Source organism: Schistocerca cancellata, chromosome 5, assembly GCF_023864275.1.
Source record: "Schistocerca cancellata isolate TAMUIC-IGC-003103 chromosome 5, iqSchCanc2.1, whole genome shotgun sequence".
Taxonomy (NCBI): Eukaryota; Metazoa; Arthropoda; class Insecta; order Orthoptera; family Acrididae; genus Schistocerca; species Schistocerca cancellata.
In genome coordinates this window covers 25554473-25698651 of record NC_064630.1, presented here as the reverse complement: position 1 = coordinate 25698651, position 144179 = coordinate 25554473, and the positions used below count along the sequence as shown (strand labels likewise).

Genomic DNA, 144179 nt, shown 5'->3' with positions numbered 1-144179 from the left:
CGCCAGTGGTCGGCGGAAGGTGCACGTGCCCGTCGACCTGGGACCGGACCGCAGCGACGCACGGATGCACGCCAAGACCGTAGGATCCTACGCAGTGCCGTAGGGGACCGCACCGCCACTTCCCAGCAAATTAGGGACACTGTTGCTCCTGGGGTATCGGCGAGGACCATTCGCAACCGTCTCCATGAAGCTGGGCTACGGTCCCGCACACCGTTAGGCCGTCTTCCGCTCACGCCCCAACATCGTGCAGCCCGCCTCCAGTGGTGTCGCGACAGGCGCGAATGGAGGGACGAATGGAGACGTGTCGTCTTCAGCGATGAGAGTCGCTTCTCCCTTGGTGCCAATGATGGTCGTATGCGTGTTTGGCGCCGTGCAGGTGAGCGCCACAATCAGGACTGCATACGACCGAGGCACACAGGGCCAACACCCGGCATCATGGTGTGGGGAGCGATCTCCTACACTGGCCATACACCACTGGTGATCGTCGAGGGGACACTGAATAGTGCACGGTACATCCAAACCGTCATCGAACCCATCGTTCTACCATTCCTAGACCGGCAAGGGAACTTGCTGTTCCAACAGGACAATGCACGTCCGCATGTATCCCGTGCCACCCAACGTGCTCTAGAAGGTGTAAGTCAACTACCCTGGCCAGCAAGATCTCCGGATCTGTCCCCCATTCAGCATGTTTGGGACTGGATGAAGCGTCGTCTCACGCGGTCTGCACGTCCAGCACGAACGCTGGTCCACCTGAGGCGCCAGGTGGAAATGGCATGGCAAGCCGTTCCACAGCACTACATCCAGCATCTCTACGATCGTCTCCATGGGAGAATAGCAGCCTGCATTGCTGCGAAAGGTGGATATGCACTGTACTAGTGCCGACATTGTGCATGCTCTGTTGCCTGTGTCTATGTGCCTGTGGTTCTGTCAGTGTGATCATGTGATGTATCTGACCCCAAGAATGTTTCAATAAAGTTTCCCCTTCCTGGGACAATGAATTCACGGTGTTCTTATTTCAATTTCCAGGAGTGTATATTGGTAACGCCACGTAGCGCTCTGTATGAAAATCACTGACTGTGCTGTGTAAAGTCTGTGGCTGGTTTGCATTGTTGTTGGCTATTGTTGTGTTGGGCAGTTGGCTGTTAACAGTGCGTAGCGTTGCGCAGTTGGAGGTGAGCCGCCAGCAGTGGTGGATGTGGGGAGTGAGATGGCGGAGTTCTGAGAGCGGATGATCTGGACAGAGACAGTAAATTTGTAAGACTGGATATCATGAACTGATATATATATATATATATATATATATATATATATATATATATATATATATATATATAATGACTTTTGAACACTATTACGGTAAAGACATTGTTTGTTCTCTACCAAAATCTTTCATTTGCTAACTACGCCTATCTGTAGTTAGTGCCTTCAGTAGTTAGAATCTTTTATTTAGCTGGCAGTATTGGCGCTCGCTGTATTGCAGTAGTGCGAGTAACGAAAATTTTTGGGGGTAAGTGATTGATGAAAGGTATACATTATTGTTAGTCAGGGCCATTCTTTTGTAGGGATTTTTGAAAGTGAGATTGCGTTGCTCTAAAAATATTGTGTGTCAGTTTAAGCACAGTCATGTATAATTTTTCTAAGGGGACGTTACAACAGGAACCATCAGTATAACAGTTGGGAACTGTCATAGCTGTGTTGGGAAAATACCATAGCTCCAAGTGCTAATAGAAAGCACTGATGCTCAAATCGTTAGAGACACAGAAAGCTGGCTAAAGCCTGAGATTAGCTCAGCCGAAATTTTTGCAAAAAATCAAACAGTATTCCGAAAAGACAGGCTAAACACGCTTGGGGGTGGCGTGTTTGTTGCTGTCAGAAGTAGTTTATCTTGTCGCGAAATTGAAGTGATAGTTCCTGTGAGTTAATATGGGCAGAGCTCATTCTTGGCAACCGGAATAAAATAATAATTGGAGCTTTTTACCGATCTCCCAATTCAGATAATACAATTGCTGAAAGATTCAAAGAAAACTTGAGTTTAATTTCAAACACGTATCCGACTCATACAGTTATAGTTGATGGTGACCTTAATTTACCCTCGATATGTTGGCGAAGATACATGGTCAAATCCGGAGGTACGCATAAAACATCATCTGAAATTCTGCTAAATGCGTTCTCTGAAAATTATTTCGAGCAGTTAGTTCATGAGCCCACGCAAATAGTAGACGGTTGTAAGAACAGCAACAAATAATCATGAGCTAATAACAAGCATCAAAACGGATACAGGGATAAATGAACACAGGCTTGTCGTAGAGGGATTGAATTGTGTAACTCCAAATCCACAGTAATAAACGAGAAATATACCTATTCAAAAAAGCAGATAAAAAATCACTTGACGCCTTCCTCAGAGACAATCTCCACTCATTCGAAATTAATAATATAAGTGTAGACGAGATGTGGCTTAAATTCAAAGAAATATTATCGGCAGCAATTGAGAGATTTATACCAAATAAATTAACAAACGACGGAGCTGATCCTGCTTGGTACACAAAACGGGCCAGAAAACTGTTGCAGAGACAACGAAAAAATCGTACAAATTTAAACGGAATCTAAATCTCCAAGATTAGTGATCTTTTACAGTTGCTCAGATTTAGTGCAGACTTCAATGCGAGGTGGTTATAATAGTTTTCACAACGAAATTTGTCTCAAAACCTGGCAGAAAATCCAAAGATATTCTTATCGTATGTGAACTATGCTAGCGGCAAGATACAATCAATACCTTCTCTGCGCGATAGCAATGGAGATGCTATCGAAAACAGTGCTGCCAAAGCAGAGTCACTAAACACAGCCTTCCTAAATTCCTTCACCAAAGAAGACGAAGTAAACATTCAAGAATTCGAATGAAGAACAGCTACCACCCTGAGTAAGTTAGATGTAGATATCCTCGGAAAAGTGAAGCAACTTAAATCACATAATAAATGCAGGTCTTCCAGTCCAGACTGTATACCAGTTAGGTTCCTGTCGGAGTATGCTGATGCAACAGCTCCATTCTCAACAGCCGTATACAACTGTTCGCTCGACGAAAGATCAGTACCGAAAGCAGAATTTTGCAATGTATATTGTATTCGATCATTATGAATTATCTCGAAGACGGCGGTCTATTGACACACAGTCAACACGGATTTAGGAAGCATCGTTTTTGTGAAAAACAACTAGCTCTTTACTCAGGAGTGTTGAGAGCTATTGACAAGGGATTTCAAATTGATTCCGTATTTCTAGATTTGCAGAAGGCTTTTCACGCTGTATCACACAAGCGACTTGAAGTGAAATTGCGTGCTTATGGAATATCGTCTCAGTTATGTGACTGGACTCGTGATTTCTTGTCAGACAGATCACCATTCGTAGTAACTGACGGAAAGTCATCGAGTAAAGCAGATGTGATTTCTGGCATTCCCCAAGGTAGTGTTATAGACCCTTTACTGTTCCTTATCTATATAAACGATTTGGGTGACAATCTGAGCAGCCGTCTTTGTTTGTCTGCAGGTGATGCTGTCGTTTATCGACTAATCAAGTCATTAGAAGATCAAAACTAACTGCAAAACGATTTAGAAAAGGTATCTAAATGATGCGAAAAGTGGGAGTTGACCCTAAATAACGAAAACTGTGAGGTCATCCACATGTGTGCTAAAATGAACTCGTTAAACTTCGGTTACACGATGAATCACTCTAATCAAAAAGCCGTAAATTCAACTAAATACCTAGATATTACAATTACGAACAACGTAAAGTGGAAGGAACACATAGAAAATGTTGTGGGGAAGGCTAACCAAAGACTGCGTTTTATTGGCAGGACTCTTAGAAAATGTAACAGATCTACTGAAGAGACTTGTCCGTTCTCTTTTAGAATACTGCTGTGCGGTGTGGATCCTTACCAGATGGGACTGACGGAGTACATCGAGAAAGTTCAAAGAAGGGCTGCACGTTTTGTATTATCGCGAAATAGGGGAGAGAGTGTCACTGATATGATACACGATTTAGAGTAGACATCATTACAGCAAAGACGTTTATCGGTGCTCCAGAATATTGTCACGAAATTTCAGACAGTAATTTTACGCTCCGAATGCGAAAATATTTTGTTAACGCCGATCTGCATAGGGAGAAACGTTCATCATAACAAAACTGGGGAAGTCAGAGCTCGCACGGAAAGATATAGGTATTCGTTTTTCCCGCGCGCTTTACGATACTGGAATAATAGAGAATTATTGTGAAGGTGATTAGATGAACCTTCTACCAGGTACTCGAATGTGATTTGCAGAGTATCCACGTAGATGTAGACATTAGACAATAAATTACAGGCTACTGGTGTACTTTTTGATCTGCCAATGACATGTCACTATGTAACTCGCAATATCGTTTTAAGTAATTTAGAAGATCGTTGTGTAGCACGAAATTCTGCAGAATGATTCATATCCTATACCTCTGACAGAAAACCAAGGGCGTCAGTAGAAAAGAGATGTGTAATTAATATCAGGCATCATGCAGCTGGGAACCTGTAACACGTGATGTCCCCCAAGGTTCCGTCTTAGGGCCCTTACTTTTTCTTCTGTACATGGATGACCTTTCATCAGCAACATTACCAGATGCCAAGTTTGTTTTGTTAGCGGATTATACAGATATTGCGATAAATAGTAAATGAAGTATAACTTGAGAAACGTCGGCTAATGAAATTTTCAAGGACGTTAAGAAATGGTTCCTAGCCAATTCTCTGTAACTAAACCTCGAAATCACATACTACATGCAGTTTGAGAACTTGCAAAAGGCTTCCTGTCAGTATATACCTAAAATATGGCGATAATTCAACACACGAAGTTGGCAGTTTTAAATTACAGCTTGATGGTAAATTTAACTGGGAGAAGCATACCACAGAACTGAAGCACCTAAACAAATCTCTATTTGCTATGCGAATGTTATCAGACATAACTGATATAAAAATAAAAAACTCTGCATACTATGCTTACGTTCATCATGCGGGAATATTTCCTGAGGTAACTCACCAAGCCAAGTTAAAACGTGCAATACGAAGAGTGTCCTGCAAAGGCCTGTTTAAGGAACTGGGGATACTAACTACTGCTTTGTGTTATATTTATTCCTTAATGAAACTTATATATATATATATATATATATATATATATATATATATATATATATATATACTCCTGGAAATGGAAATAAGAACACATTGACACCGGTGTGTCAGACCCACCATACTTGCTCCGGACACTGCGAGAGGGCTGTACAAGCAATGATCACACGCACGGCACAGCGGACACACCAGGAACCGCGGTGTTGGCCGTCGAATGGCGCTAGCCGCGCAGCATTTGTGCACCGCCGCCGTCAGTGTCAGCCAGTTTGCCGTGGCATACGGAGCTCCATCGCAGTCTTTAACACTGGTAGCATGCCGCGACAGCGTGGACGTGAACCGTATGTGCAGTTGACGGACTTTGAGCGAGGGCGTATAGTGGGCATGCGGGAGGCCGGGTGGACGTACCGCCGAATTGCTCAACACGTGGGGCGTGAGGTCTCCACAGTACATCGATGTTGTCGCCAGTGGTCGGCGGAAGGTGCACGTGCCCGTCGACCTGGGACCGGACCGCAGCGACGCACGGGTGCACGCCAAGACCGTAGGATCCTACGCAGTGCCATAGGGGACCGCACCGCCACTTCCCAGCAAATTAGGGACACTGTTGCTCCTGGGGTATCGGCGAGGACCATTCGCAACCGTCTCCATGAAGCTGGGCTACGGTCCCGCACACCGTTAGGCCGTCTTCCGCTCACGCCCCAACATCGTGCAGCCCGCCTCCAGTGGTGTCGCGACAGGCGTGAATGGAGGGACGAATGGAGACGTGTCGTCTTCAGCGATGAGAGTCCCTTCTGCCTTGGTGCCAATGATGGTCGTATGCGTGTTTGGCGCCGTGCAGGTGAGCGCCACAATCAGGACTGCATACGACCGAGGCACACAGGGCCAACACCCGGCATCATGGTGTGGGGAGCGATCTCCTACACTGGCCGTACACCACTGGTGATCGTCGAGGGGACACTGAATAGTGCACGGTACATCCAAACCGTCATCGAACCCATCGTTCTACCATTCCTAGACCGGCAAGGGAACTTGCTGTTCCAACAGGACAATGCACGTCCGCATGTATCCCGTGCCACCCAACGTGCTCTAGAAGGTGTAAGTCAACTACCCTGGCCAGCAAGATCTCCGGATCTGTCCCCCATTGAGCTTGTTTGGGACTGGATGAAGCGTCGTCTCACGCGGTCTGCACGTCCAGCACGAACGCTGGTCCAACTGAGGCGCCAGGTGGAAATGGCATGGCAAGCCGTTCCACAGGACTACATCCAGCATCTCTACGATCGTCTCCATGGGAGAATAGCAGCCTGCATTGCTGCGAAAGGTGGATATACACTGTACTAGTGCCGACATTGTGCATGCTCTGTTGCCTGTGTCTGTGTGCCTGTGGTTCTGTCAGTGTGATCATGTGATGTATCTGACCCCAGGAATGTGTCAATAAAGTTTCCCCTTCCTGGGACAATGAATTCACGGCGTTCTTATTTCAATTTCCAGGAGTGTACTTCCCCCACCAGCCCGCGCCCGTGGCGCGCTGCACGCTTCGAGCCCCCGTTCACCTCGATGACGGCGTGTGTGGAGACGACCATCGACCTGATGTAGCAAAAATGCGATTCACCCGAAGAGCCGACAAGTTTCCACTGACCGACGGTCGAGTCCCCGTGGTCCCGTGGCCAGTGCAGTCGTTACTGACGATGTCGTTGCGTCAACATGTGAACGTGGGGTGGTCTGCTGCAGAGCTCCAACAATGTAAGACAAACGGTGTACTACGGAACTCTTGTGCGTGCTCCAGCACCGTGCTCTTTCTGCGGAGATGCCACACATCACCTTGTGTCCTATTTTATGGAGCAGACAAGCCTCTGAACCCCACGCTCTGTGAACAGTCATGGACGTGCAACAACCATTTAGCACTTGGGAATGGTTTCACTATACTTCTACCTCTAGCGTGTGAACATTCGAACAGCTTCGCCGATTTAAATATACTCGTTCACAGGATCTGCGTAACAATAATGTGCCCTTTGTCAGAGTCGCCTTATCTCAATAGATTTCCCCACTTGCAGCCCGTGTCTTCGTTAGAGTGACCCCCGTCCGTGTCTGCTCAGCTTACACACCTCCGTTACCGCGTCACGTGCACAGAAACACCTAACGGGAAACAGGCGGCATCCAACGTCGTGGTGGGCAGTGGTCACAGTGTTTTATCTGATCATTGTAGGAGATGTAAGTAACAGGTGGGAAGAACTGTACAGTCTTGCAGGGCCACTGGAGTGTGCTATTGAGTGTCTGTGTGGTTGTGTGTGAGTGTGAATGTGTGTACTCGTACTAGGAAGAGGGTTCGTGCTCAAAAGCTAGCTGGGATACTGTTTCCCGTTAGGTGTTTCTGTGCTCCACGCATCGATCCCCAATATGTACGTGGTTGCCTTTCCCTTATTTTATGTACTGCTCCTTCCAGGAATTTCCATTCTTGTTAAACTATACGTTTAAGCGATTGAAATGTATACATAATAATTTTCTTTATAGTCGTGTTGGTAAACGTACGTCTCTATGAGATATCACTTCTTGATGTACCTAACGCTTCATGCCTGTTCTCTGTCTGACATGATGGCTATCTCTGTCTTTCCCTTAGGTAATAGTGCGGAGGATACTGACGGCACATCACCTTACCTCAGTTTCCTTCTGGGAGCAAGAACCTCAGCGTCAAAATATTCGGACGAAAAATTTGTAACATATAACTTTATTTGCTAGTTTGCCTCGAAATGTTTCGTTCAAGGTAGGAGGTGAAGCATTCCATCGTGCGTTACTAGTATTGATGAGTACTTAAAAAGAAGTTCCGTCGTTCACACCGTAAAAAACTATGACTAGTATGTAATAAGTTTCTGCACATATTTTAATGCTGCAAGAGGTTTGTATATAATGATTTTCGTCATTAAATTCGCATCGCTTACAGACAAATAAATTTTCTTAAATAGAGAAATATTGATAGGAACCATGCACTTGTGGCAATGTGGAATGTCAGATTTGAGAAGCACCACCTGAGATATCAAAAAAATGGGCACGTATGCAGAGGTTGTGCAACAATGGAATCAGAGCAGTTGGGCTTTGATCAAGTCAAATATAACAAAAGCTGCCACACACGTATTAGGTATTAAGAATAAGATAGTTAAAACCTAGGAAACCTCGCATAAAGCCAGAAGTATTGGAACTGACTGATAAAAGGAACAGACTAACAGAAAAAAACTCCTGATCAAAACAAAGTAGTAAAAAACGAGGTAACAACAATGTGATATTTAGAGAAAGCAAAGGAATAGAAAATCATTTTAAATATGGGAAAGGATGAAGCTTACTCCAAGATTACTCTGTTGCAGCACAGACAGAAAACCAACGGTAACACAGTGAGAGATGAAAATGAGAAGCTGCTGACTGACATGCAAGAGATAAGTGATAAATGGACAGAGTATATTGAAGACATATACTGTCTTCATGAAACTGGAAGTCCAGATGAGTATATTGAAGATGGAAAACTAACTTATGAAAAAAGGAACTACCGATAACATTAGAGAAGCTCTTCTTTGCATTTAACACGATAAAACGAAATAAAGCAGAGGAAATATAAGGCATCCCTGCAGTGTTCCTACAAAATAGTAGTGATAACATCAAAAGTAAATTCTCTGAATGTAACGAAGAGGATATCATACCATCTGATTTCAGAAAAAGTAGAACATTGCGTTACGCAAGAGGGCAAATGCAGAGGACTGTAACAATTTCAGAACACCAGTCCTTCTGCCATATGTATAAAAAATATTACTGTCAAAAGTTAAAGAGACAATTAGAAGAAAATAAACTGAACTTAGGCAATGATCAGTTTGGCATCAGAACAGGAAAGCAACGAGAAAGTAATACTGAAACTATGTCACGTTTTGAAAAGAAAATTAGAAGTAAAAAGTAAAACATATATATATATATATATATATATATATATATATATATATATATATATATGATCTATTCACCTATAAAAGCATTTGATATCGTTGTTTGGAAGTTATTGTTTAAAGTAATATGCAAAGCAGGACTTGATTCAGAGGAGAGGCGTTTCATTTTCAAAGTACAGAGAAGTCAAAGTACTGAACTGTAAATTAATCGTGCAAGAAAGAAACAAGAATTACAAAGGTAGTAAGATACAGGTGCCGTTCATCATCTTACTTAGTTAATATGTTCATGTATGAGTCAATAACAAGAATGAAAGGAAATGCAACTGAAATTAAATGTAATGATACTCATATCCACTGCGTCGGATTTGACAATGGCATTGCAATACAGACAGACTCAGACAAAGAACTGAATAAAATGCTAAAAACTAAAAATAAATACCAAGAAGGTACGAGTCATGGATACAGACAACAAAGGAGATGGAGGTAAGAATGACATAAAAAGAGGCAGTGAGCAACTCGAGGAGGTAACCGAATGTCACTATCTCTGTAGCACTGTGAAGCAGAACAATAAATTTTTCGAAGAAATCAAGAGAAGAACAGCACTGGACATGGCTAATTTTCAAATTAAGGATTTTCTATTGAGTAAGCACACCTTCCAGAAAAAAAAAAATGTAAAGACCTTTGTGCGGACTGTCCTGGCTTACGGATGAGAAGCCTCGACGTTTTCAAAGCTACAGGAAACTCCCGTCAAAGCTGTGGACACGTGACTTTGTAGGACAATTACAAGAAGTAGCTGGACTGATAGAAAAACTAATGAGATGGTTCTACAGGAAATATGAGAGAAGAAAGAACTACTGAAAGGCCAACGCAAAGTAAAACTTATTTGGCACTTAATTAGGCATGATATTCTCTTACAAAACATTTTCGAAGGGAAGGTCGCTTAAAAGAAAACGAGGAGATGACCGAGAACTTCTGATTTTAAAACTTAAGATCAGTAAGATGAGATGTTCTTCATAAATGGAGATGAAGAGCATTACTGAAGAATTCAAACTGTGGATGCTCTGACAAGGCTTAGCCTTTTGAATGAAGAAAAAGAAAGAAATTCCTTACTTTCATTCCGTAATTTAATGCCGTGATCTATAAAATACACTGGCAAAAAATTGTTATTTTTAAAAAAGCCTTACCTGTGGGGCGAAATACGAATTCCTTTCACACATTTTCCCGTGAAGCCAAACTCTGCATCAGATTTCGCGATTACAACACCAAATTCTCTCAAAACGCTCCAGCAAAGGAAAATGTTTGCTCCACAGACTGTGTGCAACGGTAACAATCCGTCGTCATATGATCGAGGTGTTTTATCAATACGTCTTGCGGTGTCTCTCTCATCTATGGTCTAAGATACTGTTAACTTGTAGTCATGGAACGCAATGCAGCTCCACACAGCACTGTTTCCGTGATTTAACAAACATAGTTCTGAGACAAATGCGTTATTATTTCCTCTTAGTTTTGTTAGTGGTGTTTTCAGTACTCTACAGTACTAAAATTTTATTCCGAAACTTTGGAGGAGAAGAGAAAATGGAAGGGGAGTTAAATCCATTTTGAGAGCCTTCAGACTCTAGGGTTACGAACGCTTCAGATTCTGCGTAGCAAACAGACAAGTAGCACCATTCGTTATACCGCTTGCGACCGAACCGCCGAATCTTTCCATCAGTAAATGGGGTATGTTCTCAACTGACTCGGTTGTTTTAACCCCCTCCGCTGACGGAATGACCCGCTTCCTAATTCCGTATGTATAAAACCAATACGGACTTGTAGCTGTCACGCCTTTGCGCTTACTGCTACGTATTTTAACTGTAAATAGCTCAGTCCTAATGGTAAGAGGTAGTAGTGAATTCACGTTGTTAATATTTGAATACAGCACAGCTGCCACAAGCTCAGCTCACTTTTACTCCACTCCTACCCTCGCCATTGCACCACATTAACTAGGTGCTATGTGGACCTTGCTACATTCACTTGCGTATACATTTTTGACCGTTACTCGCCAGTATTTACCTAATGATTAGTACACTCCTAACCGGACTATTTCCCTAAGAGCTGTGAAGATTGAACGGGTTCGATCCACGGCCTACAGTGCCCTACAGTTCACACGGTAACACTGCCTACCTGACCCACTTAACTTGGTAGTGAGCTTATGTATCCAATCACCACTGCTAGCAGCAGTGGATAATCCTATCAGCACGACGAGAGCAGCAGACTTACCGTCGAATCCTCCTGAAAATACTTATAACTATGGTCGCCAGCTCTGAAGGAGCAAAAGAATAAATCAATTTTTGGCTCGTTTCAAAGTGAAATGGCTTGAGTTGAATTTAAACTTAATTCTGAATATTACTATTTCTGATCATTCTAGATGATTCTACAAAGCAAATACTCTCTCAATTTCTGTGAGTTGGCTTGGTAATTACTACCAAGACAGTTTATGCAACTTGGGTTAACAAAATTCTATCCTTCAACTTATTTAATGATTTTGGATATTACTCTTTGGACAATTGATATAGAATTAGTTAAGTGACTTTACTTGAAAGGTTACTCAGAAAAATTTAAGTAACTATAAATAGGCGACTCATTATGGTGTAACCGTTGCTCTTTTCAACATTCTTATACGCTAAAGTATTCTACAACCAAAAGAATTGTAAATGAAAGAGGCGATGGTGGCCTCAGTCTGATTTCACTATACTATGTTTGAGGTTACTACACTTTACAATGAACAACATGCATCGTAATTTTACTCATTACTACACTCCTGGAAATGGAAAAAAGAACACATTGACACCGCTGTGTCAGACCCACCATACTTGCTCCGGACACTGCGAGAGGGCTGTACAAGCAAGGATCACACGCACGGCACAGCGGACACACCAGGAACCGCGGTGTTGGCCGTCGAATGGCGCTAGCTGCGCAGCATTTGTGCACCGCCGCCGTCAGTGTCAGCCAGTTTGCCGTGGCATACGGAGCTCCATCGCAGTCTTTAACACTGGTAGCATGCCGCGACAGCGTGGACGTGAACCGTATGTGCAGTTGACGGACTTTGAGCGAGGGCGTATAGTGGGCATGCGGGAGGCCGGGTGGACGTACCGCCGAATTGCTCAACACGTGGGGCGTGAGGTCTCCACAGTACATCGATGTTGTCGCCAGTGGTCGGCGGAAGGTGCACGTGCCCGTCGACCTGGGACCGGACCGCAGCGACGCACGGATGCACGCCAAGACCGTAGGGTCCTACGCAGTGCCGTAGGGGACCGCACCGCCATTTCCCAGCAAATTAGGGACACTGTTGCTCCTGGGGTATCGGCGAGGACCATTCGCAACCGTCTCCATGAAGCTGGGCTACGGTCCCGCACACCGTTAGGCCGTCTTCCGCTCACGCCCCAACATCGTGCAGCCCGCCTCCAGTGGTGTCGCGACAGGCGTGAATGGAGGGACGAATGGAGACGTGTCGTCTTCAGCGATGAGAGTCGCTTCTGCCTTGGTGCCAATGATGGTCGTATGCGTGTTTGGTGCCGTGCAGGTGAGCGCCACAATCAGGACTGCATATGACCGAGGCACACAGGGCCAACACCCGGCATCATGGTGTGGGGAGCGATCTCCTACACTGGCCGTACACCACTGGTGATCGTCGAGGGGACACTGAATAGTGCACGGTACATCCAAACCGTCATCGAACCCATCCTTCTACCATTCCTAGACCGGAAAGGGAACTTGCTGTTCCAACAGGACAATGTACGTCCGCATGTATCCCGTGCCACCCAACGTGCTCTAGAAGGTGTAAGTCAACTACCCTGGCCAGCAAGATCTCCGGATCTGTCCCCCATTGAGCATGTTTGGGACTGGATGAAGCGTCGTCTCACGCGGTCTGCACGTCCAGCACGAACGCTGGTCCAACTGAGGCGCCAGGTGGAAATGGCATGGCAAGCAGTTCCACAGGACTACATCCAGCATCTCTACGATCGTCTTCATGGGAGAATAGCAGCCTGCATTGCTGCGAAATGTGGATATACACTGTACTAGTGCCGACATTGCGCATGCTCTGTTGCCTGTGTCTATGTGCCTGTGGTTCTGTCAGTGTGATCATGTGATGTATCTGACCCCAGGAATGTGTCAATAAAGTTTCCCCTTCCTGGACAATGAATTCACGGTGTTATTATTTCAATTTCCAGGAGTGTATATTCTGTCCTCTGCACTTGCGTAAAAGGAAACTGGTATTCTCGTTTTACATGTATACAAAGTTCGACTTAACAATTGCAAGCAGTCTTGCCTTGGGTAGATGTGTCGGTGCTGGTGGTGAGATGCATGTGGCTAACGCAGCTCTTCACGCCTCATGCCCTTAATGGCGGCTGGAACTATGAGCTGTAGCACTCGTATAAGCTACTGCACGTCCGCCATAAAATCTGGGCGCAGGAACTCTTACAATCAGCCCCAGTGGCATAGAGGCGGCTTGAACAACCATTCGTCGCGTTTTACTCCAAAAACGGCGACGATATTCGCCTCTTCTCTGTTGCACAATCACTTTTGCGTGAGCACAGTTACTCACGTCCGATCACGTCAACACTCCCCAGGTCATTGCATTGTTCAGTCCCTGTGTCTCCAGCTACCCCTAGCTACTCTCGTATCACCAAGAGTGGGGGCGTTCCCCTACCACCTTTTTACCGAAACCATTTAGTATTTAAGAATATTTATATTTATTACCCTGGAGTTCATACCAGTCATAATGATTTACTACTAGCGCTTTACAACATTAAATTATACAGTAATAACTTATAATTACCAAGAAAAAGAATACATTTGACTCCGAGAGCTTAGTGCATTGTCTGACAGGTAGCGCTAATTCCCAGTTTCGCCAATAGATGGCATCAGGGTGCACTCCCTGGCAGTCTCACACAAGCGCGCCCGTTTCCGACGCGTGGGCTCCAAATTACTGTCAGCCCACCATCATTTCAGTTCCGTTACACGCTATTGAATTAATATTAACTGCTTATTGGTCTACGTAAGAATAAACTTATATATATATATATATATATATATATATATATATATATATATATATATATATATATGATCACGGCGCTTGTTCTTCGCAATAGTAGTACATTAGCGTTGTTAGTTGTTAACAAACAATCTAAACCCAGCAACTGTAAGACTGCAATTTAAAAGTTAAAAGTTAAAACGTGAATCAATCATATTCTCATATTACATTCAAGTGCGACAAGATTTGTGAGAGGGATTGATACATCTGATGCCTTGTCACCAGTCGATCGAGGAGAATATTGTCAGGATCGTCTTTAAGAATTGGATAGCTTAAACACGTTAAAGAGTTGAAACTAGGATGTACTCGATGGCTATAAATACGAGGGCTATAACACTACTGGCGCAGCGTTCTACCTGTTTCCTAATGACCTAACTTCTAGTCCTGTCACAGGAAAGCCATGTATAACACTACTGTGGATTAATAACTACCAAAATTGGTTTAAACCTGCACAGTATAGTGTTACCTTCTCGGAGGATTTTTGAATCTGACCGTGTATTACCTAACAGAAACAGGGTATCGAACATCAAATTCGTAAGGGTAGCAGTTGGTAGACAACAGAAAGGCTAAAATTTGGTAAGAAATTACAGTAAAAGATTTAATATAAATGCAGTAATAAACTGTCCCCATCCTAATTAGCCATAATAGTGTGAAAACATTATTTGCAGTGGATTTGCGTATACTCTTGCAAAAGTGACTTTCATAGACTCTTTTCACAAAAGTGCGATAAACACCTACAATAACCAGACGAAACTACAGAGTGGGCAGTAGTAGCACTCAATTGCAAATACTAGCATTCACAGAATCAAAATAGAGACTTTGTCCCTGATGACTACAATCACTTTTTCAGTCTTTTAAATAATTCAGCACGAAAAATGTTCTCAAAGACTAAAACGAGACTAAATAGAATCTGACCAAGGTTCAAGTTAGGTTAACACACTTATACAAGGTGAGTCACCTAACGTTACCGCTGGATATATTTCGTAAACCACATCAAATACTGACGAATCGATTCCGCAGACAGAACGTGAGGAGAGGGGCTAGTGTAATTGGTTAATACAAACCATAAAAAATGTACGGAAGTATGTTGTTTAACAGAAACCTACGTTTTTTTTAAATGGAACCCCGTTAGTTTTGTTAGCACATCTGAACATATAAACAAATACGTAATCAGTGCCGTTTGTTGCATTGTAAAATGTTAATTACATCCGGAGATATTGTAACCTAAAGTTGACGCTTGAGTACCACTCCTCCGCTGTTCGATCGTGTGTATCGGAGAGAACCGAATTACGTAGGGATCCAAAGGGAACGGTGATGGACCTTAGGCACAGAAGAGACTGGAACAGCACATTACGTCCACGTGCCAACACCTTTTTCACTGACGCACATATACATTACGATGAGGGGTGAGGTACACGTACACACGTGGTATCCGTTTTCAATTACGAAGTGGAATAGAGTGTGTCCCACTGGAAACGCGTTGACGTATGTAGTATCAGCATGATGGTGCACCTGCACATTCCGCAATTAACACTAGGCTGAACCTTGACAGGATGTTCGACGGGCGTTTCATAGGAGGTGGAGGACGCATAAATTGGCCAGCCCGTTCTCCTGATCTTACACCTCTGGACTTCTTTCTGTGGGGTACGTTAAAGGAGAATGTGTACCGTGATGTGCCTAGAACCCCAGAGGATATGAAACAACGTATTGTGGCAGCCTGCGGCGACATTACACCAGATGTACTGCGGCGTGTACGACATTCATTACGCCAGATATTGCAATTGTGTGCATCGGATGATGGCCACCACATTGAACATCTATTGGCCTGACATGTCGGGGCACACTCTATTCCACTCCGTAATTGAAACCGGAAACCACGTGTGTACGTGTACCTCACCCCTCACGGTAATGTACATGTGCATCAGTGAAAAAGACCAATAAAAAGGTGTTAGCATGTGGACGTAATGTGCTGTTCCAGTCTCTTCTGTACCTAAGGTCCATCACCGTTCCCTTTGGATCCCTACGTAATTCGGTGCTCTCCGATACACACGATCGAACAGCGGAGGAGTGGTACTCAAGCGTCAACTTTAGGTTACAATATCTCCGGATGTAATTAACATTTTACAATGCAACAAACGGCACTGATTACGTATATGTTTATATGTTCAGATGTGCTAACAAAACTAACGGGGTTCCATTTTAAAAAACGTAGGTTTGTGTTAAACAACATACTTCCGTGCATTTTTTTATGGTTTGTATTAACCAATTACACTAGCCCCTCTCCTCACGTTCGGTCTGTGGAATCGATTCGTCAGTATTTGATGTGGTTTACGAAATATATCCAGCGGTAATGTTAGGTGACTCACCCTGTATATGTCACAAATGTAATGAAATTCACAATACTCACATTTAATATGCATTCCACCTACTCTCAGTTTGACTTATTCTGTTATTAAATATTATAGTGGAATCCTACAAACTGTCCACTCCTTTATCCACAAATACGCACACTTTACAGAAAATCCTCGCATTATAATAATTGCTGAACGACAACCCCACTTAAGATCATTTAGCCCTCAAAGCTGGAAAACAATATACACTAGAAATATTTTTATCTGTTCTGGTAAGTAAGTTCAAATTAAAGCAAATATTCAAAAGGTTTCAATTCTTGCTATCCCTTTCATCACATATGAAGCAAGTGATTTTAACAAATCACATTTAGCTTCATTAGTACTAACCATTTGGCGTTTTCCTATTGAAATATTTCATAGTAAATTAAAAACTTTTCATCTGATAAATATTATGTGCTTCTTATATTACTCATGAAGCGAGTAGTTTTCACTGACAATCTTAATGTTCCTACACGTTAAGCAATGGCACTTGTAAATTAGAAGCTATTCACAGTAAATTGGTGCTTTTCATAAATTCAGTGTAAAACAAAATACACTCCTGGAAATGGAAAAAAGAACACATTGACACCGGTGTGTCAGACCCACCATACTTGCTCCGGACACTGCGAGAGGGCTGTACAAGCAATGACCACACGCACGGCACAGCGGACACACCAGGAACCGCGGTGTTGGCCGTCGAATGGCGCTAGCTGCGCAGCATTTGTGCACCGCCGCCGTCAGTGTCAGCCAGTTTGCCGTGGCATACGGAGCTCCATCGCAGTCTTTAACACTGGTAGCATGCCGCGACAGCGTGGACGTGAACCGTATGTGCAGTTGACGGACTTTGAGCGAGGGCGTATAGTGGGAATGCGGGAGGCCGGGTGGACGTACCGCCGAATTGCTCAACACGTGGGGCGTGAGGTCTCCACAGTACATCGATGTTGTCGCCAGTGGTCGGCGGAAGGTGCACGTGCCCGTCGACCTGGGACCGGACCGCAGCGACGCACGGATGCACGCCAAGACCGTAGGATCCTACGCAGTGCCGTAGGGGACCGCACCGCCACTTCCCAGCAAATTAGGGACACTGTTGCTCCTGGGGTATCGGCGAGGACCATTCGCAACCGTCTCCATGAAGCTGGGCTACGGTCCCGCACACCGTTAGGCCGTCTTCCGCTCACGCCCGAACATCGTGCAGCCCGCCTCCAGTGGTGTCGCGACAGGCGTGAATGGAGGGACGAATGGAGACGTGTCGTCTTCAGCGATGAGAGTCGCTTCTGCCTTGGTGCCAATGATGGTCGTATGCGTGTTTGGTGCCGTGCAGGTGAGCGCCACAATCAGGACTGCATACGACCGAGGCACACAGGGCCAACACCCGGCATCATGGTGTGGGGAGCGATCTCCTACACTGGCCGTACACCACTGGTGATCGTCGAGGGGACACTGAATAGTGCACGGTACATGCAAACCGTCATCGAACCCATCGTTCTACCATTCCTAGACCGGCAAGGGAACTTGCTGTTCCAACAGGACAATGCACGTCCGCATGTATCCCGTGCCACCCAACGTGCTCTAGAAGGTGTAAGTCAACTACCCTGGCCAGCAAGATCTCCGGATCTGTCCCCCATTGAGCATGTTTGGGACTGGATGAAGCGTCGTCTCACGCGGTCTGCACGTCCAGCACGAACGCTGGTCCAACTGAGGCGCCAGGTGGAAATGGCATGGCAAGCCGTTCCACAGGACTACATCCAGCATCTCTACGATCGTCTCCATGGGAGAATAGCAGCCTGCATTGCTGCGAAAGGTGGATATACACTGTACTAGAGCCGACATTGTGCATGCTCTGTTGCCTGTGTCTATGTGCCTGTGGTTCTGTCAGTGTGATCACGTGATGTATCTGACCCCAGGAATGTGTCAATAAAGTTTCCCCTTCCTGGGACAATGAATTCACGGTGTTCTTATTTCAATTTCCAGGAGTGTACATACAGCAGAGATCAACACCATTTTTATACAGCGTGAAGATTTTGTACTTGACAGACACGTCATTAGATGACTAGTCTGGCAAATGTATTCTTTGATGTGCAGCCCAAGAAGTACAAGAAGATGTCCTTTATGATTCCATTGCTGTATTTCAACTTTTGTTCCCCCCTCCCTCACCCTTCTCTCAGGTTTGACTGGCCGTGACTTCTCTTTGCACATCGATTAAATACTTCCACTCTGTACCATTGAACGACCATCGCATGTACCTTTAGTGTTTGTTGCGAGAAACTAAACGCTGTAGGCAGACGGAAATACCTCAGTCATAGGAAACCGGACTGGCAGGTAATTTAGCTGAATATTTATCTTTTTCGAAACACAGTAACCAGCCGCCAGGGATTAGCCGAGCGGTCTAGGGCGCTGCAGTCGTGGGCTGTGCGGCTGGTCCTGGTGGAGGTTCGAGTCCTCCCTTGGGCATGGGTGTCTGTGTTTGTCCTTAGGATAATTTAGATTAAGTAGTGTGTAAGCTTAGGGACTGCTGACCTTAGCAGTTAAGTCCCGTAAGATTTCACACACATTTGAATATTTTGATCCCAGTAAACACAAGCAACCACGATGAAGCTGCATGCAAATTTGGTGTAATAAGTAACTACACTAACAAACCAAAACGTTGGCCCGTCTTACGTTTTATTCAGTACTATTTTTAAGAAGCGGGTAATACAATGCTCTTTATTATGCGTCTGTTTCTCATCTTTAACCCTTTAATGGGAGTTTTTTTTTCATTTTAGAACTTTTTCTACAGAGGAGGTCATGAGAAAGACTAGACGTCACGAAGAGTAAAGAGAATTACACATCCATTTTTCATGGAAGAATGTTCCGTCTTTGCAACATAATGAAAGGCAGTTTTTTTTACCATTCATACGCGTTTAGCTTATTTTTATTTATGAAGCATCTTCAGTGGCGATTTTTAGTATTGCTAGGCCATGTGTGACGTCCTGGAGATGTGTTTACTCGGTTCCCATACTCCAGTTGGCCGGTTTACGGCGAATTTTCACCCACATTTATTAGCTCACTTGAACTTTTCAGTATGTGCGAAACATTTCAATTTTGGAGAGCGAAACAATTTCCCAAGTGTTTTACATATTAGAACGACAAACGGCGTTGACGATACAACTCAAATCGTTTGGCGAATCTATTATGTTTCTACAAATGTGGAACTGGATAGGAATTCCGCTTAACTATGCGCTTTTACCCATGTCAGTGTCTGTTACGACAAAAGCCTTTTATCTGAGGGAGCTGACGCGCACGCGACCTTTCATCTGCTTCAGTGAGTAGTTAAAACACACGCAACGTTCACTCCCTCCTAGCCGTAGTATATTTTAGCTCCTTGTGCCGCTGATGCTTTAAACGTCTATCTGGATCGCACTTTATTTCTTGAAATGAATAGTGCGTTTTGGCAAACTACCATCGTGACATCAAAAGTTTAAGTACGTCGTATTAAACAGTACATGAACGCACGAGAATAAGCGCATACTTGTTTACAGTAAGTGCCTCGCGGGTAACAGAACTCTGTAAAGACTTCCTGTCTTCTATTATCTCGATGTTTTGAATCACCATGCCATCAGTCCAGATCGTGGGCGTTCGTAGAAATTTATCCAGAGAGAAGGGCAGGCTGGGGGGAGGCGGAGATTCTAAAATTGCCGTGGGATCATGACCTATACAGCAGTTCTCTTCAGTTGAAACTTCCGGGCTAAGAGGCCGTGGTCGATGTATAAAATTTCTACAAAATTTACAAAAAAGAAACAAAATGTGAACCTCAGAATACACTCCCGGAAATTGAAATAAGAACACCGTGAATTCATTGTCCCAGGAAGGGGAAACTTTATTGACACATTCCTGGGGTCAGATACATCACATGATCACACTGACAGAACCACAGGCACATAGACACAGGCAACAGAGCATGCACAATGTCGGCACTAGTACAGTGTATATCCACCTTTCGCAGCAATGCAGGCTGCTATTCTCCCATGGAGACGATCGTAGAGATGCTGGATGTAGTCCTGTGGAACGGCTTGCCATGCCATTTCCACCTGGCGCCTCAGTTGGACCAGCGTTCGTGCTGGACGTGCACACCGCGTGAGACGACGCTTCATCCAGTCCCAAACATGCTCAATGGGGGACAGATCCGGAGATCTTGCTGGCCAGGGTAGTTGACTTACACCTTCTAGAGCACGTTGGGTGGCACGGGATACACGCGGACGTGCATTGTCCTGTTGGAACAGCAAGTTCCCTTGCCGGTCTAGGAATGGTAGAACGATGGGTTCGATGACGGTTTGGATGTACCGTGCACTATTCAGTGTCCCCTCGACGATCACCAGTGGTGTACGGCCAGTGTAGGAGATCGCTCCCCACACCATGATGCCGGGTGTTGGCCCTGTGTGCCTCGGTCGTATGCAGTCCTGATTGTGGCGCTCACCTGCACGGCGCCAAACACGCATACGACCATCATTGGCACCAAGGCAGAAGCGACTCTCATCGCTGAAGACGACACGTCTCCATTCGTCCCTCCATTCACGCCTGTCGCGACACCACTGGAGGCGGGCTGCACGATGTTGGGGCGTGAGCGGAAGACGGCCTAACGGTGTGCGGGACCGTAGCCCAGCTTCATGGAGACGGTTGCGAATGGTCCTCGCCGATACCCCAGGAGCAGCAGTGTCCCTAATTTGCTGGGAAGTAGCGGTGCGGTCCCCTACGGCACTGCGTAGGATCCTACGGTCTTGGCGTGCATCCGTGCGTCGCTGCGGTCCGGTCCCAGGTCGACGGGCACGTGCACCTTCCGCCGACCACTGGCGACAACATCGATGTACTGTGGAGACCTCACGCCCCACGTGTTGAGCAATTCGGCGGTACGTCCACCCGGCCTCCCGCATGCCCACTATACGCCCTCGCTCAAAGTCCGCCAACTGCACATACGGTTCACGTCCACGCTGTCGCGGCATGCTACCAGTGTTAAAGACTGCGATGGAGCTCCGTATGCCACGGCAAACTGGCTGACACTGACGGCGGCGGTGCACAAATGCTGCGCAGCTAGCGCCATTCGACGGCCAACACCGCGGTTCCTGGTGTGTCCGCTGTGCCGTGCGTGTGGTCATTGCTTGTACAGCCCTCTCGCAGTGTCCGGAGCAAGTATGGTGGGTCTGACACACCGGTGTCAATGTGTTCTTTTTTCCATTTCTAGGAGTGTACGTCTCCGGCAGATGGAGACGAAACGTCAGGTAGAAATTTTATACATCGACCACGGCCTCTCTGCCATGAAGTTTCAACTGGCCGTGAAAGCCTACATTGTATGATTCTACAGCACTCACTAAAACCATAGTATTGTCTTGCTGCAATCATCCACGTCTGGAATTGGCTAAACGAGAGGTTTAGCGGGAACATGGTGAACCACTTCTACACTCCTGGAAATGGATAAAAGATGACATTGACACCGGTGTGTCAGACCCACCATACTTGCTCCGGACACTGCGAGAGGGCTGTACAGGCAATGATCACACGCACGGCACAGCGGACACACCAGGAACCGCGGTGTTGGCCGTCGAATGGCGCTAGCTGCGCAGCATTTGTGCACCGCCGCCGTCAGTGTCAGCCAGTTTGCCGTGGCATACGGAGCTCCATCGCAGTCTTTAACGCTGGTAGCATGCCGCGACAGCGTGGACGTGAACCGTATGTGCAGTTGACGGACTTTGAGCGAGGGCGTATAGTGGGCATGCGGGAGGCCGGGTGGACGTACCGCCGAATTGCTCAACACGTGGGGCGTGAGGTCTCCACAGTACATCGATGTTGTCGCCAGTGGTCGGCGGAAGGTGCACGTGCCCGTCGACCTGGGACCGGACCGCAGCGACGCACGGATGCACGCCGAGACCGTAGGATCCTACGCAGTGCCATAGGGGACCGCACCGCCACTTCCCAGCAAATTAAGGACACTGTTGCTCCTGGGGTATCGGCGAGGACCATTCGCAACCGTCTCCATGAAGCTGGGCTACGGTCCCGCACACCGTTAGGCCGTCTTCTGCTCACGCCCCAACATCGTGCAGCCCGCCTCCAGTGGTGTCGCGACAGGCGTGAATGGAGGGACGAATGGAGACGTGTCGTCTTCAGCGATGAGAGTCGCTTCTGCCTTGGTGCCAATGATGGTCGTATGCGTGTTTGGTGCCGTGCAGGTGAGCGCCACAATCAGGACTGCATACGACCGAGGCACACAGGGCCAACACCCGGCATCATGGTGTGGGGAGCGATCTCCTACACTGGCCGTACACCGCTGGTGATCGTCGAGGGGACACTGAATAGTGCACGGTACATCCAAACCGTCATCGAACCCATCGTTCTACCATTCCTAGACCGGCAAGGGAACTTGCTGTTCCAACAGGACAATGCACGTCCGCATGTATCCCGTGCCACCCAACGTGCTGTAGAAGGTGTAAGTCAACTACCCTGGCCAGCAAGATCTCCGGATCTGTCCCCCATTGAGCATGTTTGGGACTGGATGAAGCGTCGTCTCACGCGGTCTGCACGTCCAGCACGAACGCTGGTCCAACTGAGTCGCCAGGTGGAAATGGCATGGCAAGCCGTTCCACAGGACTACATCCAGCATCTCTACGATCGTCTCCATGGGAGAATAGCAGCCTCCATTGCTGCGAAAGGTGGATATACACTGTACTAGTGCCGACATTGTACATGCTCTGTTGCCTGTGTCGATGTGCCTGTGGTTCTGTCAGTGTGATCATGTGATGTATCTGACCCCAGGAATGTGTCAATAAAGTTTCCCCTTCCTGGGACAATGAATTCACGGTGTTCTTATTTCAATTTCTAGGAGTGTAGAAGAGTATGAGAATTCTGTAATGAATAAAAGCTCTGTCCTCCAGATTCCAAGGCGATCAATTGCCCCACGCCGCTTGCGGATCTGACAACACTAGATGAAGCGCTCCGAACTAACACGGCACCGCATGGGAAACAGAGGGTTTCTCTGCTCTGTAACAACACGGCCTTCCACCCCCAGGCCAAGTTTAGTTAGCCTGGTACGCTGCTAGACGGCGAACGCCGGCGGCGCCTGTCCACCAGCGGTATCCGGGACACATTGGGGGTGCGGCGGGACGCCGAGGAAGGTCTGTGGCGGCCGTGCGAAACGCAAACAGGCCGCGGGCGCGGCGCGAGCTGGAGGTGGCGGCGGCGGCGGCGCCGGCTTCCGGCGACACACGTGGCCGGCACGTGGCCCGCGCCGCCGCCGCCGCCGCCGCCGAGTGACTCACGACCTGCCGGACAGCTCCTGGCCCCGGGCCGCCGTCTTGGCGGCTGCTGACAGCCGGCCACTTCGCGTGACACGTCAGCTGGCGGGGTTCTCCGCTGCGGCGGCAGCCATTTGGACCGGCTGCCACGCTAGTCTCAAATAGCGCCGTTTCTCGTGGAAACTGAACCAAATGCGGTGCAGGACCGACTCGTCCCTCCGAGCCGTGGTAAAAATTGCTGTTTTGATGAAACGCGCCGCAGCGCGTAGTGTGAAGCAGTCGCCCTCCGTTTCTGGCGGTAGCGCCGCTGTGGCAATCCATGGAGGTAAGAATAAGTGGAGATGGCGCTACGTATCCCAGCCGTACTGCGTTTTGAAGCCATGGGGGCGTGGCTCGCTGCCATGACACGCTGACAAAAACATTGCCAGTGTGCTATAGCGCTGCGTGTATTACAGTCGCTAATTGCACCATATACGCATGTAACGTCATCAGATTGGTTGTTTCAAAGTTTTTGTTTACAATAAAATCTCGTAAAGGCGAAATTCCGCGTTTCTTCTGATTAAAAATAGTTTTTAATGTAATATTACGAATAGCTAGCCTTCAATGTAAACGATACAATTTTGTTAATTCAGTAATAAACGTCTATCACAAACTAAATAATAGAAAGTGAAAACTAAGTTAGCTGTACCCTCCCTCCAAAGCCCCATAAATACATCTTGTTTGTAATACGTACTGGGACATTTCAGTTACGTTACACTACTGGGAAACACTGTTCATTACCACCAATATTTACTGAAATACGGTACACAGAATGGCAAATCTACACAGTGTCCTGTTTAGGCCTATACTTTACGCCAGTTAATGTAGTGTTAGCTTTTAATTTGGTACATGTTGAAGACAGAGTTACTCAACACTTCGATCATCGACGATACGTACGTATTATACTGAAACGTGAACTTGAAAACTAAGAATTTAATTCTTTGAATTAACATACCTTTTGCAAATGTTTTGGGTGTTTAGGGAAAACTGATGGTACAGCATTTTCTTGGAGCCTTACTGTTGAAAGGGAAGTTCGGTCTATGCCCTCTTCTCGGAAATGCTGAGAACTTATAGCGCTCCATTTAGACGCACGCCAATTCTTCCTCCTCACGGCATTCTCCCACAGAGCTTTCCGACGTTCATTTTTAGGAAATCTAAAATCATACAGGAGAAAAACACGCTGTAGTACAAGTACCAATGTAGCACACGTTCATTCACAATGAAGTTGTAAAATCACACTTAACGAGACAACTTACACATGAAATGTTATTCCCTTCGATTTCGCATCACAATCAGAACGATTCGTACATCCGAACACCACACAAGTCACCATAATAGCGCAAAATCCTTCCAAAAGCGAGCGACAAGCCTATGCACACAAGCTTACAGCAGCAATGTTTTGGTCGGATTGAGATGGCTATCCTCGGCTTCACATGGCTTCACAGCTGTGACGTCACGGCGTCTCCCTCTATTCTTACCTCCATGTGGCAATCGCAGCTTTGGTGTCTCCCTCTGGTGGGAAAGGGGAAAGGTAGCCTGTTCACGTGCATTTAAGGGGCGCCATGAGCTCGCTAGTGGAGAGTGGTCAGTTGGTCAGCCGGGTCAGTGTGGGGCAGTCAGTGTCTGTCTGTCGTCCGGAGTGCTAGTATGTGTTTGGCCGCCAGTTCAGGCAATGGTCATTGGCATTTGGATCGATCGGTTGGTCGGTCGCGCACTGAGACACGAGATGACTTGTCCGTCTTGAGCGTCGGCACATGTGAGGTCGCCACATCAGTCCAGTGGGCCGCGCCGTATAGCGAGGGGTAGTGGCTTCGCGGTCGACACGAGAGCAACGGGAGTCAACCCACGACAACGGTCTGGCCGGTGCGAGCTGCGACGCTGTGAGACGGGAGATCGGCGCGCCTTCCTGCGTCCGTTGAAGGAGCTGGCAGCGGACGGTTCGGGAGAGCGATTTGGGGGTGCTGCGCCAGGTCTTCACAAGACATCGCAGTTTATTAGAAGTGATTGGTGATATGTTGTTTCATTTACTTGTTAAATTCTACATGTTTTCTTGGTCAGTCTCTCGTCCCCAGCATCCTCGTCTGTCTCCCGTCCGCATTTGTTAGGCAGTTAGTGTCTGTCTGTCTGTCTGTCTGTCTGTCGGTCTGCCATACCTTAATAGCTGCCTCTGTCATGTTTGTCGGATTCGGTGTTAACGAATTTATTGCTTGAAGTGTAACGGCCGAATTCCTGAAATATGTTTTTATCTTACCTATCATCTTGAGAGGCGGTATATGTGTAATGTAGAGCATCTTTGTATATTTTATGTACCACTGCATTTCATGCGTTTTATTTAAATAATAATTTGAGTATTTAAAGTTGCCACCCTTCCACCGTAAGAGTTTTTTTTTTTAGTCAAGTTGCACCTTCGGTGCCAAGTTAATTTTTTTTAATGTTGGTGTTTTGTACCATTTCCATCCCTCCTACGGGGTGCATAGTTTATGTGCTTGCGTGAGTTGTTAAAATTTTTAGTTTCAAGTAATCTGGTGTGTTGCAAATTTGCACCAGTGTAGTCTTTCAGAGGTTGTTGTGACCGGTCGTGGCTACGGCCGTGTCAAAAGGCAGCGGCGAGGTTCTCAGCCCGAAAGCTCATACTGTCAAAATTTGTTCTTTCTGCCTCTGAATAAAATTTTTAAGTTGATATGTTGAGTGTGCTTTCTGATTATAATTTTAAATCTGTTTTAAAAAAAAGGGGGGCTTTTAGGAATAAAATTTTCATTTGTTGAAAGAAATTTAATTTGTTTTCATTAGTTACCCACTGGCAACTACTTCCACGTTCACATAGTGTGATTAAATGTGTTAACGTTCTTGATGAATCGTTAGTAAATAAAGTATATTCTTAAGAAAAGGTTGTGAAGGTAAATTCACAGTTCACCCTCCTACACGTATCAAGCCGTAAGTAAGGTAAGTGCAGCAGGCGCTCTGAGTACACTGTGCCGTGGAAGTTTTGCTGCTACTCAACTTGTGCTTATCGTGCACATGTGGGGTCGTACTGAAATGCATCAAAACTGCAGAATGACGAAGGCGGCACGCAACAGACGTCGAATTTGAACGACGCTTAATATGTACTCACATTTGCAAATTACCTTCAATCGATTGCAATATCTCAACTGCCTTAGGGGACTAGCCCAGGCGGGAAAGACACACTATTCCTTTCACGGTGCAGGGTCACAGCCACGTCACATACTTTTGAGTCAGGAGATGAGATAGTCCACAGGAAGACAGGATGTCACATCACATACATTGACACAGAAATGTAGCGCGGCGAAAGTCCCGCTACATCTTTATTAACCGCTACAGAAAATGGGATTTTTTGCAGCGAGACAATTTGAGTCAAAAAATGAGATTGTTTGCAGCAAGGGAAGATGTCGTGCCACATAAAATGAGTCAGGAAATGAAATTGTTTGCAGCAAACAAGACGTCACGGCACACACTTTGACTCAGAACATGGGATTTGCAGCAAGACAAGACGGCACGTCACATGCCTCGAGTCAGGAAAAGGGATTATTTATTCACTTACTTTGAGTCAGAAACTGGGATTGTCTGGAGCAAGACAAGTCGGGCCTCGCGATGGAATGTGAGGTGAGAACGGCCGAAGAATGTTGCGGCTCTCTTTGATGCGATAGCAGAGAGAGGCGTGCCGACAGTGTGGCGCGCAGCACCTACACTGGACACGCCGTGTTGTGAGACCAGTCTCGCTTCTGTTTATAATATTACAATGGAAAGGGCCCGTATCCGTGCGTGGAGGCTGTGAGAAGACAGTAGCTAGCATTCGTTATCGTAAAACGTGCCCAGCAATTGTGGCGATTGTAAGGGGTGTCAGCGGGTACGCAACAGGTTCCTCTCCTCTACATAGCCGGTAATTTGGACAATAATCGTTACATTCCTCGGAGGTTGAAGGCCTGCGGCTGTGGCCTGTCTCTTTGAGGCCTCCTTGATGTTACATTTCAACAGGATAACGCAGTACTGCATGTGTTGAGCTACCTCCGTACAGTAGTCAGTACTTTCTCCAGGTTCACCCACCTGTGACCGCGGGTTGGCGAGAGACATGCAAACCATCACTCGCTAGCTACTACCATTGATCCCTGTCCACCACCGTAGCGAAGTGGCCAGCGCGGCAGAATGTCAATCGTAAGGACCCAGGTTCGATTCCCGGATGGGTCGGAGATTTACTCCGCTGAGAGACTGGGTGTTGTGTTGTCCTAATCATCATCATTTCGTCCCCATCGACGCGCAAGTCGCCGAAGTGGCGTCAAATCGAAAGACTAGCACCCGGCGAACGATCTACCCGACGGTAGGCCCTAGTCACGCGACATTTACATTTACGACCATTGATCCCTGGCACGGACTTGAAGCAACACGGAACGACATAACCGATCTGTCATACAAGCTCAGTTCGAACGGATGCTAACGCGGATTGGATCTTGTTGCCGGCCGCTGTGGCGGAGCGGTTCTAGGCACTTGAGTCTGGAACCGCGCGACCGCTATGATCGCAGGTTCGAATCCTGCCTCGGGCATGGATGTGTGGGATGTCCTTAGGTTAGTTAGGTTTAAGTAGTTCTAAGTTCTAGGGGACTGATGACCTCAGATGTTAAGTCCCACAGTGCTCAGAGCCATTTGAACCATTTCTTTTCGGATCTGTTGTTGTACTCAAGGGGCAGTTCCTCTATATACTATGTTTTGCGCTCTGCGCCTTCCATATCATCTAAAAATGTAGTGTTGCATTCTTCTTAATGCACTGTTTACGCTCAAAGTTAAAACGACCTAATTTGCTATCCTTCCTGGTGTTGCTATTCGAAAGGCCATAAATGTGTTTTCCTGTGCACTTTTCATAAATTTATTTATAGTAAGAGTAGCACTAGCTTCGTAATAACTCCTTCACTTTTGTTCTATGAATTTTGTCTAACACAGATGAGCGAATGGCACTTGCTTTGGGTGCTGAACAATGAGGTCGTCAGCACACATACCGTAAAATATTGAAGTGTAATTAAAATTCAAGACGCGGGCGAGGTATTTACAGCACTTGTCGTTAGTCATTCGCCAGTGTGTCTGTGCATACTTCTCTATATATTCAGCTGATTCTCCGCAAGCCAAGTTTTGCGGAGACCGGGCTTACTCACCGTATCTCCGGCATTTTGCTGTTCCATTTGTGGACGAAGAGTCACTGTTGCTAAGCGGCCGTACGAGCTCGAAGTTCTCTGGTTTTGCAGTCGTGGTCATTTCGCGAGACGTACAGGCGAGAAAGTGTCAGAGGCGCTCAAAATACTGTATTTGCGTTCGAGGGCTTCGCTGCCGCGTGTATGCAGCGCAGCGCAACTCCGGTGCGGCTACATAATCGCTGGCATGTCGGCGAAGTAATAGTATGGCATTTCTGTCTTTCCGACGAGCATGCCGTATATGCGAAAACGTGAACAACTGCGACGTCGTTGTCATAGGCGTCCAAACCGGACCACTGTGCTATTATTCATTCCTGGCTCTACGGAGACTGCAGTGTTTCGTGACCAAATCGCTAAAGCGCAGCCTCCGACGGACTGGCAGTCTGGGGGCGGGAGTTATCGTGAAACAGCATGATTCCCATTCGACAGCATTGGAACAGTACTAGGGCAAGCGGCAAAACCAACAGTGGAAACATACAATATCTTCCTAGCCGAAGGAATCCGAAGCTGTTTTCCCCACGTTCTGGTAAGGTCACGGTGACCATTGTTGGAATGCAGGCGCTCCGTGCTCGCCGACCTCCTCCAGCGTAGAACCACAATTAATGCGCAGTGCCGTGAAGACACTTTGTAGAAACTGCGACGCGCCGTAAGGTCATAATGCCCAGGAATGCTGTCGGGTGACGGCCGCTCCCACATCGGCAGTCGGGCGAAGTCTACGGTTCAGCGTGTAATGCTACTGCCCGCTCGGGCGTACGTTAGCTCTTTAAAGCCTGTACTGTAATAAGTTCACGGGCTTCACCTTATAAACAAGGATTTTAGTACATAAGTTGACCGCGTGTACCTAATTGGAAGCAATTCGGACTTATATCCAGTCAGTAACTACAGTGATGCGTCAAGCAAATGTAAAGTATAATTACTCGTTCGCATGGACAAGAAGTACACACAGTAGATACTACCAATGATTAATAATACGGTCGCCAGCCTAATTAGGCATTGAGTGAGTTTTTCCTTGTACAAGTGGGTGCATGTACAAGCATAATAAAACGTAGTAATGTTGCGTTTTATGGCAAAGTTTGGAACCGGAAAAATCCACTGAACTAAAGTTTTCTCTTTTTGTACTAATTTGGACGAGCTATAAATACACAACACCACACTGCAATGATTACTACGAACTGCATTTTGTATATTGATCAGACTGAAATCGGGCATAGATTACCCTAGAATTAGCAATCTTGAAAGTACACATACAATGTCACTATTAAGGATGGATAAACACTAATACACTTAAGTTTCATATGGAACTTAACTTTGCTGGTCAAATCTGATCAGTACACTTCAAGGTTTGAAAGAATGGACAAGAGAAGGGGGGGGGCCCTGAAACTGTTATGGTCATTATACTGAAACTATTAAGTACTGAAGGTAAATTAACACTCAGAATTATTAACCTATGGATTACTACTCTTTTGTCTCACTTCTGGATTATTTAACTATCATTCTTTCTGTCTCAAATTAATTAAATGTCATTGCTAGCTCAATTCAAAAAATTATCTTCCAATTTAATCAAACTGTTGTTCTTTACTAACATTTGCATTAACACACAGAACTTTAAACTTCTTTATAGCATAGATTTGTCTGCTGATAATTCTCATTAACACTAACTTTAAACTTTCAGTTCGGGATACTCGGGTTGCACAATATGTGGTAAGGACCCTGTCTAGTTCAGTGATAAGGATGATTAATTGTTAGGGCAATTCTGGTAAAAGTCACATTATTATTGAACAGTTAGAAACATTTTCGACACTGGTCCACACCGATACAATTCTAAAGATGAATTAAATGTTTAACCTGTGCAAGTTGGTGCGGCTGTTGGCGAGCAGCGAGATAGCGAGAATCACAGCACACATACAAGCACGGCTAAGGCTCTCACTGCATCGGCACTTTCCTTCTTCTTAGCGTCGTAATCTTTCCAATTTTGTGCCTAAGAATATAGCCATGCCATGTAGTCGTCGGGATCAGCACATCCGAGGCTCAATGGAATCCACTTTTCCTGGATAGCCTCCTCGATACGGTACGTGTTCCTCTGATCGATGCCCAACTCCGACTGTAATACTGAGCCCGTTGTGCCGAACCGCGCCAGTGTGCGTTTTTCCGCGCTCGCCTGCCTCCACCTTTTCCCGCTCCCCTACAGGTAGGGTATTCACCACAGGTTTTCTACTCAACATATATTAATACCTTTCCTACGTATGGACCACGCGTATAAATACAATTTTCACATCTTACATTAGTTTTAACATTAAGTAAACTTCCCTTTGATTACCACATTACTTGAAATCTAACATAAATAATAATATTCATTTCAAAAGTTGCTTATAGTTTCTTTAACATAACGATACGAAAAGAAAAAGAAATTCAAAACATTGCTTACATTAATTTATCAACATTCAGAAAGAAAAAAATTTATCATATGTACAGTTGTTGTTGTTACAAGCGATGTGGTCGAGAAACACTGCAGCATCCTCCGTAAAGCCCGGAATTTTCACCATGTGATTTTCGTATCTTTGGCGGCCTTAAGAAAGACGTGCGCGGACGCCAGTTTCAGTCGGACTAGGATGTGCGAGACTGGGTGCGGTTGTGGATCAGTCAGCACCCGACCGTGTTCTAGGAAACGTCCCCCAGCGAGATGAGTGTCTTAAGGGGTGTGGTGATTATTTTTGAATGCAACTATTCCGTGGTCCTGTCGTGTGCTATGTGTTGTTTTCATTCGACTGTCGCTTCATCTGCACAGGCTTCTGGTACCACATACCAAGGACTTGTCGAATCACTGCTATATTGCGTTCCAAAGGCAAAGCAGCAAGCGGTACATCGTAATGTTTTGGTTAATCAGTGCAAATGACTGTCTACTAGTTCTTCCCACTCAACAATTTTACTACACTTTATTTTAGTACGGTAATAGCATACAAGACAGAATGTCTCTAACCCTGCTCTGCATGGATTAGCACTGAGCTTACATGATAGATGCAACTACGTCATACCCTGCTGCTTCACGTCTACAGGGTGTTCAGAAATTCCTGTTACAGACTTCTAAGACTTGTCCACGTGACTAAGTACGTAGTATTTTGAATAGGAACCCACGTTCGGAAACGTCATCCAGCGGCACTACATGGTGTCAAAGTTAGGTGCCGGCACCTGTAAATACATACAGGGTGTTACAAAAAGGTACGGCCAAACTTTCAGGAAACATTCCTCACACACAAAGAAAGAAAATATGTTATGTGGACATGTGTCCGGAAACGCTTACTTTCCATTTTAGAGCTCATTTTATTGCTTCTCTTCAAATCTCATTACTCATGGAATGGAAACACACAGCAACAGAACGTACCAGCGTGACTTCAAACAATTTGTTACAGGAAATGTTCAAAATGTCCTCCGTTAGCGAGGATACATGCATCCACCCTCCGTCGCATGGAATCCCTGATGCGCTGATGCAGCCCTGGAGAATGGCATATTGTATCACACCCGTCCACAATACGAGCACGAAAGGTCTCTACATTTGGTACCGGGGTTGCGTAGACAAGAGCTTTCAAATGCCCCATGGAATTGGTCCGCCTCTACCAATCCATCGGTCACCGAATCTGTTGTTGAGAAGCGTACAACACTTCGACTGAAATTTGCAGGAGCTCCATCGTGCATGAACCACATGTTGTGTCGTACTTGTAAAGGCACATGTTCTAGCAGCACAGGTAGAGTATCCCGTATGAAATCATGATAACGTGCTCCATTGAGCGTAGGTGGAAGAACACGGGGCCCAATAAAGACATCACCAACAATGCCTGCCCAAACGTTCACAGAAAATCTGTGTTGATGACGTGATTGCACAATTGCGTGCGGATTCTCGTCAGCCCACACATGTTGATTGTGAAAATTTACAATTTGATCACGTTGGAATGAAGCCTCATCCGTAAAGAGAACGTTTGCACTGAAATGAGGATTGAAACATTGTTGGATGAACCAGTCGCAGAAGTGTACCCGTGGAGGCCAATCAGCTGCTGATAGCGCCTGCACACGCTGTATATGGTACGGAAACAACTGGTTCTCCCGTAGCACTCTCCATACAGTGACGTGGTCAACGTTACCTTGTACAGCAGCTTCTTCTCTGACGCTGACATTCGGATTATCGCCAACTGCACGAAGAATTGCCTCGTGCATTGCAGGGGTCCTCGTCGTTCTAGGTCTTCCCCAGTCGCGAGTCATTGGCTGGAATGTTCCGTGCTCCCTAAGACGCCGATCAATTGGTTCGAACGTCTTCCTGTCGGGACATCTTCGTTCTGGAAATCTGTCTAGGTACAAACGTACCGCGCCACGGCTATTGCCCCGTGCTAATCCATACATCAAATGGGCATCAGCCAACTCCGCATTTGCAAACATTGCACTGACTGCAAAACCACGTTCGTGATGAACACTAACCTGTTAATGCTACGTACTGATGTGCTTGATGTTAGTACTGTAGAGCAATGAGTCGCATGTCAACACAAGCACCGAAGTCAACATTACCTTCCTTCAGTTGGGAATCGAGGAAGTACGGTACATACTTGCGAAACTAAAATGGGCTCTAACATGGAATTTAAGCGTTTCCGGACACATGTCCACATAACATATTTTCTTTATTTGTGTGTGAGGAATGTTTCCTGAAAGTTTGGCCGTACCTTTTTGTAGCAGCCTGTATACATACAGGGCAATTCCAGGATGATATTACAGACTTTCTAGGATAGTGCATAAGCAAAAATGTATCAGTTTGAGGTAAGCGTCCTCATACCGGAAACGAGCGAGCCGAAAGTAATAAGCGAAGACTGTTACGATACAGTGGAATACACGTACCGGTGCTATTGTTGCTAATATTGTACGGTAGGCAACTTCCAGAGATTGTACTACGGACCAAAACAAGGAAAAAATATCTAGTAAACATGTGCCTTAAAAAGCATGCCTTAAGAGCTATGAACACTTGTTCATTTTCGCTACTGTGAGACACATCTCTGTTGAACAAGAGCTCAAAGCCGTTAAGATTTGCGTTTTTTAGCCCCTTTTTCTGCCGGTTTTCCCACATTTTTACCTTTATATGGTTCGTACTACCACCTCTGAAAGTTGCCTATCGTACAATCTTACCAACAAGAGTATCAGTACGTGTATTCCACTGTCGGAGGTATCAGAATGGTTTTCGGTTATGCGCTACTGGCCATTAAAATTGTTACACCACGAAGATGACGTGCTACAGACGCGAAATATAACCGACAGGAAGAAGATGCTGTGATAAGCAAATGGTTAGCTTCTCAGAGCATTCATACAAGGTTGGCGCCGGTGGCGACACCTACAACGTGCTGACATGAGGACAGTTTCCAACCGATTTCTCATACACAAACAGCAGTTGACCAGCTTTGTCTGGTGAAACGTTGTTGTGATGCCTCGTGTAAGGAAGAGAAATGCGTACCATCACGTTTCCGACTTTGATAAAGGTCGGATTGTAGCCTATGGTGATTGCGGTTTATCGTATCGCGACATTGCTGCTCGCGTTGGTCGAGAGCCAATGACTGTTACCAGAATATGGAATCGGTGGGTTCAGCAGGGTAATCCGGAACGCCGTGCTGGATCCCAACGGCCTCGTATCACTAGCAGTCGAGATGACAGGCATCTTATCCGCATGGCTGTAATGGATCGTGCAGCCACGCCTCGATCCCTGAGTCAACAGATGGGGACGTCTGCAAAACAACAACCATCTGCACGAACAGTTCGACGACGTTTGCAGCAGCATGGACTATCAGCTCGGAGACCATGTCTGCGGTTACCCTTGACGCTGCATCACAGACAGGAGCGCCTGCGATGGTGTACTCAACGACGAACCTGGGTGCACGAATGGCAACACGTCATTTTTCGGATGAATCCAGGTTCTGTTTACAGCATCATGATGGACGCATCCGTGCCGGCCGTGGTGGCCAAGCGGTTAAAGGCGCTACAGTCTGGAACCGCGCGACCGCTACGGTCGCAGGTTCGAATCCTGCCTCGGGCATGGATGTGTGTGATGTCCTTAGGTTCGTTAGGGTTAATTAGTTCTAAGTTCTAGGCGACTCATGACCTTAGAAGTTAAGTCGCATAGTGCTCAGAGCCATTTTTGGACGCATCCGTGTTTGGCGACATCGCGGGGAACGCACATTGGAAGCGTGTATTCGTCATCGCCATACTGGCGTATCACCCGGTGTGATGGTATGGGGTGCTATTGGTTACACGCCTCGGTCACCTCTTGTTCGCATTAACGGCACTTTGAACAGTGGACGTTACATTTCAGATGTGTTACGATCCGTGGCAATGGCAAGGAAAGGGTTTCTGAAGAAGAGAAATTTGTTAACATCGAGTATTGATTTAAGCGTTAGGAAATCGTTTCTGAAAGTATTTGTATGGAGTGTACCCATGTATGGGAGTGGACCGTGGACGGTAAATAGTTTGGACAAGAAGAATATAGAAGGTTTCGAAATGTGGTGCTACAGAAGAATGTTGAAGATTAGGTGGGTAGATCATATAACTAATGAGGAGGTATTGAATAGGATTGGGAAGAAGGGAAGTTTGTGGCACAACATGACTAGAAGAAGGCATCGATTGGTAGGACATGTCCTGAGGCATCAAGGGATCAGAAATTTAGCATTGGAGGGCAGCGTGGAGGGTAAAAATCGTAGAGGGAGACCAAGAGATGAATACACTAAGCAGATTCAGAAGGATGTAGGTCGTAGTAGGTACTGGGAGATGAAGGAGCTTGCACAGGATAGAGTAGCATGGAGAGATGCATCAAATCAGTCTCAGGACTGAAGACCACAGCAACAACAACAACGACCCGTGGCTCTACCCTTCTTTCGATGCCTGTGAAACCCTACATTTCAGCAGGACAATGCACGACCGCATGTTGCAGGTTCTGTACGGGCCTTTCTGGATACAGAAAATGTTCGATTGCTGCCCTGGCCAGCACGTTCTCCAGATCTCTCACCAATTTAAAACGTCCGGTCAATGGTGGCCGAGCAACTGGCTCGTCACAATACGCCAGTCACTACTCTTGATGAACTGTGGTATGGTGCTGAATCTGCATCGGCAGCTGTACCTTCACACGCCATCCAAGCTCTGTTTGACTCAATGCCCAGGCGTATCAAGGCCGTTATTACGGCCAGAGGTGGTTGTTCTGGGTACTGATTTCTCAGGATCTATGCGCCCAAATCGCTTGGAAATGTAATCTCATGTCAGTTCTAGTACAATATATTTGTCCAATGAATACCCGTTTATCATCTGCATTTCTTCTTGGTGTAGCAATTTTAATGGCCAGTAGTGTATACCTACTTACAGCGCCGGCGCCCCTAACCTTGATGCTTTGTAGTGTCGTTGCATGACGTTCCGGACGTGGGTTCCTTTTCAAAATATTACATACTCACTACCCTCGGGGATTTCGGAGCACCCTGTATGCCAGGCTCCAGAAGCCATAGGGGATGGTGGGTGGGCGCGGGCCAGTCTACCACAAGCCCAAAGCCTCGTGATTTCTGTCGATGTTTTCTTGTTGAAAATTACGTCATGAAGAGTTAGAATTTGAGACTGAGACCTTGTGTTTAACGAGTGAGAAGTATAACACCTGTTGTTCAAATTATCGACTGCGTGAACCAGAGGTGATCGAATTGCGCACCCAGGCAGCAAACACCTCAGGCCAAGCGCTGGGCATGCGTGGTGCTGACGAATGTAGTCTGAGAACTTTCCGTTTCCTCTGAGCCTTCCGACGCAAATACGTCCATCACGATGCTTCGAGTATATCCAGCAACTGGACTCGTCTGAAGAGACGATGTTGTACCACTCGAGTGTGCAGTGTTGTACAGGGTGTTTCAAAAATGACCGGTATATTTGAAACGGCAATAAAAACTAAACGAGCAGCGATAGAAATACACCGTTTGTTGCAATATGCTTGGGAGAACAGTACATTTTCAGGCAGACAAACTTTCGAAATTACAGTAGTTACAATTTTCAACAACAGATGGCGCTGCGGTCTGGGAAACTCTATAGTACGATATTTTCCACATATCCACCATGCGTAGCAATAATATGGCGTAGTCTCTGAATGAAATTACCCGAAACCTTTGACAACGTGTCTGGCGGAATGGCTTCACATGCAGATGAGATGTACTGCTTCAGCTGTTCAATTGTTTCTGGATTCTGGCGGTACACCTGGTCTTTCAAGTGTCCCCACAAAAAGAAGTCACAGGGGTTCATGTCTGGCGAATAGGGAGGCCAATCCACGCCGCCTCCTGTATGTTTCAGATAGCCCAAAGCAATCACACGATCATCGAAATATTCATTCAGGAAATTAAAGACGTCGGCCGTGCGATGTGGTCGGGCACCATCTTGCATAAACCACGAGGTGTTCGCAGTGTCGTCTAAGGCAGTTTGTACCGCCACAAATTCACGAAGAATGTCCAGATAGCGTGATGCAGTAATCGTTTCGGATCTGAAAAATGGGCCAATGATTCCTTTGGAAGAAATGGCGGCCCAGACCAGTACTTTTTGAGGATGCAGGGACGATGGGACTGCAACATGGGGCTTTTCGGTTCCCCATATGCGCCAGTTCTGTTTATTGACGAAGCCGTCCAGGTAAAAATAAGCCTCGTCAGTAAACCAAATGCTGCCCACATGGATATCGCCGTCATCAATCCTGTGCACTATATCGTTAGCGAATGTCTCTCGTGCAGCAATGGTAGCGGCGCTGAGGGGTTGCCGCGTTTGAATTTTGTGTGGATAGAGGTGTAAACTCTGGCGCATGAGACGATACGTGGACGTTGGCGTCATTTGGACCGCAGCTGCAACACGGCGAACGGAAACCCAAGGCCGCTGTCGGATCACCTGCTGCACTAGCTGCGCGTTGCACTCTGGGGTTGCCGTATGCGGTCGCCCTACCTTTCCAGCACGTTCCTCCGTCACATTCCCAGTCCGTTGAAATTTTTCAAACAGATCCTTTATTGTATCGCTTTTCGGTCCTTTGGTTACATTAAACCTCCGTTGAAAACTTCGTCTTGTTGCAACAACACTGTGTTCTAGGCGGTGGAATTCCAACACCAGAAAAATCCTCTGTTCTAAGGAATAAACCATGTTGTCTACAGCACACTTGCACGTTGTGAACAGCACACGCTGACAGCAGAAAGACGACGTACAGAATGGCGCACCCAGACTGCGTTGTCTTCTATATCTTTCACATCACTTGCAGCGCCATCTGTTGTTGAAAATTGTAACTACTGTAATTTCGAAAGTTTGTCCGCCTGAAAATGTACTGTTGTCCCAAGCATATTGCAACAAACGGTGTATTTGTATCGCTGCTCGTTTAGTTTTTATTACCGTTTCAAATATACCGGTCATTTTTGAAACACCCTGTAGTTGGACGCACCACAAACACAGTGCGTCCAGAGAAGGCGCAACGATGGCGGCCTCGCCGACAGGCCCCGGTGGGCCCGGCGCCGCCGCGCTGTCCTCGTGGACACCTGCCGTGCTGCGAACCAGCCTGTTTGCAGAAAGACGTGCCACGGCCGGGAAAACTGCATATATACTCGGACGCTAGTTGTGTGGAACTCCTGACATCCTACATGACTGAGTTTTCTTCTTCCTTTCAGCAATCGCAATTCACAAGCCCTGTAGACCACGCTCTGCATCGACGATCTGCTTCCGTCTTCTTCTATCTCTCGCTGTCTGTCTCCACCCTGCGGGGATTCCTAATGCGGCAACCTCCTTCTCTCTGTCACCTTTCCAGCGTATGCGAGGTCGGCCCAATCGCCTCGTTGCTTCGAGAGCGCCGTCAAATGCCTTCTTAGGAATTATGTTCTTATCTGTTCTAGCCACATGCCCAGCCTGTGGCAATCTATTACTTTTTAATTTCTGAATGATACTGGGCTGCTCTATTAATTTGTAGATTTCAGTGTTCTTCCTAACTCTCCATATTTCATTCTCCAACACAAGTTCCCAGATTTTTCTCATCACTCAATATTGAGTTTTCCTCTTTCTTTCTTGGTAAATGTCCAGCTTTCCAAACGATACAGTACTACTGGGCAGATGATGACCTTATACATCTTCATTTTAGTGATGACAGACAAAGGTTTACTTCTCCGAATGAAGACTGCCGGCCGCGGTGGCCGAGCGGTTCTAAAAAATGATTCAAATGGCTCTGAGCACTATGGGACTTAAAATCTGAGGTCATCAGTCCCCTAGAACTTAGAACTACTTAAATCTAACTAACCTAAGGACATCACACACATCCATGCCCGAGGCAGGATTGGAACCTGCGATCATAGCGGTCGCGCGGTTCCAGACTGAAGCGCCTAGAACCGAGCGGTTCTAGGTGGTTAGTTAGGTTTAAGTAGTCCTAAGTTCTAGGGGACTGATGACCTCATGTGTTAAGTCTCATAGTGCTCAGAGCCATTTGAACCATTTGAATCGAGAATGGTAGTGAGTTTCTAAGAGTGGATTTCCGTTTATGACGACCTGTTTCTACATGCTCTGTTTCTATATACTCTGTTTTTCCTTGGTTTATCAAAAGTCTCTTAGTATAGTTTTCCTAAACACTACGGTTCCACATTCACATGCCAGTCGTAGATTCCTGTCGTACACATGCAGCAATATCGCATAATGCATTCTCGAAAAGATGCAATACTGCCACTGTTGAGTTACGACAAGTGTTGTTATCTGTACTATGGCCGTGGCCGACCACACTATAAAAACTGGACGTACCATAGATTACTGTAAGACCAAGAAACTGTGTCAACCTCTCTCATTCTGGAACTGAGTGATTAACGGGTCCATTGAAATTTATTTTATTCACTTAAGAAAGGTAGTGGCCTGAAAGTGTCAGGCGCGGAGTACTATAGTAAGGCGATAAAAAGCACAGCGTTGCTGTACGGTGAGGTCTGCACTCGACGGCGACGGCGCAGAGCCTGGGGACCGGAGTTCGCAGCCATGTACACGTCACCACCCCGCACCGTCACCATCACCCAGCGGTAGGAGCCGAGTGAGGGAGGGGGGGGAGGGAGGTGACGGCCGGCGTGTACAGGACGCCGACGCGAGCAGAGCGGCAGCCACACCAGGAACCACCTGAAGATGGCAGCACTTCTGTTTGCCGCAATATGGTGGAGAACTTACGTGCCTTGGAGGGCCAGACGGTAATTCTACGAACAATAAAAAAATTTATTCAGTTAATGTTACAGACATTTAGAATATCAACAGAATTCACATTTTTGTTTAATTAATAGGCCGTATTTATTTCATTTCTTCATTCCTTGTTGTAATAAATCTAAGTTTGCATACCATAAGAAGAAAAGCACTCCGTCTTCAGGCCACAAGTGGCCCATCGGGACCATCCGACCGCCGTGTCATCCTCAGTTGAGGATGCGGTTAGGAGGGGTGTGTGGTCAGCACAGCACACCGCTCTCCCTGTGGTAATGATGGTTTTCTTTGACCGGAGCCGATACTATTCGGTCGAGTAGCTCCTCAAGTGGCATCACGAGGCTCAGTGCATCCCGAAAAATGCCAACAGCGCATGACGACTGGATGGTCTGCTCCGTCCTCACAGCTTTACTTCTTCCAGTACCTCGTCTCCTACCTTCCAAAGTTTACAGAAGCTCTCCTGCAAACCTTGCAGAACTAGCACTCCTGAAAGAATTCTGAGTATATTATTTTGATTATACAGAGTGTTACAAAAAGTTGCAGCCAAACTTTCAGGAAACATTCCTCACACACAAAGAAAGAAAATATGTTATGTGGACATGTGTCCGGAAACGCTTACCTTCCATGTTAGAGCTCATTTTATTACTTCAAATCACATTAATCATGGAATGGAAAAACACAGCAACAGAACGTACCAGCGTGACTTCAAACAATTTGTTACAGGAAATGTTCAAAATGTCCTCCGTTAGCGAGGATACATGCGTCCACCCTCCGTCGCATGGAATCCCTGATGCGCTGATGCAGTCCTGAGGAATGGCGTATTGTATCACAGCCGTCCACAATACGAGCACGAAGAGTCTCTACATTTGGTACCGGGGTTGCGTAGACAAGAGCTTTCAAATGCCCCTATAAATGAAAGTCAAGAGGGTTGAGGTCAGGAGAGCGTGGAGGCCATGGAATTGGTCCGCCTCTACCAATCCATCGGTCACCGAATCTGTTGTTGAGAAGCATACGAACACTTCGACTGAAATGTAGAGAAGCTCCATCGTGCATGAACCACATGTTGTGTCGTACTTGTAAAGGCACATGTTCTAGCATCACAGGTAGAGTATCCCGCATGAAATCATGATAACGTGCTCCATTGAGCGTAGGTGGAAGAACATGGGGCCCAGTCAAGACATCACCAACAATGCCTGCCCAAACGTTCACAGAAAATCTGTGTTGATGATGTGATTGCACAATTGCGTGCGGATTCTCGTCAGCCCACACATGTTGATTGTAAAAATTTACAATTTGATCACGTTGCAATGAAACCTCATCCGTAAAGAGAACATTTGCACTGAAATGAAGATTGACACATTGTTGGATGAACCATTCGCAGAAGTGTACCCGTGGAGGCCAATCAGGTGCTGATAGTGTCTGGACACGCTGTACATGGTACGGAAACAACTGTTTCTCCCGTAGGAGTCTCCATACAGTGACGTGGTCAACGTTACCTTGTACTGCAGCACCTTCTCTAACGCTGACATTAGGGTTATCGCCAACTGCACGAAGAATTGCCTCGACCATTAGAGGAGTCCTCGTCGTTCTAGGTCTTCCCCAGTCGCGAGTCAAAGGCTGGAATGTTCCGTGCTCTCTAAGACGCCGATCAATTGCTTCGAACGTCTTCCTGTCGGGAAACCTTCGTTCTAGAAATCTGTCTCGATACAAACGTACCGCGCCACGGGTATTGCCCCGTGCTAATCCATACATCAAATGGCATCTGCCAACTCCGCATTTGTAAACATTGCACTGACTGCAAAGCCACGTTCGTGATGAACACTAACCTGTTGATGCTACGTTCTGTTGTGCTTGATGCAAGTACTGTAGAGCAATGAGTCGCATGTCAACACAAGCGCGGAAGTCAACATTACCTTCGTTCAATTGGGCCAACTGGCGGTGAATCGAGGAAGTACAGTACATACTGGCGGAACTAAAATGAGCTCTAACATGGTAATTAAGCGTTTCCGGACACATGTCCACATAACATCTTTTCTTTATTTGTGTGTGAGGAATGTTCCCTGAAAGTTTACCGTACCTTTTTGTAACACCCTGAATATTCTGTAATGAGTGCTCTGTAAACTATGCACTGATCCGTTCCATGGCTTTGATTTGTGTGGACTCATAAATAAATAAAATAAAAAAATTATTTTCCGCAGCTTTGCCTCAGATTTTACTGGAGTTTATTAGTTGGCTCTTAACTGCTGCTCGCTACAGTTTCTCTCCGAAGTCCTACACTTGAGCTAGACCACCCAGAGTGCTCAGAACACGGCTGTCGGAGCTCGCCACGACGCGCTCCGTCGCTTCCGCGCGGGCGCCCACGTGTAGAGGCGGCGGCGCCGTCCAGCCCAGTGAAGACGCGTTAATGGAAACGTCGATGTCCGTAGGCGGTGCGCGCCACGCGGCCGACGGCGCGGAAAACGCGCGGCCCTCGGGCCTCGGCCCCCGCCGCCCCCGCCGCCCCCGCCGCCCCCGCCGCCCCCGATGCCCACGCCGCCTTGTTAGGAGGTGACTAACCGGGCGCCGCCGCCATTGTGCCGCCGCCCTCGCATTCCGCGCATAACGCACGCTCGCCCTCCGCAACCCTTATTGGGCGGGGTCCGGCGCCCGGTCCCATATTGATTCGTGATCACGTCAGGCCGGCACGGACTTCTAATTGAAAAATTACGCGCTCTCCCGCCCGAGGAGCAAGACGCAGCGGCTGCGAGCCGGCGGTCAACACAGCAGCGACCAGTGCTGTACAACAAAACCCGTACAACATCTACATCTACATCCATACTCCGCAAGCCACCTGACGGTGTGTGGCGGAGGGTACCTTCAGTACCTCTATCGGTTCTCCCTTCTATTCCAGTCTCGTATTGTTCGTGGAAAGAAGGATTGTCGGTATGCCTCTGTGTGGGCTCTAATCTCTCTGATTTTATCCTCATGGTCTCTTCGCGAGATATACGTAGGAGGGAGCAATATACTGCTTGACTCTTCGGTGAAGGTATGTTCTCGAAACTTCAATAAAAGCCCGTACCGAGCTACTGAGCGTCTCTCCTGCAGAGTCTTCCACTGGGGTTTATCTATCATCTCCGTAACGCTTTCGCGATTACTAAATGATCCTGTAACGAAGCGCGCTGCTCTCCGTTGGATCTTCTCTATGTCTTGTATCAACCCTATCTGGTATGGATCCCACACTGCTGAGCAGTATTCAAGCAGTGGGCGAACAAGCGTACTGTAACCTACTTCCTTTGTTTTCGGATTGCATTTCCTTAGGATTCTTCCAGTGAATCTCAGTCTGGCATCTGCTTTACCGACAATCAACATTATATGATCATTCCATTTTAAATCACTCCTAATGCGTACTCCCAGATAATTTATGGTATTAACTGCTTCCAGTTGCTGACCTGCTATTTTGTAGCTAAATGATAAAGGATCTATCTTTCTGTGTATTCGCAGCACATTACACTTGTCTACATTGAGATTCAGTTGCCATTCCCTGCACCATGCGTCAATTCGCTGCAGATCCTCCTGCATTTCAGTACAATTTTCCATTGTTACAACCTCTCGATACACCACAGCATCATCTGCAAAAAGCCTCAGTGAACTTCCGATGTCATCCACCAGGTCATTTATGTATATTGTGAATAGCAACGGTCCTATGACACTCCCCTGCGGCACACCTGAAATCACTCTTACTTCGGAAGACTTCTCTCCATTGAGAATAACATGCTGCCTCCTGTTATCTAGGAACTCCTCAATCCAATCACACAATTGGTCTGATAGTCCATATGCTCTTACTTTGTTCATTAAACGACTGTGGGGTACTGTATCGAACGCCTTGCGGAAGTCAAGAAACACGGCATCTACCTGTGAACCTGTGTCTATGGCCCTCTGAGTCTCGTGGACGAATAGCGCGAGCTGGGTTTCACATGACCGTCTTTTTCGAAACCCATGCTGATTCCTACAGAGTAGATTTGTAGTCTCCAGAAAAGTCATTATACTCGAACACAATACGTGTTCCAAAATTCTACAACTGATCGACGTTAGAGATATAGGTCTATAGTTCTGCACATCTGTTCGACGTCCCTTCTTGAAAACGGGGATGACCTGTGCCCTTTTCCAATCCTTTGGAACGCTACACTCTTCTAGAGACCTACGGTACACCGCTGCAAGAAGGGGGGCAAGTTCCTTCGCGTACTCTGTGTAAAATTGAACTGGTATCCCATCAGGTCCAGAGGCCTTTCCTCTTTTGAGCGATTTTAATTGTTTCTCTATCCCTCTGTCGTCTATTTCGATATCTACCATTTTGTCATCTGTGCGACAATCTAGAGAAGGAACTACAGTACAATCTTCCTCTGTGAAACAACTTTGGAAAAAGACATTTAGTATTTCGGCCTTGCAGCCTGACGGCTCTCTGTGGTGTGCGTACTGTAAGGCCTTCAGTACACACACCATCAGATTATTTGACATGTTGCTCTAACATAGTAGGCGAGTATCAGCAATATGTCTCGTGGTCTCATCGTGGCGTGTTGATCTTCTGCCGTTAGGTCAGACGATAGAAATGCCACTTGGACGCTTACAGTAGCACATTGACGGTGACCTACTTTAAACAGAACTTGAGTAATTTTCACACACATTTATTAAAATAATAAAAATCATAAATATTACGTAATTTGATTCTGGATGCTATTTACAATTGAAAATCTGAAATTCCTTTGGTCTTGGTACGTTACTCTTATTCTCACATATCTCTGATAGTTGACAAAGTGTCTATACATTTATCTTCACAGCTATGTACAGGAATATGATATTCTTCTTAGGTCCAGACTGAAACTTGACTATAGACTTGTACAGACTAATGCAGACTGGTACAGACGGGTGCAGACAAATGCAGACTGACCAATCGGAGGTCTGTACACTCGTTATAATAGCTCGCCCGTTCAGGTATCACTGCGCGAGTGTGATCCGCGAGGAGAAAAGGTTCTACTTTAGCAGCAATCTCATTGGCTGAGTTACATACACTCCTGGAAATGGAAAAAAGAACACATTGACACCGGTGTGTCAGACCCACCATACTTGCTCCGGACACTGCGAGAGGGCTGTACAAGCAATGATCACACGCACGGCACAGCGGACACACCAGGAACCGCGGTGTTGGCCGTCGAATGGCGCTAGCTGCGCAGCATTTGTGCACCGCCGCCGTCAGTGTCAGCCAGTTTGCCGTGGCATACGGAGCTCCATCGCAGTCTTTAACACTGGTAGCATGCCGCGACAGCGTGGACGTGAACCGTATGTGCAGTTGACGGACTTTGAGCGAGGGCGTATAGTGGGCATGCGGGAGGCCGGGTGGACGTACCGCCGAATTGCTCAACACGTGGGGCGTGAGGTCTCCACAGTACATCGATGTTGTCGCCAGTGGTCGGCGGAAGGTGCACGTGCCCGTCGACCTGGGACCGGACCGCAGCGACGCACAGATGCACGCCAAGACCGTAGGATCCTACGCAGTGCCGTAGGGGACCGCACCGCCACTTCCCAGCAAATTAGGGACACTGTTGCTCCTGGGGTATCGGCGAGGACCATTCGCAACCGTCTCCATGAAGCTGGGCTACGGTCCCGCACACCGTTAGGCCGTCTTCCGCTCACGCCCCAACATCGTGCAGCCCGCCTCCAGTGGTGTCGCGACAGGCGTGAATGGAGGGACGAATGGAGACGTGTCGTCTTCAGCGATGAGAGTCGCTTCTGCCTTGGTGCCAATGATGGTCGTATGCGTGTTTGGCGCCGTGCAGGTGAGCGCCACAATCAGGACTGCATACGACCGAGGCACACAGGGCCAACACCCGGCATCATGGTGTGGGGAGCGATCTCCTACACTGGCCGTACACCAGTGGTGATCGTCGAGGGGACACTGAATAGTGCACGGTACATCCAAACCGTCATCGAACCCATCGTTCTACCATTCCTAGACCGGCAAGGGAACTTGCTGTTCCAACAGGACAATGCACGTCCGCATGTATTCCGTGCCACCCAACGTGCTCTAGAAGGTGTATGTCAACTACCCTGGCCAGCAAGATCTCCGGATGTGTCCCCCATTGAGCATGTTTGGGACTGGATGAAGCGTCGTCTCACGCGGTCTGCACGTCCAGCACGAACGCTGGTCCAACTGAGGCGCCAGGTGGAAATGGCATGGCAAGCCGTTCCACAGGACTACATCCAGCATCTCTACGATCGTCTCCATGGGAGAATAGCAGCCTGCATTGCTGCGAAAGGTGGATATACACTGTACTAGTGCCGACATTGTGCATGCTCTGTTGCCTGTGTCTATGTGCCTGTGGTTCTGTCAGTGTGATCATGTGATGTATCTGACCCCAGGAATGTGTCAATAAAGTTTCCCCTTCCTGGAACAATGAATTCACGGTGTTCTTATTCCAATTTCCAGGAGTGTATGTACACAACACTCTCGAGCCATTTCCATGTATCACAGGAGGCGAGCGATCTTTCTCAGCGATACACACTGTATTCTGTCGGAGATCAGTTATCACGTAAAACTGTGTGGCAAGTGAAGTACAGTTGCACAGTGTTGTACAGTGTCTACAAAAGGACGTAGCGTACAACAAACAATATCTTGAAAGCTAAAGGTGTTGTGGTTATGACGTTGGGAAAGAAAAGTAAAAATGAGTGACCATCCCTCGTGTTACGTATTACATACTAACAGTTAGTAACTTTCATTTACTATAGCGTAGTATAGCAATGTACAGCGAGAAATAACGAAAATAGATACCTTCAATACTCACATCATATCGGCTCTAATGGGTAACTTTTCATAAAAGTTGACACCTTATAATTGTTGATTTTTTATTAGGAACGTTGGCTGCTGTATAGTTTGGAGGATCATGGTACCTGTGCATGTACAGATATAAAAGAGGAGTAAAGTACAGAGTACAGAATCAGTAGTGCCAAAATAGTGGAGAAAGACACATACAGTTGCCGTCTGTTGTCAATATGCGATACAGCCTGTCACTGATCTGTAGGATCATGTTTCGTCGTTGTAATGTCTTCTGCATTTTTAGAATGTGAACCGATGTTGTTAATACAACCCGCAGAATAGAAATAACGGAAGAAACAAGTCCAAAAACAATTTATTGGACTCACCAAAACGAAACAATGATACAATAATACAATCTCCAAAAGAGCAACTGACTCTATCCCAACTGTGGATCGACACAAATATAAAATAACAAATAATAATAATAATAATAATAATAATAATAATAATAAAGACCCGACTCATCACTGGCAGCGGCCACAAACAGTTCTACGACGTCAAAAGGTTCGTCTACTGTACTAAGACATCGGCCAGCTAGAAGAGGCGTCTGGCCGTGGCTGCCGGGGCGGCAGCTCTGTGTCCTTCCGAGCGGAGCGTCGGACTGCCTTTTGCCGGCAGTGCGCCGCCTTATAAAGCCCGTTGGCGGATGTATCTGCCGAAACTATTTGCGATCACGTGCCTCGCGCAGGAAAGTAGTTCCTAGGCTAGGTGCGACATCTGGTGAAGCTGTTCTGCACTCACTGCGAACGGGTACCGTTGGTGGAGTCCTGGTGTTGTGTTGTGTTGTGGCCGCTGGTAAATCTTTGTTTCGACAACACAGACGTAGGTTTTTCTGGTGTTTTTCCCTGTGATGCAGGGATCCCCTGGTGGTTGGACGTAAAGTGGGATGCTGATACAGTAGGCGCTACGATGTCCGAAGTGTGCGGCCACAGCAGCGAGGCCAGAAAATTTTGAGTCTCGGATGTGGATGCAGTTTCGCACAGATATTCATCCCTGGAAAAAAAATAAAAGAAAGAAACTTATTACGGCTTCCTGCTGGCGATCTGATAATTTTTGAGCAAATCGGCACACACGTGTTCCCGTGTTGTCTAATTTCTAATGAATGTAACCAGTCGGTGAGATGGTCAGGCGGGCGAGTACCGAAGACATCCTATACAGATTCAGATCCACCTCTAGATTTTGAGGAATCTACTCTGTATGTGAGAGACACATTCCACACACAGTTATCTGAATTTCAGTATTATAAATGTTCTTATTTCCTCGGTACGGCAAAACTGCAAGGGCACTTAAGTTATTAATTTTTACTAATTGGCTCATGAAAGTTGTGTGTCTCTGCTATTCCACAAGTCCGCTTTCGAAGTGTAAAAACTAAAAGTACATTGCTGTGATAGAATAATTAACTTCAGGCTTCTTATGATATGAGGCAACGGCCTTGGCGCAGTGGATACACCGGTTCCCGTGAGATCACCGAAGTTAAGCGCTGACGAGCGTGGCAGGCACGTGGAAAGGCAAAGGTCCCGAGTTCGGGTCTCGGTCCGGCACACAGTTTTAATCTGCCAGGAAGTGTCACAAAAGAATATACCAATAAGTAACAAACTACAAAGAAAAACTCTAAACTACTGCCAGGGCCTCTCGTACAGAATACAGGCACAGTGCCGTGAGGAAATCTTTGAATTTAGATTTGAAAGATTGAGATTAATCGACATTTTTCAGTTGTGCTGGAAGCCTGTTTGAAATGATGTGTGGTGAATAGTGGAAACCTTTCTGTGAAAGGCTTGGCGAGGTGTTATCCAAGTGCAAGTCGTTGCGCCGTGCAGTGTTCACTGAACCGATGCTCCAGTTCCTCTGGAATGAATCAACACTGTCAATCACAGATCCGGTGATGGAGTACGTTTACAGGGACAGCAACGTTAGAATTCGGAGACATCTGAACAGTGGCCTACACGAAGGTCACAAGTTAACACCGCATAGGTTTCTGACCACTCTTTTCTGATTCTTGGCCCTTTTAACATTATGTGCTATAAATTCATTAAGTTCCGATCGGTCGTGAAATGGTGAAAATCCAACGAAGCTTTGCACAAATCTGCAGAGCATTGTCTATAGTATGGCTGCCGATCGCGTTACGTCGCTGTTTCCAGTTTTGAGTCCACAGTAAGCACATAAAGATGCCTAGAAAATGGTGTCTCCCACCTGTTATGAGTGCCTGCTGAGAGATTTCGCCTGATGTCATGCAACCCCACATAACACAACTGTCATGCATTTCCTTCTTCGTGACAATTGTCTGCCATCCACCGTAGGGGCAATGAAGACATTCCCGCAACTTTTTCGATGGGAAGTGTTTGATCACGCACTATATAACCGGAACTTGGCTCTCTGAAGAGAAATTTTTGCACAGACAACTAAGTGCAGGCCAGCGTAGAGAGTTGGTTGAAAGCACAAGGGGCTGCCTGCCTACTGGGACGAGGGTATTGGAATGTTGATCGCTACAAAAGATTCCTGAGTCGAAGTGTCCACTATGCAAAGAAGTTGTTATCTTACCAGGCATATGAAATAAGAAGTCTGAAACTCATTCGTTAGAATTCAGCAGTACTCAGCATAGTGCTAGAAACAATTTTCTGAACAGAACAGCGAATAGCACGCCATATCATCATAAACGTTAATGAAATTTCGTCATCCACTGACGCACGCGGTGCGCTTAGGTTTGCAGTAGGGAAGACGCCAAATTGTTTCTGATTCGCTTAACGTAGCCGTTATAAATAAGCGTTGCGGTTGAAATCCCGCATAATATGAAGCGCGTTCTGCAGAGGGATTTTTAGTGAAAAAAAGTACCAAATCTGTTAAAATTCGTCATGAAATATGCCCATTATGCAGACTGAATGTGATAAGTGGAGGTGTTGTGAGTCAAGAGTGTTATTTGCTTCAGACTGGAAGAAGGAACGTTCATTACGACAAAATAAATGAGCGTCTGTTTGTAGGCAGCAACGAAATTGTGCAGGAAACTGATGAAAAAATTCTTCAACAGTGTCGTTTTACAGTACTTGTATGTCAACTGTGGAACAACTTTGCGCAGATTCCTTGGCGTGTTTTGGATAAGACTGTACACTAAACAGTTATGGTACCATATGCTCAATGCTCAATAAAGTTCAAAGCCCCTTTTTGAGAAGCACAAGATCAATAAATGTCTACTCCTGCGGACTATGCTTTTCGTTCCGATGTGGAAGGAGAAGTCCTACGGAAGGAAAGCGCGACCGGTGGCGAGATATGGGTCCCCTGTGTTCACGCGGAGGCACACATCAGCTAAGTCTCTTGGGACACTGCGTTAACGGCCAGAAACATGCAAATCGTGGCAAGATGTGGTTATTACGGAAACACGTTTTCGACTGGCGTGCTAGGAGCTCTCTTCCCTCGAACAACCGATTCTCTCATAGTCTTTATATGTTTCCCGAATCCGACACATGTCACTCAAGCAAGGAAAACAAGCAGAAATTCTGTTGCATAACCTTAGACATAGACTCGCGCACTGAGGAGCCAAAGAAACTGGTACAACTGAGTAATATCGTGTGGGACCCCTGGAGCACGCACAAGAGCCGCAACGCGACGTCGCATGGGCTCGACTAATGGCAGTGCTGGAGGGAACTGACACCATGAATCCTATAGTTCTGTATATAAATCCGTAAGAGTACGAACGCTTGGAGATCTCTTCTGAACAGCATGTTGCAAGGCATCCAAGATATGCTCAAACATGTTCATGTGTGGGGAGTTTGGTGCCCAGCGGACGTGTTAAAAGAGTGTTCCTGGAGCCACTCTGTAGCAATTCAGGACGTGTGAGGTGCCGCATAGTACTGCCTCAATTTCCTAAGTCCGATGACGTGGAAGGATGCAGCTGATCAGACAGGATGCTTACGTAGGTGCAGTCGTATCTAGACATATCAGCGGTCACATATACTCCAACTGCACACGCCCCACAACGTTAGAGAGCCTACACGAGCTTGAACAGTCCCCTGCTGACATGCAGGGTCCATGGATTCATGAGGTTGTCTCCATACCCATACACGTCCATCCGCTCGATACAATCTGAAACGAGACTTTTCCGACCAGGCAACATGTTTTCAGTCATCAACAGTCCAATGTCGGTGTTGATGGGCCCAGGCGAGGCGTAAAGTCTTGTGTTGTGCAGTCACCAAGGATACACGAGTGGGCCTTCGGCTCCGGAAGCCCATATCGATGATGTTTCGTTGAATGGTTCGCACGTTGACTCTTGTTGATGGCCCAGCACTGAAATCTGCAGGTGTTTGCGGAAGGGTTGCACTTCTGTCAATTTGAACTAGTCTCTTCAGTCGTCGTTGGTCCCGTTCTTGCAGGATCTTTCTCCAGAGTTTTGATGTTATACCGGATTGTTGATATTCACGGTACACTCACGAAATGGTCGTACGGGAAAATCCCTACTTCAGCGCTACCTCGGAGATGCTGTGTGGCATTGCTCGTGCGCCGACTAAAACATCACGTTCTAACTCACTTAAATCTTGATAAACTGCCGTTGCAGCAGCAGTAACCGATCTAACAACTGCGCCAAACACTTGTTGTCTTATATAGGCTTTTCCGACCGCAGCGCCTTATTGTGCTTGCTTACATATCCCTGTATTTGGGTAAGTATGCGTGCACCAGTTTCTTTAGCGCTTCAGTGTAATTAAAATGTGTATGGTAATAAATAAGTTCAAAATCTTGTAGACATCAGTATTGAGGATGCTACGCTACTCTGAAAGAGTCGAACAACATATTACGCTCTCCTACACTCGTCTCTTGCAATGAAGGCCATGAAAAAATTCGAGAGATTAGAGCTAAGACGGAGACTTATCGTCACTAATTCTTCCGGCGCACGGTCCACGAACGGAACAGAAAGGAGGGGATCAGATGGTAGCAGTAGACGTACTGTTTGCCACACAACGTCAGATGTCTCGTGGAATACACTCCTGGAAATGGAAAAAAGAACACATTGACACCGGTGTGTCAGACCCACCATACTTGCTCCGGACACTGCGAGAGGGCTGTACAAGCAATGATCACACGCACGGCACAGCGGACACACCAGGAACCGCGGTGTTGGCCGTCGAATGGCGCTAGCTGCGCAGCATTTGTGCACCGCCGCCGTCAGTGTCAGCCAGTTTGCCGTGGCATACGGAGCTCCATCGCAGTCTTTAACACTGGTAGCATGCCGCGACAGCGTGGACGTGAACCGTATGTGCACTTGACGGACTTTGAGCGAGGGCGTATAGTGGGCATGCGGGAGGCCGGGTGGACGTACCGCCGAATTGCTCAACACGTGGGGCGTGAGGTCTCCACAGTACATCGATGTTGTCGCCAGTGGTCGGCGGAAGGTGCACGTGCCCGTCGACCTGGGACCGGACCGCAGCGACGCACGGATGCACGCCAAGACCGTAGGATCCTACGCAGTGCCGTAGGGGACCGCACCGCCACTTCCCAGCAAATTAGGGACACTGTTGCTCCTGGGGTATCGGCGAGGACCATTCGCAACCGTCTCCATGAAGCTGGGCTACGGTCCCGCACACCGTTAGGCCGTCTTCCGCTCACGCCCCAACATCGTGCAGCCCGCCTCCAGTGGTGTCGCGACAGGCGTGAATGGAGGGACGAATGGAGACGTGTCGTCTTCAGCGATGAGAGTCGCTTCTGCCTTGGTGCCAATGATGGTCGTATGCGTGTTTGGCGCCGTGCAGGTGAGCGCCACAATCAGGACTGCATACGACCGAGGCACACAGGGCCAACACCCGGCATCATGGTGTGGGGAGCGATCTCCTACACTGGCCGTACACCACTGGTGATCGTCGAGGGGACACTGAATAGTGCACGGTACATCCAAACCGTCATCGAACCCATCGATCTACCATTCCTAGACCGGCAAGGGAACTTGCTGTTCCAACAGGACAATGCACGTCCGCATGTATCCCGTGCCACCCAACGTGCTCTAGAAGGTGTAAGTCAACTACCCTGGCCAGAAAGATCTCCGGATCTGTCCCCCATTGAGCATGTTTGGGACTGGATGAAGCGTCGTCTCACGCGGTCTGCACGTCCAGCACGAAGGCTGGTCCAACTGAGGCGCCAGGTGGAAATGGCATGGCAAGCCGTTCCACAGGACTACATCGAGCATCTCTACGATCGTCTCCATGGGCGAATAGCAGCCTGCATTGCTGCGAAAGGTGGATATACACTGTACTAGTGCCGACATTGTGCATGCTCTGTTGCCTGTGTCTATGTGCCTGTGGTTCTGTCAGTGTGATCATGTGATGTATCTGACCCCAGGAATGTGTCAATAAAGTTTCCCCTTCCTGGGACAATGAATTCACGGTGTTCTTATTTCAATTTCCAGGAGTGTATTAACCTAGATGCAGACGTATAAATGAAAAATAAGTTTTTTAAAGAAATGAGTGACTGTGTACTGTACTTACTGTTGTGAATGAGTAAGGTTTTATTTCTCATTACACCTCTTTCATCCTAAACATTTTTCTAGGAAAGATGCACGCGAGGAGTTATAGACAAAGAATCACCGCCGGATATCCTTCTTTCACAGGTCTGTGGCCACGTCTTCCTTGTTCTTCTTCACTTCACAGCAGTTCTCCCCGGCAGCAATCTGTCACTGGCACGTTGTCCAGAGAGCACGTAGTCTCGGAGTTTTTGGAAAATAAAACGTTGCACTAAAGTATCGCCGTGACCTGGTGTCCATTTTAGTTCAACAGTATGTGCTAGTCTCAACCTTCCGTCATGACCACGCAAGTCTGGTGGCGCTCTGCCCTGAGGTAAGCAACTGGAACCCCTGCGATGTCCGGTGAGAAAGCAGAGGTGGGCCCACTCCACAAGTGATTATGGAAAGCAGCCGAGTGGCGCTACTGCTGCTGACCTGTCTGTTTCGAACATCGACTCGACGGTTTCGTCAATTCGTTACAAGAGGAAGAGCAGTACGCTATGTATTGGCACAAACTGTGTCTCACTCTCTTCCAGATCAATGACACGAACACACCAACGCCCTCTATGAGCATTCATCACAGGAGGTATACGCAACACTCTCACATTACGAAGAAACACTACCAATGTACGTAAAAGAGGCTGAACAACCCTGTGAGTTGCCCACAAATCAGTCTCACAGAAGTTATTTTGGTAATATGAGGGAAATGGTGATTAACTCCTACAAGAATCACTTAAGGTTATCCCTCGCTCTTGCCAGCTGAGATCTTTGGTGCCCTCTTTACGTGTCTCCTATACTGCTCCATTGCTCTAGTCTTCTCTGACGTTGACCTCTGATGCATCGTCTAGAGAATACTCATTTCACCATTTCTCCTCCACTTCCACCTTGATCTCTGCCTTAGAGCACTCCTTCCTGAGCTTATTCGTCATCTCGTCTTAGTGTCTTTATTCTCGTCCTTTCCGTTGATCTCAATGTGCATCGGTTCATGGTTTCCACGACCTATCCCAATCATGTGGCCAGAAAAATTTGCCTTCTACGTTCTGATTTGTTGATTCGTTCTTCATGTCCTAATGTAGTTGATCCTTTGCTCTTTGCTTTCATATTTCACCTCATCGTTTTCCCATCTTTCTGTACACTTTCTCTACAGTTTCTCCAGTAATTTTTTGCTCTATCTTCCAGCGTCGTCACAAAATCCTGTTTTCGTCATCGAACATGAAAAGGACTCACCGAAACTGAATGTGTTTTGTGTACCGTTTCTGTTCACAAAGTTTATGGATGTGTGGTTTTTTTGCGAAGGAAAGTGTGATAGGAATGTAACAGCTGGATATGATACAAAATTGGCTGTTTCCTCAACTTCACGAAGGTCCTCATGATTTTTTATGCGTGACGGCGCCCCGCCTCACTTTTACGCTGATGTGGAGCGTTATCGTAGCAACACCGTCCCACGTTATGTCGGAAGCAGTGGTCAACAAGATCTTGTTCATTGCATTTGGCCTCCAAGGTCACCAGACCTCACACCTTGCAGTTTTTTTCCTTTGGGTTTGTTTAAAAGACAGAGTCTTTGTCCCAACTACGGCAGCTGCTCTCCAACAGCAATGGAGCACCGTCTCGAAGTTTCTCGAGCAACGGATGCTGCTCATGTTAAGTGCTTGTTATAGTGTGTATGCGAACATATAACTTTAAACCTTCCTCTACCCACTGGCATGCGTGATGTGTTTCACGCTTTCGTATCTTGTTTGTAATAGTAGTTGCAGCAGTTACGTTGGTAGCTGTAGAGTTCACACTTGTTTGCTTAAAATCAGTTGTTGTTGTTGTGGTCTTCAGTCCTGAGACTGGTTTGATGCAGCTCTCCATGCTACTCTATCCTGTGCAAGCTTCTTTATCTCCCAGTACCTACTGCAACCTACATCCTTCTGAATCTGCTTAGTGTATTCATCTCTTGGTCTCCCCTACGGTTTTTACCCTCCACGCTGCCCTCCAATACTAAATTAGTGATCCCTTGATGCCTCAGAATATGTCCTACCAACCGATCCCTTCTTCTGGTCAAGTTGTGTCAGAAACTCCTCTTATCCCCAATCCTATTCAGTACCTCCTCATTAGTTATGTGATCTACCCATCTAATCTTCAGCATTCTTCTGTAGCACCACATTTCAAAAGCTTCTATTCTCTTCTTGTCCAAACTATTTACCGTCCATGTTTCACTTCCATACATAGCTACACTCCATACAAATACTTTCAGAAATGACTTCCTGACACTTTAATCTATACTTGATGTTCACAAATTTCTCTTCTTCAGAAACGCTTTCCTTGCCATTGCCAGTCTACATTTTATATCCTCTCTACTTCGACCATCATCAGTTATTTTGCTCCCCAAATAGCAAAACTCCTATACTACTTTAAGTGTCTCATTTCCTAATCTAATACCCTCAACATCACCCGACTTAATTCGACTACATTCCATTATCCTCGTTTTGCTTTTGTTGATGTTCATCTTATATCCTCCTTTCAAGACACTGTCCATTCCGTTCAACTGCTCTTCCAAGTCCTTTGCTGTCTCTGACAGAATTACAATGTCATCGGCGAACCTCAAAGTTTTTACTTCTTCTCCATGAATTTTAATACCTACTCCGAATTTTTCCTTTGTTTCCTTTACTGCTTGCTCAATATACAGATTGCATAACATCGGGGAGAGGCTACAACCCTGTCTCACTCCTTTCCCAACCACTGCTTCCCTTTCATGCCCCTCGACTCTTATAACTGCCATCTGGTTTCTGTACAAATTGTAAATAGCCTTTCGCTCCCTGTATTTTACCCCTGTACAATCACATATAAGTTTAGTAAATCATAATGAATAAATAAATCGATGAAAGGCTACACGGTAAGCTGCATATAATTAATATGCAGCTGTTGGTGTCATTGATATGGAAGAGAGTGGCAGACAGTTTGTGCCAATACACAGTCTGCTGCTCTTTCTCCTGAAACGAACTGACGAAACCGTCGACCCTGACGTTCCAATCACACAGACAGGTCAGCAGCAGTGGCGACACTCGGCTGCTTTCCATAGTCCCCTGTGGAGTGGCGCTTCATTTAGGCAAGGAAAATAACGCGCGGCCAAGCGATAGTGAATTCTACAGCCCACCACTCCTTTCTCACCGGCCAAACATTGGCGACTGAAAGTTTTTTCATCGCCGTGATCCAGTTGCTTACCTGAGGGTAGAGTGCCACCAGACTTCCGTGGTCATGAAGGAAGGTTCAGACTAGCACATGCTGTTGAACTGAAATGGACACCAATGACCTCATCGTTTTTACATCTTTTTGTACACATTCTCTACAGTTTCTCCAGTGATTTTTCTCTCTATCTTCCAGCGTTGTGACCATTACGTTGTGGCAGTTTATTTTACCCGTTAGATGAAAGGTCGATTCATCCGAAAAGATCTACATCTACATCTACATGGATACTCTGCAAATCACATTTAAGTGACTGGCAGAGGGTTCATCGAACCATCTTAAGAATTCTCTATTATTCCAATCTCGTATAGCGCAAGGAAAGAATTGAAACGTCCCCTTAGAAAAATTATACATGACTGTGCTTAAACTGACACAATATTTTTAGCGCAACGCAATCTGACTTTCAATAATCCCTACAAGAGAATGGCCCTGACTAAATTAACCTACACGTTACACAAATCACTTACCTCACAAAAATCTTCGTTACTCAAACTACTCAATACAGCGAGCGCCACTACTGCCAGCTAAATAAAAGATTCAAACTACTGAAGGCACTAACTGCTGATAGGCATAGTTAGCAAATGAAAGATTTTGATAGAGAACAAAGAATGTATTTACCTTAATAGTGTTCAAAAGTCGTAATATATATATATATATATATATATATATATATATATATATATATATATATCAGTTTATGACATGCAGTCTTACAAATTTACTCTCTGTGATGGCCACACGTCCAGACCATCCGCTCTCAAAACTCCGCCATCTCACTCCCCACATCCACCACTGCTGGCGGCTCACCTCCAACTGCGCAACTCTACGCGCTGTTAACAGCCAACTGCCCAACACTACAATAGCAAATTCCAACAATGCCACCCAGCCACAGACTGCACACAGCACAGCCAGTGATTTTCATACAGAGCGCTACGTGGCGGTGGCGTTACCAATATAAGAACCTAAACAGCCTACTTACATAGCCCCCATGCTACCCACAAAAAATTTCCTACTTACAGAATGAACACCTATATCTTTCAGCACGAACTCTGATTTCCCTTATTTTATCGTGGCTTTTTTAAAAATTGTGGGGCATTACTGATTGAACGACCCTCGTCATATGTAATTCAAAATGTTCTCCCCTCATTTGAAACTTAAAATATGTTTCTTTCAGTGGTTCATTCCTTATTTATCTTCGCATTGTCCTTACAACTACATCCACAAAGTTTCGTAGACCTGCGACATGGGGACTCTCTGAAGTAGTGGAAGTTTAATTATGACCATCCTACATCTACATCTACATTTATACTCCGCAAGCCACCCAACGGTGTGTGGCGGAGGGCACTTTACGTGCCACTGTCATTACCTCCCTTTCCTGTTCCAGTCGCGTATGGTTCGCGGGAAGAACGACTGTCTGAAAGCCTCTGTGCGCCCTCGAATCTCTCTAATTGTACATTCGTGATCTCCTCGGGAGGTATAAGTAGGGGGAAGCAATATATTCGATACCTCATCCAGAAACGCACCCTCTCGAAACCTGGCGAGCAAGCTACACCGCGATGCAGAGCGCCTCTCTTGCAGAGTCTGCCACTTGAGTTTGTTAAACATCTCCGTAACGCTATCACGGTTACCAAATAACCCTGTGACGAAACGCACCGCTCTTCCCTGAATCTTCTCTATCTCCTCCGTCAACCCGATCTGGTACGGATCCCACACTGATGAGCAATACTCAAGTATAGGTCGAACGAGTGTTTTGTAAGCCACCTCCTTTGTTGATGGACTACATTTTCTAAGGACTCTCCCAATGAATCTCAACCTGGTACCCGCCTTACCAACAATTAATTTTATATGATCATTCCACTTCACATCGTTCCGCACGCATACTCCCAGATATTTTACAGAAGTAACTGCTACCAGTGTTTGTTCCGCTATCATATAATCATACAATAAAGGATCCTTCTTTCTATGTATTCGCAATACATTACATTTGTCTATGTTAAGGGTCAGTTGCCACTCCCTGCACCAAGTGTCTATCCGCTGCAGATCTTCCTGCATTTTGCTACAATTTTCTAATGCTGCAACTTCTCTGTATACTACAGCATCATCCGCGAAAAGCTGCAAGGAACTTCCGACACTATCTACTAGGTCATTTATATATATTGTGAAAAGCAATGGTCCCATAACACTTCCCTGTGGCACGCCAGAGGTTACTTTAACGTCTGTAGACGTCTCTCCATTGATAACAACATGCTGTGTTCTGTTTGCTAAAAACTCTTCAATCCAGCCACACAGCTGGTCTGATATTCCGTAGGCTCTTACTTTGTTTATCAGGCGACAGTGCGGAACTGTATCAAACGCCTTCCGGAAGTCAAGAAAAATAGCATCTACCTGGGAGCCTGTATCTAATATTTTCTGGGTCTCATGAACAAATAAAGCGAGTTGGGTCTCACACGATCGCTGTTTCCGGAATCCATGTTGATTCCTACATAGTAGATTCTGAGTTTCCAAAAACGACATGATATTCGCGCAAAACACATGTTCTAAAATTCTGCAACAGATCGACGTCAGAGATATAGGTCTATAGTTTTGCGCATCTGCTCGACGACCCTTCTTGAAGACTGGGACTACCTGTGCTCTTTTCCAATCATTTGGAACCTTCCGTTCCTCTAGAGACTTGCGGTACACGGCTGTTAGAAGGTGGGCAAGTTCTTTCGCGTACTCTGTGTAGAATCGAATTGGTATCCCGTCAGGTCCAGTGGACTTTCCTCTGTTGAGTGATTCCAGTTTCTTTTCTATTCCTTGGACACTTATTCGATGTCAGCCATTTTTTCGTTTGTGCGAGGATTTAGAGAAGGAACTGCAGTGCGGTCTTCCTCTGTGAAACAGCTTTGGAAAAAGGTGTTTAGTATTTCAGCTTTACGCTTGTCATCCTCTGTTTCAATTCCATCATAATCCCGGAGTGTCTGGATATGCTGTTTCGAGCCAGTTACTGATTTAATGTAAGACCTAACCAAGTAAGCTTAAGTGCGCGCTGTTGTCGCCGTGTAGACAGCCATTTGCAAAACTCGTATCACGACGGTGGTTCAAAGGAACGAGTTTCGCGACTCGTTGCCTCGGCGCAGACTGGGCGAGGCAGCCGGCTGCCGTGACGTGTGGCGGCTGCCCTCCTGCCGTTCCCCCGGCTCTGGCTGGGCGCGCGCGCGTGGGGCCCGTGAGTTATCCGGGGCGCAGACACAGCACAGGGGTTGGCGGGGGCGGGGGGCGGGCAGCGGCCAATAACGGCCGGCTGATCCCGGTAAACACGCGGGCCGCGTGCCGGCGATCAGCGGCGCGCTGTTAATTGTCAGCAGGCAGCGGGCGGCCGCGCCGGGGGGCCTGGCGGCGCAGGGACGGCGGCCGGGGGCGGCTGCCGGGGGCGGAGCTGCCGCCGAAGTCGCTGGGCATCCTGCGCCGTCCAAGGCTGAGGTGCACTGTTGCTGAAGACCAGTTCCTCAGTCCTCGCCTCCGAAATTTATCATCAGCCTTGCAGTTCTCCAAAAAATGGCTCTGAGCACTATGGGACTCAACTGCTGTGCTCATCAGTCCCCTAGAACTTAAAACTACTTAAACCTAACTAACCTAAGGACATCACACACAGCCATGCCCGAGGCAGGACTCGAACCTGCGACCGTAGCGGTCGCGGTGTTCCAGACTGTAGCGTCTAGAACCGCTCGGCTACACCGGCCGGCTGCAATTCTGCGCAAGACCGTCACTTTAGAAATAACCAGAAGAGCCGAAAAAACTGGTACAGCCCCCACGAGCACGCCAGAGAGCCGCAACACGACGTGGCATGGACTGAACTAGCGTCTGAAGTAGTGATGGAGGGAACTGAAACCATGAATCCTGCAGGGCTGCCCATAAATCCGTAAGAATACGAGGGGGTGGAGATCTCTTCTAAACAGCACGTTCGAAGACATCCCAGATATGCTCTATAACGTTCGTATCTGGGGAATTAGGCGACCAGCGGAAGTGTTTAAACTCAGAAGAGTATTTCTTGAAGCACTCTGTAGCAATTCTGGACGTGTGGGGTGTCGAATTGCCCTGCTGAAATTGCCCAAATCCGTCGCAATGCACAATGGACATGAATGGATGCAGGTGAACAGACAGGATGTTTACGTACGTGTCATCTATCAGAGTCGTATCTAGACGCAAAAAATGGTTCAAATGGCTCTGAGCACTATGGGACTCAACATCTTAGGTCATAAGTCCCCTAGAACTTAGAACTACTTAAACCTAACTAACCTAAGGACATCACACACACCCATGCCCGAGGCAGGATTCGAACCTGCGACCGTAGCAGCCCCGCGGTTCCGGACTGCAGCGCCAGAACCGCTAGACCACCGCGGCCGGCTCATATATCTAGACGCATCAGGGGTCCCATATCACTCCAACTGCACACGTCCCACACCATTACTGAGGCTCCAGTTGCTGACTTGCAGTGTCCATGGATTCATGAGGTTCTCTCGATACCGGTAGTCGTCCTTCCATTCGACACACTTTGAAACGAGACTCGTCCGACCAGGCAACACGTTTCTAGTCAGCATTAGTCCAAAGTCGGTGTTGACGGGCCCAGGCGAGGCGTAGCTTTGTGTCGTGCAGTCATCAGTCGTACACGAGTGGGGCTTCGGCTCCGAAAGCCCATATCGATGACGTTTCGTTGAATGGTTCGCACGCTCACACTTGTTGATGGCCCAGCATTGAAATCTGCTGCAATTTGTGGAAAGGTTGCTGATTCTCTTCAATGGTCGTTGGTGCCGTTCTTACAGGATCTTCTTTCCGGCCGCAGCGGGTGTCTGAGATTTGATCTTTTACTGGATTCCTGATACTCACGGTAACTCGTGAAATGTTCGTACGGAAAAATCCCCACTTTATCGCTACCTCGGAGATGCTGTGTCCCATCGCTCATGCGCCGACTATAACACGACATTTAAAGTGCCTTAAATCTTGATGACCTGCCAACGTAGCAGAAGTAACCGATCTAACAACTGTGCCAGACACTAGTTGCCTTATACAGGCGTTGCGTTCCGCAGTGCCGTATTCTGACTGTTGACATATCCCCCTATTCGAGGAGGCATCTTTCTACCAGTTTCTTTGGCGCTTCAGCGTAAGTCTAGATCTTTCTTCTTTGAACCACGATATGCTGTGTGATAGCGCGCATGTAGTTTACCAGAGTCAGAACAGCCTCCTGGTATCCTTTCCTCCCTGCCCCCGTTACTTCTCCACATGGATATCTCTCTTTCAATTGACATTTACAGTACATACCAAGCAACCAGAACAATTTCAAAGTGCCTTTGATACTGCAGCACCACGGAGCGGCAGTGCAACAAGCGTCAAATTGGGAAGAAGTGTACTCTGAGTAATGTTATTACCAGTCTGTAATTTTGTTCTACAAGCCTACATATTTATTTCTCAGAATAGCCACTCTGGCGAAGAACAGATCTCTACCAACGAGAGACCAGTTTGTTGATATCGTCAGAGAAGAATCATGGGCTTTGCTGACGTAGCCACATACTCACCTCTGCTTTCACCTCTTCGACACTATCAAAAGCGATTTCCCAAAGCTGCTCTTGAAGGTTAGGAAACAGACGGAAATCGGATGGGACCAAATCGTGACAGTATGGAGGACGATCGGCGGCAGTGAACTCAAGGCGTCGGTCTGTTGCAGATGTCGCAGCGCTCGTGTGAGGCCTGGCATTGTTCTTCTGCAGGAGAGTGCGCCCCATGCGTGGACGGACTCTTTGAATTCGAAACTCGGTTACAGTAAGTTGTTTTTCATTGAGCGACATAGTTGCGTTACGCACCGACTTGTTACCGCTACAATTCGGAGCCCTCAAGGGGCAGCGGCCTGCAAATTTGTACACTTGAGGACTAAAGATGTTAATAACATTTGTTTTTTAAGAAGCTTTAAGGGACTCCGGAAAGGCTCACAATGATGACAAGTTCAATTTTTACTTTTTTGCGTTTTCTGAATATGCAGACTATTACCTTTTAATAGATATATAATTTATTCAATTCCGAAGACTACAACTATTTTTAAATTTTTTTTGAAATGTGTTCTACATGGGCGTGACCCACTGTGGCGCTGTTAAACTGCTGTCAAATGGTGTTATTATTAACGTCCGTGTTCATCAGGTGCGTTTTAGTGATGTGAGATAAAGTATGTGTTTGGCTAACCTGTGATGGTTCAGTATATATCGCTGGTGTGATTGTCGATTGTTTCATGTTTATTTACTCTGTCGTTATCTCGAAAATATTCGTAATTAATTGTGTTTCTTGAGTCTCTGTTTTGTTGAAGTATAATAATGAGTAAAAGTAAAGTTATTAGAAATCCTCTGAAGGCTTTTAAAAAAAGGAGAAATGTTGGAAAGCCAAAGGTATGTGTTATTACTGTAAATAATAACATTCTAACATGGTACTAGCGATGCTTGCTTTACACAAGGAACGCCTTCGGGCTGCAGACAGGGCTGTAAAGAGTCTAGAAATACAAGCAAGAGAAACAGGAGGAGGAACAAGAGGAAGCTGGAGGAGGAGTTTGCAGAGGATGAAGATAATCCATCCTATGGACCTGGAATGCACTAAAAAGTTAATCCAATCTTTGTCGCTCGATTCCCAAAACTTTTATTTTCTCATACTAATTACATGTTTTCTAAGGATCTTCCAAACATATTTGTTTCAAACTTTCCGTAAATGTTACACAGTACCTTCTGCATAATTTAACACAGCCTTTTTCCAAAAAACTGTATATTTTTGAATATATAAATAAAAAATTGCAAAAAATTGTTGTGAATTTTCATTACAATTGAAAAGAAATCATCTTTAATAACTGAACTAAAATTTTGTAAAATCCCTGTGTTAGGTTGTAGCCCATATTCCAATAAATAATCTGTAAAAAGTTCAACTTCCTACCTCAAATACTTTGTGAGGAAAGATGTAATTTATAAGCTTTATTTTAACATTGCAAGTATAGGGCGTTCCGGAGCCCCTTAAGAGTTTTCGAATAAAAAATTCGGAAACATTACTTTCCAGCACGCCCACCTGTAAGTGCTGATCTCAGTGCAGATGAATGAATTTTAGCAACAAGTGAAAAACGTTTGTATCTATCTGCTGGCTTAAACCAGCAATCATCTGTGAAAAGCAGACTTTAGGTGGAGAAAAAGAAGCATATGAAACTTCCTGGCAGATTAAAACTGTGTGCCCGACCGAGACTCGAACTCGGGACCTTTGCCTTTCGCGGGCAAGTGCTCTACCATCTGAGCTACCTAAGCACGACTCACGCCTGGTACTCACAGCTTTACTTCTGCCAGTATCTCGTCTCCTACCTTCCAAACTTCACAGAAGCTCTCCTGCGGAACTTGCAGAACTAGCACTCCTGAAAGAAAGGATATAGCGGAGACATGGCTTAGCCACAGCCTGAGGGATGTTTCCAGAATGAAATTTTCACTCTTCAGCGGAGTGTGCGCTGATATGAAACTTCCTGGCAGATTAAAACTGTGTGTCCGACCGAGACTCGAACTCGGGATCTTTGCCTTTCGCGGGCAAGTGCTGTACCATCTGAGCTACCGAAGCACCACTCACGCCCGGTACTCACAGCTTTACTTCTGCCAGTATCTCGTCTTCTACCTTCCAAACTTTACAGAAGCTCTCCTGCGAAACTTACAGAACTAGCACTCCTGAAAGAATGGATATAGCGGAGACATGGCTTAGCCACAGCCTGAGGGATGTTTCCAGAATGAAATTTTCACTCTGCAGCGGAGTGTGCGCTGATATGAAACTTCCTGGCAGATTAAAACTGTGTGCCCGACCGAGACTCGAACTCGGGATCTTTGCCTTTCGCGGGCAAGTGCTGTACCATCTGAGCTACCGAAGCACGACTCACACCCGGTACTCACAGCTTTACTTCTGCCAGTATCTCGTCTCCTAAATTCCAAACTTTACAGATGCTCTCCTGCGAAACTTGCAGAACTAGCACTCCTGAAAGAAAGGATATAGCGGAGACATGGCTTAGCCACAGCCTGGGGGATGCACTTGCCCGCGAAAGGCAAAGGTCCCGAGTTCGAGTCTCGGTCGGGCACACAGTTTTAATCTGCCAGGAAGTTTCATATCAGCGCACACTCCGCTGCAGAGTGAAAATCTCATTCTGGAAATATCCCTCAGGCTGTGGCTAAGCCATGTCTCCGCAATATCCTTTCTTTCAGGAGTGCTAGTTCTGCAAGTTTCGCAGGAGAGCTTCTGTAAAGTTTGGAAGGTAGGAGACGAGGTACTGGCAGAAGTAAAGCTGTGAGTACCGGGCGTGAGTCGTGCTTCGGTAGCTCAGTTGGTAGAGCACTTGCCCGCGAAAGGCAAAGGTCCCGAGTTTGATTCTCGGTCCGGCAAACAGTTTTAATCTGCCAGGAAGTTTCATATCAGCGTACACTCCGCTGGAGAGTGAAAATCTCATTCTGAAAAGAAGCATAGGTGGTCAGACGGCCAGAAGTTAACTCGGACCGCGACGCAGCAACTGGATCGTTATGCTGTGAGTAAGTGCTGGCAACTCACACCATACGGGAAGTATTATTGGATGGTACGGGCCAGCTTCTGACTGCTGGTAGATTTTCACTCCTTGGAATTGCTATCTATCTCTTTCTCTCTCTCTCTCTCTCTCTCTCTGTCCCCTTGGGCGTCGACCGAGTGGTGCGTGCACTTTAGCCGGTACTTCGGTACTTTGGTTCGCTTGTCGGGCAATAACTGCTTCAAGTTCAAGAAGAAGGCCAGCAATCTACATTTTTCCTTCTAGATGGCACACATTGCCAAATGCTACTGTAGGCATATTAATGTTCCTTCGTTGAGAAGCCAAATCATGTTTACGGCATTCGACGCCGCACATGTTGTCTACCATGCAACCATAACACCGGCTCCTAATGGCAACAGGGGTTGGACTGGGGGTGTTCAGTGGTGAGTACAGTATGAGGCTACTCAGCGTAGTTGAACTGCTTAATCGACGAGTAAGTCACAACAGTGCTACAGTGCCAGCGGTGTTGATACAAAGCAGAGCTAGGGCAACGACAAACAAAGCAAACATTGCGTTATATGTACAAGAACAGTTGTCGAAATCGTCAGAAAGCAACCCAAAGAATTTCGCAGAATGAGAAAGAAGTGGCAGATGGAATATCAGTCTTTCTGCAAGACGAGTCAGTGGAATGTGTAGTTTCGTATACGCTCGACGGTACGGATAATATACATTCGAATTACAATGATGACGATACGTGCTTAACAAGTGAAAGTGATATTGAAACAGTTGTCGAGCCATGTAGTTCATCATCCTTGTCGGACAGTCAGCCACAAATCCCGTCTCCATTGAAATGTAGTAAAGGAGAATCGTTGTGCAAGGAGTGGCTAGTAAACATAGTTATGTACACGGAAGATCATCCGCAGCATACTAAAAAAAAAAAGAAATTGACAATAGGTTTCGAATAAGTCAGCAGCAATATGACCGTGTTGTGCATAAGAAAAACTACCGAGTGGAACGTTCTTCTGCTAGAGAATAGGGAAACAAATAGGAAGGACCGAAACCCCTTTTGTTACCACTCGTTTTATTTAACAATCACATAAACAAATTCCTTTAAGAAACAGTATCTTAATCCTGATTACTGTAGATAATAAGAATAGTAAGTCACAAAAATTTAGTGAATCTGCTACCAACGTCTTTTTATGAAACAAAGTCTATCTCATATATAAGAAAATTTTAAAACCATTGACACTTACCCTCCTAACGGCTTAAATTAAGACACACAGTATTTCTGACTAGTCTTCGGACACTGAGAACTGATGTTCTCAAAACATTTACCTAAATAACAACCTGCCAGAGATGCACCCAATAAATAGCAGGATGAAGTTAATACAAAGGCACTTGTTTCACACTCGTGAGTCAATCAATATCACTAAGGCTTACTAAGGTTTCAAACTTCGGCTCCAAGGCCCAGTAACACAATTAGTCAGCGCAAAGTGTTACTAAGAGTAGCACAGCAACAACCTTTCACAATCGTATGTTGCTCTTCAGACAAAGTTTAATAGATATAATAAATAGCCAAGTAAACATAATTAGCACCAGAATTAATTAGTGAGGAGTGACGCCAGGTCGCTCGAAGGCTGAACGAAAACTTAACTCGGAGAAGTAAAGGAGAAAGGCAGAGGTCGGCAGTTCGTACAAGACCCTCTTCTCGAGCTTCGACCCGGAGTCACCTCCCGCTACCCAGGATTTCACAGCCCCGGTACCCATAGGTGGAAAGGTAGCGCTTACTCCAAAACACCAGCCAGCCAGCTGTAACATTTGACAAGCGCACAGGACAGGTAAGCAGGGACAATGTAAACAACCACCAAAAGATATTAAATAACAGGTTAAATTATTCACTAACAAAACGGCACCCTGCCATTGCCGCACTACGAATGAACTACACAGGCAAGGTACAACCAACAGCGCAAGTCTTATCAATAACCTTGAGGAGAATTGCCTTCTATTAAGATATTAAAAAAAAAAAACAATTACTAGCAAGGCCAGCGGGCACTCCAATCTTAGTCACAATTAAACTACATGAACTCTTTCGCCTCACTGTTCAGTGAAAACCGTAACGAGCACAATTCTGAAAATTACATTATAAACTTTACTGGGGCTCACTGCCCTGAAGCTACCAAACACTCGAATGCAGTATATTTGGTAAACAGATTACGGCCTTGCAGCTGATTACCTATTACAGCAAACAATAATTTCCCACGAGCTGAAAGAGGCACGCTCGTGCTGCATTATGTTAATACATTCCTGGAAATGGAAAAAAGAACACATTGACACCGGTGTGTCAGACCCACCATACTTGCTCCGGACACTGCGAGAGGGCTGTACAAGCAATGATCACACGCACGGCACAGCGGACACACCAGGAACCGCGGTGTTGGCCGTCGAATGGCGCTAGCTGCGCAGCATTTGTGCACTGCCGCCGTCAGTGTCAGCCAGTTTGCCGTGGCATACGGAGCTCCATCGCAGTCTTTAACACTGGTAGCATGCCGCGACAGCGTGGACGTGAACCGTATGTGCAGTTGACGGACTTTGAGCGAGGGCGTATAGTGGGCATGCGGGAGGCCGGGTGGACGTACCGCCGAATTGCTCAACACGTGGGGCGTGAGGTCTCCACAGTACATCGATGTTGTCGCCAGTGGTCGGCGGAAGGTGCACGTGCCCGTCGACCTGGGACCGGACCGCAGCGACGCACGGATGCACGCCAAGACCGTAGGATCCTACGCAGTGCCGTAGGGGACCGCACCGCCACTTCCCAGCAAATTAGGGACACTGTTGCTCCTGGGGTATCGGCGAGGACCATTCGCAACCGTCTCCATGAAGCTGGGCTACGGTCCCGCACACCGTTAGGCCGTCTTCCGCTCACGCCCCAACATCGTGCAGCCCGCCTCCAGTGGTGTCGCGACAGGCGTGAATGGAGGGACGAATGGAGACGTGTCGTCTTCAGCGATGAGAGTCGCTTCTGCCTTGGTGCCAATGATGGTCGTATGCGTGTTTGGCGCCGTGCAGGTGAGCGCCACAATCAGGACTGCATACGACCGAGGCACACAGGGCCAACACCCGGCATCATGGTGTGGGGAGCGATCTCCTACACTGGCCGTACACCACTGGTGATCGTCGAGGGGACACTGAATAATGCACGGTACATCCAAACCGTCATCGAACCCATCGTTCTACCATTCCTAGACCGGCAAGGGAACTTGCTGTTCCAACAGGACAATGCACGTCCGCATGTATCCCGTGCCACCCAACGTGCTCTAGAAGGTGTAAGTCAACTACCCTGGCCAGCAAGATCTCCGGATCTGTCCCCCATTGAGCATGTTTGGGACTGGATGAAGCGTCGTCTCACGCGGTCTGCACGTCCGGCACGAACGCTGGTCCAACTGAGGCGCCAGGTGGAAATGGCATGGCAAGCCGTTCCACAGGACTACATCCAGCCTCTCTACGATCGTCTCCATGGGAGAATAGCAGCCTGCATTGCTGCGAAAGGGGGATATACACTGTACTAGTGCCGAAATTGTGCATGCTCTGTTGCCTGTGTCTATGTGCCTGTGGTTCTGTCAGTGTGATCATGTGATGTATCTGACCCCAGGAATGTGTCAATAAAGTTTCCCCTTCCTGGGACAATGAATTCACGGTGTTCTTATTTCAGTTTCCAGGAGTGTTCTTTAACACCTGTCTTAAGCCCCATGAACACCACAAAGGCACACCTTTACTTACATGGTAACACCCATGCGCTTACAGTTACCAGAAGTGAGGTAGCAGTCCTCGACAGCTTCACACCCATGGCCTAAGTACAATCTCACTTAACTTCTCGCTGGACGTCCAACATAGCTGCGTCGGGTACAGCAGGCGGCAATAAGGCAGCGGACGACCGTAGACAGCCGTGTCCGGAACTGGCAGCAGGCAACCCAAGGCAGCAACCAGACCCCAGCCCCCTCACAGGCGACAGGATAAGCTCAGCTCTGCACCGAGCTGCCACATATATACGCCGTCGGTTCCCGCTCCACTGCAAGCGCACTCCGGCCTCAGGTAGCATCGAACGCCAACTGTCAAGTCCTTGGCGAGAGCCTCCAGTTAACCCCTCCGGCAAAGATAAGACAGCCAAGACAGTACGCGCCACAAGCAAAGATAAGAGCGCGAAGGCGTGGTACTTGTAAACACGCTGGAGCGCCAGCAAAGCGCCACGACTCACGGAGATTCTAGAGATACGGCAAAGAAATCTGAAACACAGCGTCAACTTCACGATGCACAGCACACTGCAGAATAGGCCTGAAAATCTGTAGAGAAGATAAACAAATTTATCCAATTGTTCAGTAAGGAATTTGTTTTCATTTCCTACCGCTCGAGATTTGAAGAAGTGCGTGTGGGATGATTCCTGGCAATTAGAGGTACCCAGGCATTTTTATCAAGATCAACTAACGTTAATGACTTGGCACATTCGTATACAATTATGTCGAATGTTAATCTACATGGTAAATTGGCTGGAAAGTTATTTACTGTGCTGCGAGAGGTGGAAGGTTGTAACCTCCCCCTCACTTATCGACCTTAATGACAGTGAAAAATTAAACCGCGTGTACCTAATGGAAATTTGGGAAAAAGCAATCGTCACCGAAGTTAATCTGTCGGTAAAGAGGGAGGAAAGGGTTACATCTATATGAAAGGAAAAATGCTAATGAAACTGGTGGAAATTAATTTTGGAAAGGGGTAAAGTTAATAAAGAAAGTAAATGTGCGGCCGTTACGTTAACAATTAACTAGCGATAATTAGATATTTGAGATTTGGGGGAAATTATGGTCGCCAGTCCTAACGACAATTACTATAGTAACTGAAAAAGATAAGTTATTACACATATAATTCGCACTAGAAGTGTGGCAACTGAAGGTTGACACGGGCAGTGTGAAAACTGAAAGTTTGTCAGAAGTAATAAATTTCGCCACACTCTGACTTAATTTAGCAAAAGAATTAATAAAACAGGAAAATCGAAAGTTGATTTAGTGACCGAAGTTAATAGTGAGCTATCTTTCTGAAGCACATCGAAATTCAGTAAAATACGGTTAGTCTTGGACTACCTCAACAATCATTTCAAAAGCTACTTGAATCTACGCAATTTAGAAATAAGGGATTTAACCTTGAGCTTGAATTAAATGATTTTGAACAATTAACAGTAGTAAAATTTAGTACGTACCAAGCTGAGCTGCAGTCACAGGTAAGCTAAAATACGGTAACAAAACTCGCACTCTTAATTTGTGCTCGTGTAATCTGAATATTGTAGCCAGCTATGAATACCTTAACTGAACTTTGAAATTAAAGCAGTGAAATAGAATAATGTTACTTTAATGCTGGCGTTTGAATTTCAACGACACTCGGGTTCATTCCGGAAAAGAAAGGGACCCTGCTTGGTAATGCAATTGGGACAATGAGCAACAAAGGTTCATGCTAAGTTGCTGTAATTTTGTGATGCAACCATTTTAAAAGTTTGAAAGGCTGAGGTCTGCCATACAGTTCTAAAACTTTACGTGCTTCCAGTCTTCCTTGTTGGTTGATTGAAGGTTTGAAGTCGTCGATCGAGGAGGTGACGACAGTCACTCATTGTCGGCCGTCGCTGGATGTTGGCGCGCCTTCTTCTCGACACGGTCAGCAGACGAAACGGGCTCTTGATGTGCGCCAGCTAATGCTTCCCGTCCGCGACACCATGCCAGAAACTGTCATCGCAAGTCGAGCACAATTACATGCTGCCAAACCCCGAAAGCGCGGCAACTCGCGGGAGCTTCACACAACACACCTGCTCCACTGCACCACTCCAGCCAGACCTCCTCTGCTCAGCCCGCGCTCCACGAGACAGAGTTAACACTACCAAAGATCCTACACACTTTGATTTTTCACACGACCTATCGACGTAATCGTTCGATAGCAGTTTTCCCTAGGCAAGACCCAGCGTAAAAATACAAATAATATTTACGAAACAAACCAATTATACATCGACATAAATGCATAAATATATATATACAAATAGTAAAACAATTACAATATGTAAAGACACAGAAATGTCATATCTTGAGGTAAGAAAACAAGGGAAAAAATTATAGTACAATAGATGGAAATAGGAGGATATGCATTTCCGGCGTTACAAGGTGCTCTGCCCCGTACGGTTCTATCTAGTGTGCGTGATGCTGCAAGGACGGTAGGAAATATTTACATAACAGAAAGCAAGAGTGGGAAAATGGGCACCAGAGAACTGCAACTATGGTATAAGCACTGCTTTCGGCCAATAGCTAGTCAAAGTAACTTTATTTTGCTTGATTCGTGGTCTGCTATGAAAATCATACTCCTGTAGAGCAGTATCCGCCTCCTGGAAAGAGTGCGACACTGCAGTTCGTAGCACCTGGAACCACTGGACAAATTCAGCCTCTGGATGTTTGTTCCTTTCGTACCTACAAAGTATTATGGCACTATCTGCACCTACGCCTTAAAGGATAACCAGTTTCACTATAAGCTCCACGACAGACTGTTTCGCATTGGGTGTAATCCATCTCATACCATCAATTCTCATCACCTCGTTTCACCAAAATGATTATACACTCCTGGAAATTGAAATAAGAACACCGTGAATTCATTGTCCCAGGAAGGGGAAACTTTATTGACACATTCCTGGGGTCAGATACATCACATGATCACACTGACAGAACCACAGGCACATAGACACAGGCAACAGAGCATGCACAATGTCGGCACTAGTACAGTGTATATCCACCTTTCGCAGCAATGCAGGCTGCTATTCTCCCATGGAGACGATCGTAGAGATGCTGGATGTAGTCCTGTGGAACGGCTTGCCATGCCATTTCCACCTGGTGCCTCAGTTGGACCAGCGTTCGTGCTGGACGTGCAGACCGCGTGAGACGACGCTTCATCCAGTCCCAAACATGCTCAATGGGGGACAGATCCGGAGATCTTGCTGGCCAGGGTAGTTGACTTACACCTTCTAGAGCACGTTGGGTGGCACGGGATACATGCGGACGTGCATTGTCCTGTTGGAACAGCAAGTTCCCTTGCCGGTCTAGGAATGGTAGAACGATGGGTTCGATGACGGTTTGGATGTACCGTGCACTATTCAGTGTCCCCTCGACGATCACCAGTGGTGTACGGCCAGTGTAGGAGCTCGCTCCCCACACCATGATGCCGGGTGTTGGCCCTGTGTGCCTCGGTCGTATGCAGTCCTGATTGTGGCGCTCACCTGCACGGCGCCAAACACGCGTACGACCATCATTGGCACCAAGGCAGAAGCGACTCTCATCGCTGAAGACGACACGTCTCCATTCGTCCCTCCATTCACGCCTGTCGTGACACCACTGGAGGCGGGCTGCACGATGTTGGGGCGTGAGCGGAAGACGGCCTAACGGTGTGCGGGACCGTAGCCCAGCTTCATGGAGACGGTTGCGAATGGTCCTCGCCGATACCCCAGGAGCAACTGTGTCCCTAATTTGCTGGGAAGTGGCGGTGCGGTCCCCTACGGCACTGCGTAGGATCCTACGGTCTTGGCGTGCATCCGTGCGTCGCTGCGGTCCGGTCCCAGGTCGACGGGCACGTGCACCTGCCGCCGACCACTGGCGACAACATCGATGTACTGTGGAGACCTCACGCCCCACGTGTTGAGCAATTCGGCGGTACGTCCACCCGGCCTCCCGCATGCCCACTATACGCCCTCGCTCAAAGTCCGTCAACTGCACATACGGTTCACGTCCACGCTGTCGCGGCATGCTACCAGTGTTAAAGACTGCGATGGAGCTCCGTATGCCACGGCAAACTGGCTGACACTGACGGCGGCGGTGCACAAATGCTGCGCAGCTAGCGCCATTCGACGGCCAACACCGCGGTTCCTGGCGTGTCCGCTGTGCCGTGCGTGTGATCATTGCTTGTACAGCCCTCTCGCAGTGTCCGGAGCAAGTATGGTGAGTCTGACACACCGGTGTCAATGTGTTCTTTTTTCCATTTCCAGGAGTGTAGTTCCAATTTACATTTTGTGTATTGATTGAGATTTATAACCTTTGGTGAACTAGTAGTAATTTTAAGGTTGACTTGAATGTCGGCGATGGCTGTTTTGTGAACTGTAATACATGTATCCAATAGATACATGATCTCTGCACCTCCAGCACACTCATTTTCTGTCGCTCTTCTGATGCACATGGTGAGTCATTAGCAGGTAATATTTTTCCTTTCGTCACTGTTAACACAACACTTTCAAATGAGCCTCACAAAAGACTGAACTTGCGACCTCTCACTCAAGCGGTTCCTTGTGAGATTATGGACTTATAGCATTAGTGAGGTTCTAGTCTCATTGAGGAGGAGGAGGAGTAGGAGGAGGAGGAGGAGGAGGAGGGGGGGCGGGCGGTTAGTATTTAGCGTACCATCCGAGCTCGTGCTCTGTCTCTAATGACGACGTTGTCGATGGAACGTTGTGCTGATATCCTCCCCTTCCACTGCGTTTCAATGGAGCTCGGATTGGGGAAGGGTGGGAAAGGAAATCGGCAGTGCCCTTTGAAAGGAACGGTCCCGGAATTTGCCTGTAGCGATGTAGGCCAACTACCGAAAACCTAAATCAGGACATCCGGACGCATGTTTGAACCGTCGTCCTCCCGAATGCGAGTTCAGTGTGCTGATCACTGTGTCACTTCGCTCGGTTAGCCTAGTGGAAAGTAACCACTGTATACAGGCTGAAAAGTATTTAAACCGACAATCTCTGGGAGGTTGTAGGGGACATCAAAACAAATATTTTTCCGTAATGCCATTTTTTCTATGAGGAGTATTTAAACCGGTAGAGGAAGATTTCTCTGGCGGCAAATTAATTAAACCAAGATACACTTTTCCCTTTTTTTATGACCGAGAGACAACACATTAACACAACCCAATTTCAATTACAGTAGATTTTCAAAAATGCCTCTATTGACACGCAAACAAAGGCTACAACCAGATCCTCTTCTGATGCAACAAGAGTTGCGTAAACAAGGTTGCGCATCTCTCCCCATACAAAAAAGTCCAGAGGGGACATATCTGGGGATCGAGCAGGCAATGGTACAGGACCACCTCTGCAAATCCACGTTTCTGGGAACCGTCGGTCCAGGAATCGACCCAAACGACTACTGAAATGTGCCGGCGCCCGCCATTTAATGACCTAGGTAGAAGATACGACCCAATTAAACAGTCCCCAACAACACCGACCCACACATTAACGATGAACCGCACTTGATGAGCGCTAGTAACTGTGGCGTGTGGGTTATCCTCAGTCCAAACGTGCGAATTGTGTCTGTTGAAGACTCCATCACGCCCGAACGTTGATTCATCGGTAAACAAGACAGAAGATGGAAATGTAGGATGCATGTCACACTGTTCCAGGTACCACTGCGAAAACTGTACTCTGGGTGGATAATCAACTGGTTCCAGGTTTTGGACACTCTGTAGGTGAAATAGACGTTACAATTGCTCTCGAAGGACTGTTCTTACATTCGTTTGATTCGTCCCCATGTTACGTGCATTTGCACGAGTGCTGATTGAAGGATCCCGCTCCACGTGCTGCAAGACAGCTTCCTCAAATTGCAGCATTCTTACCGTGCGACGGCGTCCCTGTCCAGGTAATCTGCTAAATGACCCGGTCTCACGCAGATGTTGGTACACAGCAGCAAAGGTCGTATGGTGCGGAATACGGCGATTAGGATATTGTTGTTGATAAACCCGCTGTGCAGCTCGTCCGTTGTGGTGCGCTACGTAGTACGCACCAACCATATCAGTGTACTCACTCCAGGTGTATCGCTCCATTAGTAAACGGAGACAATGCACTATTACACTGGTGGACAGCACTTTCCTACAACTGAAGAGCGTAATACGGCCTCTAACAACTCAAGATCGTTATACGGCCTCTAACAACTGAAGATCGTAATAAGGCCTCCACTGGTTTAAATAATCCCCATAGGAAAAAATTACATAAGGGAAAAATATTTGTTTTGATGTCGCCTACAACCTCTCATAGTTTGTCGGGTTAAGGGGCTCCCGAACGCCCTATACTTGCAATGTTAAAATAACGCTTATAAATTACATCTTTCCTCACAAAGTATTCGAGGTAGGAAGTTGAACTTTTTACAGATTATTTATTGGAATATGGGCTACAACGTAACACAGGGATTTTACAAAATTTTAGTTCAGTTATTAAAGATGATTTTTTTCAGTTGTAATGAAAATTCACAACATTTTTTTGCAATTTTTTATTTATATATTCAAAAATATACAGTTTTTTGGAAAAAGGCTGTGTTAAATTATGCAGAAGGTACTGTGTAACATTTACTGAAAGTTTGAAACAAATATGTTTGGAAGATCCTTAGAAAACATGTAATTAGTATGAGAAAATAAAAGTTTTGGGAATCGAGCGACAAAGATTGGATTAACTTTTTAGTGCATTCCAGGTCCATAGGATGGATTATCTTCATCCTCTGCAAACTCCTCCTCCAGCTTCCTCTTGTTCCTCCTCCTGTTTACTCTTGCTTGTATTTCTAGACTCTTTACAGCCCTGTCTGCAGCCCGAAGGCGTTCCTTGTCTAAAGCAAGCATCGCTCGTACCATGTTAGAACCTATCTTCATTCCCATATTTCTAAATACCTTGCACCTTACAATGTTGCCATCATTGAAAGTCGCAACAGCATCATACATACCAAAGTGAAGTGTTTCTATTCCAACAAATACAGTCTTGGGGATTCTCGACCATATAACACTATTTACACTTTCATTGGGGTTTTGAGACGTTATACTTCGCGTATATGCAATAGCTTTCACCAACTGACATGAGTGGAGAGGAGCCTCTTGTAGCTCTAGATGCAGGTAGCATGCAGCAGCCCTTATGAGTTTGGAGGCCTAAGTTAGTTGCAAAGTCAAACAGAAGGAAGAAGGTTCCGCTGCTAGGTTCACTCACTTGGTTATCGTCTTTATTGTTTACAGTAGTAACACATACCTTTGGCTTTCCAACATTTCTCCTTTTCTTAAAAGCCTTCAGAGGATTTCTAATAACTTTACTTTTACTTATTATTATACTTCAACAAAACAGAGACTGAAGAAACAGAATTAATCACGAATTTTTTCGAGATAACGACAGAGTAAATAAACATGAAACAATCGACAATCACACCAGCAATATATATTGAACCATCACAGGTTACCCACAACACATACTTTATCCCACATCACTAAAATGTACCTGATGAACACGGACGTTAATAATAACACAATTTGACAGCAGTAAAACAGCGCCACAGTGGGTCACGCCCATGTAAAACACATTTTAAAAAAATTTAAAAATAGTTGTAGTGTTCAGAATTGAATAAATTATATATCTATTAAAAGGTAATAGTCTGCAGATTCAGAAAACGCAAAAAAGTAAAAATTGAACTTTTCATGATTTCGAGCCTTTCCGGAGCCCCTTAAATACTTTTCACTCTGTACAGCCCATTACATCCGGAAGTCCAACACGTCTTGAGCGTACACGTGGTGTAATCGAAGGCTCAGAGTGAATGAGTGAATGACGAAAATACACTCCTGGAAATGGAAAAAGAACACATTGACACCGGTGTGTCAGACCCACCATACTTGCTGCGGACACTGCGAGAGGGCTGTACAAGCAATGATCACACGCACGGCTCAGCGGACACACCAGGAACCGCGGTGTTGGCCGTCGAATGGCGCTAGCTGCGCAGCATTTGTGCACCGCCGCCGTCAGTGTCAGCCAGTTTGCCGTGGCATACGGAGCTCCATCGCACTCTTTAACACTGGTAGCATGCCGCGACAGCGTGGACGTGAACCGTATGTGCAGTTGACGGACTTTGAGCGTATAGTGGGCATGCGGGAGGCCGGGTGGACGTACCGCCGAATTGCTCAACACGTGGGGTGTGAGGTCTCCACAGTACATCGATGTTGTCACCAGTGGTCGGCGGAAGGTGCACGTGCCCGTCGACCTGGGACCGGACCGCAGCGACGCACAGATGCACGCAAGACCGTAGGATCCTACGCAGTGCCGTAGGGGACCGCACCGCCACTTCCCAGCAAATTAGGGACACTGTTGCTCCTGGGGTATCGGCGAGGACGATTCACAACCGTCTCCATGAAGCTGGGCTACGGTCCCGCACACCGTTAGGCCGTCTTCCGCTCACGCCCCAACATCGTGCAGCCCGCCTCCAGTGGTGTCGCGACAGGCGTGAATGGAGGGACGAATGGAGACGTGTCGTCTTCAGCGATGAGAGTCGCTTCTGCCTCGGTGCCAATGATGGTCGTATGCGTGTTTGGCGCCGTGCAGGTGAGCGCCACAATCAGGACTGCATACGACCGAGGCACACAGGGCCAACACCCGGCATCATGGTGTAGGGAGCGATCTCCTACACTGGTCGTACACCACTGGTGATCGTCGAGGGGACACTGAATAGTGCACGGTACATCCAAACCGTCATCGAACCCATCGTTCTACCATTCAAAAAAATGGTTCAAATGGCTCTGAGCACTATGGGACTCAACATCTTAGGTCATCAGTCCCCTAGAACTTAGAACTACTTAAACTTAACTAACCTAAGGACATCACACACACCCATGCCCGAGGCAGGATTCGAACCTGCGACCGTAGCAGTCCCGCGGTTCCGGACTGCAGCGCCAGAACCGCACGGCCACCGCGGCCGGCACGTTCTACCATTCCTAGACCGGCAAGGGAACTTGCTGTTCCAACAGGACAATGGACGTCCGCATGTATCCCGTGCCACCCAACGTGCTCTAGAAGGTGTAAGTCAACTACCCTGGCCAGCAAGATCTCCGGATCTGTCCCCCATTGAGCATGTTTGGGACTGGATGAAGCGTCGTCTCACGCGGTCTGCACGTCCAGCACGAATGCTGGTCCAACTGAGGCGCCAGGTGGAAATGGCATGGCAAGCCGTTCCACAGGACTACATCCAGCATCTCTACGATCGTCTCCACGGGAGAATAGCAGCCTGCATTGCTGCGAAAGGTGGATATACACTGTACTAGTGCCGACATTGTGCATGCTCTGTTGCCTGTGTCTATGTGCCTGTGGTTCTGTCAGTGTGATCATGTGATGTATCTGACCCCAGGAATGTGTCAATAAAGTTTCCCCTTCCTGGGACAATGAATTCACGGTGTTCTTATTTCAATTTCCAGGAGTGTATATACGATATCAGTTCTGCGTGGTTAAATCGCCATTAGACGTCTCGTGGCATTTCCGTGACGTAAAGACGCCTGCAGCGCCGAGCCGCCGCCGGCAGAGTCCGGTCGCGCCGAACGCCGTAGCGTCTCGCGTTCCGGGCATAGCGCTGGCGCGGCGCGGCGCCGGTCGCCGATTAGACAGACGGGCGCCGCCGCCATCTCAGACGCAGCCGCTGCTCGGCCCGGCGCCATGTTTTAATTAGCGTCCGCCGCTGCCGCTGGCGGCGCTGCGGTCTGCGGCGGCGACGCCCGGGCGACGCGACGCCGAGCAACTATGCGGGCGTCGAGCCGGCCGCCGGCTGCCCGCCTACCTGCCTGCCTGCCCGCAGCGGGTGTCGCCCGCCGCCGTCGCCCGGAAACCGCGCACCTTTCACTGTTGCCGCAGCAACGGACATCACCGTCTGGAAAAAGAAAATAATTAATTGATACTTCAGTTACATGTATCATCCACTTCAAATGTTTTTCACGCTTTTTTGGGTAATTTCCAAGTATGAGTGTCTACCGAAATCGCTGGGTGCAAACGATACATTTCGAACGTGCGATCGGAAATCGATCATGCGACTGCTGTGGCGGACGTTGGTCACGTCAGCAACGTCAAAAGAAGAGCGTTACAAAAATACACTACTAGCCATTAAAATTGCGACACCACGAAAATGACGTGCTACAGACGCGAAATTTAACCGACAGGAAGAATATGCTGTGATATGCAAATGGTTAGCTTTTCAGAGCATCCACACTAGGTTGGCGGTGGTGGCGACACCAACAACGTGCTGACATGAGGAAAGTTTCCAACCGATTTCTCATAAACAAACAAATGTTGACCGGCGTTGCCTCGTGAAACGTTGTTGTGATGCCTCGTGTACGGAGGAGAAATGCGTACCATCATGTTTCCGACTTTGATAAAGCTTGGATTGTAGCCTACCGCGATTGCGGTTTATCGTATCGCGACATTGCTGCTCGCGTTGGTCGAGATCCAATGACTGTTAGCAGAATATGGAAGCGGTGGGTTCAGGAGGGTAATACGGAACGCAGTGCTCGATCCCAACGGCCTCGTATCTCTAGCAGTCGAGATGACAGGCATCTTATCCGCATGGCTGTAACGCATTGTGCAGCCACGTCTCGATCCCTGAGTCAACAGATGGGGACGTTTGCAAGACAACAACCATCTGCCCAAACAGTTCCACGACGTTTGCAGCAGCATGGACTATCAGCTCGGAGACCGTGGCTGCGGTTACCCTTGACGCTGCATCACAGACAGGAGCGCCTTCGATGGTGTACTCGACGACGAACCTGGGTGCACGAATGGCAAAACGTCATTTTTTCGGGTGAATCCAGGTTCTGTTTACAGCATCATGACTGTCGCATCCGTGTTTGGCGACATCGCCGTAAACGCACATTGGAATCGTGTTTTCGCCATCGCCATACTGGCGTATCACCCAGGTTGATGGTATGGGGTGCCATTGGTTACACGTCTCGGTCGCCTCTTGTTCGCATTGACGGCACTTTGAACAGTGGACGTTACATTTTGGTTGTGTTGCGATCCGTGGCTCTACCCTTCATTCGATCCCTGTGAAACCCTACATTTCAGCAGGATAATGGACGACGGCATGTTGCAGGTCCTGTACGGGCCTTTCTGGATACAGAAAATGTTCGACTGCTGCCCTGGCCAGCACATTCTCCAGATCTCTCACCAAATGAAAACGTCTGGTCAATGGTGGCCGAGCAACTGGTTCGTCACAATACGCCAGTCACTACTCTTGATGAACTGTGGTATCGTGTTGAAGCTGCATGGGCAGCTGTACCTGAACACGTCATCCAAGCTCTGTTTGACTCAATGCCCAGGCGTATCGAGGCCGTTACTACGGCCAGAGGTGGTTGTTCTGGATACTGATTTCTCAGGATCTATGTACCCAAACTGCGTGAAAATGTAATCACATATCAGTCCGAGTATAATATATTTGTCCAATGAATACACGTTTATCATCTGCATTTATTCTTGGTGCAGCAATTTCAATGGCCAGTAGTGTACTTATAATTGCAAAGGAGTCGACGTACCTTACTGTTCGTCGGTGTTGTCGTCATGTGAAAGTCCGTTACGGTGGTCTGGATGGATAATTTGGAAAAGTCCAACCATGTATTCTTCCTGATACTCGTTCGTTTTCCACATTGTCTGCAATAAAACTGTAACGGTATTTTAGCATCGAAACTGTTCTTACTAACACGTCGCACAGCCACAGTCTACACAGTACCTTCTTTCCTCGTCCGGTAGTACTCCATATTTGAGACAAAAAGTCGAACAATTTTCTACGCTGGATAAACATGGAATTAATTTCTTCCATGTGAGACAATCAGCCTGAAGAAGCATCAAGAACACCAGACATCCCACTCACTAACGACATAAATCGTCTGGGTTTCCCTAGCAACTCACAAATAATTCACGGAGCTATGTAATTTAGACGAAGTAAGGGAACGACGGACAACACATAAAAATGACGATCATAAATAATTGATCACAACGCCCGCCGCTGGAATCGCATGATCGATTTCCGATCGCACGTTCGATATGTATCGTTTGGACCCAGAGACTTCGACAAGCAATCATTCTTGTAAATCACGCTCTTTTTGCGTTCTCCAAAAAATTCTCACATGTCCGTTTTTTTTTCATTGTATCTATTCCGGTTTATGTTCTTACGTAAAGCACCGAGCGTTGAAGCGTAGACACGGCTTGTGTATGAGTGGTTGTCTACTGCTGTGTCTACAACGGGAATATCACACCTATAAGATGAATTAAACAGCTCTGCCATTGAAAACTTACACATCAAGGAATTTATTGCCTGAGGTATCTACTCGTAATGGTATTCTGCTCTAGATTAATTAGGAACGCGATAGTCTTGAATAGATATCCGATTAGAACGAATACAATTGCATGGCGTCAAATTAGAAAACGAGAGAAAATCCAGAAATACACTGATGTCCAAAATTAAAGCAATAATTTCCCCATCCTGAGTCTAATTCACGATATAATCACACAAACTGTCAACAGATGTCCATACGATAGTGTCCTGCACCGAAGATGGCATGCTGGACAACGGAAAACCACGCCAACGATGACGGCAAGGCGCCCACCAAACGCAGCACTGTTTGCCGGGTGGTCCCACATCCACAATCCCTGTGTACACAGTCACAGACGGTGTAATATAACAGAGAGAATGCCTTCTTCCCTTGTAAGATGACATCACTCTCCATCCGCGGCAACAAACATCTCGCTCTGTTCGTCAGTTTCTTCTAGGAGCAGGAGTGCGTCTCGCCTCAGTTCACCGTCCCCCTGACCACGCGGATGCCCCTAGCAGGACTGTTCTCTTTAGAGCAGTAAGACATCCGTCTCGCTCGAACGCGACATGACGTCTTCCTACACTCCCTCCGGCCGATCGCCGCTTTCACTGTTCATTAACACTTATTATTATCTGTTATTATTTTTTTGTTGTAATTTCATGTACTGACATGTTCTATGCCCTTCGAGATTTTTTCCTCAATTTGCTCCTACGGAAATTGACGTGTAAATAAAAATAAAATAAACATGAATGCATAACGGTCACTTCTCAAATTGATTCAGGCATGCAGTACTACAGGAAATAATAGTATGAGGCGGTATCGAGTACCAACCAAAGCAAAGATCAGTTATCGGATCAGCCATAGTAAATCACGATCTTATGTAGCACAAAATATGCAGGCGAACTGGAGTAATATTATACGTATGGAGGCAAAATATTACCTGCTTACAATATCTTCCCTCCCTCTGGTACTGTACGCTTCGATTTTCTTCTTATTCACTACCAAACAACAGTTTGCTCGATATGTGCATTCTCAGAAATTTCTTCTTCAGACTGATACCTGTATTGTCCTCCTTTTGGCCAGAAATGCCCTCGTGATCTTGCTCCTCTGCTGTTTTATATCCTCCTTGCGTCATCCATCATGTGTTGCTTTGTTTCCAAAGTATCAGAATTCTCTCATTTTGTCTACTTCGTGGTAACGTATTTTGATTTTACGTTATTTGCTAATCTCATTTCTACTGTCCCTCATTTATTTTCGTCTTTCCTTGGTTTACATTTTTATGAATATTTTGTACCCATTAGACTGCTAATTTTATTCAGCAGATCCTGTAATTCTTCTTCTCTTTCACTGAGGAGTAGCAGATTCATCAGCGAATCTTATCACTGATACCCTTCCACCCTGAATATTACTCCACTCTTGAACCTTTATTTTATTTACGTATTTTCTTCTTCGATGTACGCTCTATATTGTAGATTAGAGCGACATACTGCATCCCTTGTCTTACGTCATTTTTAGTCCGAGTACTTCGTTCTTGGTCGTTCAGTCTCATTATACACTCCTGGAAATGGAAAAAAGAACACATTGACACCGGTGTGTCAGACCCACCATACTTGCTCCGGACACTGCGAGAGGGCTGTACAAGCAATGATCACACGCACGGCACAGCGGACACACCAGGAACCGCGGTGTTGGCCGTCGATAGCGCTAGCTGCGCAGCATTTGTGCACCGCCGCCGTCAGTGTCAGCCAGTTTGCCGTGGCATACGGAGCTCCATCGCAGTCTTTAACACTGGTAGCATGCCGCGACAGCGTGGACGTGAACCGTATGTGCAGTTGACGGACTTTGAGCGAGGCCGTATAGTGGGCATGCGGGAGGCCGGGTGGACGTACCGCCGAATTGCTCAACACGTGGGGCGTGAGGTCTCCACAGTACATCGATGTTGTCGCCAGTGGTCGGCGGAAGGTGCACGTGCCCGTCGACCTGGGACCGGACCGCAGCGACGCACGGATGCACGCCAAGACCGTAGGATCCTACGCAGTGCCGTAGGGGACCGCACCGCCACTTCCCAGCAAATTAGGGACACTGTTGCTCCTGGGGTATCGGCGAGGACCATTCGCAACCGTCTCCATGAAGCTGGGCTACGGTCCCGCACACCGTTAGGCCGTCTTCCGCTCACGCCCCAACATCGTGCAGCCCGCCTCCAGTGGTGTCGCGATAGGCGTGAATGGAGGGACGAATGGAGACGTGTCGTCTTCAGCGATGAGAGTCGCTTCTGCCTTGGTGCCAATTATGGTCGTATGCGTGTTTGGCGCCGTGCAGGTGAGCGCCACAATCAGGACTGCATACGACCGAGGCACACAGGGCCAACACCCGGCATCATGGTGTGGGGAGCGATCTCCTACACTGGCCGTACACCACTGGTGATCGTCGAGGGGACACTGAATAGTGCACGGTACATCCAAACCGTCATCGAACCCATCGTTCTACCATTCCTAGACCGGCAAGGGAACTTGCTGTTCCAACAGGACAATGCACGTCCGCATGTATCCCGTGCCACCCGACGTGCTCTAGAAGGTGTAAGTCAACTACCCTGGCCAGCAAGATTTCCGGATCTGTCCCCCATTGAGCATGTTTGGGACTGGATGAAGCGTCGTCTCACGCGGTCTGCACGTCCAGCACGAACGCTGGTCCAACTGAGGCGCCAGGTGGAAATGGCATGGCAAGCCGTTCCACAGGACTACATCCAGCATCTCTACGATCGTCTCCATGGGAGAATAGCAGCCTGCATTGCTGGGAAAGGTGGATATACACTGTACTAGTGCCGACATTGTGCATGCTCTGTTGTCTGTGTCTATGTGCCTGTGGTTCTGTCAGTGTGATCATGTGATGTATCTGACCCCAGGAATGTGTCAATAAAGTTTCCCGTTCCTGGGACAATGAATTCACGGTGTTCTTATTACAATTTACAGGAGTGTATTTTCAACAGCAACGAGAAAACTGTCTCTCTGTTGGCTTTACTTTTCCGAAAGCCGAACTGGTCATCACCTAACAGATCCTCAGTTTTTTCCATTCTTCTCTTTATCAGTCTTCGGAGCTACTGCTATGCATGAGCCACTAAGCGAATAGCGCGAAAGCTCTCGCTCTTATCTAATCTTGCTGTCTTTGAGACTACGTGAATGCCTTTTTCAGGAAGTCTGATGATATGTCTCCAGCCTCACAGACCCCACAAACCAACTTGAATAGTTGTTTGGTTGCCACTGCCCCCAGTGGTCTAAGGAATTCGAAGGAATGTTACCTGCGCTTTCCACCTTATTGCACAACAAGTCTTCCAAAAGTCTTTTACATTCTGGGTGTAATATTTGATCCCTTATGTCTTCCAAATCGACTCCCATTTGTTTTTCTAGAACAACAGCAACTTAGTCCTCCCCACCGTAGAGTCCAATGTATTTCCACCTATCCTCTCACACCTTCGCGCATAGCAGCAGAATCTCCGTTGCGCTCTTAATATTGATCCTCGCTTTTAGTTTCAGCTAAAGTCATTTTGACTTTTCTGTGTAATAAGTCAGTCTTTCCAACAACCCTTTCCTTTCCCATTTTCTTCGCATCCGGTCGTTTCGCTTTGACATTCCTGCACTTCCAATTTACCTCATTCCTGTGTTACACGTATTGTTGTATTCCCGTCAGTTCCTCAATATTTTGTACCTCCTTCTTTCGTAGATCCGTGTAACTACGTCTTCTCCTACCCACGTTTTCTTTCTACATCTACATCTACATCTACATGGATACTCTGCAAATCACATTTAAGTGCCTGGCAGAGGGTTCATCGAACCACCTTCACAATTCTCTTTTATTCCAATCTCGTATAGCGCACGTAAAGAATGAACACCTATATCTTTCCGTACGAGCTCTGATTTCCCTCATTTTATCGTGGTGATCGTTTCTCCCCATGTAGGTCGGTGTCAACAAAATATTTTCACATTCGGAGGAGAAAGTTGGTGATTGGAATTTCGTGAGAAGATTCCGTCGCAACGAAAAACGCCTTTCTTTTAATAATTTCCAGCCCAAATCCTGTATCATTTCTGTGACACTCTCTCCCACATTTGGAGATAATACAAAACGTGCTGCCTTTCTTTGAACTTTTTCGATGTACTCCGTCAGTCCTACCAGGTAAGGATCCCACATCGCGCAGCAGTATTCTAATAGAGGACGGACAAGCGTAGTGTAGGCAGTCTCCTTAGTAGGTCTGTTACATTTTCTAAGTGTCTTGCCAATAAAACGCAGCCTTTCGTTAGCCTTCCCCATAACATTTTCTATGTGTTCTTTCCAATTTAAGTTGTTCGTAATTGTAATATCTGGGTATTTAGTTGAATTTACGGCTTTTAGATTAGACTGATTTATCGTGTAACCGAAGTTTAACGGTTTCCTTTTAGCACTCATGTGGATGACCTCACACTTTTCGTTATTTAGGGTCAACTGCCACTTTTCGCACCATTCAGATATTTTTTCTAAATCTTTTTCAGTTTGTTTTGATCTTCTAATGACTTTATTAGTCGATAAACGAGAGCGTCATCTGCAAACAACCGAAGACGGGTGCTCAGATTTTCTCCCAAATCGTTTATATAGATAAGGAACAGCAAAGGGCCTATAACACTGCCTGGGGAACGCCTGAAATCACTTCTGTTTTACTCGATGATTTTCCGTCAATTACTACGAACTGTTACCTCTCTGACAGGAAATCACAAATCCAGTCACGATATTCCAGAAGCGCGCAATTTTACTACGAGTCGCTTGTGTGGTACAGTGTCAAAAGCCTTCCGGAAATCCAAGAATACGGAAACGATCTGAAATCCGTTGTCAATAGCACTCAGCACTTCATGTGAATAAAGAGCTAGTTGTGTTTCACTGGAACGATGTTTTCTAAACCCATGTAAGACTGTGTGTCAATAGACCGTTTCTTTCGAGGTAATTGATAATGTTCGAACCCAATATATGTTCTAAAATCCTGCTGCATATCGACGTTAACGATATGGTCCTTTAATTTAATGGATTACTCCTACATTTCAGTTGCCTCCGCAGTACCCGTTTGTCTGACCAGATTCTGTGATTGTCAGTTTTTGTGCGCTATTACAAAAAACTTCACCATGCTGTATTTATCTGTTCTGGTGGCCTATCTTTGCTGTTCCGTCCGGTATGGGAGGAAACAGAAGTTTGCTTCACTCGCACTGGAAAGTGCGCTCGCTTGATTTCAGCAGTGATTCTCTTTGTGATGGACAACACCTGTCTCCCACTGGAGTTAAGTGGGCATCTGTGGGATATTTCAGAGCTGGCTCTTCCTTCAAACCTCTCTCTCCCACTTACTAAGAATTCCTGAGCGACAAGTGGAACTCAAGAGAAAGTCCAACTCCTTTTTTTCTTCCGCATGAGTTGCTTTAGCATACTTTCAATGCATCTTATTCTGGCATAAGCGTTTACAATAACTACACAGTATTATGTTGTCGTTGTACCTCACTTCTCAACACGCGCACAGGACTAGATATGTTACGGTCAGGACTGTTTCTGTTGATTGATTGCTTAGGTGGGCTCAGGAAGCCTTCCGTGACAATTCTCTTCAAGGTTTCGAACAAAAGTCCAGAGGAAGATCTTTGATGTTGTGCAGAATCTGCTCTTTAAGTTAGGGTACATTGGATTAAAAGGTACTGGAGAGGCATGTTATGCCGTTTTCCCGGCTACTTAACGAACATCAAAATTTTAGTTGACTTTTCATTTCCAGTTTCCTTTTTAGCTCACAATATTTTCACTGTTTTTCAATCGTGAGTTATCTTTGCAATGCTTTACGTGTGTCTGCTATAGTCAGCTTCAATTACTCGAAATAAGTTCTTTGAGCAATCTCTTTTTACATTCGCTGATGCCTTTCGTATCTTTGGAGGTGTGTTCACGCCATTAGCTAATGAGAAACGTTCACAGCCTGGTTCGAATGCTTTCGCCCTTCTTGTCTGAGTGTTGTGTTGCTCTGGGGCTGAGCTCCTTAAATGCGTTTCGTTCATTTGGGAGGCAGTCTGGCTTTATCTGGTGATGAAGAGAGCTAGTTCGGAGTTCTACCGTGATGCAACAGTTCAGTGAGATATTTTCAACTACTTGGTATGGTGAATATTAGACGAATGCAAGGGTTATTTCCGAAGTGCATTCTAGTTACCGGCACAGTTAACCTGCGATCACTCTGTGTTGACACGTGAGATGATATTCTACCTTGTGGTGAAATTGTAGCTCATACGTTGGTCACTTTTTGCTAAATGTAAGCTGATCATAGAGTCGAATGTTGTTCCTTCAATCAGTTCTACTGTAGTATCAAAGTTATCATCCCCTCCTGCATTGTAGAAGAGTTATTGCCTTCTCGGATGTTGTGTATTGAGAGCATATGATTCCAATTACTCTATGTTAGTTTCTTATTTGTATCCGATATTTTGAGAACTCGTGTGGCCTTTCTAAATCTGTCGCATTCCTCTAACAACAAAGGACATATACACACATCTAAAAACGTTTTGCATCACCCCGGTTCCCAGAACTCCTGAAGATAGACGTTGACTGTGGATATTGTACCACAGACATAATCCCTTTGACTGTTCAGAGATGTCACTAAACCCGACCAAAGATGTAAGCAACGATCTACAACTAAATCTACATCTACATTTATACTCCGCAAGCCACCCAACGGTGTGTGGCGGAGGGCACTTTACGTGCCACTGTCATTACCTCCCTTTTCTGTTCCAGTCACGTATGGCGCGAAGAACGACTGTCTGAAAGCCTCCGTGCGCGCTCTAATCTCTCTAATTCTACATTCGTGATCTCCTCGGGAGGTATAGGTAGGGGGAAGCAATATGTTCGATACCTCATCCAGAAACGCACCCTCTCGAAACCTGGTGAGCAAGCTACACCGCGATGCAGAGCGCCTCTCGTGCAAGGTCTGCCACTTGAGTTTGCTAAACATCTCCGTAACGCTATCACGCTTACCAAATAACCCTGTAACGAAACGCCACGCTCTTCTATGGGTATTCTCTATCTCCTCTGTCAACCCGACCTGGTACGGATCCCACACTGATGAGCAATACTCAAGTATAGGTCGAACGAGTGTTTTGTAAGCCACCTCCTTTGTTGATGGACTACATTTTCTAAGGACTCTCCCAATGAATCTCATCTTGGTACCCGCCTTACCAACAATTAATTTTATATGATCATTCCACTTCAAATCGTTCCGCACGCATACTCCCAGATATTTTACAGAAGTAACTGCTTCCAGTGTTTGTTCCGCTATCATATAATCATACAATAAAGGTACCTTCTTTCTATGTATTCGCAATACATTACATTACATTTGTCTATGCTAAGGGTCAGTTGCCACTCCCTGCACCAAGTGCCTATCCGCTGCAGATCTTCCTGCATTTCGCTACAATTTTCTAATGCTGCAACTTCTCTGTATACTACAGCATCATCCGCGAAAAGCCGCATGGAACTTCCGACACTATCTACTAGGTCATTTATATATATTGTGAAAAGCAATGGTCCCATAACACTCCCCTGTGGCACGCCAGAGGTTACTTTAACGTCTGTAGACGTCTCTCCATTGATAACAACATGCTGTGTTCTGTTTGCTAAAAACTTCAATCCTGCCACACAGCCGGTCTGATATTCCGTAGGCTCTTACTTTGTTTATCAGGCGACAGTGCGGAACTGTATCGAACGCCTTCCGGAAGTCAAGAAAAACAGCATCTACCTGGGAGCCTGTATCTAATATTTTCTAGGTCTCATGAACAAATAAAGCGAGTTGGGTCTCACACAATCGCTGTTTCCGGAATCCATGTTGATTCCTACATAGTAGATTCTGGGTTTCCAAAAACGACATGATACTCGAGCAAAAAACGTGTTCTAAAATTCTACAACAGATCGACGTCAGAGACATAGGTCTATAGTTTTGCGCATCTGCTCGACGACCCTTCTTGAAGACTGGGACTACCTGTGCTCTTTTCCAATCATCGAATATCGAAAGTATCGACATTCTTGTAGACAGGTAGTCTACTCCTTCTGTATCTTCTATAGCTCCTCCTGTAAGGCATGGCTGTGTGTACTGTGCGGCTGCCTCGAGTCGAATGAGCAAACGAAGATCTCACGAGCGAGGTCTACAGGTCCTACGTCATAGCGATAAGCTTATCTGGGCGTGGCAGCGGAAGTAAGCCCGCTCAGCGCAGCAATGGCGTCACCGGAAGTAGCCTTTTTCAGCGGATCGCGCTCTGTTAAAACTAGAGCGCTATCCCCCAGCGCCTAGCGGCAGCCGAGCGAAACTAGTTCAAGGTCACCCGCCTTGCGCAACAACATGGCGGCGCTTATTAGGCGAAGAGGGTCCGACACCTGATCAGTTCCAGTCATTCCATCGGGAAGGCGGTACATGGCTCGTGTTGTCTGTAGTTCAACAATGCCTAGACGGTCAACACCTATCGCGCCTGCATTGTTAGTTTGTGCTGGGAAGGGCTCTGAACAAGGGAAGTGTCCAGGTGTCTCGGAGTGAACCAAAGCGATGTTGTTCGGACATGGAGGAGACACAGAGAGACACTAACATGCCTTGCTCAGGCCGCCCACGGGCTACTACTGCAGTGGATGACCGTTACGTACGGATTATGACTGGGAGGAACACTAACAGCAACGCCACCAAGTCGAATAATGCTTTTCGTGCAGCCACAAGATGTCGTGTTACAACTCAAACTGTCCGCAATATGCTGCTTGATGCGCAACTGTGCAACTTCACTCCCGACGTCCATGGCGAGGTCCATCTTTGCAACCACGACACCATGCCGCATGGTACAGATGGGCCCAACAGCATGTCGAATGGACCGCTCAGGATTAGCATCATGTTCTGTTCACTGATGAGTGTCGCATTTGCCTTCAACCAGACAATCGTCGGAGACGTGTTTGAAGGCAACCCGGTCAGGCTGAACGCCTTAGACAAACTGTTCAGCGAGTGCAGCAAGGTGGGGGTCCCCGCTGTTTTGGGGTGGCATTATGTGTGACCAACTTACGCCGCTGGTGGCCATGGAAGGCGCCGTAACGGCAGTACGATACGTGAATGCCATCCTTCGGCCGATAGTGCAACCATATCGGCAGTATATTGGCGAGGCATTGGTCTTCATGAACGACAATTCGCGCCCCCATCGTGCGCATGGGATAGATTGGAGAGAGCTGTTCATGGGCGACTTGACCCACAAATCATTCTGAGGGATCTACGCCGAATCGCTGTTGAGGGGTGGGACAATCTGGACGAACAATGCCTTGATGAACTTGTGGATAGTATGCCACGACGAGTACAGGCATGCATCAATGCAAGAGGACGTGCTGCCGGGTGTAAGAGGTACCGGTGTGTACAGCAATCTTGACGACCACTTCTAAAGGTCCCACTTTATGGTGGTCAAAATACAATGTGTGGTTTCATTATCAATAAAAAGGGCGGAAATGATGTTTATGTTGATCTCTATACCAATTTTTCCACAGGTTCCGGAACTCTCGGAACCGAGGTGACGCAAAACTTTTATTTTTATGTCTGTAGATTTATAGCATTTTCTCTGTTATTTCGCCAATCCAAATCGTTTCATTCGTTGTCTTTACGCAATGCAGTTACATGTTGCGGTGCCGCTATATTGTGCTCACTTGTTGCAGATGACTTTACTCTGAGGGTTGACCATCAGGCAACTAAATTCAGCAATCAGAAATCATTAGCAAAAAATACTGTTTCTTTGTATGAAGTTAGGTTTCAGAGGGGAAAGGTAAGCCGTCAGCTGCTGTTTGGAAGTTTGCTGATCTCTGAATACAATGTGTAATGGTCTGATATATTAGTCAGATAAAGTCAGCGGATAAAATATTTATGATAACCAGTGAGCATGCACAGATGCACAATCAAGTCTTTGCAGATGGCGCAGCAATCAAGTTAACGTGCTCAGTCACAAACGCACTGCGTATATGTGAGCATAAGTCAGTTAGACATTTATGTTCCAATCGGAGATTATACGTAAACATAGATAAATATAAGGACGTGACAGAGTGACAAAAAGGGGCACTCGTGTTTGGCCGTGCTCATGACCGTACAGTGTGTGAAGCTGGGGGATTTGTTGGCTTTTCCCGGCGGACTGTTCACCGTGTCTGCAAGCAGCGGTGTGACACACGTGGCCAAGAAACACGACGTCAAAATTGTGGTGAGGAGCAGTTCCTGCCTGAGAGGGACAAGAAACGCGTTTCACAGGTTATGAGTCAAAATCCCTTCCGAACCCGACAGAAATGCTGCAGGCAGTGAGTGAAGGTCCATGCCAACCTGTTAGCGGGAGAACATTGGCACGGGAACTGCATGCAGTGAAGAGTTGGGGACGTTCACCTCGCAAGGGGCCATTGCTCTTACAGGCACATAAAAGACAACAACATTAATCGGGCAAGAGGAATATGTAACTGGTTTTCTGAGGACTTCTCCATCCTATTACATATCGACTAGCCTGCAAAATCACCTGACTTGAATCCCATATAAAATCTGTGGGCCATATTGAAATAGTGGCTAAAACGCCGACATCAGCGTCCTCGCAATTTGGTGAACTTGCGCGATCAGATCCTCATCGAGAGTCTTAACCTAGATGCGACGCATCTCCACAATCTTGTGGACTCACTCACTAAGCGAATCCACGCGGTTACCGTCCAGGGGCAGAATTGCACGGTATTAAGTGACGCTTGTAATGATGACTACGGGTGACTATTCTTTTTGTCCAGTGAGCTAATATGATGGAATATGTGATAGCGAAGAGCTCTGTAATTGAGATAATAGGAGGAGATCATCTTTTAAAGCCATGTTCTGACGTCTGCGATTCAATAAAACATTGATTTAATTATTATTTCAACTTAAGATTCCGTGACTACCGACACGAGGAAACATCCTCGTTTGTACTGCTTGTTGTTATAAGGCAAAAACAAACACAATTTGTAATTTTTGGACAGTTTCTCAGAGGAACATTACTCATTGTTTCGTGTTTGAACAGTCAGCCATGCAAACTTAATTTCCTTTGCAGCTATATTAAATAAGCGTGCGTGTTTATGAGTATTCAATTAAATATTCGTAGTCATAAAGCGTTTCCAATTTGTTTTCTGGCGCGTAAAGAGTTAGATATGTTACAGCGCAGCTTAATAATTCAGGCCTTTACGTGCGTGTTCATGAGAGTTGCTGAGTTAATTACATAACTCACACTTTACAAACTTCCTGGCAGATTTAATCTGAGTGCTGGCCGGGAACACGAATACAATACCGTGCCTTTCGCAGGTCTAGCTATTACCGGGTGAGCTACCCAGGCGCCAATTCCGAACCACCCTCCCCACTGTACAACTGCTTGTACCCCTCTAGTACTTTGCAAATTTCGTAGAATCTTCCAGCATAACTTCTTTCATTTTTTAATCTCCTAGAAAGTTTCAACATACCGCATTTCTGCATCATGGTGAAGATTCTTGCTGTTTTTCCTGCCTTGTATTTCTAGGCAGCAATCCTCGCGATCAAGGAAATGCAGTACACGTTCAATATATCATGATGCAGTACACGTTCAAGAGTAGTCCTAAACCTGAAACTGTAAGGTGTCAGACAAATCCAACACCTTCCATAAAAACCCTGACATTATAAGCAAATCCAGTAGTATGTCACATAGCTCCGAATAAATCGTGACATTAAATTAACCAAAGCAATACGAGTAACGAGTGAGCAAATGGAATACCACAGACTAACACAAGAATGCCTAAATGCATGTCATACCTTCCCATCGTGAGACAGACGCAGTTCCGAGGGGAGAAACGAGAACAGAAGCCGAGAGCAGAACCATGTTAAGTTAGAAGGCCCTACGATAAGGGACGGACATCCACGTCGCCAGCTAACTCTTAGGACCACCCCCCCCCAGCCCATGTTAAAAGCTAGAGCCTTAGCGTGAGACTTTTTCGCGTCTCTGTTACGTCAGGACCACCCCCAGCCCATGTTAAAAGATAGAGTCCTCCGGAAGAACAGTATAGATCTTATGATAACACTAAAAGGACCACACCAGCTGCAAGTTTTAGCGTGAGACTTTTTCGCGTCCCTGTTACGTTGCAAACTTTAAAAACATTGCCCCACCACGAAAAGTATAACGTTTCTCATTGGATAGACAGAATTTTTGTAGGCGGAGCTTAAGGTTAACATTGAGACCCTAACTGGTCAGATGAAAACACAGCCAGATAGTTTTTTTAAAACCAACTTCGGTAAATTGTAGTAAGAAGAAGTTAGGAGAGAGTTGCTTCCGAGAGGGCGAGGTGAGCGGAGCTGTGCTGCTCGCCACCCCCTGACGAACATCGACAAGGTAATGAACGCACGCGATGCCGCATAACAGCGCATAAAACTTCACTCAGAACTGCAGAAGTCTCATCTGTTACTCCCCGTTTTTGCGTAATACTAGTGTCAATCGTCAATTAAAGCTCATGGTGTTCACATTTGCCACTTGAAGTAAAAATCTGAAACGCGATGATTTTTCTGTTATATACTTATTGAGAAGCTACATCAGCCACTGTAATTTACGACAAGTTAGATAAGTAATTAAAGATAATTGAGGGTCACTGTAGACCACTTTGATAGTTTTCTCTTTTGTGAAACTTAATTTAAACCTAGATTATAGATGTGATATGGCATAGGTCATCCTTCGATCCATTGTAGAACTTGGAAACCCACTCAGGGAATATTCGTTCACATTTTTGTTGAACGCAGTTGGTTTATATCATCCTGTATTAAAACATTTCCTTTTTCCAATAGTGCAATTTATAAACAATGTTATGCGAGTAGAATAAAAATTCCAATTGTAAACTTAACTGCTTTTTTGGCGTTATTTTACCAGCTAACTAAAAATAGGAAAGCCTTGAACCCCTTCCACTAAATTTAGTTAGTATTAAGATTCTTTTACAGGGAGTGCAGTGGAGCTGACGCTGAAATCATTAAGTATTTGGTTATATCATCGCTAGTCTCACTGAAATCTTCTGAACTCTATATGTCATGTGTGGTCTGGCGTCTCCTTAACAGCAACAGGTCCCAGGTTCAAACTAGTCAATTCCCTAAAAAACACGCTCAGAGCGTCGTTGCGCGAAAGTGGTAGGGAGACACGATATACACTCCTGGAAATTGAAATAAGAACACCGTGAATTCATTTTCCCAGGAAGGGGAAACTTTATTGACACATTCCTGGGGTCAGATACATCACATGATCACACTGACAGAACCACAGGCACATAGACACAGGCAACAGAGCATGCACAATGTCGGCACTAGTACAGTGTATATCCACCTTTCGCAGCAATGCAGGCTGCTATTCTCCCATGGAGACGATCGTAGAGATGCTGGATGTAGTCCTGTGGAACGGCTTGCCATGCCATTTCCACCTGGCGCCTCAGTTGGACCAGCGTTCGTGCTGGACGTGCAGACCGCGTGAGACGACGCTTCATCCAGTCCCAAACATGCTCAATGGGGGACAGATCCGGAGATCTTGCTGGCCAGGGTAGTTGACTTACACCTTCTAGAGCACGTTGGGTGGCACGGGATACATGCGGACGTGCATTGTCCTGTTGGAACAGCAAGTTCCCTTGCCGGTCTAGGAATGGTAGAACGATGGGTTCGATGACGGTTTGGATGTACCGTGCACTATTCAGTGTCCCCTCGACGATCACCAGTGGTGTACGGCCAGTGTAGGAGATCGCTCCCCACACCATGATGCCGGGTGTTGGCCCTGTGTGCCTCGGTCGTATGCAGTCCTGATTGTGGCGCTCACCTGCACGGCGCCAAACCCGCATACGACCATCATTGGCACCAAGGCAGAAGCGACTCTCATCGCCTGACGCGACACCACTGGAGGCGGGCTGCACGATGTTGGGGCGTGAGCGGAAGACGGCCTAACGGTGTGCGGGACCGTAGCCCAGCTTCATGGAGACGGTTGCGAATGGTCCTCGCCGATACCCCAGGAGCAACAGTGTCCCTAATTTGCTGGGAAGTGGTGGTGCGGTCCCCTACGGCACTGCGTAAGATCCTACGGTCTTGGCGTGCATCCGTGCGTCGCTGCGGTCCGGTCCCAGGTCGACGGGCACGTGCACCTTCCGCCGACCACTGGCGACAACATCGATGTACTGTGGAGACCTCACGCCCCACGTGTTGAGCAATTCGGCGGTACGTCCACCCGGCCTCCCGCATGCCCACTATACGCCCTCGCTCAAAGTCCGTCAACTGCACATACGGTTCACGTCCACGCTGTCGCGGCATGCTACCAGTGTTAAAGACTGCGATGGAGCTCCGTATGCCACGGCAAACTGGCTGACACTGACGGCGGCGGTGCACAAATGCTGCGCAGCTAGCGCCATTCGACGGCCAACACCGCGGTTCCTGGTGTGTCCGCTGTGCCGTGCGTGTGATCATTGCTTGTACAGCCCTCTCGCAGTGTCCGGAGCAAGTATGGTGGGTCTGACACACCGGTGTCAATGTGTTCTTTTTTCCATTTCCAGGAGTGTATAATTTTAATGAAACGCACGAAGTGGAATCTGGACAAACAAATTAATTCACAACAAGATACGTAATATTTAATTTGCTAAGAGAAGAAATACTCACGTTATATATTCATGCAGTCTCTAAAAGTACTTGACACACGTGTATATGTAAGAAGAGTAAAATGCAATTCAGCACAAACGAAAAATATTGAAGAGAAGCTCGCCGATGAAGGCGTAATTGGAGAGCGAAGGCTGGGCTACAAGGGGAGGTAAGGAGGCCAGAAATGGAAGAGAAAAATCAAATACCCAATAGACTTAGAGTTGTCGCAGCAGAGGATCGTTGGTATATGCGATTCGAAGCAACAGTAGAAGAATAGTTTTATTTACTGATTTTTGAGGCTTTACTTTGTGACTGCTAAACAGTGCTGCTTCATGAGACCCACTATTTGTCCACATGTGGCTAAACATCAGAGGTGTAAAAAATTTTGAGAGGTGCCGAAGTTCTCTGGAACAGTAAGAAGATGATTTTTAGTTCATTTCATTTTAATCATTCACAGTATGCTTTGAGATTCTAATTTATGATTTCATTTTATTATTATGTATCTTTTCTTCAGTGAACGTAAACGGTAGTAAGTTTCAAGATATAAAGAATAACTGGAAGATTTTAGTTTGTGGAATAGCGCATTTAACAGTTAATATTTTCAACAAATCTGTAGTTATAGGACATGTTAAGAAGCAAGTCAAAAATGGCATTGTGGAAAGATCAGGTTGGTCTGTAAAGGGTGACGGCGGTTAATAGCAAATATAAAACTAATGGTAACAACTATTATTAACGATGAGGAGCCATAATCGATATACCACTATTCTGTAATTGTATTTCTGAAGTTTATCGTCGATCCTATAACTGAAACCGATACTCTGGTTTACGTAAAGAATTTAACCTTTTAAATTTACGTAGCATCGCAGATTATTAGTACACAGTATATAGATCAGGAACCTAATCCCAGTGCCTTTTATTTCATTCTCACGGATGATATTGAGACAGAAAATAACATGAGGAACAACAAAAGTCTCAGAATCAATACAAAGAATTCAGGTGTCCAATGGATTCAAAAGATTGCTATAATAGCGAATAATTGCTTTCACTGACTCCTTCATGCCTACGTTTTCTCTGTCAGGCAAGGTTTGAAACTAGGACTAGCAAGGTAAAACATTTTTCAACAGATTGCCAAATTGTAACTTGAAGAGCAAGTTACATAAATGACGATGACAACATACGTTTTTCAAGTAGACTCATCACTGTAGCCATCCAACGCTTTTATTGTGTGTTACATGCGCAGTATTTAAACTGGCAACGCCACCAACACACAGTACCACTAAGCTCTTAACAACTGTAGCAATACAGACCATCCTCGTTGTCCATGTGACGGATAAGACGACTAATTCGCAGCATAAATGCCAATGTAAGCACCAAATTCTGTTGGAAAGTGCTTCCTGGACCAAATAACACACATTTCCCACGACGTCAGTGCGTATCATGTATCAAATGTAATTTAAAGGGCATAAAAAATCAGTTGGATTTACTAACATAATTATGAAGCACTCAAGATCGTAAATCGATGGTCACATAGTTGTCAAATGTATTCTACGGTGTTGCCATTGTCCATTAGACTAGCAGCAGGAAGAAAACCTTCGCTCGTGCTGAGATTGCTAGCACTGGTGAAGCTCGCACTTCGAAGGCGCCACAGCATCGTCTGCCACCACTTCGTGGGAAACAAAATACCTCAAGTATAAGCCAATGTGTTGTATTCGCATATCTGTGACTATGACTTGGCACTAAAGTGTGGTTATGGATAGTACGTATGCTCAGATTGCGAATCTAACATCTTAAACAATGACAAGGGGAAATGAATTAGGCGTCCTTCACCTTCCGTAACATCAAATATATTTTAGTTATTCTGTCTTAAGTGAACTGTGCAGAAAATCATTCACAAGAAGTGAATAACCTTTTAGCAACATCAGATAATATTAACAGCTTGCCGTCGAGGGTTAGCCGTGCGTTCAACGGAGTCATATCGCGGACCGCACGGCTGCTGGCGCCGTCAGTTCGAATCCTTCCCCGGGCATGGATGTGTGTTACGTTAGATAGGTTTAAGTAGTTCTACGTCTAGGAGGTCTAGGGGCTGACGACCTAAGCAGTTTGGTCGCCTAGTTCTTAGAGCCATTTTTTGATCTTTCGTGTAAATTTTCTTTACATAAACGACCGTACCTTTAAATTGCGTTGACATAGAAATGGTTCAAATGGCTCTGAGCACTATGGGACTTAACATCTGAGTTCATCAGTCCCCTAGAACTTAGAACTACTTAAACCTAACTAACCTACGGACATCACACACTTCCATGCCCGAGGCAGGATTCGAACCTGCGACCGTAGGGGTCGCGCAGTTCCAGACTGAAGCGCCTAGAACCGCTCGGCCACAACGGCCGGCGTGGACATAGAAGCTCATTTTTTTGCACCGCCAAGGGGCCGTATACCGCAGGAAGTGCGATACATTTCCGCTTATTATGTCTACCCGTACTCAAGGTAAATGGGTTTTATGGGTTGAGTAGACAGAAAGACGGTCAAGAAAGTGAGACTAGTAGGGTTCCAGTTTTACCGATTTAGGTGACGAAATCCTAACAACGAAAATACCTACGACAGTTACTGAACATAAGGACCGCATAAATAATTCCTCCCACTCTTTATTCGCAATGTTCTAGTTGCAGTCGATACATCAGCGTATTAATCGTAGCTACGTTTTCGATCCAAATCACATTTAAAGGAATGCAAATAAAATCCATTTGATTATACACGCGGTAATTCAGATCCCAGTATTAATGCCACCGCGTTTTAGAAGTGCGGGCATTCCGATTGTTAGCTAGCTTAGGAAACACTTCGGCTAATGAACGTTTTCTGGCTGTGGCTAGTCTAATGGAGAATTCGAAACGTTGTAGAATACGTTTGGCAGCTGTTTCGCCAATTATTTCCTGGGGTGGTGCAGAATTATCCTAGTACATTTACTCGCTAATAACAGTATTTTGTTATTTCGATAAACATCCCGAATGATTGTCACATAAGTGGCGACATAAAGGTAGAAAATTCATGTTTTTGATTCCAGAAAGCTCTATGCAACAGACACTGCAGATCATTTTGCCATTTTCATTGCGCAATTGCCGGTTTGTTCACGTCTGGGGTAATAAAAGAGGGCTGTTTGCCTGGGTCGTCTGCTAAGAAATGAAAGGTGCTTGCTACTGCAAGGGAGGTCTGGTTTATTTTCGGTTCTAATCTCGATGGAGGCAGATAGACTTTCAGTAAAGCAATTTTAAGAAATTGTCACGCCCCCAATACGTTTTATTGCTGCCTTTATTCTGTACCAGCGCCTTGTGGATCTCAATATGAAATTCTTGTAGAATCTCATACTTGTTACTGTCTACTTTTTCCGCTTCTGCCAATAATTAGATTGACTTAAGCGAGGTACTGAATGATTTTTAACTGAATTTCGTTATGAATCTTCACGCATTGCTAAATTTGCTCACTTTCATTGTGGGTCAGCAACGGTAATATTACAGTATGATTGGTCTGAACGTTGACACAGACCGTTTCGCGGCCGAATGCGCACAATATTTTGCTAATACATAACGATCTGGGGTATTTTGTCTTACTAAAACAGTTATGTTATCTCGATAAGCGGAAATTCAGTTTTATTAGTTCAGTTCATACTAATTAGCGTTTCTTCTTTCATTTACATCTTATATTTACGTATTGTGTTTAACACACTAGTCAGCATTAATATAGACTTACACATGGTTGAAAACTGTCTGACGTAGTTCAGATAGTTTTCAATTTCACGGGTTGGGATTGGTTGTTTTGGGGAAGGGGACCAGACAGCGAGGTCATCGGTCTCATCGGATTAGGGAAGGATAGGGAAGGAAGTCGGCCGTGCCCTTTCAAAGGAACCATCCCGGCATTTACCTGAAGCGATTTAGGGAAATCACGGAAAACCTAAATCAGGATGAACCGTCGTCCTCCCGAATGCGAGTCCATTGTGCTAACCACTGCGCCACCTCGCTCGGTTCCATTTCACGCCTGTGCATAGAATGTTGGTGGCACTTCGTCGCCTTGCCTGTTATGCTGTGTAGCAGACTTTAAAGCAGTGCGGATCAGCATAACGAAAAGGCGAGGGGTCTCGCTCGTTTTGTCCACGACTGTACACGTTTTCCGCTCACTAAAAGAAGGTGACGACTTTCTGGCGCCAAGGGGGCTTACATACTTACCGAAACTAGACATTTACACGAGCCACTCTGTATACTCCCAGCCTGTAACATGAGAATGCACAGGGTTTTACGACCCGCCGACCATTTTACATCAGCCTTCTAGCCATCTTCCATCATGGACTGTCACCTGTCCCATGTAAAATGTTTTGCAAATTGGCACCTTTTTATCTGACCGTAGGCAGAAGGAGGAGAATGCTTCAGCCAGAAGTGCCTGTGCAGTTAAGAACCACTAAGCACTGTTTCCCAGAATCACAGACACTACGAGGTCGCTGCAATGAGCATTTATGGCTCACAGTTCATCTTGTGCCCTGTTCTCGGTTGCCTCCACTATGGTCACCGATTGGAAGCTCTCTGCGGGTTACGCATATAGTGAAAGGAACATTCTGCCCATAAAAACACATGGAAAATGTAGTAACGGAGAACACAGATCGTGTGCTAAAATACGAATGTTAATCTGACTGACAATGTTTTTAAAGACAGAGAGTGATGTGCTACCTCTCAGACTGATGATGGTTCACGCGGTGGTGTTTTGTGGCGTTGGTTTGCTGGGTAGTGACGATGGTAATTCAACAAGTTATACTCAAGAAGAAATTCAGTGGCTTTATGACCAGCTCCAGGTAAAAGCGTGATGGAATAGGATCATCAGACTTACTGGAGGAAAGTGAAACAGGGATATGATTGGTTTGCTAATTTAACAAGTCAGACGAGAGCGTTCATTACGTGTATTCAAGGTTTTGCATAATGGTACCAGATTTGATTGTGCTTGTGAAATGAATTTACTACATTATGTTGGATAAACTGTGCATTGTAAGGTGAGAATGTCATCAGGCAATGTTATCTAAGCCGAAGTCAGTGAAATGGAGTGTAACTGAGAACACATGACAGTGGCATGGTGAGATATGAACTGAGCAGCCAGTGTGATTTGATGAAGGATGCAGGGAGGCTAAAAAAGTCGTATATTTTGGAAAACGATAACCAAAAGGATTTTACCTTGCTACATCATAAACGCTGCACGCAACAAAAGTCAAATTGGCGTGAAGTGCTCTATGGGTTGGAAGTGTGGATGATAACCACTGCAGAGTAACTCCTAACTCCGCAAAACAAGTGGAACTCCATCTTACACTTCCTCTATATGGAAATTTGCACAATGGGTTTGTAATTCAGGAATAATTTTCCGTATGTTTCCAGGTCGAAATTTTCACTCTGCAGCGGAACATGCACTGACACGAAACCTCCTGGCACATTAACACTCTGTCCCGGACCAAGACTCGGAATGTTTGCCTTTCACAGACTCTACCGACTGAGCTACCCAAGCACGACTCGGTCCAGCACAAGTAATTTCATTCTGGAAATATCCCTCAGGCTGTGGCTAAACCATGTCTCCGCAATATCGTTTCTTCCAGAAGTACTAGTTTTGCAAGCTTCTGTGAAGTTGTAACCTCCCCCTCACTTATCGACCTTAATGACCGTGAAAAATGAAACCGCGTGTACCTAATGGGAATTTTGGAAAAGCAATCGTCACCGAAGTTAATCTGTCGGTAAAGAGGGAGGAAAGGGTTACATCTAAATGAAAGGAAAAATGCTAATGAAACAGGTGGAAATTAATTTTGAAAACGGGTAAAGTTAATAAAGAAAGTAAATGTGCGGCCGTTACGTTAACAATTAACTAGTGTTAATTAGATATTTGAGATTTGGGGGAAATTACGGTCGCCAGTCCTAAGGACAATTACTATAGTAACTGAAAAAGAAAGGTTATTACACATATAATTAGCACTAGAAGTGTAACAACTGAAGGTTGACACATGTAGTGTGAAAACTGAAAGTTTGTCAGAAGTAATAAATTTCGATACACTCTGACTTAATTTAGCAAAAGAATTAATAAAACAGGAAAATCGAAAGTTAATTTAGTGACTGAAGTTAATAGTGAGCTATCTTTCTGAAGCACATCGAAATTCATTAAAATACGGTTAGTCTTGGACTACCTCAACAATCATTTCAAAAGCTACTTGAATCTACGCAATTTAGAAATAAGAGATTTAACTTTGAACTTGAATTAAATGATTCTGAACAATTAACAATAGTGAAATTTAGTACGTACCAAGCTGAGCTGCAGTCACAGGTAAGCTAAAATACGGTAACAAAGCTCGCACTCTTAATTCGTGCTTGTGTAATCTGAATATTGTAGCCAGCTATGAATGCCATAACTGAACTTTGAAATTAAAGCAGTGAAAACGAGTTAGCTATATTACTTTAATGCTGGCGTTTGGATTTCAACGACAGTCGGGTTCATTTCGGAAAAGGAAGGGACTCTGCTTCGTAATGCAATTGGGACAATGAGCAACAAACGTTCATGCTAAGTTGCTGTAATTATAGTGACGAAAATGGAACAGTTTGAAAAGCTGAGGTCTGCCATACAGTTATAAAACTTTACGTGCGTCCAGTCTTCCTCGTCGTTTGATTGAAGTATTGAAACCGTCGGTCGAGGAGGTGGCGACAGTCACTCATTGTCGGCCGTCGCTATTGCAGAAGCTGGATGTTGGCGCGCCTTCTTCTCGACACGGTCACCAGACGAAACGGGCTCTTGATGTGCGCTAGTTAATGTTTCCCGTCCGCGACACCATGTCAGAAACTATCATCGCAAGTCGATCGCAATTACATGCTGCCAAACCCCGAAAGCGCGGCAACACGCGGGAGCTTCACACAACGCACCTGCTCCACTCGCTACTCCAGCCAGACTCCCTCTGCTCAGCCCGCGCTCCATGCGGCAGAGTTAACACTACCAAAGATCCTACACACTATGATTCTTCACACGACCTATCGATGTAATCGTTCGATAGCAGTTTTCCCTAGGCAAGACCCAGCGTAAAAATACAAATAATATTTACGAAACAAACCAATTATACATCGACATAAATGCATAAATATACAAATAGTAAAACAATTACAATATACAAAGAGACAGAAATGTCATATCTTGAGGTAACAAAGCAAGGAAAAAAATAATAGCACAATAGACGGAAATAGGAGGATATGCATTTCCGGCGTTACAAAGTTTGGAAGATAGGTACTGGCAGAAGTAAAGCTTTGACGACGAGTGCCGAGCCCTGCTTGGGCAGTGCTCAGTCGGCACAGCACTTGCCTACAAAAGGCAAAGATCCCGAGTTCGAGCCTCCGGTCAGGACACAGTTTAAATCTGCCAGGAAGTTTCATATATGGATGTTGTTTGTCTGTGAGATGATGTTACGCCTATTGTAGGAAGGGTGCACACCTCCCAGTACGTGTCGGAGTTCTACAATGGTAGAATTGTGGTCTATCGATACAACACTTTATTGTTGCGTGGTACTGCACAACATCATCATATGTGATTCGTATCGCTAGTAATCTAGGAAGCAGGCGGTAAATTTTTGATGCGTTAAGGTTGGTGGCCGTATATTTTCTTTGAGGTCTCTGTAAAGCTATTTTTCAACAAGTTAAAGCAATTTCCTGTTTTTATAGGCGTCTTCTGCTTGGTTTGATGCAGCCAGTCACTATTCCCGCCGACTCTGTGGAGAACCTCCTCATTCCTTAACTCATCATTCCACATAATTTTCAACATTCTTCTGTAGCACCACAACTCAAACGCTTCGATTCTCTTCTGTTCCGGTTTTCCCACTGTTCATGATTCACTAGAATACAAAGCTGTACTCCAACCGTACATTCTAAAAAATTTCTTCCTCAAATTAAGACCCACGTGTGACTCCTCACGACCAGCTTTTTTGTCTGTGCTAGTCAGCTTTTTATGACCTCCTTGCTTCGTCCGGGACGAGTTATTTTGCTTCCAAGGGAACAGAATTCAGTAACTTTGTCCACTTCATGATCACCAATTTTGATGTTGATTTTCTCGCTGTTCCCATTTCTGCCACTTGTCATTATTTTTGTATTTTTCCGGTTTGCTCTAAATCCATCTTCTGTACTCGTGCGACTGTTTATTCCGTTCAAAAGATCTTGTATTCTTCTTCACTTTCACTGAGGGTAGTAATGTCATCTGCATATATTATCATTGATATCATTTTTCCTGTGAATTTTAATTCTATTCTTGCCCTTTCCATTTCTGTTGTTGTTCCTTCGATGTATAGACTGGAAAGTAGGGATGGATAAGTGAAACCCTGTCTTATGCGCCTTTTAATGCAAGCACTTTGTTTTTGGTCTGCGAATCTTATTGTTTCCTCTTGGATATTGTGCAGCTTTCAGTTTCAGTGAAGGTTGTTTTGACTCTCAGTATGCCGAATCATTCCTTTGCCAGCCACTACGCCGGCCGCGGTGGTCTCGCGGTTCTAGGCGCTACAGTCTGGAACCGCACGACCGCTACGGTCGCAGGTTCGAATCCTGCCTCGGGCATGGATGTGTGTGATGTCCGTGAGGTTAGTTAGGTTTAAGTAGTTCTAAGTTCTAGGGGACTGATGACCACAGGTGTTAAGTCCCATGGTGCTCAGAGCCATTTGAACCATTTGAACCAGCCAGTACGACTAGTGAACTCTGTCATAGTCTGCATAGATAATGGGGTGATGAGTCTATATCTGTCATGCAATCTCATTTTGACTGGATGCACAACTGGGTTAGCGCCTTTTTTCTGCCACGGCCTGGAGCTCTATTGTACCCTGCATACCCTCAGTTCACCTACAACTTTAATCAGGTGGTTTTCATATTTCATAATTTGTATCCTTTGTGGTGTTGTAATTGTTGGCGAACAGTGCAACTGCTGTGGTGAGGGTGGGATGTAGTGAGTTATTATCACTGAATGATGTGCCTATATGTCGTATGTATGGTGATAGTTATTAGAGGCTTCCTGGGAAGGATTCCTTCTTGCGCTTCTAGAAGTAGTCCATACGATATACACTCCTGGAAATGGAAAAAAGAACACACCGGTGTGTCAGACACCGGTGTGTCAGACCCACCATACTTGCTCCGGACACTGCGAGAGGGCTGTACAAGCAATGATCACACGCACGGCACAGCGGACACACCAGGAACCGCGGTGTTGGCCGTCGAATGGCGCTAGCTGCGCAGCATTTGTGCACCGCCGCCGTCAGTGTCAGCCAGTTTGCCGTGGCATACGGAGCTCCATCGCAGTCTTTAACACCGGTAGCATGCCGCGACAGCGTGGACGTGAACCGTATGTGCAGTTGACGGACTTTGAGCGAGGGCGTATAGTGGGCATGCGGGAGGCCGGGTGGACGTACCGCCGAATTGCTCAACACGTGGGGCGTGAGGTCTCCACAGTACATCGATGTTGTCGCCAGTGGTCGGCGGAAGGTGCACTTGCCCGTCGACCTGGGACCGGACCGCAGCGACGCACGGATGCACGCCAAGACCGTAGGATCCTACGCAGTGCCGTAGGGGACCGCACCGCCACTTCCCAGTAAATTAGGGACACTGTTGCTCCTGGGGTATCGGCGAGGACCATTCGCAACCGTCTCCATGAAGCTGGGCTACGGTCCCGCACACCGTTAGGCCGTCTTCCGCTCACGCCCCAACATCGTGCAGCCCGCCTCCAGTGGTGTCGCGACAGGCGTGAATGGAGGGACGAATGGAGACGTGTCGTCTTCAGCGATGAGAGTCGCTTCTGCCTTGGTGCCAATGACGGTCGTATGCGTGTTTGGCGCCGTGCAGGTGAGCGCCACAATCAGGACTGCATACGACCGAGGCACACAGGGCCAACACCCGGCGTCATGGTGTGGGGAGCGATCTCCTACACTGGCCGTACACCACTGGTGATCGTCGAGGGGACACTGAATAGTGCACGGTACATCCAAACCGTCATCGAACCCATCGTTCTACCATTCCTAGACCGGCAAGGGAACTTGCTGTTCCAACAGGACAATGCACGTCCGCATGTATCCCGTGCCACCCAACGTGCTCTAGAAGGTGTAAGTCAACTACCCTGGCCAGCAAGATCTCCGGATCTGTCCCCCATTGAGCATGTTTGGGACTGGATGAAGCGTCGTCTCACGCGGTCTGCACGTCCAGCACGAACGCTGGTCCAACTGAGGCGCCAGGTGGAAATGGCATGGCAAGCCGTTCCACAGGACTACATCCAGCATCTCTACGATCGTCTCCATGGGAGAATAGCAGCCTGCATTGCTGCGAAAGGTGGATATACACTGTACTAGTGCCGACATTGTGCATGCTCTGTTGCCTGTGTCTATGTGCCTGTGGTTCTGTCAGTGTGATCATGTGATGTATCTGACCCCAGGAATGTGTCAACAAAGTTTCCCCTTCCTGGGACAATGAATTCACGGTGTTCTTATTTCAATTTCCAGGAGTGTACATTGCAGGTGTTACATTGGTGTGGTGATCTCAAGTTCATCTACATCTACATCTACATCCACACACCGCAAGCCACCTGACGGTGTGTGGCGGAGGGTACCTTGAGTACCTCTATCGATTCTATCTTATATTCCACTCTCGTATTGTTCGTGGAAAGAATGATTTTCGGTATGCCTCTGAGTAGGCTCTAATCTCTCTGATTTTATCCTCATGGTCTCTTTGCGACATATACGTAGGAGGGAGCAATATACAGCTTGACTCCTCGGTGAAGGTATGTTCTCGAAACTTCAACAAAAGCCCGTACCGAGCTTCTAAGCGTCTCTCTTGCAGAGTCTTCCACTAGAGTTTATCTATCATCTCCGTAACGCTTTCGCGATTACTAAATGATCCTATAACGAAGCGCGCTGCTCTTCGTTGGATCTTCTCTATGTCTTCTATCAACCCTATCTGGTACTGATCCCACACTGGTGAGCAGTATTCAAGCAGTGGGCGAACAAGTATACTGTAACCTACTTCCTTTGTTTTAGGACTGCATTTCCTTAGGATTCTTACAATTAATCTCAGTCTGGCATCTGCTTTACTGACGATTAATTTTATATAGTCATTCCACTTTAAATCGCTCCTAATGCCCTCTCCCAGATAATTTATGGAATTAACTGCTTCCAGTTGCTGACCTGCTGTATTGTAGCTAAATGATAAAGGATCTTTCTTTCTGTGTATTCGCAGCACATTACACTTGTCTACATTGAGATTCAATTGCCATTCCCTGTACCATGCGTCATTTCGTTGCAGATTCTCCTGCATTTCATTACAATTTTCCAATGTTACAACCTCTCGATATACTACAGCATCATCCGCAAAAGCCTCAATGAATTTCCGATGTTATCCACAAGGTCATTTATATATATTGTGAATAGCAACGGTCCTACGACAGTCCCATGCGGCACACCTGAAATCTCTCTTACTTCGGAAGACTTCTCTCCATTGAGAACGACGTGCTGCGTTCTGTTATCTAGGAACTCTTCAAATCAATCACACAATTGGTCTGATAGTCCATATGCTCTTCTTTTGTGCATTAAACGACTGTGGGGAACTGTATCAAACGCCTTGCGGAAGTCAAGAAACACGGCATCTACCTGGAATCCCATGTCTAGGCCCTCTGAGTCTCCTGGACGAATAGCGCGAGCTGGGTTTCACACGATCGTCTTTTTCAAAACCCATGCTGATTCCTACAGAGTAGATTTCTAGTCTCCAGAAAAGTCATTATACCCGAACATAATACTTGTTCCAAAATTCTACAACTGATCGACGTTAAGAGATATAGGTCTATAGTTCTGCACATCTGCTCAACGTCCCTTCTTGAAAACGGGGATGACCTGCGTCCTTTTCCAATCCTTTGGAACGCTACGCTCTTCTAGAGACCTACGGTACACGGCTGCAAGAAGGGGGGCACGTTCCTTCGCGTACTCTGTGTAAAATCGAACTGGTTAGGGCATTGTCGAAGGGTGAGATTTACAATAGCTGCAAATTGTCTGGTTTATACTTTATTTTTATCTAGTGAGCTTAGCTTTTGCTACACGGCGTGTTAGGGGTAATGGCGCAGATATTTTTATTGGAGACTGAGGGCAGTTTGCTCAACAGCATTAGATCAGTATTTACTGCATTTTAGACTAATAATTTAGGTTTTAGGGGTAGAATGTTTTTAGGTTGGTTAGTATCTGAGTCTAAGAATGAGCAAGTCATTAATGTTTGTTCTGCACCAGGCAGCAGGTATTGAAATGTATTCTCGTGAACGCCAAGCGGGAAGTCTATACTGACAGGCGTAGTCCGCGTAGCGGCCTGTTGACGACCGTGCAGAAACATTGGGAAGTACAGGGTGTTTCAAAAATGACCGGTATATTTGAAACGGCAATAAAAACTAAACGAGCAGCGATAGATATACACCGTTTGTTGCAATATGCTTGGGACAACAGTACATTTTCAGGCGGACAAACTTTCGAAATTACAGTAGTTACAATTTTCAACAACAGATGGCGCTGCAAGCGATGTGAAAGATACAGAAGACAACGCAGTTTGTGGGTGCGCCATTCTGTACGTCATCTTTCTGCTGTAAGCGTGTGCTGTTCACAACGTGCAAGTGTGCTGTAGACCACATGGTTTATTCCTTAGAACAGAGGATTTTTCTGGTGTTGGAATTCCACCGCCTAGAACACAGTGTTGTTGCAACAAGACGAAGTTTTCAACGGAGGTTTAATGAACCAAAGGACCGAAAAGCGATACAATAAAGGATCTGTTTGAAAAATTTCAATGGAACGTGACGGATGAACGTGCTGGAAAGGTAGGGCGACCGCGTACGGCAACCACAGAGGGCAACGCGCAGCTAGTGCAGCAGGTGATCCAACAGCGGCCTCAGGTTTCCATTCGCCGAGTTGCAGCTGCGGTGCAAATGATGCCAACGTCCACGTATCGTCTCGTGCGCCAGAGTTTACACCTCTATCCATACAAAATTCTAACGCGGCAACCCCTCAGCACCGCTACCATTGCTGCACGAGAGACATTCGCTAACGATATAGTGCACAGGATTGATGACGGCGATATGCATGTGGGCAGCATTTGGTTTACTGACGAAGTTTATTTTTACCTGGACGGCTTCATCAATAAACAGAACTGGCGCATATGGGGAACCGAAAAGCCCCATGTTGCAGTCCTATCGTCCCTGCATCCTCAAAAAGTACTGGTCTGGGCCGCCATTTCTTCCAAAGGAATCATTGGCCCATTTTTCAGATCTGAAACGATTACTGCATCACGCTATCTGGACATTCTTCGTGAATTTGTGGCGGTACAAACTGCCTTAGACGACACTGCGAACACCTCGTGTGTTATGCAAGATGGTGCCCGGCCACATCGCACGGCCGACGTCTTTAATTTCCTGAATGAATATTTCGATGATCGTGTGATTGCTTTGGGCTATCCGAAACATACAGGAGGCGGCGTGGATTGGCCTCCCTATTCGCCAGACATGAACCCCTGTGGTTTCTTTCTGTGGGGACACTTGAAAGACCAGGTGTACCGGCAGAATCCAGAAACAATTGAACAGCTGAAGCAGTACATCTCATCTGCATGTGAAGCCATTCCGCCAGACACGTTGTCAAAGGTTTCGGGTAATTTCATTCAGAGACTACGCCATATTATTGCTACGCATGGTGGATATGTGGAAAATATCGTACTATAGAGTTTCCCAGACCGCAGCGCCATCTGTTGTTGAAAATTGTAACTACTGTAATTTCGAAAGTTTGTCTGCCTGAAAATGTACTGTTGTCCCAAGCATATTGCAACAAACGGTGTATTTCTATCGCTGCTCGTTTAGTTTTTATTACCGTTTCAAATATACCGGTCATTTTTGAAACACCCTGTAAATTACGTGACGTGTTTGCGGGAAGACTGTTACACGCGTAGAAAAAAAAATAACATAATGAAATGGCTACTTATTAAGGTACCAGCGATCATAATATTCGTACTTGTACGTCTTATACCCTGTGTGAGGGGACCTGCACGTGCTGTGCGCAAAGCAATTAATACAATAGCCGCGCTACACCTGCGAGAGGAGAAGTAGTGTTCGGTTGGCGGTAAGTCGCGGAATCAGTACTGTACAACGGAGAGCGAGGAAGGGTTGCCGGTGCGGGAAATCTTTGAGCGGACAGCGCAGTGCGGCCCCAGAGGGGGGCGCGTGAGTAATGCCGGGCAGCTGTCGGGCAGGTGCCGCGGCTGCAGGAGGCGCCGGCGGGGTAATTAGTCGCAGTCAGTCACGGCGTGGCGGCGCCAGCGCGCTGCGGATTAGCACGGCCGCATCTGCGCGCGCCCGGACCGCCGAGGTGCCTGCTGTAAACAACGGCTCCGGCCAATCACGGGGACGGCTCGGGCAGCCTGCCACCGCCCAACACTTTCAGCTGTTAAGCCTTCTGGCTGCACTGACGTCAGTCCAGCCGGTCGCTTTATCCACTGCTAGGAACTTTGGGGGAGACTGGTAATATACGATATACAGATGAGCCGAGAGGGAATAATAAGAATGGACAACCAGGAACGCTCGGATTAAAAAGCGTATAAGACAAGGATGTAGCTTTTCGCCCCTACTGTACATCGTGGAAGCAATGATGGAAATAAAAGAAAGGTTCAGGAGTGGAATTAAAATTAAAGGTGAAAGGATATCAATGATAAGATTCACTGACGACATTGCTATCCTGACTGAAAATGAAGAAGAATCACACTATATGCTGAATGGAATGAACAATGTAATGAGTACAGAATGTGGACTGTGAGTACATCGAAGAAAGACAAAGTAGTGAGAAGTGGCACAAATGAGAACAGCGAGAGACTGATGGTCACGAAGTAGATGAAGTCAAGGAATTCTGCTACCTAGGCTGCAAAATAACCAGTCACGGACGGAGCAAGGAGGACATCAAAAGCAGACTAGCACTGGGAGAAAGGGCATTCCTGGCCAAGAGAAGTCTACTACTATCAAACACAGGCCTCAGTTTGAGGAAGAAATTTCTGAGAATGTACGTCTGGAGCACAGTTTTGTATGATAGTGAGACTTGGGCTCTGGGAAAACCGGAACAGAAGAGAATCGAAGCATTTGACATGTGGTGTTACACACGAATGTTGGAAATTGGGTGGACTGATAAGGTAAGGAATGAGGAGGTTCTGCGTAGAATCGGAGAGGAAAGGAATATGTGGAAAACACTGATAAGGAGAAAGGACAGGGTGATACGACGTCTGTTAAGACATGAGAAAATGATGTCCTCCGTACTAGAGGGAGCTGTAGAGGGCAAAAACTGTAGACGAAGACAGAGTTTGGAATACATCCAGCAAATAATTGAGGACGTAGGTTGCAAGTGCTACTCTGATATGAAGAGGTCACTGGAGAGGACTTCGTGGCGGGCCGCAACAAACCTATCAGAAGGCTGTTGAAAAAAAAAATAAAGCTAATGCAGTGAGTGCTCAGCTACTCTCTTCTGCAAGAAGGAAGTCAGTACCAAGACTAATTATCTGTGCACCGTTCAATCTTTCGAACAACGACTTTGTTGTATGGGAGCGAAAGATGGGTGGATTCAGGTTACCTTATCAATAAGGTTGAGGTTACGCATATGAAAGTAGCCAGGATGATTGTAGGTACTAGTAGATGGGAACAATGGCAGGAGGGTGTCCACAATGAGGAGATCAAAGAAAAACTGGGAATGAACTCTATAGATGCAGCAGTCGGGGCGAACAGGCTTAGATGGTGGGGTCATGTTACACGCGAGGGAGAAGCAAGGTTACCCAAGAGACTCATGGGTTCAGCAGTGGAGGGTAGGAGGAGTCGGGGTAGACCAAGGAGAAGCTACGTGGATTCGGTTAAGAATGATTTTGAAGTAATAGGCTTAACATCAGAAGAGGCACCAAATTTAGCACTGAATAGAGGATCATGGAGGAATTTTATAAGGGGCACTATGCTCCAGACTGAACGCTGAAAGGCATAATCAGTCTTAAATGATGATGATGATGATGAAAAACAATAAGAAGAAGTAGAAAAAGTAACTTTTGCGGCCTATATCCGTAGATATTATTGTGCGTGGAACCAGGTAATAATACAAGTAGTCTGCGTTCTCGTGCTAAAAAGCTACGGCTGTCACCTGTGAAATGCACAACTGGATCAAACACGAGAGGGCTGTTGTAGATTCCGTAGCTGGTTTACACTGCACGGTAGCAGCTGGGTTTCGTCTACGCCAGGGGCAAGTGTTTGGACATCCTGTATTCTTGTACAGTTGGTTGTGATCGGCGACTTTAAGGCTACGGTAGTGAATTGATCTCAACTGGAATTGTTTCCCTGTGTATATCTAAAGCTGCATCTGTGCTCTGCTACCCACTGTGAAGTGAATGGCACTGAGTACGTCCCACCGTATCAGTTCTATGCACATATGGAACGCGGGAAGAACGATCGTTGATATGCCTCTGGGTAATATTTTCCTCAAGATCCCTGTGGGAGTGATACATAGAAGGTTTCAGCATGTTGCTAGTCATAATTTGAAAACGTTTCTTGAAACTTTGTTAGTACAAATGGTTCAAATGGCTCTGAGCACTATGGGACTCAACTGCTGTGGTCATAAGTCCCCTAGAACTTAGAACTACTTAAACCTAACTAACCTAAGGACATCACACACATCCATGGCTCTGAGCACTGTGGGACTCAACTGCTGTGGTCATAAGTCCCCTAGAACTTAGAACTACTTAAACCTAACTAACCTAAGGACATCACACACATCCATGCTCGAGGCAGGATTCGAACCTGCGACCGTAGCGGTCGTGCGGTTCCAGACTGTAGCGCCTTTAACCGCTCGGCCACTCCGGCCGGCTTTTGTTAGTACATTTTTCGGGATAGTTTACCTCTATCTGGGAGAGTCTGCATCCTCAGTTTCTTCGACATCTCAGCGACACTCGCCCGCATGTCAAACAAGCATGTGACATTTCGTGCTGCCTTTTCCTGTGTACGTTCAATATCCTCTGCGAGTCCTGCTTCGTACTGTAATAGTACTTGAATTACGTAACCATTACGGAACCTCACCTCAACCTCTCGATACCAGCAATATTATACTGTGTTTCTGTAAAATAGTTAACATATTTCTGTGACTACATTCAGATTTGATTTCATTAATGTAGAGGTACTTCGATACATCGATATGTATATATTGCAATGATATTATTCTTATGTGTATTCTTTCTTTTGTCACTATGATCTTTGACGTACTTGTAACTCTGAATTTTGGGCGCGTAAACGGTTATTAGAGAGTCAAGTCTTGGTCGTCATGTTGAAAAGACGCAAATTGTAGTCAGCTTATGAAATGTGAACTTTAACAGTGATAAGATATTTTCAAGTATGTTTTATATTGTGAAGTGATGTTGCAACAAAAGTAATAAAAAAGAAGTATAACTTAAATTCGGAGTGCTGATTACTATTTTACATCACCATTGTCCTAACTTGCAAAAGTTTAATAATCAAGAATGGTTTATGAAACACATCTATAAAACTTTTGAATATCGCAGAATAACACCTAGGCCTCTTTGCATCCGAGCTTGGAATCATCACTAACTAGATTTTCGACGATTGAGTCATGAGTTCACAACGAGACCAGCGTGGGAAACACGAAAAGATGAGTGTCTAGTTTATCCATTATTTCAAGTAATGACTTTAATAACTGTGCTCTAATGACACCTGCCACATAATATAACTTTGTTGTTGCTCGAAAATGCAATATTTAGCAGCGTGAGCAACACTACAATCATAATTAATTTTTGACCTTTGTTGTGGTAGGGTTGTTAGAGTATGGATCTCACGCACTTCAGCAGTATTCTAGGACGGATCATACGAATGATGTATTGGCAACCTCCTTTGCAGTCTGATTGTGATCCCTAGTCTCCTACCTACAAACCGAATCTGCTACCTGATTTACCGTCGATTAACCCTATGTGGTCGCTGTGTTTCATGACTCAAGTAAGCATTACACCAAGGTATTTGTATGAGTTTACCGATTCCAGCTGTGTCTCACTCATATCCATAGGATACTATGTTTCTTGCTTTTTTTTTAATTTTATGTGCACAATTTTACATTTCTGAACTTTAAAAGTAAGTTGCTAATCTGTGCGCTATTTTGAAATCTTATCAAGATATGACCGAATATTTGTACAGCTTCGTTACAGATATCTGGATCATTTGCGAGAAGTCAGAGGTTACTATAATATTAACCACAAGATTAATATTGTACAACATGGAGAGGAAGGGAGCCAGCACATTTCTCTGGAGTAAAACACGAGTTACTTCTACATCTGACGATGACTTTCCACCCAAGATAACATGCTGCGTTCTCCCTACTGAGATACCATCAAACAAGTCACAGATTTCATCTGATACCCAATACGATCGTACTTTTGATAATAAGCGTAGGCGCAGCTGCGAGTGAAACAGAAACAGAGAGATAGTGGTTTTATTTGACTGCCTTGATTCATGGCTTTCAGGATGTCATGTGAGAAAAGTGCGAGTTGCATTCCACATGATCGATGTTTTCAAAAACCATTCTGGTTAGCATTGAGAAGGTCGTTCTGTTCGAGGTAGCTCATTATGTTTCAGCACAGAATATGTTCTACGATTCTATAGCAAATGGATGCCAAGAATACGGGACGGCAGTTTTGCGGATCACTTCTGGCCACCCTTCCTGTAGTGAGCAGCAACTATTTTGAAAAGTTGTGGCTGGAAGCGGCACCTTCCAGACAAGTTCTATTAGCAGAAGCAGGAAAGTAAGAGAAACCAGAGCTCGCACAGAAGGACTTAAATGCTTGCTTTTTTTTAAAAATACACTCCTGGAAATTCAAATAAGAACACCGTGAATTCATTGTCCCAGGAAGGGGAAACTTTATTGACACATTCCTGGGGTCAGATACATCACATGATCACACTGACAGAACCACAGGCACATAGACACAGGCAACAGAGCATGCACAATGTCGGCACTAGTACAGTGTATATCCACCTTTCGCAGCAATGCAGGCTGCTATTCTCCCATGGAGACGATCGTAGAGATGCCGGATGTAGTCCTGTGGAACGGCTTGCCATGCCATTTCCACCTGGCGCCTCAGTTGGACCAGCGTTCGTGCTGGACGTGCAGACCGCGTGAGACGACGCTTCATCCAGTCCCAAACATGCTCAATGGGGGACAGATCCGGAGATCTTGCTGGCCAGGGTAGTTGACTTACACCTTCTAGAGCACGTTTGGTGGCACGGGATACATGCGGACGTGCATTGTCCTGTTGGAACAGCAAGTTCCCTTGCCGGTCTAGGAATGGTAGAACGATGGGTTCGATGACGCTTTGGATGTACCGTGCACTATTCAGTGTCCCCTCGACGATCACCAGTGGTGTACGGCCAGTGTAGGAGATCGCTCCCCACACCATGATGCCGGGTGTTGGCCCTGTGTGCCTCGGTCGTATGCAATCCTGATTGTGGCGCTCACCTGCACGGCGCCAAACACGCATACGACCATCATTGGCACCAAGGCAGAAGCGACTCTCATCGCTGATGACGACACGTCTCCATTCGTCCCTCCATTCACGCCTGTCGCGACACCACTGGAGGCGGGCTGCACGATGTTGGGGCGTGAGCGGAAGACGGCCTAACGGTGTGCGGGACCGTAGCCCAGCTTCATGGAGACCGTTGCGAATGGTCCTCGCCGATACCCCAGGAGCAACTGTGTCCCTAATTTGCTGGGAAGTGGCGGTGCGGTCCCCTACGGCACTCCGTAGGATCCTACGGTCTTGGCGTGCATCCGTGCGTCGCTGCGGTCCGGTCCCAGGTCGACGGGCACGTTCACCTTCCGCCGACCACTGGCGACAACATCGATGTACTGTGGAGACCTCACGCCCCACGTGTTGAGCAATTCGGCGGTACGTCCACCCGGCCTCCCGCATGCCCACTATACGCCCTCGCTCAAAGTCCGTCAACTGCACATACGGTTCACGTCCACGCTGTCGCGGCATGCTACCAGTGTTAAAGACTGCGATGGAGCTCCGTATGCCACGGCAAACTGGCTGACACTGACGGCGACGGTGCACAAATGCTGCGCAGCTAGCGCCATTCGACGGCCAACACCGCGGTTCCTGGTGTGTCCGCTGTGCCGTGCGTGTGATCATTGCTTGTACAGCCCTCTCGCAGTGTCCGGAGCAAGTATGGTGGGTCTGACACACCGGTGTCAATGTGTTCTTTTTTCCATTTCCAGGAGTGTATGTTCAAATGTGTGTGAAATCTTATGAGACTTAACTGCTAAGGTCATCAGTCCCTAAGCTTACACACTACTTAACCTAAATTATCGTAAGGACAAACACACACACACACACACACACACGCACGCCCGAGGGAGGACTCGAACCTCCGCCGGGACCAGACGCACAGGCTCGTTTTTCCCGCGAGCTCTTAGAGAGTGGAACCGTAGAGAAATGAACACTGTGCCACGCACTTGATTGTGAATTGCAAAGTAATCATGCAGATGCAGACACTGTGCCCATGCAAATCGGCAACATATTTAACTGTTACGCTGACTAAGTTGTGACTGAACATTGCCATGTGTTATATCACCATACACCTTTTTCACGAGCAAGTACATGCCATTAAAAACAGATGGTCCCACTGCAAAACTCCTCGTTGCTTCAGTACATCGGCAGTTGCATACGAGGGCTATTCGTAAAGTAATGTCCGATCCGTCACGTAATGAAAACCACACAGAAAATTAAAAATGTTTTATTTGTAAGAGTTGGTTACACCTTCCAGTTACGTCTCTACCTTGTCGCCGACCCGACCGAGACATTTGTCGTAGCGTTGTACCAACTTTCCAATACCTTCATCCTAGGAGGCATCCCCCTGCGCTTCCTAACAATTCTTCTGCGCTGGGCTGCAGTTTGTTGTCTGTGCAAAACTGTTGCCTTCGTAGCCAGCGGTTTATTCGAGCAAAGATGAAAATCAGTTGGGTTCAAGTCTGGGCTGTACAGTGGGTGTTCAAACACTCCCCATCGAAAAGGGTGTAGGGTCGTCCTCATTGCCCCTGCATTGTGCGACAGGGAACTGTCACAAAGAACGAAGTTCATGACAGTTAAGTTGTGTGTGGTGCATGAAATCAGGTGAAATCCATCACAGGCAGTCATACGTGGCGGGAGACACTATTTTCCAGGCATCTTTACGTGCTCCCCGTAAATTAATGCGTATCTCAATTTCGCCTACTATGATTCACGTAAACATTGTTTCTGACTCTTGAGCCGTTTATTAAGTATAAGGTTTATACGTAACAAGAATAAACGAGGACCCCATGTACACTGAAGAGCCAAAGAAACTGATCCACCTACCTAAAATCGTGTAGGGCCCCCCCCGCGAGCACGCAAATGTCCCGCAACACGACGTGGTATGGACTCGACTAATGTCTAAAATAGTGCTGGTGGGAAGTGACACCATGAACCCTGCAGGTCTGGCCATAAATCCAGGCGGTGGAGATGTCTTCTGAACAGCACGTTGCAACGCATCCCAGATATGCTCAATAATATTCACATCTGGGGAATTTGGTGGCCAGCGAAAGTGTTTAAACTCAACACAGTGTTCCTGGAGACACTGTGTAGCTACTCTGGACGTGTGGGGTGTCGCATTGCCATGCTGGAACTGCCCAAGTCCGTCGGAATGCACAATGGACATGAATGGATACAGGTGATCAGACAGGATGCTTACCTACGTCTCACCTGTCAGAGTCGTATCTAGGCGTATCAGGGGTCCCATATCACGCCAACTGCACGCACCCTACGCCGTATACGTCCATCTCCTCGATACAATTTGAAACGAGACTCGTCCGACCGGGCAGCATGTTGCCAGTCATCGACAGTTCAATGTCGGTGTTGAGGGGCGCAAGCGAGGCGTAAAAGTTTGTGTCATGGACCATCGTCTTCGAAAGCCCGTATCGATGATGTTTCATTGAATGATTTGCACGCTGACACTTGTTGATGGGCCAGCACTGACATCTGCAGCAATTTGCGGAAGGGTTGCACTTCTGTCAAGGTGAACAATTGTCTTCAGTCGTCGTTAGGCCCGATCTTGCAGGATCTCTTTCTGGCAGCAGTGATTTTGGAGATTTGGTGTTTTACCGGACAGAAGAGAATTAAAATACATGGAGAAGAAATAAAAACTTTGAGGTTCGCCGATGACATTGTAATTCTGCCAGAGTCAGCAAAGGACCTGGAAAAGTAGCTGAACGGAATGGACAGTGTCTTGAAAGGAGGATATAAGATGAACATCAACAAAAGCAAAACGAGGAGAATGGAATGTAGACGAATTAAATCGGGTGATTCTGCGAGAATTAGATTAGGAAATGAGACGCTTAAAGTAGTAAATGAGTTTTTCTATTTGGGGAGCAAAATAACTGATGATGGTCGAAATAGAGAGGATATAAAACGTAGACTGGCAATGGCAAGGAAAGCGTTTCTGAAGAAGAGAAACTTGTTAACATCGAGTATAGATTTAAGTGTCAGGAAGTCGTTTCTGAAAGTATTTGTATGGAGTGTAGCCATGTACGCAAGTGAAACGTGGACGATAAATAGTTTAGACAAGAAGAGAATAGAAGCTTTCGAAATGTGGTGCCACTACAATGGCAATGTGGTGCTACCGAAGAATGCTGAAGATTAGATGGGTAGATCACATAACTAATGAGGAAGTATTGAATAGGATTGGGGAGAAGAGAAGTTTGTGGCACAACTTGACCAGAAGAAGGGATCGGTTGGTAGGGCATATTCTGAGGCATCAGGGGATCACCAATTTAGTATTGGAGGGCAGCGTGGAGGGTAAAAATTGTAGAGGGAGACCAAGAGATTAATACACTAAACAGAGAAGGAAGTAGGTTGCAGTACGTACTGGGAGATGAACAAGCTTGCGTAGGATAGAATAGCATGGAGAGCTGCATCAGACCAATGTCTGACTGAAGACCACAACAACAACAACGGGATTCCTGATATTCACGGTGCACTCGTCAAATGGTCGTACGGGAAAATCTTCACTTCATAGCTGCCTCGGAGATGCTGTGTCCCATCGCTCGTGTGCCTACTATAACTCCAATTTCAAACTCTCTTAAATCTTGATAACCTGCCATTGCAGCAGCAGTAACGGATCTAACAACTGTGCCCAGACACTTGTCTTTTATAGACGTTGCCGACCGCAGCGCCGTGTTCTACCTGTCTATACAGTTCTGTATTTAAATACGCATGCCTGTTACAGTTTCTTTGGCGCTTCAGTGCAGATCCGTGTGGTACACTGTTAGTGAACCACTCTTCCTCCGATCTCGAAAACAGCTATTCACTAACAAGGGAACCTTCCCATCGCACCCCCCTCAGATTTAGTTATAAGTTGGCACAGGGATAGGCCATGAAAAACTGAACACAGATCAATCGAGAAAACAGGAAGAAGTTGTGTGGAACTATGAAAAAAATAAGCAAAATATACGAACTGAGTAGTCCATGCGCAAGGTATGCAAAATCAAGGAGGGCGCCGGCTTACGAGCGCCGTGGTTCCGTGGTTAGCGTGAGCAGCTGCGGATCGAGAGGTCCTTGGTTCAAATCTTCTCTCGAGTGAAAAGTTTAATTTTTTATTTTCAGACAATTATCAAAGTTCAGGCACTCACACATAATCAACTTCGCTCTCCAAAATTCCAGGACATGTTCAGATTTGCTTGGACATATGCAGGATTTGACGGCCTACACACGGAAACATTTTAAAACGTAAAAAAACATGTTTTGACAGAGCACAGGGAAAACGGTGCGACTGTGAAACTGTTGCATTCATTTGTTGCGGTTTATGTGACAAACTCTTATGTTTTCATCACTTTTTTGGGGGTGATTATTACATCCACAAGAAAACCTAAATCGGGCAAGGTAGAAGAATCTTTTTACCCATTCGCCAAGTGTGCCAGTTAGGTGGGTCGACAACATATTCCTGTCATGTGACGCACATGCCGTCACCAGTGTCGTATAGAATATTTCAGACGTGTTTTCCTGTGGAGGAATCGGTTGACCTATGAATTTGCGATCAAATGTTTTCGATTCCTATTGGAGAGGCACGTCCTTTTGTCTACTAATCGCACGGTTTTGCGGTGCGGTCGCAAAACACAGACACTCAACTTATTACAGTGAACAGAGACGTCAATGAATGAAGGGTCAGATCGTAACTTCGCGAAAAGAAAGTAAGTAAAATTTTCTCTCGAGCGCGGACTCGAACCTAGGACCTCTCGTTCGGCAGCTGCTCACGCTAACCACGGGACCACGACGCTCCGCAGCTTACAATGTCCTTGATGTTGCATATCTTACACTTGGACTACGCAGTTTGTATATTTTGCTTATTTTTTCATAGTTCCACACAACTTCTTCCTGTTTTCTCGATTGATCTGTGTTCAGTTTTTCAAGGCCTATCCACTGTGCCAACTTATAACTAAATCTGAGGGGGTTGCGATGGGGAGGTTCCCTTGTAAGCATATTCCGTGACCACCTTAACGCGTCTGTCTGCATTCAATTAGTTGGGTAATATGGAAACCAGTTGCCGCATTACACCGTAGTCTGAATACGCACAGCGTAACGTGAGCACAGACGCAGGTGGCTACGAATTGCGCCACCCACGGCATACCGCCACCGCGTCTTCTGCGCCGGCAGGCCGAGTTATAGCACAGGGGGGAGGGGGGGGCGGGATAATGGCGGAGGAAGGGGCCTAATAGCGCGCGAGGCGGCGCGGGCCCGGGGTCGGCCGTGAAATCGCCGCTGTAAAGTCCGCTGACCGTGAAACGCGCCCGCCAGCCGCCTCCGCCAAACATAAACACCGGCTCGGCGCGCCGCTCCGCGCCGGCCGGATTAGCCGGGATTTATGGCGGCCGCGGGGGCGGCGACAGCGGCCCGTGCAATATCTGCCCGCCCCCGGCGCTTCCCTCCTCTAAATTGTTACCGAGTTACTCGGCGCCACCTCGCCGCCACTGCGGCGTGGGTGTCCTGCAGTTCGTGTCACCCCGCTCCCTTGTATTCCGTGAAATGTAACTTTATTGCAGTGTCTAGGGGTGCAAATACATCGCTCGAGTCTTCGCTCTAAGAACACGGCGTTACCATCAACACGGCGGTTGCAAGTATCCCCAAACTGCGAGGACTTCAAAGGTGGTGACGTTAGATTCATATTAGTCAATGAAGCTTCTTATTTAAAGAAGCCGCCGGCCGGAGTGGCCGTGCGGTTGTAGGTGCTACAGTCTGGACCCGGGCGACCGCTTCGGTCGCAGGTTCGAATCCTGCCTCGGGCATGGATGTGTGTGATGTCCACAGGTTAGTTAGGTTTAATTAGTTCTAAGTTCTAGGCGACTGATGACCTCAGAAGTTAAGTCGTATAGTGCTCAGAGCCATTTGAACCATTTAAAGAAGCCATTAAAACATTCACCTACACCGACAGAAGGACACCACGGAAAACTTAAGTGTGGATGGTTGGCTGGTTGATTTGGGGGTCGGATCAAACAGCGACGTCATCGGTGCTATCGGATTGGAGAACGAAATCGGCCTTGCCCTTTCACAGGAACTATTCCGGCACTTGCCTGAAGCTATTTAGGGAAATCATGGAAAACGTAAATCAGGATGAGGTTCTCACTCTGCAGCGGTGTGTGGGATGATGTGAAACTTCCTGGCACATTAAAACTGTGTGCCGGACCGAGACTCGAAGTTTTTTTATTTTTTCAATGTCAGGCTTACAACCTTTGCTCCCATACATTTTGTTGTACTACCGCATAAATAGTGCATACAATGTCCAAATCTTGACAAATAGTGGCTAATTAGAAAATTAATTAAGTAAGGAAATGAATAAAACTGAAAATGTCCAAATGAAAGACATGAAAACCGAGCGAGGTGGCGCAGTGGTGAGACACTGGACTCGCATTCGGGAGGACTACGGTTCAATCCCGCGTCCTGATTTAGGTTTTCCGTGATTTCCCTAAATCACTCCAGGCAAATGCCGGGATGGTTCCTCTGAAAGCACGGCCGACTTCCTTCCCCATCCTTCCCTAATCCGATGAGACCGATGACCACGCTGTCTGGTCTCCTTCCCCAAACAACCAAACCAAACCAACCAAAAGACATGAAGACATCGTGGATAGTACAAATATAAAAGAAACATCATGCTCCTGTAGCAATGAAATGAAATTCTTGTCGGGGGCGACACCTGCTCACGACCCAACGTTCGACAGAGCAAGAGAGCCATCTATCGACTCGTTCTCCAGACGTTGGTGTAAGACTGGGTCGTCTTCTCGAAATTAACTAAGGGTCCGTAAGTGTGATCGATGTCTATCTCATCTCTCACCCGTCACACCCCATCTGGCCGGCGGGTCGGTAAATGTAAGTCGCAAGTAATTAGCGAAGTCTTGCCTATATTTCTTATGCTGTTGCAGCTTAGTGTGTCCATGCAGGAGAAAATGCCAAAAATCCATTTTGTCCTTTTCCGATTCGTTATAGACGTAGCCCACAACCATTCCCCGTACCCATGTCACTGCATTGGTTTTTGGACCGGAAAATAAGATTCTTGGGGGAAAAAAAGTGTTTCTGATGAAATTGTGTGACGGGCGGAGCGTAACAGGAACTCCAATATCTGTTGTGCTAAGTGCCACACCAGAGCCATCCCACTACATGGTAAACGATGTTCATCAATGTCTACCGTTGCGCAGCCTAAACATAGTGGAGTGTCCGCCAAATGAATCGCGTGCCGCCGTTGATTCGTTGCGAACTTCCTATTTACCACCACATACCATGTTGAGCGTACCGACGGTGGGAGGTAAACGTTCCGTATAACGCGCCATATCTGTCGCCAGGTCTTATCTGGGTACTTCTTTTCCAGGGTATTCCTGGGGCACCGGCGCAGTAAGAGTTGCTGTACATCTGGCGTCGTCGGTAGTCGCGATGTTGGGAAGGAATCTCTGACATAGCTAAGCTCCAAAAAAAAAAAAAAAAAAAAAAAAAAAAAAAAAAAAAAAAAAAAAAAAAAAAAAAAAAAAAAAAAAAAAACACTTGAAATGTGACATCTTCGGTGAAATATGGCCCACATTGACTGGGGGCAACATTGAAATGGGCGCTAGTACATCGGCCAACGCACCCGAGATATTGCGAAATTGACCGCGCCACTGTCGTAAAATCGTTCTGACGAATAACCCCCGTGTCTTTTCATATACATTAGACTAAGTCCACCATCAACTCAGGACCTTTGCCTTTCGCGGGCAAGTGTTCTACCATCTGAACTACCCAAGCACGTCTCACGCCCCGTCCTCACAGCCTTACTTCTGCCAGTACCTCGTCTCCTACTTTCCAAACTTTACTGAAGCCCTCCTGCGAACCTTGCAGAACTAGCACTCGGAGTCTCGGTCCGGCACACAGTTTTAATCTGCCAGGAAGTTTCTTAAATCAGGATGATCAGACGCGGGTTAGAACCACTGTCCTCCCGAACGCGGGTGCAATGTGCTAATCACTGCGCCCCCTCGGTCTTGGATGACATATAAGGTATTGAACCACCGGTCTTCAATATACACTCCTGGAAATGGAAAAAAGGACACATTGACACCGGTGTGTCAGACCCACCATACTTGCTCCGGACACTGCGAGAGGGCTGTACAAGCAATGATCACACGCACAGCACAGCGGACACACCAGGAACCGCGGTGTCGGCCGTCGAATGGCGCTAGCTGCGCAGCATTTGTGCACCGCCGCCGTCAGTGTCAGCCAGTTTGCCGTGGCATACGGAGCTCCATCGCAGTCTTTAACACTGGTAGCATGCCGCGACAGCGTGGACGTGAACCGTATGTGCAGTTGACGGACTTTGAGCGAGGGCGTATAGTGGGCATGCGGGAGGCCGGGTGGACGTACCGCCGAATTGCTCAACACGTGGGGCGTGAGGTCTCCACAGTACATCGATGTTGTCGCCAGTGGTCGGCGGAAGGTGCACGTGCCCGTCGACCTGGGACCGGACCGCAGCGACGCACGGATGCACGCCAAGACCGTAGGATCCTACGCAGTGCCGTAGGGGACCGCACCGCCACTTCCCAGCAAATTAGGGACACTGTTGCTCCTGGGGTATCGGAGAGGACCATTCGCAACCGTCTCCATGAAGCTGGGCTACGGTCCCGCACACCGTTAGGCCGTCTTCCGCTCACGCCCCAACATCGTGCAGCCCGCCTCCAGTGGTGTCGCGACAGGCGTGAATGGAGGGACGAATGGAGACGTGTCGTCTTCAGCGATGAGAGTCGCTTCTGCCTTGGTGCCAATGATGGTCGTATGCGTGTTTGGCGCCGTGCAGGTGAGCGCCACAATCAGGACTGCATACGACCGAGGCACACAGGGCCAACACCCGGCATCATGGTGTGGGGAGCGATCTCCTACACTGGCCGTACACCACTGGTGATCGTCGAGGGGACACTGAATAGTGCACGGTACATCCAAACCGTCATCGAACCCATCGTTCTACCATTCCTAGACCGGCAAGGGAACTTGCTGTTCCAACAGGACAATGCACGTCCGCATGTATCCCGTGCCACCCAACGTGCTCTAGAAGGTGTAAGTCAACTACCCTGGCCAGCAAGATCTCCGGATGTGTCCCCCATTGAGCATGTTTGGGACTGGATGAAGCGTCGTCTCATGCGGTCTGCACGTCCAGCACGAACGCTGGTCCAACTGAGGCGCCAGGTGGAAATGGCATGGCAAGCCGTTCCATAGGACTACATCCAGCATCTCTACGATCGTCTCCATGGGAGAATAGCAGCCTGCATTGCTGCGAAAGGTTGATATACACTGTACTAGTGCCGACATTGTGCATGCTCTGTTGCCTGTGTCTATGTGCCTGTGGTTCTGTCAGTGTGATCATGTGATGTATCTGACCCCAGGAATTTGTCAATAAAGTTTCCCCTTCCTGGGACAATGATTTCACGGTGTTCTTATTTCAATTTCCAGGAGTGTAAAATCTTTTGAGTTGTCTTAGAACAGTGCACTGAAGTAAAATTTGGAAGCATATTCATTTTCTTTGTAGCTGTCTCACCAACACCTTCTTGGGTTTTAGGTATAATATAGAGAAAAAGAAAACATCGGCAGGTGGACCTTTAATGGGTTGCTTAAGTGTGTTTACTAGACTGATATGTAGCCAGTGTGTCAGACTGGAGTGTCTCGTCATCTTCACTGTGCTAGTATGAGATGATAGCCTGTCACTTGGAGTTCCTTGCAGGTCGCTGCAGCTTAACTGGGGTGAGACTTATGTTTGGCAGTAACAGCGTTTCTGATCATCATTGCTTATGCGCGTGGCCAAACTACTGCGTTATCTAGCTGACGGAGTGTCTACGCTCAGGTAAAGCAGCCGAGTGTGTCATTGGAGGACTGCATCTTGTCTCCTCCTCCTCCCAGCATTCGCCTTTCTTTTGATTTGACAGTTTGGGTATTTAGTTCTGCTGGTCGAATTATATATTCGCTAACAACTTTCATTGGCAACGGCCTTGCCGCAGTGGCTACACCGGTTCCCGTGAGATCACCGAAGCGCTGTCGGGCGTGGCCGGCACTTGGATGGGTGACCATCCAGCCGCCATGTGCTGCAGCCAATTTTCGGGGTGCAATCAGCCTCGTGATGCCAATTGAGGAGCTACTCGACCGAATAGTAGCGGCTCCGGTCAATGAAAGCCACCAGGAGAGCGGTGTACTGACCACATGCCCCTCCTATCGGCATTCTCAACTGAGGATGACACGGCGGTCGGACGGTCCCGACGGGCCACTTGTGGCCTGATGACGGACTGATTTTTAACGACTTTCATTGCTGCTGAGTAATGTCCTCTTGTCTCAAGGTTAAAAAGAAAGATACACTCGTCGAAAAAGCTTGTTCTAGGAGAATTTTGCAACAATGCTTAGTTTGCTAGTATCCCGCACAGAAACGTTCTGTTCTGGTGGGTGGTAAATCTTCTCGCCTCTGGTTGTGCGTTATCGCCACAGACATGTCAACCAAGTTGGCTCTTTGTGGATGTTCGTCTCGGAAGCCCTGTCGTCGCAAGAAGCGCTCTTTCCTGTCTTGTCTGTGTACCAGACACAGTACACACTGTTGCTAATTTTAACAACTGTGAAATTAGTTATGTGCTAATTTCTTGCTCTAAGGTGGTCAGTGAATGGTTAGTAAGAGCGATCGTAGATATATTTTGTTCTATAAAGCCCTGAGGTCATGGGAACACTCTTTTTTAATGGGTGCCGTATGTCTAGTTTTCCGTTGCGACCTTTTTGAAGCCCGTGCAGCATTACAGAATTGAATAAAATAAGTAAATAGGTAAAAATGAAAGTACAAGATTTCATGAAATCAGGACATTCAGCAGTCTACAGGGATTGAAACAAATCAGTGGTGACGGTTGAAAATTTGTCCTGGATTGGGACCCTGCTTCTCTAGAGCGGTTGCGTCAACCACCTCGGCCATCCGGACAACATTACCACCCAATCCAACTTCTCAGTCTTCTTGATGGAATAATTTACCCACAACCGTATGTATTGTAGAAATTTATTTTATTTTATGAACCTCTATGTGCCACCAGTTTCGGCATTACATTGCTGCCATCTTCAGGCCCGGCTCGCCATAGTCGTAAAATCGCTATACACGGAAGGAGCCATATAACGACTGAGTCTGTGTCGCCTGGCCACCAAGAGCTGTTGCATGACGATTTGATTCACGGATCCAGTTATATGGCCCTTCCGTGTATACCGATTTTACGACTATGACGTTTGGGGCCTGAAGATGGCATCAATGTAATGCCGAAACTGGTAGCACATAGAAGTTCATAAAATAAAATAAATTTCTACAATACATACGGCTGTGGGTAGATTATTGCATCAAGAAGTTCATGCCAGTCGTCGTTCCACGATCCATAATCGATCGAAGAAATTAAATTCTCAGTCTGTCACGCGCAAGTAGCACCCCTATCCACTACCCTCACTGGTCATAGCATTCGTCGCAGGGGTTCGGAATATGTGGTCATCCACACTGAAAGTACCGTCCTCGCTGATAGATACAATTTTTTCTACAGACCTCTGAAGTGTACGGGAGTGGACAAAGTTACTTAGAGAATTGTGAGACTGTGTGTGGTTTTCCTGTTAACTAGCCTCTTGTGGTAGCCATTTTTTTTATTGTTTCTTGAAAATTCGTGAACTGTTGTCGGATGACTAAGACTGACGCCTGCCTTACGAAATTACCTCGCCTACCATTTTTCGATGGACGCTTGAAGCGTCTGAGGAACTACGGTAGTTCGACAGCGTTGTTCAGAGTGTTGTGACGGTCTGCTCGCGCTTCCGCCAGTGACCGAAGACGGTTTGTATCAACTTTTGGCGATATAAAGCGTTCCTTCCGCCATCCTTACATCTGGGACCCGTTGTTCTCTCATTCGTGGAAACAACTAAGTTTCTAGGGCTCACATTGGACAGGAAACTTTGTTGGTCTCCGCATGTCTCTTATTTGGCTGCCCGTTGTACACGTTCCCTTAATGTCCTCAGAGTTCTTAGTGGTACATCTTGGGGAGCGGATCGCACTGTCCTGCTTCGCTTGTATCGGTCCATAGTCCGATCGAAGCTGGATTATGGGAGCTTCGTCTACTCGTCTGCTCGGCCATCCCTCTTACGCCGTCTCAACTCCATCCACCATCGGGGGTTACGTCTAGCGACCGGAGCCTTCTTAACTAGTCCTGTCGAGAGTCTTTATGCTGAAGCTGCCGAATTACCATTGACCTACCGGCGCGACGTACTGCTGTGTCGGTATGCCTGCCGGCTGTTGTCAATGCCCGACCACCCCTCTTATCAGTCCTTCTTCGCCGATTCTCTCGACCGTCAGTACGGGTTGTATGTGTCTGCCTGCTGCCCCCCGGAGTCCGGTTCCGTCGCCTGCTTCGACAATTGGATTTTGCCCTCCTTACCACCTTCAGAGAGGGTGAGAGCCTGACACCACCTTGGCTCCAGGCTCCGGTTCATATTCATCTCGACCTCAGCTCACTCCCGAAGGTAGGTACTCCGGCTGCAGTGTATTGCTCACGGTTTGTCGAACTTCGTGCTCGACTTGCCGGTCACACCTTTATTTACACCGATGGCTCCAAAACTGACGATGGTGTCAGCTGTGCCTTTGTCGTCGGGGCCGCCACCTTTAAATACCTGCTCCTCGACCAATGTTCCAGCTTTACGGCCGAGCTTTTTGCTCTCTATCAAGCCGTTTAGTATGCCCGCCGCCACCGCCATTCATCGTATGTACTCTGCTCTGACTCACTCAGTGCTCTTCAGAGCCTTGGAGCTCCCTATCCGGTCCATCCCTTGGCTCAACGGATACAGCAGTCCCTCCATTCTTTCGCTGTTAATGGTTCTCCTGTCAGCTTTCTGTGGGTTCCCGGACATGTAGGGGTGCCTGGGAATGAGGCTGCGGATGCTGCAGCCAAGGCTGCAGTCCTCCTGCCTCGGCCAGCCTCCCATTGTGTCCCGTCATCTGACGTTCGTGGGGATGTTTGTAAGAGGCTCGTGTCGTTGTGGTGGGATGCTTGGTCATCCCTCCAAGGAAACGAGCTCCGGGCAGTAAAACCGCTCCCAACTGCTTGGACAACCTCCTCCCGACCATCTCGGCGAGAGGAGGTCCTTCTGACCAGGTTTCGGATTGGGCATTGCCGGTTTAGCCACCGCTACCTGCTCTCCGGTGACCCAGCCCCGCAGTGCCCTTGTGGTCAGGCATTAACTGTGCGCCATGTTTTGTTGTCGTGTCCCCGCTTTAGTCAACCTCGTGTTGTCCTGTCCCTGCCATCTACTTTACCGGATATTTTAGCTGATGACGCTCGAGCAGCTGCTCGTGTTCTGCGTTTTATAACTTTAACTGGCTTGTCCAAAGACATCTAACCTTTTTAATTATTTTGTCTGCATCTTTGTCAGGTCTTTCTGGTGTCCCCCCCTCCCCTTGAGTTTTACTAGATTCCATGTGCTCTAACAACAGTGACTGGGCGCTAATGACCTCAGTAGTTGAGCGCCCTTAAACACCAACTAAAAAAAAAAAAAAAGTCCACCAGTGACCAGCAGACAGTCGGCTGACTGTGTGCACGTGTGCTTCGGTGTGCGCAGAGGGTGCTGGCGATGGCGGACAAGCTGTGCGCCGTGGCGGGCCTGGGCGTCGGCGTCGGGGTGGGCGTCGGCGTCGGTGTGGGCGTCGGCGTCGGCCTGGGGCTGTGCTGCGCCTGCCGGCGGCCCATCTGCGACCGGTACATCATGCGCGTGGCCGACGCCTCCTACCACGAGCGCTGCCTGCAGTGCTGCGTGTGCGGCGCGCGCCTCGCCCACACCTGCTTCACCAGGGACCACAAGCTCTACTGCCGCATCGACTACGACAGGTAGGCGCCGCCCGCCACTTCGCTCCGCCTGCTCAGTCTCGTTGCTGCGGCAATCTCTATCAAAGTAAGAGTGATTGCAGGTGTGCCGCAGGGGAGTGTCATAGGACCGTTGCTATTCACAATATACATAAATGACCTGGTGGATGACATCGGAAGTTCACTGAGGCTTTTTGCAGATGATGCTGTGGTGTATCGAGAGGTTGTAACAATGGAAAATTGTACTGATATGCAGGAGGATCTGCAGCGAATTGACGCATGGTGCAGGGAATGGCAATTGAATCTCAATGTAGACAAGTGTAATGTGCTGCGAATACACAGAAAGATAGATCCTTTATCATTTAGCTACAAAATAGCAGGTCAGCAACTGGAAGCAGTTAATACCATAAATTACCTGGGAGTACGCGTTAGGAGTGATTTAAAATGGAATGATCATATAATGTTGATTGTCGGTAAAGCAGATGCCAGACTGAGATTCATTGGAAGAATCCTAAGGAAATGCAATCCGAAAACAAAGGAAGTAGGTTACAGTACGCTTGTTCGCCCACTGCTTGAATACTGCTCAGCAGTGTGGGATCCGTACCAGTTAGGGTTGATACAAGACATAGAGAAGATCCAACGGAGAGCAGCGCGCTTCGTTACAGGATCATTTAGTAATCGCGAAAGCGTTACGGAGATGATAGATAAACTCCAGTGGAAGACTCTGCAGGAGAGACGCTCAGTAGCTCGGTACGGGCTTTTGTCAAAGTTTCGAGAACATACCTTCACCGAAGAGTCAAGCAGTATATTGCTCCCTCCTACGTATATCTCGCGGAGAGACCATGAGTATAAAATCAGAGAGATTAGAGCCCACACAGAGGCATACCGACAATCCTTCTTTCCACGAACAATACGAGACTGGAATAGAAAGGAGAACCGATAGAGGTACTGAAGGTACCCTCCGCCACACACCGTCAGGTGGCTTGCGGAGTATGGAAAAAAAAAAGCGCATATGTCATAGCAGCCTGTCTCATCAGAAATGTCTGGACACTGCTGCTGAGCAATAACACGAGACTTGTCTGCCATTTGCCTTTGGTTGGTTGTTTGATTTTGTGGTGAGGGGACCAAACTTCGAGGTCGTCGGTCCCATCGGATTAGGGCGGGAGGTGGGGAGAGAAGTCGGCCGTGCCCTTTCAAAGGAATCGTCCCGGCATTCGCCTAAAGCAATTTAGGGAAATCACGGGAAAGCTAAATCGGGGTGCCCGGACGCGGGTTTGAACCGTCGTCCTCCAGGATGCGAGGGCAATGTGCTAACCGCCGCGCCACCTCGCTCTGCCATTTGCCTTTGAGATGCGCTTCAACTCCGCTAGAGACACTTTCAGTGAGGCGTCTGGACGTCTGTGGATGGACGGCGGCCCACAGAGGCGAGACCCGTGAAGCCAGTGATGTTGGACGCTGGCGCCAACAGCGAATTCGACGTTCTGATCACTCCGAAAGTGTTCCACTGGGTTCAGATCTGGACTGTAGCCAGGCCAATCCATTTCAGGAATGTTAATGTCCACAAACCATTACCTCACATGTTGTTGTTGTTGTGGTCTTCAGTCCTGAGACTGGTTTGATGCAGCTCTCCATGCTACTCTATCCTGTGCAAGCTTCTTCATCTCCCAGTACCTACTGCAATCTACATCCTTCTCAATCTGCTTAGTGTATTCATCTCTTGGTCTCCCTCTACGATTTTTACCCTCCACGCTGCCCTCCAATACTAAATTGGTGATCCCTTGATGCCTCAGAACATGTCCTACCACCCGATCCCTTCTTCTGGTCAAGTTGTGCCACAAACTTCTCTTCTCCCCAATCCCATTCAACACCTCCTCATTAGTTATGTGATCTACCCATCTAATCTTCAGCATTCTTCTGTAGCACCACATTTCAAAAGCTTCTATTCTCTTCTTGTCCAAACTATTTACCGTCCATGTTTCACTTCCATACATGGCTACACTCCATACAAATACTTTCAGAAATTACTTCCTATCACTTAAATCTATACTCGATGTTAAGAAATTTCTCTTCTTCAGAAACGCTTTCCTTGCCATTGCCAGTCTACATTTTATATCCTCTCTGCTTCGACCATCATCAGTTATTTTGCTCCCCAAATAGCAAAACTCCTTTACTACTTTAAGTGTCTAATTTCCTAATCTAATTCCCTCAGCATCACCCGACTTAATTCGACTACATTCCATTATCCTCGTTTTGCTTTTGTTGATGTTCATCTTATATCCTCCTTTCAAGACACTGTTCATTCCGTTCAACTGCTCTTCCAGGTCCTTTGCTGTCTCTGACAGAATTACAATGTCATCGGCAAACTTCAAGGTTTTTATTTCTTCTCCATGGATTTTAATACCTACTCCGAATTTTTCTTTTGTTTCCTTTACTGCTTGCTCAATATACAGATTGAATAACATCGGGGAGAGGCTACAACCCTGTCTCACTCCCTTCCCAACCACTGGTTCCCTTTCATGTCCCTCGACTCTTATAACTGCCATCTGGTTTCTGTACAAATTGTAAATAGCCTTTCGCTCCCTGTATTTTACCCCTGCCACCTTTAGAATTTGAAAGAGAGTATTCCAGTCTACATTGTCAAAAGCTTTCTCTAAGTCTACAAATGCTAGAAACGTAGGTTTGCCTTTCCTTAATCTTTCTTCTAAGATAAGTCGTAAGGTCAGTATTGCCTCACGTGTTCCAGTATTTCTATATGCTCCTTTATGACAGGGTGCAGTGTTCAGAATGGCTCTGAGCACTATGGGACTTAACATCTATCGTCATCAGTCCCCTAGAACTTAGAACTACTTAAACCTAACTAACCTAAGGACATCACACAACACCCAGTCATCACGAGGCAGGGTGCAGTGTCATTCTGATACAGACAGTAGTCATCTGCGAATTGTTCCTCTGCTATACGTGGTACACAGTGCCGTAAAGTGCAGAGTCCGCCAGAAAATTGTATGTACACATTAATCCTTTCAGATCTGAATTTTTTCTGGGGGAAGGAAAATTTTTATTTATGCAGTAACGCTCTTAGGTCATTTGTTAATGATTTCATATGCAAGTTTTATACAAAAATATGTACCCATTTTCAAAACATACTTTGTACATTCGACTTCATTTCATGAACTGATTACGAAATGTTCTGTTTTGTAATAAACAGCAAAATGATCATTCAATAACTGCCATGTAAAATAATGAAAAAATTCAGTTACACAGTAGAACCTAGCGAACCAACCACATCTGTCTATTTTGGTGGTAACGAGCTGCTGCCTTCTGCTACACTGACTTGCTGATATTTTCATAGTGATGCCTAACAGTTGGCAGCACTTGCTCATTATGTAAAGGTTGAACATTCACAAATGTTTACCTCAGGTTTCCATTGGGAGAAGGTGCTTCTTCTTTCAGCTAAGACACAGTAAAATTTAATGTACACAATTGTAGCCAGAGGGTCTGAAAGGGTTATGAAACGTCCCCTTAGAACAATTTATACAGGACTGTGCTTAACCTGACACACAATATTTTTAGCGCAACTCAATCTGACTATCGAAGATCCCTGCAAAAGAATGGCCCTGACTAACATTAACCTATACCTTTCACAAATCACTTACCTCACAAAAATCTTCGTTACTGGAACTACTGCAATACAGCGAGCGCCACTACTGCCAGCTAAATAAAAGATTCAAACTACTGAAGGCACTAACTACTGATACGCATAGTTAGCAAATGAAAGATTTTGAAAGAGAACAAACAATGTATTTACCTTAATAGTGTTCAAAAGTCATAATATATATAGCAGTTCGTGACATCCAGTCTTACAAATTTCAAAACTCCGCCATCTCTCTCCCCACATCCACCACTGCTGGCGGCTCACCTCCAACTGCGCAACGCTACGCGCTGTTAACATCCAGCTGCCACTGCCCAACACTACAATGGCAGACAACAATGCAAACTAGCCACAGACTGCACACAGCACAGCCAGTGATTTTCATATAGAGCGCTACGTAACGTTGCCAATAAGAAAACATAAACAGCCTACTTACATAGTTGCCAATAAGAAAATATAAACAGCCTACTTACATAGTTGCCAATAAGAAAATATAAACAGCCTACTTACATAGAAAATATAAACAGCCTACTTACATAGTTGCCAATAAGAAAATATAAACAGCCTACTTACATAGTTGCCAATAAGAAAATATAAACAGCCTACTTACATAGAAAATATAAACAGCCTACTTACATAGTTGCCAATAAGAAAATATAAACAGCCTACTTACAGGGTTAAGGAACGAAAAGTATTACCTATGTGTTTATTTTACTTTTAATAATTGATCACAACCTTCAGTTTACCACATGGTTACTTTAAATGTTCAAAATGTTCACCGTTGGTGGCTATACACATAACAGAACGACGAGAGGTCGCCGCAACTACTTCAGTCTATGTTACAGTGCAGATCGCTGCACATGTCGCTGTAATCTCCTGGCGAAGTGCCTGAATCGTGCGCAGCTTGCGTCGAGAGACGTTATCTTTCACAGTTCCCCACAAGTATGAGTCTGTATGTGTTAGATCTGGCGACCGTGGACGGAACTCTTCGTCCAATCCGATGCCCCGGAAAACTGTCATCCGGGGAAGCTCATACGGCTAAGTGGTAGTGTGGTGGTGCCCCGTCCTGCTGGTAGAAGACCTCTTCATCAGCTCCATAAAGCGTGCGTACACCTGGCAAAGTTTATGTGCGTAACTTTTCCAGGTACACTTCTCCAGTGGTAGTAGCATCAAAGAAAAAGGGTCCTACTAAGCGTCTACATGATAGGCCACAACTCACGGAACCCCTGGTAGATTGACCGCTTTATCCACATAAACATGCGGATTTTCCGGTGCCCAGTACACACTGTTACGCCGATCCAGTGTTCCAGCAAGTTTTAATTGTGCCTCGTCGCTCCACACTACCTTCGTCACAAATTGCTCGTTATCAGTTACCGTTTGCTGGTACCATTCGCAAAATTGCACTCGGCTATCAGGATCGACGTCATTAATCGCGTGCAGTAATCGTGGAATGTAAACTTCCCACTTTGCAGCTTCCAGAATCCTTCGTACACTTGAACTGCTAACCCCCACTTCACGCGCACATTGCGTAGCAGACCTCTGTGGAGAATTAAGAAACGTTTCCAACACGAGAGCCGACGAAGCAGGACTTCTAGCTGTACTCTGTCTTACTGATCTTTCTTTGTGAATTTTTTTTTCACTAGCTGCTTATATTTTATGACCCACCGTCTAATTTCTTATGGTGGGTCGTATGTTGCCACTTGGCCGCTGTGACTGGGTCCGGGGTCCGCAGTGACTGAAAGTAACACCACACCGGCTCCCGTCCCCACTCACACCGTTGCCCGTGTCCCGCCACGTGGAGGCGGGCTCTATTTGTTTACATCCATTTGTTTTGTGCAGCATTAGAAAAACTAATAACTAACACAAAATAAAGTGATATATTAATAAACAAAACGGAATAAAATATTTAGAAAGAAGGAAGGAAGAGAACTGAAGAAAGAAGAGATATTTGTGCATATCACAAATCGTTCAATGCAATTGAAAATTTGTCAATGACGCGTTTAATTGTCAGGCGGGGGTGCGGTTCTGTTTCAAACTTCCGCCTCCACTGACGTTGCACTTCAACAGCGGTATTAAACTTGAAAGAACACTTCGCAACACATTTTCTTTGCTTGAATGTCAAGCGTGCTCCAGCCATCTTGTTTTCTCAATACCGAGATGAAAGTACTAACATATGTTGAGCTGAAGTCCATACTACAACACAATCGTAACTCAAATAGAATATCGAAATATCTATAGAGCCTGACAAAGAGTGTGCACATTTTTGTGGCTGACTCTGTATGTTCGTATTCTTCTGCTTGTGGCGTTTTCTCAAGTGGAATTAGGGGACTACACGCTAAACACGAATAAAATCCTCACACGGTAACCCCACTTCTGCCACAGTTCACTGTTAGCACTACACATGTTGGCAGGTAACAATGTGCAGGCATTTTCCAGAGCCAAACCCTTCCATCGGTTACAGAGTGATTCATCACTCTAAATAACTCGTTTCCGGGCAACCATTGTCGAGTGGCGTCACTCTTTACGATACCTCAGACCGTCGCTTAACCCTGACAACAGAAGTGCGGAGCTGCTCCACCACTGTGGCCCACCCTTTTAAGTCCCCTGTGCACAGTCACGGGCCCAGGTGCACCGTTGGCAACACTCTGAAACTCGCCACTGATTCCTTGCGCTGATTTCATGCTATCTTTTATAATTACTCTTCTAGGCAGTCCCTGTCTGTCGGGACGTGAGGTCTACCTCTACTTGGCTGCTTCGCGCTTCTGTTTCACACTCGCATCATCAGCGCCTACTTAGGGAGGTTTACAAGGGCCCAAATGTCCCCAGCGGGCTAGTTTCTCACGTGACGTCCGCTGAGGAGTACATGTCCGGTGGCGCTGAACCCCCCTAACCGACCCATTCTGCTCTCACTCCTTGTCAGCTGACAATACTACCCACCTCCTCTCCTTTTGTACTCGTGGCTCCGCCTCTTGTGACACCTGGTGGTCCATTCCGCTTCACACAGGGGGTTCCGGATACTTTTGATCAGCTAATGTACACGCACTTACTTCCTCAATTAGGGGAAAATAGTGGGAACAGTAACATCTCCGGAAACCGCAAAGCACATATACAACTGAATATAACAGTCCTCCAAAATGCTGCCTGAAACTGTTACAGGCAAACGAGCACCACGGCTGCGCCTTCTCCACGTGACACACAAAGACATCCAGGCGCGGACGCAAGGGTAGGGTCATTAGCGTCCTCACCACCTCAGATCAAATGTTTAGTAAAATCTTTTGCACATTTACAATCATAAATTTTCAAATTTATTATCCAGTTCTTAGAAATAAAGAAGACCAAAGTCAAATGTCTCGGTAATGCGAAGGAAATTGCTGTTATTAGATGTCTGCCTGAGAGGCAGTTCTGAACCTCTGCAGATAGCACTCCACCTGACTAGAGGCGCCCATGCACAATCTGATCGATCCTACTACCGGCAACAAATCCGACATGTTCCCGACCGCCTGAAAGTTGAGTACGGTGAGGCACGGGGGAAAGCTCTTCACTAAGAAAATAACAACAGAAAAAGTTAATGTTTAGAACACGTAGGAAGAAACGAGCCACACAAACAGCATTCTCATTTGTGCACTTGCGCTTCATGAAACGCTGCGATTGTGTAGTGTACAAACTACACTCCTGGAAATGGAAAAAAGAACACATTGACACCGGTGTGTCAGACCCACCATACTTGCTCCGGACACTGCGAGAGGGCTGTACAAGCAATGATCACACGCACGGCACAGCGGACACACCAGGAACCGCGGTGTTGGCCGTCGAATGGCGCTAGCTGCGCAGCATTTGTGCACCGCCGCCGTCAGTGTCAGCCAGTTTGCCGTGGCATACGGAGCTCCATCGCAGTCTTTAACACTGGTAGCATGCCGCGACAGCGTGGACGTGAACCGTATGTGCAGTTGACGGACTTTGAGCGAGGGCGTATAGTGGGCATGCGGGAGGCCGGGTGGACGTACCGCCGAATTGCTCAACTCGGGGGGCGTGAGGTCTCCACAGTACATCGATGTTGTCGCCAGTGGTCGGCGGAAGGTGCACGTGCCCGTCGACCTGGGACCGGACCGCAGCGACGCACGGATGCACGCCAAGACCGTAGGATCCTACGCAGTGCCGTAGGGGACCGCACCGCCACTTCCCAGCAAATTAGGGACACTGTTGCTCCTGGGGTATCGGCGAGGACCATTCGCAACCGTCTCCATGAAGCTGGGCTACGGTGCCGCACACCGTTAGGCCGTCTTCCGCTCACGCCCCAACATCGTGCAGCCCGCCTCCAGTGGTGTCGCGACAGGCGTGAATGGAGGGACGAATGGAGACGTGTCGTCTTCAGCGATGAGAGTAGCTTCTGCCTTGGTGCCAATGATGGTCGTATGCGTGTTTGGCGCCGTGCAGGTGAGCGCCACAATCAGGACTGCATACGACCGAGGCACACAGGGCCAACACCCGGCATCATGGTGTGGGGAGCGATCTCCTACACTGGCCGTACACCACTGGTGATCGTCGAGGGGACACTGAATAGTGCACGGTACATCCAAACCGTCATCGAACCCATCGTTCTACCATTCCTAGACCGGCAAGGGAACTTGCTGTTCCAACAGGACAATGCACGTCCGCATGTATCCCGTGCCACCCAACGTGCTCTAGAAGGTGTAAGTCAACTACCCTGGCCAGCAAAATCTCCGGATCTGTCCCCCATTGAGCATGTTTGGGACTGGATGAAGCGTCGTCTCACGCGGTCTGCACGTCCAGCACGAACGCTGGTCCAACTGAGGCGCCAGGTGGAAATGGCATGGCAAGCCGTTCCTCAGGACTACATCCAGCATCTCTACGATCGTCTCCATGGGAGAATAGCAGCGTGCATTGCTGCGAAAGGTGGATATACACTGTACTAGTGCCGACATTGTGCATGCTCTGTTGCCTGTGTCTATGCGCCTGTGGTTCTGTCAGTGTGATCATGTGATGTAACTGACCCCAGGAATGTGTCAATAAAGTTTCCCCTTCCTGGGACAATGAATTCACGGTGTTCTTATTTCAGTTTCCAGGAGTGTATAACGGGCGATCAAAAAGTTTCCGTTTGGGGGCGTTACTGCAGCGTATATGCAACTCAGAGCGAGTATGATGCGACATGTAGGCAAAGCGGTTAGTTTGGCCTTTGAACAATAAATTTTTGGATGTCAAAATGGTTCAAATGGCTCTGAGCACTATGGGACTTAACATCTGTGGTCATCAGTCCCCTAGAACTTAGAACTACTTAAACCTAACTAACCTAAGGACATCACACACATCCATGCCCGAGGCAGGATTCGAACCTGCGACCGTAGTGGACTCGCGGTTCCAAACTGAAGCGCTTAGAACCGCACGGCCACACCGGCCGGCTTTTGGATGTCAAATCAAACATCTTTCAACCGTCTAGTTTCCAAACTTATGTTATTTGGCTACCAGTTTCGGAAGATGGTGACTGAAGTGATCGCTATAGGAAGCAGAAATCTACAGATATTAGTATTTGAATGCTGGTCCCTATTTAGACCGGAACCGAGGTGGAATCTTTCTACGTCGGTTAGGAGCCTGAAGATGACATAGTAAATCGCAGAAACCGATAGCCAAATAAAATAAGTTTGGAAATTAGACGGCTGAAATGAGTTTGATTTGGCATCCTTTAGCGAACAGCCGAGTCCCGCAGCCATCTCTGAAGAGATGGACATACAAAGAATAACTTTTTGTTCTTCCTTTACACGAAGTTTCGAAATCTCAAAAGGTTTCTTGCTATTGTACCTCTTAAATCTATGGCATGGCACACGAGTACTTTTTAAAATGATGGATTCCTCTGAATTTCAGTTTCTTCGATGTTATGCTACATCGATGATCTAAGCACTGACGGAAATATTTAATTATTACATTAAAACATTTTATATACTGTACTATTTTTCTCGTAATTGAAATCCTAGGCATGTGTGGCTTGTCAAACGTTGGGATAACGGCAGGCTATATTTGTAGGGGAAGATTCTGCATGGGCTTCAGGTACCAATCCAATACTCCCTGCCTCCCAACAGTGACGCCAAAGATGCAACATACTTTGAAAATTGCCCTAAACACGAACAAACTGGGAGGTAAAGTTGGATCCGCGTCTGTTGATGTTTCTGAGATTAGACCGGCAATTGGTAATCAAGTAGTAGAGAATATATCTGCAATAGTTAACTTATTTAAAAACAAAGATAAATTTCATCCTCTACCCTGAAGGTCGAAGTGGGCCTTCTGAGATCCAGCCCTTTATAAAGCCTCGGTTTCTTTTGATCGAAAAGAAGGTGAGCTGACAGTGAGGCAGGAGGGGTTCCCAATGAGCAACGTAACTGGATGGACTTACCAGTGTCTGCGTCTGCCTCATGACAAAGAGAAAAATTTAAGTTGGTAAATGTGTCGCAAACAGAATGCCTAGTGTATGTCAGTGCATCTGTTAAAGAGTAAGGCCGATGCCGTTCTCAAGGCAGTTCACCAACCACGTTCTGGAGTTAGAGTCTGTAGATGCACCTCCCTGCTTAAAACACGCCGTCTCTCTACTCCAATTCCAAACAGCAACCAAGTTACCACTGACATTCTTGAACATGAGTTGTAAAGTTAAATTCACAATTAAATAAAACTTGTAATCTGTAGCTTTCCTGTTACCTGTATGGATTACTGGTTACTGTACATGGTTGCTTAAATAACAGTACCTTAGAAGCCATTTGGAATAGATATATACTTATATGGATATGGTGTCCGAAAGAACAGACATCATATCCATATAAATACACTCCTGGAAATTGAAATAAGAACACCGTGAATTCATTGTCCCAGGAAGGGGAAACTTTATTGACACATTCCTGGGGTCAGATACATCACATGGTCACACTGACAGAACCACAGGCACATAAACACAGGCAACAGAGCATGCACAATGTCGGCACTAGTACAGTGTATATCCACCTTTCGCAGCAATGCAGGCTCCCATGGAGACGATCGTAGAGATGCTGGATGTAGTCCTGTGGACCGGCTTGCCATGCCATTTCCACCTGGCGCCTCAGTCGGACCAGCGTTCGTGCTGGACGTGCAGACCGCGTGAGACGACGCTTCATCCAGTCCCAAACATGCTCAATGGGGGACAGATCCGGAGATCTTGCTGGCCAGGGTAGTTGACTTACACCTTCTAGAGCACGTTGGGTGGCACGGGATACATGCGGACGTGCATTGTCCTGTTGGAACAGCAAGTTCCCTTGCCGGTCTAGGAATGGTAGAACGATGGGTTCGATGACGGTTTGGATGTACCGTGCACTATTCAGTGTCCCCTCGACGATCACCAGTGGTGTACGGCCAGTGTAGGAGATCGCTCCCCACACCATGATGCCGGGTGTGGGCCCTGTGTGCCTCGGTCGTATGCAGTCCTGATTGTGGCGCTCACCTGCACGGCGCCAAACACGCATACGACCATCATTGGCACCAAGGCAGAAGCGACTCTCATCGCTGAAGACGACACGTCTCCATTCGTCCCTCCATTCACGCCTGTCGCGACACCACTGGAGGCGGGCTGCACGATGTTGGGGCGTGAGCGGAAGACGGCCTAACGGTGTGCGGCACCGTAGCCCAGCTTCATGGAGACGGTTGCGAATGGTCCTCGCCGATACCCCAGGAGCAACAGTGTCCCTAATTTGCTGGGAAGTGGCGGTGCGGTCCCCTACGGCATTGCGTAGGATCCTACGGTCTTGGCGTGCATCCGTGCGTCGCTGCGGTCCAGTCCCAGGTCGACGGGCACGTGCACCTTCCGCCGACCACTGGCGACAACATCGATGTACTGTGGAGACCTCACGCCCCACGTGTTGAGCAATTCGGCGGTACGTCCACCCGGCCTCCCGCATGCCCACTATACGCCCTCGCTCAAAGTCCGTCAACTGCACATACGGTTCACGTCCACGCTGTCGCGGCATGCTACCAGTGTTAAAGACTGCGATGGAGCTCCGTATGCCACGGCAAACTGGCTGACACTGACGGCGGCGGTGCACAAATGCTGCGCAGCTAGCGCCATTCGACGGCCAACACCGCGGTTCCTGGTGTGTCCGCTGTGCCGTGCGTGTGATCATTGCTTGTACAGCCCTCTCGCAGTGTCCGGAGCAGGTATGGTGGGTCTGACACACCGGTGTCAATGTGTTCTTTTTTCCATTTCCAGGAGTGTATATAGTTCTTCTTCTGTGCGGATGGACATATATTACCCGAACTCGTACGGGACTTGGTAAGAATTTCTTCCACGAGTAATGAGTATGTTGGGTAGCGACACTACGAATGTATTGTGTGGACATAAAACGTGAGAATGTGGCTCTCGCGGGAGGCGTGCGCGAGATAGTCCCTGCAGAGCACTCTCCACTATGCCCTTGGTGGCTCAGATCGAGTTCGGAGTCGGCTCTCAGCCGTGCTAGCGTGCGGAGCTGCTCCGCGCGCCGTCCGACCCTCCGCTCTCGTCGGCGTTTACTTCCGCGTCGCGGTGTTTGTGTCTATCGAGTCCAGTACTAACGTACTCCATAGCGCACTCGTACCGCCGTGCAACGATCGAAGTAACGTTTCAGGCCGAACATCCACGACCCAGAGCTTTCGAAGTCGAACAGTTCATACGTGAGGATCTACGTTTGAACCCCTAGGACGTAATTGGTATACACTTTTCCATCACTGGAAGTGCTGTCTACATCAAGATGTCGACGGAGGAAATTTGCACTGACATAATTCACCGTCATGCCACCGGACTAAAATTTAGACACTCTGATGGACATATGGGTGCTGTGACAGTCACCCATACTGGATTCGGTCTCCGGACATTGCGGGTGTTTGAGCTCCCGTTCGAGGTGCCTCAGGATGTGGTCATTGCCGCTTTCCAACCATATGGCACCGTATTGGGTCACGTCGCGGAGAAGTGGCAAACATTTACCACCTACCCCGTACTAAATGGCGTCCGGCAAATAAAAATTGAGCTGACGACACATGTCCCATCGTACCTGCTGATTGGCGGTGTGAGGGCCATCGTCATGTACGATGGACAGCCACGAACGTGCGCAGGATGTGGCCAGGAGGGACATGTACGTTCCGAATGCTTACACCGCCGTTTAATACAGACGCCGTTACGTGAAGAGACCCAGGCTTCGACGGTCACATCCTTGCCCATCACCTACGCCAAGGTTGCACAGGACCCCGTCGTGACACTCCCGATTGCGCCAGCAGCATCGTCAACGCCACCCGCCGCAGCACAACGCGCCGACGACACAAGCACGGCGTCGCCTCCAGTGCTCGCTTCAGGACCGTCCGGGCTGCAGACCGAAACCGATGTTCCTGTTGGAACCGTGGACGTCGACCTCGGTGTCGTGCCGACGTCTGCTTTTGTCCAGACGGGTTCGGCGTCAGATGACGGGCGACCACATTCTGATTCAGAAGGCATCAGAAAACAGCGGTTGTCTCGCAAACACAGGAAACGACGACGAACGCCTTCCGATGACGCCCTTTCTCAGACGACCCCGCGAGACGTCAACCTGATGTCTGACGGTGATCTCCCACATTGCGTCCAGTCACGCGATGCGGCAGCAACAGGCGCCCCTCCTGTGACGCCTCTCTCCCAGCCGGGGACGTATCCTCGCCGTTGTCAACTAATGATGACGGCGGTCCCCCTGCCACTCATGATGCGGAATCCACAACACCCGTTCCAGAAGTACGTGGCCGTCACATGTCCACGTCGTCAGCTTCCTGGGCCGATGACGTTGAAGAAGAAGTGGAACAGACTGCCAGCGTGTCTGCACAGGAGTCCACCACGGCGACACTGGGGCTGGCGCCCCGCCAGTAATTATCACCACTGCGGCACCACCGGCGGGTCTCCACCTGTCCTGCAAATACTGAGGATGGCCGTACACAGCAATATCGTATCGCCACGATAAATCTTACAAGAGGTGTTTGTGGCTGACTTCCTAGTTCCCACCGGATACAACGCCCATGTTTCCCCCGCATCCGACACCGGTAGCGGCGTCGCCATCCTGCTACGCGGCGGACTCCCTGCAGAGGACGTCATCTACCTCCCCACTGCGCTAGGTATGACCCTCACACTGTTTGGCGTGCGTATTATTAATATCTACGCTCCGTCCGGCACTGGCCACCGTCATGACCCGCAAACTTTTTTTGTTGAAAGTGTCACACCCCTCTTCACAGGTCCGCAGGACGATTTGGTACTCGGTGGGGATTTTAACTCGATACAAGAGCCCGCGGACCAACTCCCGCGACATTCCCCTTGTGTATCTCTCTCAGTGGTCATCGACCGTTTACGACTTGTTGACACTTGGAACAAGCTCCACGGAATTCAACCGGGCTATACATTCTACAACTCTCACTCGTCCAGCCGCATAGATAGCATCTATGTTACTCGTTCACTTGCTGATGGCACACGTCATGCGGAAGTCTGGCCTTTGGCCTTTTCAGACCATGATGCGGACCTCTGTGACGTCACTCTCGCCCGACAGCGAGTGTGGCATAGTCGTGATCTGTGGAAACTCAATGTCGCTCACCTGACCTCCTCAGACTGTCGCCGAATGGTCGAAGAAGCGTGGGCACGCTGCCGCCATCGTCGAGAAGCCTATGACTCCACCTTATCATGGTGGCTCTCCTGTGCAAAGCCGACCCTCAGGAAGACACTGATGAGTTATAGGAAGCAATTTAAGGCGTGGCAAACTAATAATCTGCACTTCTACTACACCATTCTACGTGACTGTACGACGATGCCTTTCTCGCCAGCCCGGCAGTCGATGGTCCATCGCACGAAGGCGCAGATCTCCTTGATCATGCGGCGTAACTTGGAAGGCACTGTAGTCCGTTCTCGTGCTTCTAATCGTATCCCTCAAGAACGTCCGTCGATGTACCACCTCCTTCAGGAACGACAACGACGACGTAGAGCTCTGAT

General features: G+C 46.8%; 1 protein-coding gene across 1 annotated transcript; it reads left to right on the top strand.

The window, feature by feature from the left end:
- The first annotated feature begins 38495 nt into the window (after positions 1-38495).
- On the top strand, positions 38496-121219 carry LOC126188340 (translation initiation factor IF-2-like). Its single transcript, XM_049929938.1, has 4 exons — positions 38496-38561; positions 42655-42767; positions 60126-60240; positions 120986-121219. The coding sequence occupies exons 1-4, from the start codon at positions 38496-38498 to the stop codon at positions 121217-121219; spliced, it is 528 nt and encodes a 175-aa protein (XP_049785895.1).
- The last annotated feature ends 22960 nt before the right edge of the window (positions 121220-144179 follow it).

Coding starts and splice junctions, on each gene's coding strand:
- LOC126188340 (XM_049929938.1), top strand. CDS start 38,496: ATGGCGGCCTCGCCGACAGGCCCCGGTGGGCCCGGCGCCGCCGCGCTG. Junction 38,562..42,654: donor TGTCCTCGTGGACACCTGCC/GTGCTGCGAACC, acceptor CGATGTCCGTAG/GCGGTGCGCGCCACGCGGCC. Junction 42,768..60,125: donor CCCGATGCCCACGCCGCCTT/GTTAGGAGGTGA, acceptor AATTGTCAGCAG/GCAGCGGGCGGCCGCGCCGG.